Source organism: Sesamum indicum, linkage group LG2 (assembly GCF_026168435.1).
Source record: "Sesamum indicum cultivar Baizhima isolate 11 linkage group LG2, ASM2616843v1, whole genome shotgun sequence".
Taxonomy (NCBI): domain Eukaryota; kingdom Viridiplantae; phylum Streptophyta; class Magnoliopsida; order Lamiales; family Pedaliaceae; genus Sesamum; species Sesamum indicum.
In genome coordinates, this window is record NC_142658.1 from 12,803,633 (window position 1) to 12,947,811 (window position 144,179).

The 144,179-nt window shown below is 34.5% G+C and overlaps 6 protein-coding genes, 3 long non-coding RNA genes and 1 other non-coding gene across 12 annotated transcripts in view; 6 read left to right on the top strand and 4 right to left on the bottom strand.

The window, feature by feature from the left end:
• Positions 1 to 1,803, top strand: part of LOC105155609 (uncharacterized) — a 5,138-nt gene extending 3,335 nt beyond the window's left edge. Inside the window, exon 3 of the mRNA XM_088877955.1 lies at positions 529 to 1,803. Within this exon, the coding sequence (XP_088734081.1) occupies positions 529 to 1,071 (543 nt within the window). The 3' untranslated portion in view covers positions 1,072 to 1,803. The remainder of the gene's footprint in view (positions 1 to 528) is intronic.
• Positions 1,804 to 8,017: 6,214 nt separating this feature from the next.
• On the top strand, positions 8,018 to 11,066 carry LOC110011601 (uncharacterized). The gene is made up of 2 exons (XR_002286616.2): positions 8,018 to 8,422; positions 10,747 to 11,066. It is a non-coding gene; the product is annotated as an uncharacterized LOC110011601 (long non-coding RNA).
• Positions 11,067 to 24,617: 13,551 nt separating this feature from the next.
• Positions 24,618 to 26,169, bottom strand: LOC105155610 (protein PHLOEM PROTEIN 2-LIKE A10). Its single transcript, XM_011071503.3, has one exon. The coding sequence runs from the start codon at positions 25,754 to 25,756 to the stop codon at positions 24,635 to 24,637; it is 1,122 nt and encodes a 373-aa protein (XP_011069805.3). The 5' UTR covers positions 25,757 to 26,169; the 3' UTR covers positions 24,618 to 24,634.
• Positions 26,170 to 63,215: 37,046 nt separating this feature from the next.
• CW7 lies at positions 63,216 to 73,013 on the top strand. The gene is made up of 12 exons (XM_088877876.1): positions 63,216 to 63,357; positions 63,806 to 63,995; positions 64,075 to 64,149; positions 65,106 to 65,212; positions 66,072 to 66,132; positions 66,899 to 66,962; positions 67,050 to 67,120; positions 67,913 to 68,065; positions 68,139 to 68,193; positions 70,367 to 70,489; positions 72,330 to 72,562; positions 72,728 to 73,013. The coding sequence occupies exons 1-12, from the start codon at positions 63,326 to 63,328 to the stop codon at positions 72,749 to 72,751; spliced, it is 1,188 nt and encodes a 395-aa protein (XP_088734002.1). The 5' UTR covers positions 63,216 to 63,325; the 3' UTR covers positions 72,752 to 73,013.
• Positions 73,014 to 83,922: 10,909 nt separating this feature from the next.
• On the top strand, positions 83,923 to 88,525 carry LOC105155612 (transcription factor bHLH74). Its single transcript, XM_011071506.3, has 8 exons — positions 83,923 to 85,536; positions 85,623 to 85,856; positions 85,945 to 86,010; positions 86,097 to 86,165; positions 87,587 to 87,658; positions 87,740 to 87,880; positions 87,960 to 88,041; positions 88,130 to 88,525. The coding sequence occupies exons 1-8, from the start codon at positions 84,955 to 84,957 to the stop codon at positions 88,150 to 88,152; spliced, it is 1,269 nt and encodes a 422-aa protein (XP_011069808.1). The 5' UTR covers positions 83,923 to 84,954; the 3' UTR covers positions 88,153 to 88,525.
• A 7,798-nt stretch (positions 88,526 to 96,323) lies between these two features.
• On the top strand, positions 96,324 to 98,954 carry LOC148789188 (uncharacterized). The gene is made up of 2 exons (XR_016064083.1): positions 96,324 to 97,766; positions 98,556 to 98,954. It is a non-coding gene; the product is annotated as an uncharacterized LOC148789188 (long non-coding RNA).
• Positions 96,928 to 97,001, top strand: TRNAN-GUU (transfer RNA asparagine (anticodon GUU)). The gene has a single exon. It is a non-coding gene; the product is annotated as a tRNA-Asn (tRNA).
• Positions 98,955 to 99,338: 384 nt separating the features above from the next.
• LOC105155865 (uncharacterized) lies at positions 99,339 to 102,608 on the bottom strand. Its single transcript, XM_020691936.1, has 6 exons — positions 102,602 to 102,608; positions 101,762 to 102,483; positions 101,132 to 101,629; positions 100,560 to 101,065; positions 99,927 to 100,151; positions 99,339 to 99,621 (listed from the first exon to the last, which is right to left on the bottom strand). The coding sequence occupies exons 1-6, from the start codon at positions 102,606 to 102,608 to the stop codon at positions 99,339 to 99,341; spliced, it is 2,241 nt and encodes a 746-aa protein (XP_020547595.1).
• Positions 102,609 to 102,701: 93 nt separating this feature from the next.
• Positions 102,702 to 106,971, bottom strand: LOC105155613 (Pentatricopeptide repeat (PPR-like) superfamily protein). 3 transcript variants are annotated; one of them, XM_088877873.1, is made up of 3 exons: positions 106,822 to 106,971; positions 105,187 to 105,259; positions 102,702 to 105,065 (listed from the first exon to the last, which is right to left on the bottom strand). In XM_088877873.1, exon 3 carries the CDS (start codon positions 104,824 to 104,826, stop codon positions 103,183 to 103,185), a length of 1,644 nt encoding a protein of 547 aa, XP_088733999.1. In that variant the 5' UTR covers positions 104,827 to 105,065; positions 105,187 to 105,259; positions 106,822 to 106,971; the 3' UTR covers positions 102,702 to 103,182. The 3 variants fall into 3 exon arrangements, with proteins under 3 accessions (XP_088733999.1, XP_088733998.1, XP_088734000.1); XM_088877872.1 differs by having other exon boundaries at positions 102,702 to 105,095; XM_088877874.1 differs by lacking the exon at positions 106,822 to 106,971 and having other exon boundaries at positions 105,187 to 105,711.
• An 11,682-nt stretch (positions 106,972 to 118,653) lies between these two features.
• On the bottom strand, positions 118,654 to 119,599 carry LOC148789190 (uncharacterized). The gene is made up of 2 exons (XR_016063932.1): positions 119,030 to 119,599; positions 118,654 to 118,908 (listed from the first exon to the last, which is right to left on the bottom strand). It is a non-coding gene; the product is annotated as an uncharacterized LOC148789190 (long non-coding RNA).
• Between the last annotated feature and the right edge of the window lie 24,580 nt (positions 119,600 to 144,179).

Genomic DNA, 144,179 nt, shown 5'->3' on the forward strand with positions numbered 1-144,179 from the left:
ATGTCTTTGAGTGTGTAATCAGTTTATAATTCGTTCTTGGTGTATGCTAAGTTTTCAATGCAATTTTGGTCTTCACGCTAAATTTGTTTTTACTGTGTTTATGGAAGTGATCTGGGGGTGACTTGACTGGGAGATAAAACATTTAATTGTTCTGTTATGCTCTTGTTATAGTAAGTTGAAACATTTATTGCCATCCTAATATAAGCTGGTTGTCAGTTGGAAAAGACACCTTACTTAAGTGTTCATTTCCCCCTTTTTCCCTTCTTTTATTTTTTAAAGCATTGTCTTCTTTCTATTTCATATCAACTATGAAATAGTATTTGTTGTTTATGTTGGTTAATATAATTTTAGGATTCTAGGTTGCAAAATGAAGAGTGATTATGGGTTTGGGTGAGACTAGAATCAAGCTGTTCTTGTTACCATGCATGGCATTATGTTTGAAACATATATTGCAGTTCTTGACCAAGAATCTTGATGAAACTGAGCAGTATGCAACTAGTTGTCCTTATTTGTCTAATTGGCTTGCAGATTGTGCAAGCAAGAGCTATGTGGATGCAAGAGTTACAAAAGCGAACTAAGGAGGAGTCATACTGGTTGGGAGTCAGTGATTTTCATTTGAAAGAAAGTACAGATTCAACGCATGAGAATTTTATTGCGCACTCTTATGAAGATGCTTATTTTGGAAACGCATCGGGCCAAATATCTCCTTACGAATCTTCAATGAACCATACGACAGCAGATCATGAGATCGAGAAGCACCCATTTAATGACATCGAGTTCATTGACAAGTCTGTCATCAAAGAAGACCCAGCACCCAAACTCCTGGAGAAGGAGATAGTTGTGGGTTCATCCATCGAAACACCAGTGCATGATGATAACAATAATGATGACGATGACGACAATGATGATGATGACTGGCTAAAGGATGATCCAGATCTAATTGGCTATTCAGGCACCTCAATTGTGGTAAATGAAGAAGATATATCGTTTAGTGATCTGGAGGAGGATTTAGATTGCTCTATGCCCATTAAGGTAGCCTCAACCGAAGGGAATAGAACTAAAACTTCATGAATTTGTTCTTGGGAAATTCCTACTGTTTTTGCCAAGAAAAAACATCTCTGGGCAAGGTGATCGAAGCCAGAAAATGGAGTATGTTCCAGCCCTTCCTAACACTTGCAGAAATGACTCATGAATTATGTTTGCAAAGTCGAAACCATCGCAACATTGTGTGCTTGGTCCAAGTGTTACATCATGATCTGGAAGTTACTGGCAAGCCCCAATCCTAGAGGGCTGAAGTATACTGCACATAACAGTGTCAAAGTTGAAGAATTTTGATGATTCGTATTTCTGATTTTCTGTCGGACCAGAGCCACCGAGAAGGTACTATATGTTCCTTATTTCTTTGTTCCTTTGAACTATAGAATAGCTTCAGGCAATAACTTGGCTTGGTGACGAATTGTCTCTCTATCCCTTGTACTTTGTTCATTTCTGATGCCATGATGTCACAGCTCGACCATGACTTGAGAAGAAAGAACTGAAATGCAAGTTATGGTTGATTACATGTACATATTACTAGAAAATATGAAGCAACGGTTGCTGCATGAAATTCCTCCCTTCGTAACTCTGGTCTCTGGGTTATGGAGAAGTCTTATGCTTATCATGGAAGCATATCGAACATGTAATTCCTTGCCTCTGATAATCTTATACTAACATTGTGAAGTTCACTGTCTGATTTGTATGACGAATTGGAATAGTCAACACTCCCACCTCTTGTATTTGAATGAGCTAAGAGTTGATGAAGCACATTGCTGTGGTTTATAGGAACCAGCCACGTTTCATGATTTCTTGCTTTTATTATGATAGAAAAGGAGTAATACCTACTGGAAATTTCTCATACATGTTTGATGTTTTCAACTTGTAACAAATATCTACAGAGGGCTCTTTTGAAGGTTTATTAGTTTAAAGGGTTGACAATAATAATTTTCATGCGAGTTAGTGTAATTTTGTACTATTCCTTTTTCTCTTTTGAAATTATAATAATATTAACTCAAATTTTCATTGTTGACAATTTTTTTTTCGAAAAAAACGCGGTTATTTATTTACCAGAATTAGAAATAAGACCACGTCTCAGCTCAACAATAAAGAATAGACATGACCAATTAAGGCGACCTAACACATGCATGCTGAACCTCCCCTAACCTCTCGATACTCTTTCTCAGCTGCTTAACCTCGTGTAGTGGCGTGGCTAAGCTACTGTCTTGACTGCTTCCATGCTACGACCCTCGAAGGGAGTTTGGTCTCAGTGATGCAACGACATCTAGCAAAGGAATAGGAAGAATGTGAAGTCTTGCGCATCCAAGGCTGTGTACCTCTCGCAGCCATATCATTGTTGTTGCATAGTTGTCTGAAATAATCCTCCTTGGCAAATCCGAAAGAGCTCAAACCAACTGTGCATAAGGGCATCTCACAAACGCATGGGCAGCGTGCTCCTCAGCTTCATACCACGGACATCCCTCCTACAAAGACACTCCAGGCTTGCAAAGACTTCTTCTTGGGATTGCATACACACCACATTTCCAAGCAAAAAGTTGGACTTTTATTCGAACTCCAGATGAAATTCGAAGACCATAAACGCTTGTGGACCTGCTCATGTGCATCCGACGAGCCTGTTGACGAAGCAAGCTTTATGTGCCAGTTTGTACACAATCTTTACCGTAAATTTTACCATTCTTTTCGTAATGCCAAATGAGTTCGTCCTCTAATCCACCTATTGTATCATTGTGAAGAGAATGTATTCTGCGTCAATATCCAAGAACTCTGATCGAATCACCGACTCATCCCAGCTCCATCATCCATAATCAATGGGCCACCTTGGTGGTACTAGGAAGTGTCCTACGGAGGCGATGATCCGAAAGGTAGCTGGACGTGGAAGCCATGGGTCACTAGTGATGCTGACAGTTCAGCGATCCCCTATGTTCCAGTGTGCACCAGCCATCACCAGTCCTTGTGCCTCCATAAGCGATCAGCCAAGTGAGTGATGTGTGCCGCTAACTTTGCCTCGAGTGAACAGGTTCTTGGGTGATAATTCTGCTAACTAGGCGCGCTAGTGACTGTCGGGTTGTAGCAACCTTTCGAGATTATCAAACCCCATGTCCACATTTGCAGTGTTTACATACTAATTTTTCGTAAATGTCAGATGTCACTGTCAGTTTCCCATCTTTATTTTTTATCCACTTTGATCCCTTATTTTTAAAGTGCACCATTGATGTGGGGCTACGTAATAATATCCCGAATTTAATAAATGTCCTAAACTTCTCAACAATCTAAAAATTGACCAACATTCGTGCTTTTCTTAATTGGGTCATACTGAGCCAACTTCCATCTCATTAAAACTCGAATATATACGGACTCATTATGATCGCTAGATCATTTTTAAATTATTGATTTGCATAAAATCATGCAACTTGAGAATGTTAGAAAATACTAGCCATTCATGCTTTAAGTACAAATTTTACTATTTTAAATATTTTTACGAACTTCATATTTCTCCTTTATGATATTGCTAATTTAAATATTGAAAGACTATAATCAAAACCGTTATGATATTCTCACGTATTCATTTTTTATAGGGCACGCAAACAAATCTCTAACTTATATGTGCACCTTTGGAGCATTCCTAAAATACATTAGATGTTAAACTAAACTTCTAAATTTGGACGCATTATATTCGGGGCCATCCATGGGAAACTGATCACTGTGTTTGGTTTTATTTTTAATTTATGTTTGATGTACTTTGTGGAGATAGAGAGAGAAAAACAAAGATAAATAAATATGTATTAAAAATAGTGTGTATGTTTGGATTTGTTTTTGGAGATAATATAAAATAAGTATGATATGTTTGATGTTGTTTAGTAGGAGAGAAAAATTACTGTTCATTGTCAAATCATGTCTCTTTTATATATATTTATATATATGTATGAGTATGAATATAATTTTTTTATTTGTAGGTGTAGAAAAACAAAAGAGGCACTCTTTCAAAACATTTCAAAACACCACCAAAACTTCCAAAACAAATCAAGGCAAACATTGTCCATGTTTTGGCCCATCTTAAACCTGAAGATCTTGGAGAATGATTGAAACCGCTAAAAAAAATGTTGTTGGTTCACCTGGTACCCAAACAAGCCTTACGGAGGTCATCCTCCTGAGGACAAAATCCTTTCACTGTGTTTGGATTTATATTTTGGCCCATCTTTGAAATGGGCCAAAATAATATCAATATTTGGTTTTGATTTTTACACCTCCATTGGGTGTAAAAACACAAATTTGTCTACTAAGCTATTTTTTTTTTTAATTTATAGGCCCATAACCCAACTGTACAAATCTGTAAAATTCACCTGATGAAACTATCTTTTTAGCCCTATAGATATATTACTAGCTAGCCTATATTTTTTTATTCAATTTTTAATTATTATTTAATATAAATAAATAATCTCCACACCAAAGCAAATGAGATATAGTGAATTTTTCTAAATTTATCTATATAATTTATATTATATATTATTTAATATATATGCTATATGTTAAATCTAAGCAATAATTATATATAAAAAATAATTTTTAACTTACAAAACATTGATATTAAAAATATTTACTATCAATGCCATTGACTAAAATATTTAAAAAATTTCTACCGCAATATATTATTTAGTTTTGTATATTGAGGATAATACACCAGTACTATATACGAAATTCATATTTTTCATTACTTCAATTATCAATTATAATTAATCAATCCAAATATAAAGTCTAACAAATGTATTTTCAACACATTACTATACTTCAATTTACTATATATTAATTATTTTCAACTTACACTATTTAAATATTTCGTACTCAAAATTCTTAATACATCTGCGAAATATTTCAGAAATTTGAAAATTAAGGACAATATACCAATATACATACTTAATTAAAAATATTTATTATTTGAATTTTATATATTATATTTTTTCAGTCCAAATATAAAGTGTAACAAGATCATTTTAGAGACAATACTATAGTGCATTTAATTATTCATTAAATTTGTAATTATTATTTAAAATGTAAAAAAAACCTCAACAAAGAAAATTACTTAATATAAGTATATATACTATATTTCACTAACAAATAAAATACTATATACATACACAATTATATTAATAAATATATATAAAAATGACATGATTTGACAATCAATAGTAACTTTTGTCTCCTATATCCCAACATCAAACATACACCACTTATTTTAAACTATTTTATATTATATCAAAATACAAATTCAAACATTCCATCTATCTCAAATACATACTTATTTATCTCTGTTTTTCTCTCTCTATCTCCAAAACACCAAAATAAAACACCCAAATTACAAATCCAAACACTATGTTTATGTTTCACGTTCTGTTTACAAGTGTTAGAATAGGTGATTGGAAAACTAATTAGACTAGTATGGATGTAATTTATTTGACAAATTCAATATAATGTAATATTATTAAATGACTAGAAATGAGTATTCATTATGACTTTATCTTTGTTCTGGTCATTTATCATATTAAAGTATGTTAACATCACGACAAAGCCCACAAACTATTTAGACGATTAATGCAGTTGGATTGTTAGTATTATAAAAATCGTTCCTAATATTGAGCAAACCATATCTAAATGTGTTACAAAGCCGTTACAATAACAGTTAAATCAAATTCAACCGAGCCATAACAAAATCAGTTCCAAATTTATTTTTTTTTCCATATCACCAGGTTTGTAATGGCTACAAGTGGTCATTACAAATACAGTCAGAATTTGTATCGACTTTTTATAAAGCCGTTACAAAAAGTTCGTAACACCTTATTTAGCCACGGTGCCTTTCTGCTACAAAAACGATTACAAATAAAAAAATCGTTCTAATAAAATAATTTTTTTGTAGTGATATCCAGGCGATTGCCCGTGGTGCCTTGTGTTGGGCAGGGAAAATATAATATTTTAATTTTTTAAAAAATAAATTCAATCAAAGTGATGTAATTTTTCAGAAATTAAAAATAATAAAAATGTAATAAAATTATTTTTCAAATACACATAATTGTCATTTTAACTTAGATATTATTTATAATAAATAATATAGTTTAAATAATTTGATATAACTTTTGAATAATTAATATATTCTAAATTTATAAATATAATTTATCGTAACATATTTAAACAAAATAATAATTTAATTTAGTTAATATTATAAAATTGTATAATTGATTTATATCTATACTTATATTTATATAAATATTTAAATTTCAAAAGTGAATTTTGGTATACTAATTTTGTATTGTATTTTCTCAACTTAATTTTTTTACATATTATTAGTTATTTTTATATTTAAATTAATATATTCCATAAATAATATAATTTATTAAAATACATTTAAATTAATCAAATATATAATTTATTAAAATGTATTTTAATCTAATAATAATTTAATAAATTAATTTAAAATATATTTAAATATAAAAAAAGGGGTAAAATAGATATTTATATACTTAAGTAACTAGCCTTGTAAAAAGCCAAAAATGAAACTCACTAGCACTATATGTGTGTAAAACACTCTCTATTATTTCTAACGCAAAAGAAGGTTAATTTTTGTTACACTTCATAAAATACAAGAAAATTTTTACTTATAAAATAAAAATTTATATTATTTTACCAAAACACATTGGGTCTTATGTAATTTACCCAAAGATAATAAAGTGATGCTATAGGGGTGACCCTTCCTCTATTACTTTGTAGTGGAAATTATAAAAAAAAAAAGATGAAAAACCCCATGATTAGCCCACTTGCAACTTTGGGTCTAATCATTGTGTTAACGCATGCTTAGTTTCCATCCTTCAATTTATGGTTCAGAAAAGATATGCCCTATGCATATCCTCCCGTCAATAGTTAATACACGTGCTCTTTATCGGTTTTGGAAGATTCTTTGGTTTGATGGGATCTCAATTGTTTGAACCGTGTTGTTGTATTTCTCTTTTTATTTATTTATGCAATTTACCTTTATAAAAAAAAAAACAAAGTGTGGTAAATGTCTTTTTTTCTTTGTGATGACATATTTGTAAGTTCAAACTCCAAGTTTGATGCTTCATTTCGTACCAGCGGATAGAGCACACTCGATTCGTATGTATAAATCTAAATTTGTTATATCTTATTCGTTTAATTAAATAAAGGGATAGTTACAGTCCCCTTCCTTGGGGTTTATATAACTCCATGTAAGTTTTTGTGGTTTCAAAAATTATATTTAGTACACTTGAGATTTGTTTTCGACTAACAAATAAATCCATACATAGTTAAAATTCACCGAATTAATTTGCTGATATTAACAAAAAGATTAAAAATTAATTTTATATTTATCTCCAATTGGCTTGTTACTAATTTATTTCAGATCAAATAAATTTTTTAATAACCAAAATACCCTTATATGTTTTTCGCCGTTAATGCCTATGAGAAGGTATATTTTCACCATTACAAGGGTAGATTAGGCGGAATTTCTTTTTTACATGCAATAAATTAATTGAGGGTAAATATCAATTTTCATTCAGTTGTTTCTGTTAATATTAGCAGAGTTGAAGAATTTTGACTAATGGAACGACTTATTTGTCAGATAGAAGCGAATCTCAGAGATGCTAAATGTAAGTTTTCAAACCATAGGAATCTATGTGTACGTAATTACAGAAAACCTCAGGAGAGGGGAGTGCAATTATTTTTTAAATGAAAAAAAATAGCTCATTAAAATTATTAAAATATTTCTAACTTTAAATGTGCATCAATAGAATTATTGATGATACAATCTAGTAATTTAAAAAGATGATGATTTTATAGAAAAAAGAAAACGTTATTTAAAAGTATTTTAATTAAAACACATATTAACAATTAAATTTAATTATTTAAAATTTACAAACTTAATAAATATTATCAAAATAACATATTTACATCAAATTCAACCCTTAGATCTCTCTTACTCTAAATAATAATAAAAAAACAAAGCCTTAATCATTATCAAACCTTCCACACTTCCCCACACTCTTCTCTCTCCCCATTACTCAATAAGACCTCCCCACACTCCTCCCACTTCATTCACACATCATGGCAGCCACAGCCACCCCCAGCTCCGCCGCACGGAGGGTCCGGCCTCCGTCCGGCTGCGCGAAGCTCGACGCCGTGGCCATGTGGGTCATCAACGGGTTGACGGGCGCGTTCTTCGCGTCGTTGGAGCGGTGCTCTTGCATTCGCATTTCCACCTATGAGGATGATTTGGGGGATGAAGCCAACGACCTGCCATTGATTCTCAACGATGGAAATCTCAGAGGCCATCGTGATGCAAACGTTAGGCCCCGAAGATTAGGAAAAGGTAAAAAGACCAGCACCTTTGTTGATCACAGTGTATAATTCTTCCAAAGAGTTTTTTTTTTTTTGTGGTTAATTTTGCTATGTGAATTGTTTTAGTGATTTCATGAATGAGTATATGTCTGAATATGCAAAGTTGAATAATACTTTCATGTTGTTTTGTCAGAAGGGTTCATTGTGTATCTGATCTACGTTGACCTATGCAAGAAATTAGATTTTGATCTGTACATAATTACTTAATTAGAAGAAATATATTTATATATTACTATTTGTATTATTTAATTAGATGATTAAAAGAAAAGATGGGTCGAAATACAAAATAATTATGTTTGTGCAATGACCAACCGCCATTGCTTTTACAAATCGAAGGAATGCGAGCAACCTCCATGTGATATTGTAAATTAATAAATTATTTTTCATGAAAAAACTTAGCAATTACCGTCCTATATTGTCTAAAATAAAAAGAGGTAAATCGTCTAATTCTAAAAAACATAGGTGGGTAAAATTACTATTTTTCCATAGGAGGTGATTTGCTTATTTGCAATATCACAAAGGGATGAATTGTTATTTACCCTTTTACGAACAACGCTGAATATTATCTATAATTAAAAATCATGCAAATATTTTGACTATAAATAAAATCACGACGATGTTTTTTATATTAATTTTATTTTATTACAATAAATAGTATTATTTTACTATAATTTTTAAATTACGATCGTTCCAAACCAGGGGATAATTTATTTATTATTTATTTGTAGTGATATGAGTTGAATTAGATCTTATTTTAAAGCTTTAGTCTGACAATTTATGTATAGAGAAAAAGGTGACAAATATGTGTAATTAATTTGTGGAAAATATTTAGTTGTTTGCAAATATCCAAAAGTTTGGAACTTGGAGAAGAGGATTTTAATGTTCGTACATTAAAATATGAAAAATCCTACAATCATACCATTATTACTAAAATCGAGTGTCGATTTTTGAGTCTCATCCAGCAATATAATAATTTAGGAAAAAATGCAATTTACCCCCTTATAATTTGAGAAATGAGTAATAAAAATCATTGTGAAAAATAAAATAGCAAATTATCCCCTGTGTTTTGAAAAAAGAAGCAAATCACCCTCCTATCTAAACCATAGATAAGGGGGTAATTTACTTCAATTTTTAAAATACGGGGAGGTAATTTGTTATTTTTTTTTTCATAGAGAGGTATTTGCTCATTTCACATATCACAGGGGGTTAAATTGCATTTAACCCAATAATTTAGAGGCCAAGATAGATTGGGATTTTTATTCTAAATTTTATTGTATGTGTGTATATTTTAAATAATTAATAAAATAGTCCTTTTTAGGCTCATATAGGAAGGAAGCATACTTTTAATTTAAATATTAATTAATTAATATTTATCTTTTTTAACATTTTATTTTTTTAGATGAAGTACTCGCTTAATGTGGTATTAAAAATAAGAGATTTTGCATTTCAATCTCATTGTCACTTATTTATAAAAGAATTTTCACATATAATTTTTATATATAAGATATTAATATTAAATAATTTTTTTTAACAGTATAACCTATTAGATAATGTGATTGTTTAATAGAACAAGACATCCTAAAAAAATATCTATTTTAAAAAGAAGACATTATTATTTAGGACAGCTCAAAAGAGAATAGTAAACATGCGGCTAGAGAATCAATGTCATTATTGACCTTACTTTATTTGTTAGCTCAATTTGCACATACCCCCCCAAAAATCATTATTTATTCATTTATTATTTGGTTCTTGACCTTTAGTTTTTGAATGAATAGCAATTTATTCCCTTGTAATATTGAAAAGAAACATATTATCCCCCTATGAAAAAAATATAGTAATTTACACCCCTATATTTTTTAAATTGAAGCAATTTACCTCCTTATACAGGGAGGTAAATTGCTTCATTTTTAAAACCATAAGAAGGTAAAATGTTGTATTTTAAAAAATATAGGGTGATAAATCGCTATTTATTTTTTCATAAGGGGGTAATTTGCTCATTTGCGATATCACAAAGGAGTTGCTTGCATTTTTTCGTTTAGTTTTTATGAGGGTGGTTAAAACCTTTGCAATGGCTAAAAGTCATGATGTTTTGACCATAGCTCTTAATCGTGATAAATAACTTTTTTATGGTGAAAAACCTAATTTTTTGTACTGATTTATTTAACCGTAGTTAATAATAGTTATTTATCATAATTTTTAGCCATGATTACTAATATTGTAGTCAATAGTAGTTTCTTTTATGGTGATATTAAACTGTATAAATAAGTTTGAAATCATAATTTTGACTCCGATCAGATGTTTGAGTGCTACTATTGACTAGAGAAGCGACGGAAGTTGGAAGTGAGGTAGCTACAATCACACCAAATCATGAGAACTGCACGTGGCAAAAAATGACGAAGCAGTGCTAAAAGAAGAAGATGCATGTGAGATGTTCTGTTCATTTGGACGCAAAGAAAAATGACAAATGAAGTGTAGGCCGTCCATTCATAACATTCGTTTAGATCAATCAAGTTGTAGTTTTCGGAGTTTCAGATCTATAGTCATCTCATCGTGGATTTCGAGGATTGAATTTAAAATTATTAATTTATAAAAAGAATTAGTAATTTTTTATCTTATATTTTATAAAATAAAATAATTTATCTTCCGATAAATTGTTTCATTTTAAAAATTATAGGGAGATAAATTATTGTGTTCTAAAAAATATAGGTGGATAAATTATTGTATTTTCATAAGGGAGTAATTTGCTTATTTATAATATCACATGAGGGTTGCTTGTATTTTTTGCTCTCTCTCGTGCTATATATATATATATATATATATTATAACTAGATAGTGATGTGAGGGTTATATAATAATGTCAAAAAAATTATAAATGGGCTTCGACTTCTCAATTACTTACAAAATGGTCAAGATCCATGTCTCTTTTAACTGGGTGGTACTGGTCCGATTTCGGTGCGACTTGAACTTGGTATGTACGAACTCATAATAACTATATAATGATTGTCGAATCAATTGTTCACATGTAATCGTACAGTTCAAGAATATTTATAAATACTATATTCTCATGTTTCAAGTACAACTCATTCTACTCTAAGCAATTAGATGGGCTTTATATTTTTTCTCGTACGATCTTACTAATTTAAGTATCGGACAACTACAATCAGAGATTTCTTGTGCTGGTGTCACGTGTTCCGCTCTTGCCTAAACACTTTGGAGCGTTCTTGAAATAGATTCAGCCTTAAACTATAATTTTCAAGTTTAGACACATAAGACGCCTTCTGCGAGAAACCATTGAGATTTTTCCCGAGGAATGGCTGAAACCCGTAACCAAAATGTTGTTGGTCCATCTGGGGGCCTAAATAAACCCTCAGGGAAATTATCCTTCTGAGGATATGATACTTCATGTTTCTTGCTCTGATTTGTGGAAGATGCTCATGGAATGGGCAAGCAAGTTATAGGATGATCGAGGTGCTTAGCGTGAGGAAACGAACAATGGGCCTCGACTCACCCTTACCATGGGTAAGGTGAGAATTGTTTCCTAATGTTGGAGTAGGACATTACTTTGGAACAGGCCCTCAGCATGCACCTAGGGTTGACTTTGAAGAAGTAGACAACCATGAAGCTTTTGAGGACTAACCTAGGAGAAAGTGTACCAAGAACTAAATGAGCAGATTCATCATCTCAGCACGCGTGCTAGGGGCTGAGACAATGACTTTCCTGACAATGCCTTATTGCGATGAGAATCCCCATTCAAATCCTGAGATCCTTGTAGATTGAGGAGTTAAAACCCCACATCTACCTTAGTAAGAGGGAAACAAAAACCTGAAAGAGCATTGACAGCCTTCGAGAATATTATGCAGCTCAACAGACTATCAAATACTCTAAACATCCGTTACAACTTTGTATGGTTGTGTACAAGCACTACAAAAGAAAGGCCTTATTGGGACGAACTTTTGGGACATTTAGTATTTGTCAATCCGTCCCGAATTAGGATAGTTTTGGGATGAATTCGGATGGATTTGGAACAACGGTCTTGTACTTGTACATACCGTCCTACAATTAAAAGTTCGTCCTAAATTCTATTCCAAAAAATAGGATCAAGAAAAGTATCTGTCATAAACTGTCCCAAATGTCGTCTCAATCTTTTGGTGCTAATGATTTGTGACATAGTTTGGGGCGATCTACACACGGTCCCAATTTTAGTACGATGTGATGACTTGATATCATTTTGGGACAGCATATCGACAATCCAATTTAAATTCAAATTGGCCGTCGCAAATCTTCCCAACTTCAGTCCCAAAACAACATCCATGTTATCCAAATTCTGGCGAGTTAAAATTTTTAAAAAAATTGGGACTGCCTTTGGGACAGTTCCTGCATAGTCGTTCCAAACACCGTCCCAAATTGTCATCCTTTTCGTCCTTTAAAAATAGCATAATTTTTCAAACACAATACACCAAAATCTGCTATTAAGATTAGCTTTTAACTTGAAAGAAAGTAATATGGAATCACATGATCATATTTAATAGCTAGATTTCAAATCGGATGGTCCAATCGAATGATTCAACGAAATGATTGTTGATTAGAACAATATGCTTATAAGAATGAACATTCAATTATCGTATGTATTCTTAGTAAACATATGACAATTTTTTTGTTTTAATTTTCATGCAGTTCAATTGGGTTATAACACAAACGTTAATATGTTGTTTTACACAATTAGATGCCCTAGATGTATTCTTTACTTTTTTTCTAATTTTTTCAAGTTGCTAATAAATTATTTTGGGATGGTTGTTGGGATGGTATTATTATGTTTGGGACGGTATTTGAGACAGTTGTTCCCCCTGTCCCAAAATTCGTCCCAACATGGCGTCCCTTTCGTTCTTTTATAATAGCCCAATTTTTCAATTATGATATATCAATATCCATAATCTAGATTAGCTTGAAACTTCAATCGGATGTTGATGAAACCCAGTTTCAGACTTTTTCCATTGATGAAACCAGTTTCATCTTTGCTCCTAACGATATTTTTATGGATCTACTCCAAAAAAGATAGTTCTTCTCATTCAGAAGTGAGAAAACAAAGCACATTCCAGGATTTTCTGAAATTTGCAGCTTCATTACTTCTGACTCCTCTATCGTTCTCTTTTGTTTGTTCGATTTTTCTTCCAAATCACTCATGGATGGATCTGTTAATGTGTATGTATGGTTATAAAGATTTCAAGAAAGGTGAAGAACCATTAAAATGGCTCTGGTACCATGAAGAGATTTGAGAGCAGAACAAGAAGGAAATGGCAATCTTCAAATTCCATTAATCAGTGGAAGAGAAAAGAATTGTGTTCAAAGTACAATTGTAGCGTCTCTAATCAACCAGTCAAGAATCAGTTGAAGAACTCCAACTAACTCAATTTCTAAGACGGCTAATAATTTTTTGTTCTCTAATCAATAAAAACGCTATTCTCAAAATAAAGAAAGAACACGACTGAGATTACAACTAATAAAGGCGTTAGTGATATTTTCTTCACTAGCAAGTTTCCACGACTTCAGCTTCAGCTTGCTTCCAGTCTTATAGCTAGGATCAAATAGTTACTTATAGCTAATTTAGGCAGGAAATATGGCAACGATGTGAGCAGAATGACATTAAAATCTTTAAAATAGTATAAGGCAATTTTTTGATTGAGTTATTAACGCATGAATGAAATGATAAATATATCTTAAGTTGTTCATAGAAAATGAAACATATTAAAAGTTTGCATGTATATTTAAAAGTTACCCTAATAAAACAAGACTCTAGCTAGACTCGCAGTCGAAGAGCTATATTTTGACAAGCCCAAGCCATGCCCATGAATAGACCTAGAAACACTAGAAAAAAATTACTATTGTCTATAATTTTATTGGCTATAGATGAAATCCATGACAAATAATTATTATTCACGCGGCTAAATAAAAATTGATTCTAAAACCTTACTTATTCATCATAAAAATTAATTTTTCTATGGCTTTTAGCTGTAACAAATTTATTAGTCATACTGGCAAAAATCACAACCAATAACCATTATGTGGTTGTAATTAATAACTTTTTAGTACTGATATTAATTTTTAGGGATAATTACACTCCCCTCTCTCGAAGTTTGGTTTAATTATACGTAAACCCCCTGTGGGTAGGAAAATTACATCTAATATCCCTGAGTTTTGCTTCTATCTACCAAATAGGTCCCTCAATTAGTGAAAATTCATTGAATTTGCTGCAATTAACAAAATTGAATGAAAATTGATATTTGCCATCGATTGACTTATTACTGACTTAATGAAAGTCAAACAAGTTTTTTGTGACTAAACTACCCTTATAACAATGAAGATATATATAACTCATCACATCCATTAACGTATAAAGATGTATGAGGGTAATTCGATCCAAAAAGATTTATTTAGCCTGTAATGAATTAATAATAAATCAATCACGATCCAATATAGAATTTTATCTAGGCTTTTTGTTAATATCAACAATCGAGTAAAATTTTGACTAGTTGAGGACTTATTAATTAGATGAAAATAAATCTTATGGGTGCTAAATGTAATATTTCAAACCACAGTGAATCTACGTATAATTACTCCAAACCTCAGGAGAGAGAAGTATAATTATCCCCAATTTTTAAGTGAGGAAAAAAATATTTCATCCTACAACTTTGGTTCGAATTCAATTTGGGCTTTATTTTTGGCAATATTTGAAAGATCGCATGGTACAACCCAGGAATGCATTAGCGGAAACGGTAAATAAAAATGCATACAATAATAGAAATTAAAATGTGGAAACAACGATCCAAGGGGTGTACCCCTTGGAGCTCTCGAGCGTTCGATGTGCTATGGAAGTAAAAATGAAAATAAAGACCATACGAGACTTGTTGGTATAAATGAGAACATAAAAGATTAAAGATGATACCTTTTTCTTTTTCTCGTTATCTAAGCCGAAACGTTCACCTGAGGTTCCAATGTAGCAACCTCTAAGTGCGTCCACACTACAGCAGAAATTGAAATCTTTTGAACTTCTTGCTAGAAAAGAACAAGAGAATTGAGGGGGGGGCGGGGGGGGGGGGGGGAGGGGTGGCCGAGTGCTTCTAGGAAGGAGGGAGATTTTTTCTTTTTTGTTTGTTGTGTAATAAGGTGTAGTAATTATTTCCCAAATTATTATAAAACATATATATATCTTGTATTCATAAATAAGAATGTGTATATATATATATATATATATTATCTACAAGATATATTTCTCTTTATTCCAAATAAAGAGATTCCCAACAATGACCAAAGTTGCACTTTTAAAAAATACAATTTGTTGGTAAATTCATCCTTTCATAGAATCTTCCAATGCGCTCAAATAATTGGGTCGCCCTATTTTTATCCAATAAAATTCAAGGCCCAATAAATTTTAATTAAATTCAATTTAAATAAAATTCATCTAATTGAGCCCATCATGTATTTAATCTAATTAAATGCATAAACTCAATTAATTAATAAGATCTAACTAATTAAATAATAAGGACAAAACCAATATAAATTAATACCATTAATTTATTCTTGGGACTCTCCATCCAATAGATCTCTATTTTTTTACGTAATCCGATTACTTACGGAATTAATTCGAAATTAATTTCTTGTCATTTCTTGGTGATTTGTGTGTGACTCTTTAAGTTCACCTTTCAGCTAAACCTGAGCTAGTGTTTCACGCTATTATTAATTAAATCTAATTTAATTAATAATTCTTGATCAATCCTTGATCAAGAAAGCTCATTACCATAGGTGGCCGCCTAGAAACGGTCCATGGCATTAGAGACTAGGTGAATGACCGTGTGAACATTTAGGCTCTCGAGTCCATACGGGTACGGTCCTTTCATTTACCATCTCTCGACCATAGTCTAAGGCATGAAATTTAACGTCGATTTCCATCCTGGACTAGGCATCTATGCCTTAATACTTGAGCTCGCGTTACGTCAAGTTTCTCGACATAGGAACCTCCTTTTTCAATTCGATTAACGACTGTGGCCATAGGCCCATAAAGCGTGAGCGCATCTCCAAGTGCATAGTTGATACCTCTGTCACAAACTGATAGGGGACGGATCCTCTTCTTGGAACTCACTATCCTTGCTACATATTCCTACTGCAGTAGACAAGCCTTATGATGATCATGTTTGTGACACAATCACCTCTCGTGCGGATCTAAGATAAAGTCGTCTTATGCACGTGACTCCCTACTATCGGAGCTGGATTCGAGCTATACCGACCAAACCTCTATGGCTTCCATATGACGATCCCCGCAGGTCATTTTAGTTGATTCGATACCTTTTCAATCAACCTACTAAGATCAAATAGACGCTCCACGTCTTTTACCGATGAGATACGGTACTCAGTAATTGAATGCGACTCTAGATGCAAGTCTCCATAGGATTTTTTATGCCCAATCTCGAGGTCCTAGACTTAGAATATTTCAGACCCAACTTTTTTGGCAGTTGGTTTCACGATCGCCATCCAATGCGCGGCCTAACTGCACGATTGCCAATTGGTGTGTGGGCTTTGTTGTGATGTTCAAGCAGATGCAAATATATAGAATGAGCACAATAAAGTAAATGCCAAATAAGAGAATACTCATTTTATTCACTTAAAATAACATTATATAATATCGATTAATTGTCAGAATAGAATACATCCTCTCTACAATGACACTGTAGAACAATTGAAGGGAAAACCGTCAGTACAATTGGCTTTTTGGTCACTTATTCCAACCATCTCCCACTTGATCTTAAAGTTAATTATCCATATTTTTTAGACTAATATGATCATGAGCAATATGCGATACCGGCTAGGTCTTATGGGTCTACCGTAGTTTCTGCAAATGTTCTACAGTCCAACCGCACATCACATATTCCTATCATCGCTCCAAGCAGATGATGGTGCCTAAGAATTTTTCTTGGACTTGTGATGAAAATTCGGGCCTTTTAGCTTGTGCAATAGCTTAGTTGTTATCCTCCAAGGTGACCACTAGCACAGCCATGCTAGGTATCACACAAACAATCGAGTGTAGTTTTTTTAATCCTAACCACTTTTCAATACAACTTCTAAAGTTGCCATACATTCAACTTTCATGATGAAGCTCCATGTGGTATTCCGCTTGGAACCTTTCCAAATTACCACATCATCAATAATGTTTGAATGTGCGCTCGTTTTGAGACTAAGCATTATTCATGTGATGCTAGAAGTTATTATCGCTATAGCCTTCCAAAATCAATTCTTCATTAATTGTGTGTCAAGGGCATTTGTTTAATCCTTATTCGGGTATTTAAGATAGCTTTTCAACAGTTGTCTGTTGCCTCGTTGGTACACACTTGATATTCGTTGTTGTGCTTAAAAAGCATAAGCAACATCAGGCTCAGTGCATCGAACAACATTCGCATGCTGTTTATAGCAAAGACGTGGGGGATGTAAAACATCTTAGCTCCTCATCAGTCTACCACGACTGAATCTTGGATAGCTCGTCCACGACTGAATCTTGGATACCGAGTCATGTACCTCATTAATGTGTCAAAATAGGCATTCTAGATACAATACGTCTAAACCTGGTTTGAACTCCTAAACAAATATTTCGGCTCCAAGCTATTTATTTGGATCAATGTCTTACTTCGCTTCTCCTTATTCGGTTAGACTCAGAAATTCGTACCTTTCAGGTAACTGGAACTTTTTGATCGTTCCCTCGGAGAACTTAAACATAGTTAGTGAAGATTTGATTACAAAGGATATTTGCATTAATTCATAACGAACCTGTATAAATCAGACTTTGAGTCTAATTTGCCTCCCACTAGTCTCTGGACGTATGCAGGACCATTCCCCATACTCAAGACTTTTGTATAACACAAGCTGACCAATCCATACCAAATATGGTATCTGGATCACGACCTTAAGAAAATGCCATGTTTCTAACTGGACAGTTTTTGAAAGTCCATATCCAGATGAGCCAGGTAATTCAGTGAAATATCGATCAAGGTATGATTTCTTCCTCACCAAAGGCAGTTCAACATCGTCTCTTCAGGAAGAATTTTACTGAATGAGAATTCTATTGTTATTTAGATATTTCAAGAACTTTCACTAAATAATTTGATCTAATCGAAGGGTTTGACTCAGTAACCAGTTTAGTTCTCCACCTCAAGTCTAATTCTTCGAACTTTTCGGAAGTCCTTAGACTTTTGAACCTTTGTGTATTTAGTGACCTACAGATGTCTATTTGGATCTAATCCAACAGATTGTTTCGACAAGTATTCTTTGTCCACAAAGTGCTTTCATCGCTTTTTTCTTTCTCAAGAAGGATTTATAAGTTAGTAAACTCAAATTATCTATTGGTAGACTCTTTGAATCTACCAACCTAGTTATCCTAACTAGAGGGATATGGCCTAGCTTATGTATGCCATTCTATGTATGTTTTTATTCTTGACTATTCGTTTAGTCATTTATTTTGAGTGTACATAATCCAATTATGACATGGGGCATGACAATTTATAACTGAGCTAAATCATCGTCAAATAAAAGAATTTTTTTATGGATCAAGTTTGTAGTCTAATTTGTCCAACAATTGACTAACAAAAACTTGATCATGCTGGGTTGCATAATCATATGCAATCTTAACATGAAACTAATGGCTAAGTCCACTTAGTCTTATAGCTTTTGCAGCAATGGCCTAGCTATGGCCTAGCTTTAAGACTACATGTCTTAGCGTTCTATTCCTTTTAATTTCTGCAAATCATTTGTAGAAATGTGCATTGAGAAAAAATGTCCAATACTTGGGAATAGAAATAGTAGTCATATTTGCTCAACAAATGCCATGCTTGGGTGGAAAGGAGTTCATGATACTTCCTCTTCCAATCTTCTTGGCAATTTATGCAAACGTCATGCATAAATCTTGACTGCAGAATCATTTTCCATTTCCTTTGCCCCCGCCCATCGAGGCTATAGGAGCATTTAAAGTGCTTGCAGCGGCTGGCTTTGCTCCATCCTTCTTCCTCACAGGGTGTCCAGCACCTTTGCCTTTGCTCTTGAGGTCGAAGCCACCAAATTGAATACCGATGGTGCAGATTCTTCAATCGTTGTCTTGTATTGGTCCAACCATATCTATCAACTCATGAATGGTCTTCTCAAATCCATTAACAGTTTATGATAAATACTAGAAGATTACATCAACGTACATTTTTTTTTTCAAGATCAACATTGAGGTCATCGAGGTCCTCCACAAGGGATAGCATCTTAACCCCGTGTTTATGTACAGATGACCCTCAGTCATATTGGATTCGAAAAATACTTCCGTCGCGGCATATCCAAAATCCAGGTTTAGTGGCACATAAATTTATTTTATGTGGATCATTATTGAGCTAACAACGTCCAGTCTATCATACTGCTCATGAATGATGGAAGCAGGTATGACGTTGCAAACCTTGTGATTGTCCCCATGCTTTAATCCCGAACGTCAAACTTTCTTTAAGTAAGGACCCCTTTTGCAAGTCCGATGGAAGTGGCTTATCTATGAAATAAACCAGGTTTGAAATCAAGGACAATCCTCTGAATTTGCAGTCAATTTATTGATTAATGTGTTCCATAAAAATTAAATCTGAAACTTAAAATTGGAAAGCAAATCTAGACATTCATTCATAACGGAAAGCAGAATACTAAGTAGATTATAGTAATATTATATTTGAGTTAAGACTTGGTTTTTTAGTCATTAACCACTCCCACTATTTCTACAAAATTCCACCACTCTTAAATGGGGTTTTGGGAAAATCATTTCTTAGTGGACTTGGGATCCACAGGAACAGTTGACAATACCCCGCTTTTACTATTCATATGGAAAAAACCTTGTGGGAGGCAACCAATATCATTCTCATTTCATGAGATTCCCAATATATTTTGCCTCACCTCTTCACATGATCCCAAGGATTTCAAACGAATCATGCTACTCGGTGTTAAGCCTGACCCATCAACCAAATTACACATTAATTGTCGGTCCCCCGACTCGTGAGATAGGGAAACAATGAGCGTGTTCCTTTGTTAATAACAATGATGCAATTTGCCTTCTATTCCGAATGTGTCACGACTCGTGAGACCACATTTGGATAGCGGTAGCTTTCTCATCACATTGTTATGGATGGAAGGCCTAGACAGATCAAAAAACTATTTAGAACCAATTCCATTACGGGCCTAATATTTACTTAGTGTCAGACTCAACCCATCAACCAAATTACACATCAATTGTCGCCCCTAATGACTCGTGAGACAGGAAAACAATGAGCATGTTTCTTTGTTCACAATAATGGTGCGGCTTGCCTTAATCCAAATGTTCCAAGACTCATGAGACCACTTCTGGGTAATGACAGCTTCCTCACCACATTAATGTGGATAGAAACCTTGGACAGATCAAACCATTTTGATCTAAGTCTGTTTTGGGCCCTAGCACTTTAACTTAGTCTAACCAAGTGCGAGTTAAATTTGAGTGTTTGACCAAGACCTTATCACATAATAATGTTTCATGACAAAACATTAAATATGAAAAGCATTAAACACATCACATGCAAAATAGCCTAGCGTACCCCTATGGGATGATCACGAGCCCAGCCTATGCGACTCACTCAGCCTACAGTGAGTCTATGGTCAGTCTGAAGTGGCCCTATGCTTCTACAAAAGTAATTTACCTATCAACATATAGATGGGCCTTATAACTCCTCTGTGGGCCTCCTCCTCCGTGGACCTTCTTCTCCATGGGCTTGCTTATTATAAAAATAAAAACCTCACTAAAAATCCTATACTACTCTCATTACAATTGAAAAGAAACTCCGATCAAAGATTAGGGAGAGTACATAATGAGGGAGATAGCAAGCCTTATTATTCCAAAAAAAAAAAAAAACGAGAGGGAGAGAGAAGAAAAATTACAAGGGCATACAATCCCAACCATAAATATAAATATACAAGTGGTCTTGGGCTCGTAATCATCCATCTGTACATCACATAATACACATTCCATGTAAAATCACAATCCATGATATCCAATATAAAATTAATTATACAAAGAAAACATAAGTTCAAAATTTGCAATCAAAAGGATAACCAAAAATCATGTGCATCCAATGCGCACAATAAATCCAATTAATCATGCAATTTTAATTTTAGAAAAAAAATCCTATTTTATTCCAAAATAATTAATAGCATAATTAATAATTTATAAAAGTCTAGAAAATCAATTTTTTAGAAAAATGGCCCATCCGTCGGCTACAACGCGCTCAACCATCCCTGCCCGTGCTGGCCCTTTGCCAACATGCATGTGCATGCCTGGCCGCGCCCACACTGTCGCTGCTGTAGTTTTTTTTTTTTTTTTTTTTGTTTTGTTCATTTATATCTAACAAAAATCAAGCACTACACAGAAAAATTCCAAATTTGCAAATGCTTGAATCATCCAATTAATTGCAAAAATTAAACGATCAATCTTCATCATATAATTATCAAAAGAAAAAGCAATAAAACATACTTCAAAAGCCGTAAAGAGCACATTAACATGCTAATCACACAAAACCAACAGTCTCTACATTGAATGGGGCTCTAATACCACTTGAAGAATCGCGTGGTACGGCCTGTGAACGCGCTAGCATAAGCGGTAAATAAAAATGCATACAATAATAAAAATTAAATCTTAAAAACAACGATTCAAGGGGTGTACCCTTGGAGTTCCCAGGTGTTTGATGTAGTATGAAAGTAAAAATGAAAATAAAGACCGTACTAGACTTGTTGGTATAAATGAGAACATAAAAGAGTAAAGATGATAACTTTTTATTTTTCTCGTTAACTAAGCCGAAACGTTCGCCAGCGGTTCTAACGTACCGACCCTCTAAGTGCTCCACACCATACCAAAAATTAGAATCTCTTGAATTCCTTGCTAGAAGAGAACAAGAGAAAATTCTCCGAGAGAATTGAGAGAAGGGGAGCGGCCGAGTGCTTCTAGGAAGGAGGGGGATTTTTTTTATGTTGTGTAATAATGTGTGATAATAATTTTTCAAAATTATATAACATATGTATATATCTTGTATTGATAAATAAGAATGTGTCTAGATCCATTCTTTTTATCTACAAGGTATATTTCTCTTTATTCCAAATAAAGATATTCCCAACAATGACAAAAATTACACTTTCCAAAAATACAATTTGTTGGTCGATTTATCATTCCATAGAATTTTTCAATGGGCTCAAATAATTGGTTGGCCCATTTTTATAAAATTCAAGGTCCAATAAATTTTAATAAAATCCAATTTAAGTAAAATCCATCTAATTGAGCCCATCATGTATTTAATCTAATTAAATACATAAGCCCAAATTGTCTTTATTAATTAATAAGATCCACCTTATTAAATAATAAGGACAAGGCCCAATATAAATTAATGCCATTAATTTATTCTTGGGACTCTCCATCCAATAGATCTCTCTTTTTATAAGTAATCTGATTACTTACGGAATTAATTCTGAATTAATTCTTTGTCCTTTTTCGGTGATTTGTGTGTGACTCTTTAGGTTCATCTTTCAGCTAGACCTGAGCTAGTATCCCACGCTATTATTAATTAAATCTAATGTAATAGTAATTCTTGATTAACCATTGATCAAGGAAGCTCGTTACCATGGGTGACCGTCTAGCAACGGTCCATGACACTAGAGATTAAGTGAATGACCGTATGAACATTTAGGCTCTCGAGTCCATACGGGTACAGTCCTTTCGTCTACTGTCTCCCAACAATAGTCTAGGGCATGGAATTTGACATCGATTCCAATCCTAGACTAGAAATCTATGCTTTAATATTTGATATCGTGCAAGTTCCTTAACATAGGAACCTACTTTTCCTATTCGATCAACGACTGTGGCCACAGTTTTATTAAATGCGAACACATCTCCAAGTGCATATGAGATACCTCCTACATACTGATAGGGGACGGATCCTCTTCTTGGAACTTACCGTCCTAGCTACAAATTCTGACTGCACTGGATAAGGCTTATGATGATCATGTCTGTGACTCAATCACCTCTTGCACAAATCGAAAATACAGTCATTGTATGCACGTGACTGTCGTGATTCCTCAAGTTTGAGGACTACTCCCGTACTATTGGAGCTGGAAATTCGACACCGACCAAGCCTCCAAGGCTTCTATATGACGATCCCCACGAGTCAGTTTAGTTGATTCGACACCTAATCAACCAACTCACCAAATTGCATATACACTCCACGTATAGCACCGATGAAACACGGTACTCACTAATTGAATGCGACTCTTAATGCAAGTCTCAATAGGACTCTCGATGCTCAATCTCACGGTCTTCGACTTGGAATATTTCAGACCCAACCTTTTTGGCAGTTGGTTTCATGACCACCATCCAATGCGCGTTGCGAATTGATTTGTGGGCTTTGTTGTGATGTCCAAACAGATGCAAGCATACAAAATGAGCACAACAAAGTTACCACCAAATAAGCGAATACTCATTTTATTCACTTAAAATAATATTAAATAATATCGATTAGTTGTCAGAATTGAATACATCAAAAAACCGCCAATCCAATTGGCTTTTGAATCAGCTATTCCAACAATACTAGATTTTGTTCTTTATCTATCAATTTTGTATAGATTTGGTCCTTTAGCCTAATATATGACTCTTTTGCCTTTTTGATGATAAAGGTTAATAATTCGTCCTAATGCACTGTAAGTGTAATATAAATAGATATTTTTTCAATAAACATATACTCTTATACTATTTTATGCTAGCATTAGATACGAGATGTAAAATGAATAGATATATATAGACTAAAATTGTTGTTGAAAAGCTGTGTTAGATAAAATTGTCCAAAATTGGGTCAAATTACTAAAATAAAACAATTTTGAAAGATACTAAACTAAAACTAAAATGGATAAATTTAAAAAATTTAAATTAATAGCAGGCAAACTAAAAAGACTAAACAAATATTTTTCCTTTTTAACTATAACAATAGTCATAATTCAATAATTAAATGTTGTAATTGTTGCAGCGAAGCCGGTTAAGATATTACAGTTCGAGACCCCATACAATATCAGAAGAGCAAGCAGGCTCCTCTTTCACCATCAAGAACTCAAAACATCAATCACTTTATTCAGGCAACAAAACTGGAGCGTTGCCGAGGATATGTAAAAACAATACAAGACATACAGTAAGAATAACAGAAGACTTGGCGCCAATGTATCTGACAACTTCAAATCCTCTGTCCGCAACCACATCCACACTTCTGTTCAAGCCCTCGGACATTTTCCACAAGAAAAACTCGATGACCGATCTAACTGTTTCAAATGTCACCCTGCCAGTTACATCAAGCACAAACTTGCGATTTCTTGGCAGTGCGAGTGTTGATGAAACACTATCAACCCATCCAGTGTTCTTTAGACCAATACGTCCATTCTTACCAGATTCCACTGATCCCAACATTTGACTTTGTTTCGAGGCTGTCAGCACTTGATGAGAGGTCCTAACAAGGGTTTCAACAGCCCCATTACAAAGAGAAACTAAGAGGTCAGTCACCTTATTTTGGTGTTTAGGGTTAGTCAAGCCGGAGAACATTTCATCGTAAAAGTTGACATCCACAGTTTTGTCGACACAAACTGCAGCCGCAGCCGTAACAAAAGTCCTGATACAGTCAGCTACCAACGCTCTGCATTTATCATCAGACACCACACTTACCCACGTCGGGGAACTCGACATCTTATGAGCCTGAAACCCCAAAACCAAATTCCTGGCAAAACTACCAACAACGATTGAGGAAAACTCTGTCCCTGCAGTTGACATCAGTTTATCTATCATCTTTTCCAGAAAACACGAACCATCCACTTCTTGAATCGCACACTTGTCGGTTTCTATCTTGCAACCTCTTAAAATCCCAACCGTCGTAGCCTGGCAACCACGGGTTACTGACTCTGAAAACTCCTCAGAGCGAGCAATTTTCTGCAGTTGCTTTAAACTATTTGGAATTTCAACCTCATCAGAACTTAGAAACTCATTCAAATCCCTTGACATTAGTGTGATCAGACTCGCAGATGCGGACACCATTTCAGCCATTGAAACTAAGCATCCAAACAGCTTCTGGATTCTCTTTCTCTTTCGATCTACGGAGGGTATGTGACTTATTTTGTAGACACCATAACTTGAAAATCCAATTAGTCCAAGTAAAACTATCAATTTCTTCTTCTTTTTAGTAAAACTCACCAATCTAGTATCCATTGAGCTCAAATGAATCAAAACACGACAACTAATTCAACTCGATCGAAGACTCGAAGCTAAACTCCACGTAGTGATCAACAGGCTGAAAATGAATTCAAGACTAAAACAAAAAGTAATTAGCCCAGTGGGCTCAAATCAATTCAAGCCCAGGATCTATGCTGCCCAAATATATATATATATATTGTGTGGGAGGAGAGAAAAATGAATTTTGATGAAAATGCACTGGAGAACATCAGTTCTTCCACAGGCAGAGCGAGGCAGAGAGAGAAAGAGGGGAGAGAAAGGGGGGTTTGTTTGTGTGCAAGGACAAAGGTTGGAAGAGAAGAGAGGGAAAAAGAGTGTGAAGTTGATTTGTAAACTCGGATTGAAAGGTTATTTATCCAACAAATGAAGACCCTTGCACAAAGATTGAGTGGGTCTTCCCTTTTCTCTTTCTGCAACAACTCGACTAATATATAGTAGACACTTGACAGATAAATAGCAATTGGCTGGTGGGAATAGAATTATAACTTACAAACTCTATTGGGGATTTTTTTATTTAATATGTAGGGCAAATTTTTTTTTTATCCTGTTAAAAAAGATTATTTTTATTTTTGGCACTACAAATGCTGTGGGTTTGAATTTTGATATTATTAAATTCAAAAATACAGCTTTTTTGTTCCAAGTTAACGGCAGAGGCAATATGCCTCGCACGTGGGTGTTAACGGTGTTACCTCCTATTCACTCACGTGTCTTTGACTTCAAAGTTCATGTTTAATGGTATCAAAATAATAAAAAACTTGTTTTTTAGTACCATTAAAAGAAAAAATAATATTTTGACCAACTTTGACACAAATTATACGATTTTTTTCTTATTTTTTACAAAGATAAAAATATTAGAAAAATTTTGTTTTAATATATATAATAAAATAGCTCTAAAATTATAATTATTTGTATTTCAAGTAATTTTTACGATCTTTTTTACTATTTTTGAAATTAAAATTATTATTATATATTATAATATTTGATCACAAACCATAAAAACTAAAATTTACTTTTTGAGTAAAAGAATTAGACATATTTTTTATTAGATAATAAATTTTAATTTTAAATTAAAATTATTACATTCGAGATAAATTGTAGCAATAATTTTTTTAAATTAAAATTTTATTTTGTTTGAAAATATTTTAATAAACTTTGACCATAAATTATAAGAAATAAAATTTTATTTTTAAAATAAAGAAATTTTATTTTAATATAAATTAGAAATTAGTTTATAATTTATAATTATTTATTTAGATAAATTCTAGCAAATTTTAATAATTTTTAAAATTAAATTATTATTTATTCTAAAAATATTTTAATAAACGTTGACCAAAAAAAAGTAAGAAACACCTTTTAGTTTTATTTCTAATATTTATCTCTAATGTAAACAATTATAATTTAAAAATTAATTTATTATTTAATAAAATAAAATTTATCTAATACTTTTATTGAAAATAAACTTCAATTTTTATAGTTTGTGCTCAAATATTAACATATTTTTTGACCAAATAATAATTTAATTTTAAAATAGTAAAATAGATTCTAGAAATTATCTGAAATAAAACTAATTATAATTTTATTACTATTTATTCTATATATTAAAATAATTTTTTTTAATATTTTATTTTTGTAAAAAAAATTTTAATAGTTTGCGGTTAAAGTTGGTCAAAAGATGAGAAAAAAATGAACTGGGGATACCATAAGAACTTGTTTTTTTCTGATCACTTTATTTTTTTCTCGAATGTAAATCATTTTAAGTTAAAAGTTAATTTATTATTTAATAAAAACATGTATCTAATACTTTTACTCAAAAAGTAAATTTTGAGTTTTTATAGTTTGTGATAAAAAATTAATATATTTTTATACCAAATAATAATTTAATTTCAAAAATTAAAAAAAAGATCTTAAAAATTATTTGATATACAAATAATTATAAGTTTAGAGCTATTTTATTATATATATTAAAATAAATTTTTCTAACATTTTTATTTTTATAAGAAATAAAAAAAAAATCTTATGATTTGTGTCAAAGTTGGTCAAAATATTTTTTTCTTTTAATGGTACCACAATAATATATATATATATATATATATTTTTTTTTATTATTTTGGTTCCAATAAACATGACATTTGAAGTCAAAAGTCACGTGAGTGAATAGGAGGTAAGGGCCGTTCACGTGCGACGCACAGGGTCTCTGTCATTAACTTGGGACCAAAACACGTATTTTTTTGTTTAATGGTATCAAAATCCAAACCCGTCACAATTGTGATACCAAAAATGAAAATGATATTTTCTAATGGGACCAAAAAAGAATTTTACCCTGAATATATATACATAATAAGTATATAAAATTATATCATTTAATTTGTTTGTGGAGAAGAAATTTTGTAGACAAAGATATTTATATATCAAATAAAATAAAAATATAATAAATTTAAAATAGAAAATCCAATTTATTTGGGCTGGGGCACGTAACATTTATTTATTATTTTTCTTTCATTTTCATTAGCTCCTGGTGAATATAATATTTGGATGCTTGAGAATTGGGATAAATATATTTTTATTTGAAAAGAAATTAAATTTTTATTGGTATATATCAAAAGTAAAAAAAAAAAAATACCCTTATAGGACGAGGATCCTCATATTTCTTACCCAAGCGGGGTCGCACCAGACCGGTTGACCTAGAACTGTAGTTGTCCATAATCATGCAGCTACAAAGCCAAGATCATGCCACATGAATTCGTATCAATACAAACAATTAGTCCTATAAATGACCAAAGTTATTTTAGGCTAAGATACATTATTTTTAGCTAAAAGAATATTATTTATTTTTCCCCTTAATTATACATCAAACTAATATAGTTTTGAAAATTTTTGATTGAAAATCTTTCAGCAAAAACCTAAGAATATGTTCATCCTTATCTGATCCCCAAACATCTTTGAATTAGACTATCCTTGGGATCTTCTTGATCTCCAATAGGGATCAAGTTCCCTAGAGATAAAAGATTATGGAAAAAAAAGGAAGATGAGTTGATATGTTGGTGAAGAAAATAAAACTCTTTTTTTGTTTTTTTTTTATAAAGATAATTTTTATTAAGTAAAAAAAAAGTACAATAGTACAATACATCTTGTTTAATCTAAGCGGTTTCTTCGACAAGCTAAGGAATCTGCCATAGACGGTAAAGCACACAAGTGCTAATAGCAGTAGGTAATTCTACACTAAGAATCCTCTACTGCACATCTCGAACCATCAGTGCACCCACAGTGCATGTATCTCTATGTACTCCATTAAATCGCCTAATGTTGTGCTCACGCCAGATATGGTACACACACGAGGCCAAAAGAGCGCGGTAGGCCATAGAAATATAGTGTTTATCACTCCATCTGCGAGCAGCCCATAAGACGTCAGTAGCTAAAGCTCGGTTTGGCCAATCGAACCAAAGTGTGCGACGAATCACCCTCAAGCAGCCACGCGAATAAGTGCAGCCGAAAAAAAGATGATCATGGGTCTTATCAGCATCATCAGAACAGAGTACGCAGGAACTATTAAGATGAGTCACCAAGGCTTATCCATAGTAGAGAGTCTACCAAGGATCGCCAGCTATAACACAAAAGCATGTCTAAGGGTTTTGAAGCGGCTCAACAATAGTGAAGACCAGCCTACCTTGGGCCCTTCACCCCTTAGTGAACGAATCATCATAGCCACTGTTAGTTGTGTATCTCTTGACCGTCGAAAGATACGATCAGCCCCTCCATGGATGGGTGGAAGGGAATGCAAGAGCTGTAGGGAGTTGAGTGTCAGTGATAGAGGGCCAACACCATTGCCCATCTAGAAGGAAAACCGCAACCTTTTTCGTCTCCCTAGTGTTTGTAAGTCGAGGGCCCTATGGGAACTGCTGGATGAGTGAATGCCAAGGATTGTGCCATAGCGAAAAAGTAGTTCCATCCCCTATGAGATAATGAACAAAAAGGCTGAAGAAGTGGCCATAAGCGAAGAAGTTTCCTCCAACCCCAAGAATCCCCTCGCTCAGGGGTCGTCCAGATAGTAACCTTTCTCAGGCGTGTATGATAGATCCAATCAATCCAAATAGAAGCTCAGTTGCCGCAAATAATCTACCACAATTTAAGTCCCATAAGTGCGCGGTTAAGAGTAGCAATATCTTGAATCCCTTGACCACCTTCATCAATAAGACGACATACACAATCCCATGCCCTTTGCATATCCTCGAGCAGATGATCCCTTCCATATGAAGGTCCTCAACCATTTTTCTATGTCTCGATGCCTTTGGGTAGAATAAAAGCGGATGCTCAATAGATACTAAGGGCAATAAGAACAGATTTAATAATCTGTACTCGTCCTGCATAAGATAAAGCCGTGCCTTCCCATCCTTTGATGCGTTGATCTAGTTTTAACAGTAAGGGTCGGCAATTCGAAATAGTGAGCCGTGATGAGATAAGAGGAAGTCCCAAATACTTCATTAGCAGAAGTCCCTCTTGGAAGTGGAGTTGGTCAATCAGCAAATCCCGGATCCCCATAGTTGACCGGAGATAATAAAGTTACTCTTTTGGGCACTAACCCAAAGACCGGACAAATTCCCAAATAAATCAAGTCCCTGCTTGAGCACTCGTACTGACTCTGGCTCAGCCCGACAGAATAGCAATAGGAAAATCCAAGTTGAACCAATCTCAGCGGCTTGCATCTCCAGTGAAAAACAAACCTCCTGTCTTGATCAATTAGTTGCCGCAAAATAAGATTCAAAACCTCCATAATCAAGACAAATAGATATGGGGACATGGGGTCTCCTTGGCGAAGACCCTGAGCACCAGCAAAGAAACCATGTGGTTGTCCATTAATCCTAACAGAGAACGAGGTAGTAGTAATACATTCTTCCACCCAATGAATAAGCCTGTCAGGAAATTCAAAGAGCTACAAGGTAGCAATGAGGAAATCCCATTCAACTGTATCATATGCCTTACGTATATCTACCTTAAGGGCACAGCGAGGTGGCAAGCGTTGTTGATTATACCCTATAAAAAGCTCCTGCGCCAGTAGTATATTATCGCTAATAGAGTGACCCGGAACAAAGGCTGTTTGCGCTGGACTAATAAGTTTATCCATCACCGAACTCATTCTTTGCACAATGATTTTAGTAATGACTTTATACAAAACATTACAACAAGCAATCAGTCTAAAGTCAGATACATGTGTATGATTGTGTACCTTGGGAATGAGTGCTAGAACCGTAGCATTCACCTGTCTCAAGAGTGGAACAGTGGTGAAGAAATCCCGAACAATCTGCGTCACTTCAGCACCCACAATAGACCACACGGCTTGATAAAATCCCGAGGTATACCCATCCAGCCCAGGGGCTTTATTAGCGCAATATCAAATATAGCCAATTTAACCTCATCATCTGACACTGGGCACTTCATCACCCGAGCCTCTTCATTGATCACAATGTGGCATACCCACGGACATGGGTACCGAAGGTCTAGAAACCTTCTAATCCGCTTGCCTCCCAACAAGCTGCCATAGAACCCAATAAACTCCTGGATCACTTCCTGGTAATCTATACGGGTATGGCCAAGCTCCTCATCAATTTGGAAAATTCGGCATTTTGTACGGTGCTGCGCAATTTTTCAGAAATCGCGAGCATTGATCTCCTCCTTTCGTCCATTGCATCTTGGCACGCTGCTGAAGCATAACGTGCACAAGCTGCACCGCTCGTGCATATATCAATCTGCAACAATGCTCAAGCGACAAGAGTAGAGAATTATGTCGATCCATGCTGAGTAACCGCTGAGCCGTATCAAGAAAGTCCTTAGCCAGCTGTACATTACGTAACAAATCCAATAAAACTCTTAAGTGTGGGATTCCAAGAGAGACAATAATGAGTTTGGTTCAAGGTGGATTTGTCAAAATTTGGAATCTACGCTATTAAAATTTTTATGAGCCAAATGTTGAACCAAGACATTGAACTTTTTAGATCGTTTTATCTTAAAAGATATATCACTATAATAAAGTATAACATTAGTAACAAAATATCAAGTGAAAATTTTAAAATTTATCACTAAAAGTATATATTAAGTGAATAATACTTTTGATTTTGTTATGATATAATTATTAGTGACAAAAATTATACATAAAATATTAGAATATGTGACGAGAAAGCTAATTGGATTGGCATTTATGTAATATCTTTTGACAATTTCAATATAATTTAAATATTTTTTATAAATAAAGTAAGTATTCATTATTTGGCAACTGTATTTGTTGTGCTTACCAATTATATTTACACATTTAACATCACAATAAAGTTTGCAGACCAAACATACAACCCATGTCGTTGGCTTGCATTTTAAATGATAGCTGTGAAATCAACTTTTGAGTATTGGTTCTAAAACGTTCTAAGTCAAGGCCTTAGAACTGGGTATCAACAGCACTACTGATGCTGGAACTAAATATTGTATTTTCTGTATGAGTGATGTGTTTAATTGGTGACAAACGTCAGACATCTATGAAATAGTGAATAGTTGATAAGGTTGTCAAACCGACTGAACTGACCCACAAGAAGTCATTATATAGAAACCTTGGAGGCTTGGTCGGTATGACTGAAATTTTCCTGCTCTAACAGTACAAGATTAGTTCTCCGACTTAAGAAACCTCTTATAGTACGAGATTAGTCCTCCGACTTGAGGAACCATAACGGTCTCATGCATACGATGGTTGTATCTTAGATTTGAAGAAAGATGACCGTATTTCGAATGTAGTCATTATAAATCTTATCCATTACAGTCGGAATGTTGAGGATGGTGGGTTCCAAGATAGGATCCATCACCTGTCAGTACATGATAGTCAAGTCTCCTATTCGCTCTGAGATGGTTTGAACTCTTAGAGTTTATGAGTGCAACGATTGGTTGAGTGAGAAATGATTTCATACATCAATCAATAGAACAAATGCATCTCAAGTGATTGAGCATAATTGCCTATTTTAGGATAGAAACCGACCGTCTTCTCAGGCCTAGACTAAGATCGAGAGACATGATAGAAAACCCGTATCTATATGGTACTCGAGAACCTAAATGTCCATACCAACATTCATCGAGTCTCTAGTACCATAATTCATTGCTAGACGGTCACCCACTTTCAAAGTTTTCACTCCTGCTGCAGCATCTTGTTCATCTTCTGTGGTGTTTGAAGTCAAAGAGTAAGAGAGAAGGGGATTAGATTAGTGTTTACGTTTTTTGGCGAGAAATGATTTTGATTTCTCGCTCTTCTCATTACTGCATTGCTGTAAATGTGTGTTTTTTTTTTATTTTTTTAACTAATTAACAAGTAGCCTGTCGCAGTAAGTTAAAAAACCTAAGAATCAGTTAAAGTAACGTTTGTATACTTCCGTTAGAATTTTAATAATGAAACTAGTTTTGCAAAAAAAGAGTTAAATTTTCGTTATTTGCAAAAGTATGGGATTAAATTTGCCAATAGACCTATAGTACGGGACTAATTTTGAATTTAACTCCCGAAGAATATATAGAAATGTATGGAAATTTTACATCATGTCCAAATGAGTGAATATTGACAGTAATTAGTTAAGTCAATTATCGTTAATACAGCTCACCGACAGCTCTGTCCAACAATGCCATGTAATTCTAACCAAGATGTATATAGAGATTTGAAGAGCATTTAATTTTTCCACAACCAACAACCATAAACCATCAATTTCTGCTGCCCATAACCAAACTTGGGACTTCAAAAGTTTTCGACTGTCAAGCCAAAAATGGATATAGATTAATGAATATGACCAAAAACACGCTTTTTTCAGTATACATTGGAAGTGTCGCACTAGGATCAGTCCCATTCTAGGCAATGATTTATGGTGCGATGGATTAGTAAAAACTACCCGAGTACATCCTACATTAATAGAGAAACGTGCACTGGTCCCATACCTTAGGTAAGCAAACATGAAAGTGGATACACCCAGACTGAGGTACCCAGTGCTAATAATAAATACAAATATAACTTGTAATATGAGTTAAATATTAATATCACATGCGAAATTAAATAATAATAATCATTATTAAAGTACTGGATGTGTGTGTAATCATAAGGAGAGATGCTAAAGTTCAAAACGTTGGTCTAGCATAGGAACATATGTACTATGAAAAATAATGTATTAGCAACCACACAAATTTCTTATAAAATAGTGGAATTTGTTGGTAATTTAGCTCATTGGTAATTTTAGCATTTTTGTTATTGTTGATTTTGCTAGAAATTTTATTAAGGAAAATATTTGTTAGTAAAATTTTGGGAGGAACTTTTCAATTTTTTTGCCAAAGTCAGGTACAAAGATTTGCAACATTATATTAAAATTCTTTTCTAATTATAGCAAGAAAATATTTCGTTTCTAAGATAATTTAAAGTTGCAAAAACAAAAAATTCTTATTCCTTGCTAAATTCGTCGCAAATTACTAATAAATTTGCTCTCCTTTCTAATTTCCTAGCTACTGGCATATTTCTTATAGTGATAGTATTTAACATCTGTAAATTTGGAAGGTCCGCTTAGGATCTAGTCCGAATATAGAGAGGTTTAAATATACGCAGATAAGCGGGGAGTATTGTAACGTGTCCCATAAGGAAATAAATAATGAGAGAACCAAAAAGGTTTGAATTATAGCCTTATGGTACTTAAGTAAAGCTAAAAAAAAAACAAATAGATTTGACGCGGAAAAAACTACAGTTCCAAAAATTGGTAAGTTCGTTGAAGAAAGGACAATTGAAAAAATCATTCCAAAATGACGTAGACAATTTAAGTACTTAGAAAAATGTGTATTACAATACTTGTTCCTAAATATGGTATTTGTGGAAAATAGTATGTGTTCCAACTACTATTTTAAAGTGAATTACAATTTGGAATGACCTTAGTGAATAGAAAATATTGTATCACAATACTTGTTCTAAGTGGATTACAACGACTAAATTTTAACAGCTACTTTGCCATTCCTACACATGTTCCAGTACCTATTCCTAAATGTAATGCAATGGTTATATTATATCAGCTATTTTTGGAGTTTCAAACACCATTTCAATCCCCATTCGAAATTTTCTTCTATATATGTTGCTTTCATTTTATTTAATTTTACTATTTTATGCATTCTTATACTCTCTCACTCTCTCTCTCTCTCCCTCTCCCCCTCTCTCTCTCTCTTTGTTTCTCTCTCTCTGCCTTTTCTCAATCTCTCTTGAATTTTCTCTATCTCTTTTATATTCTTACTCTCTCTCTCTCTCTCCTCAATCTCTCTTGAATTTTCATTGATCTTTAAAACTATTTTCATTAGGTAACAACTTGAACCCTATCTAGTCAATTAAAATGCATGCAATACTTATTTAATTGATTATATTTGTTCTACATTTGTCAATTAATTTAATGTCTATAATATATATATATGTGTGTGTGTAGGACTCATCATTCAGACAACTGAGGAGATGGATCTATGAGAAGAACCTGTCGAGGAGGACAGGTCTTACGCTAGAGTGCCTTTTCTCAATCTCTCTTGAATTTTCGTTAATCTCTCACTATCTCTCTTATATTCTTACTCTCTCTCCTCAATCTCTCGAAATTTCATTGATCTTTAAAACTATTTTTATTAGGTAACAACTTGAACCCTATCTGGTCAATTAAAATGCATGCAATACTTATTTAATTGATTATATTTGTTCGTCATTTTTGAATTAATTTAATGTCTATTATATATATATATATGTATGTGTAGGACTCATCATTCAGACAATTGAGGAGATGGATCTATGAGAGGAACCTGTCGAGGAGGACGAGTCTTACGCTGGAGTTTGAGGATAGTGCTACTATATTTTTAGAACAGACCAAGTCTCAATATGCATTAATGGACGGTAGAAGATTAAGTGTCTGTGTCGGAAGGGCAAAAACAAAATTAACCGTCAGATATGGCCACACTAACCAAAAAATCCATTCGGACAAGTTGTAGCCTTATTGGGTATACGGATTTCGACGAATCGTTCTTGGAACGTAATAGTAATTATTCAAGATGGTGTATTTATAATGAAGCATGCTTCATTTGGATAGCACGTCCGACTCAAAGTATTGTGAAAAAACAAACCAATTTTCTCGACAATATATGCCTCGGCAATTGATGCACCTTTTTCTTCAACTCACGTAGGAACCTTTCTAATGGATACATCCACCTGTATTGCACTAGCCCCCTACGCAAGCTTCATACAACAGGTGAACAATGAGGTGCTCCATTGAGTCGAAAAAAGCTTGAGGAAATATCTTCTCAAGGTTGCACAGTATGACGGGGAAAAAGATTTTTTTAGTCCTTTAACTTTGCTATCGATTAATTTTAGTCCTCTAACTTTTGTACTTATCAATTTAAAGTCATTAATTTTCATAAATGTGTAAATGTAATCCGAATAAGGGTTTTCTTTCCAATATTTTATCGAATTGGGAGATTTATGCCAGAAAAATCTAATGTGATAAAAAAAAAGGCTCCTATCCAAGTAAGCATTGATGTGGAATTTTTTTTTTACTAATCCGCTTATGTGGCAAAAAATGTGCAATGACGTGGATTTAAGGGTAAAGAAAAGAAAAGAAAAGGTCATGCGCAGACCTTCTCAGCATATAAACGAATTTTCCTAAATTTTCCAAACTCCCCTGCCCTAATTTCTCTCCCCTTTCCCCTGATTTCACCACACCATTGTGAGAAGAGGCACTTGGTGCGAAAATGGTGGTGATGCGAGACCCATCTTGCAATGGCGAGCCTCCCCCTAGTTACGGTAAGTTTTTTTACCTCCATTACTTTGGTGCCTGTGTTGCAAGGACACACTGCTTTGTTTAGTTTTTTCTCTAAATAAATTTGTGGTCCCTTTTGCTGCATTTTAGGCTGACAAAAATGTTGGGCAAGAATGAAGCAAAAATGTGTATTTGTGATCTCTTTTGCTGCATTTCTGAAACAAAAATGTGTATTTTGTTTGGTTTGGTTTGGAATGTACTTTATATCGGGTAGGAATAAAGCATGTGGTCCCATGTGTGGTTGCCTAAAGTATATTAACTGACTATTTTAGTTTGTTTGTTTATTAAGTTTTAACAATTTCTTTTCTTTTTTGTTGTTTGTCTATTTTTTGTTTTTCTTTCATTTTTTATCCCATCCATAAATAGTGGGCTCCTAACAATGACAGTTCACTATGGGGAGACAATGAAAAAGACTGAATATGTGGGAGGCCAAACCTATAAATTTGACCATGTTGAGTACAAATGTGTAGGACTTGGGACTTTAAATAATTTGAGCAACTATGTGGGGATTAGAGGGGAGAAGACTTATTTTATAAAAGAAGAAAACTCCATGAAAGAAATCACAGGAAATCCGACTTTGCATGATATATTTGTAAAGTTTGAACATTTGAGAGAGGTTGAAATATATATAAATGGGCAATTAGTGATTGAGGAGGGTGAAGAGTTTGAGGGGATGAATAATTTGAACGATTATAAGTCTTCTTTAGGGGCTGAATCATTTGATAATTCAGACAGCGAAATGAATATAAAATGCAGAAAGATAAGGATGATGAGGGTGATGTGGAAACTGAAAATAATGATTGAATTTTGAGGGGCATGAGTTAGTAGATAATGTGGTGAAAGAGGGTGATGAGGAAGACAAGAAAGAGGTCAATGTTGAAGAACCTGATGCAGAAGTGCTAAGGGTTGAGGATACTGAATTTGAGCAGTTGTCAGAGGATAAGAGTATAGTATGGAATGAAGATGAATTGAACTTCAACAAGGGGTCTGATGAACATGAAGAAAAGGGATAAACATACCCTGTATTTAATATATCTTGCATGTTTCACCTTCATTTCGAGTTAGGAATGATTTTCAGCACAAAAGAAGAATTCAGGACTGCAATCTAGTCACATGCAATTGAAACCAAAAGGAACACAAAGTTTGCCAAAAATGAAAAAAAGAGAGTGCATGCCAAATGCTTTGACAAAAACCATTTCAAATTCGGGATTATGTCCCAGGACACATATGTAATATCTCATTTAATGTCAGAAACATAAAATCAAGTTGGCTGTCCAAAAAACTACATTCATTAGTTCAAACGTGATCCTAAAAGAGGGCTAAAATGATTGAGAATTGATGCAATAGAAGATGTAAGGGTGAATATATTAAAAAATCAAGTTGCAAGAGCAAAACAACTTACATTGCTAATACTTGAAGGCAGCCCCAGTGCTCAATATGCATTGTTGTAGGATTATGCAAATGAAAATCAAAAGAAGTAATCGAGGATCAACAGTGGTTTTGGGCACTAATGATTCAAGTGGGGTAAATCTGTTTGATAGATTTTATGTATGTTTGCATGCACTGAAAATGAACTTTTTGGCTGACTATAGACCAGTAATATGTGTGGATGGGTGTCACCTTAAGGGTCCTCATAGGGGAGTGTTATTGGCTGTTGTTGGCACTGACCCTAACAACAACTTTTTCCCTATTTGTTATGCTGTGGTAATGAGGGAGAACAAGGAGGTCTGGGAATGGTTTTTAACTTTGTTGAAAATGGATTTGCACATTGAGGAAGACTGTAAGTACACATTCATATCAGATAAATAGAAGGGACTTATGGGTGCTTTGCAGGAATTGTTTCCTAATGCAGAATATAGATTTTGTGTTAGACACCTCCACTCAAATTTTAAAACATCTGGTTTTAGAGGTTTGATCTTAAAAAATGGGTTGTGGAAAGCTGCTAGACCTACAACAAATAATCAATTTAATCAAAGGATGCAAGAATTGAAAGTATTGGATGAAGGGACTTATGAATGGTTTAATGACAAACATCCAAAGGAATGGAGCATATCCCACTTTTTCACTTATCCAAAGTGTGATATCCTGTTAAATAATGCATGTGAGTGCCTAAATAGCAACATTCTAGGAGCAAGGGACAAACCAATACTGTCAATGCTTGAATGGTTAATGGAATATTTCATGAAAAGACTGCAAGTGAACAGAGACAGGGCTTTGAAAAAATGCAAAAGGACATTGTATCCTAAAATTCAAAAAATCATTGACAAGAATATTGAAAAACTTGGTGATTGCATACCCATTAAGTCTGATGATAAGTATTATCAAATCTCCTGCTTTGATGGGACACAATATAGTGTAAACCTTGAGAATGGGACATGTGGTTGTAGAAAATGGGATTTGCGGATACCTTGCAAACATGCTGTGACTGCCATTTTCTGTCAAGAAAAGGACATAGAAAAATACAAACACCAATGTTATAAGGTGAAGACATATTTGAAGGCCTATCAGCATGTCATATTGTCAGTCAATGGAAAGGAAGAGTGGGAGAAGAGTGCATTCAGTCCACTTGTGCCACCATAGTTTGTGAAGAGAGTGGGAAGGCCTCCCAAATCGAGGAGACTTGAAGCTGATGAGCCAATGCTGAAAAAGAAGAGACGAAATAGTGGTCCAATCATCAAGGAGGGTGCCTCCAAAATCAAAAGGCAACAAACAACAGTGAAGTGTGGCAAATGTGGTATCCAAGGTCACAATGCTAGGGGTTGTCGTAGCAAACTATGTCAAATGAGCATATCCCAGATGCATGTAGCCAAGTCCCTCCAAATGATGCTCCACAGAAATTGCAGGTATACATGCAGTATTTCATCCTATTTTGTTCTTGAAATCCTAAAAAATTACCTATCTGTTTTTCTTGTTCTTGAAAAATTGTTCTTGACAGGTTAGAAGAAAAGATAAAGCATCAATTGAAGAACCTGATGTAATAATTCACAAGAGAACAAGAAGTGTAAGAACTCAATTTTTTCTTGTTTTCCTTGATATATATGTTGTTTCTAATGCTTGAATGTTGTGTATATAGGGACATGTCCCAGCTGCAACCCCTTTATATAGAAAATTGAAGGGCAAAAGGCCTCCACAGCAAGCTACAACTACACCTGCACATGCACATGCACTTGCACCAACTATGTTTGCACGATTCAAACAGTGCCAAAAGGGAGTGAAGCTTAAGGAGCCTGCTCCATTTGTGAAGGCTGAAATGGGTGAACAAGGGAGTTCAGGATCAACTCCTTCTATTATTAAAGGTGGAAAAAGATTTGTTCTCATTGTCGAATATTTCAAGTGTTGTTAATCAATTGAAAAAAGGGAAGAAGTATAGCAGGAAAAGTTCAGTTGCAAGTAAAAAGGTGAAGTGGGAATTATTTTGTTGTTGTATAAAACTTGTTATTGATGTATGATTTGTGTGCGAGATGAAACAATGGCTCTAACAATGGCAACAATAAAACTGTCTGTTTGGGACATGTCTATTTTGGCTCTTTTGGGACATGTCTTTTGCCACTTCTTTTGGCTCTTTTGAAGTAATTATTGGTGCATTTATTTCTAGCTGGTGTATGCTCTATTTTTTATTTCTGGTTGGTGTATGATCTGCAGGTTGGTGCATTTATTTTTTAGTCAAGTCAATATAGGTTTGGATCTTAATTTAGCTTAACAAATACCAAAACAGTAAGTAATGAAATGTTGTCTGGAGAAATGACAATGGGAGAAGGCAAGCAAATTGTGCAATCTGCAGATCATTTTTTCTTTTTTCTTTTTTCTTTTAGGAAGTTATGCTTGAAATTTGCTAAAAGACAGGGACATTTTTACATAGTCAAAGCTAACAAATTACATCACTAATTATAGCAATAATACATCAATACAACAAATTACTCTTCATTTTACAAAACAACTGATTATATCACTGATCTATCCTACCCAATGCAGCACATAAACAACAAAACAACAAATAAAAACATAGCAACAAGTTTCCATTTTCTATAAATCGTTGTCATTTTAGCATAGGCCTCCTCTACCTTCTTCAATTCTTCAATCTTGGCTTCATAACGGGAACATTTTGCGAGTGATCGAGGGATCACAATCTTTGCCCATACACACATTGGTGGATCTTTCCAAACAAAAAAAAAAAATCGACACCCTTCTCTCTACCCAAGCTCACGAAAATGGCAAAAAAATTCAAAAAATGTGCAAGAAAATATACCAAAAAATTGAAAGAATTACCTTGTAATCTATGCAAGAATGAAACCTCCTTCCTGGGTTGTCATTAGTCCAAAAAATTCTTACCATTGCTCTCCTTCCACAATAGCAGAAAAGTGGTCATTCTATGACAGACATGTTGGAGACCGCAGGAGGAAGGAGATGGGAGCTGCAAAAATGAGGTTTGGCCTAGTTTTCCCCTTGTTGTTAGTTGGGTATTAAGTTTGGAGGGAAAAATTAACATGTTTCCCTCCAAAAATGTCCATGTCAAATGCCATGTCATACAATTGTGCCACACAAGACTAGAATCCCGAAAATTAAATAGCATGTGCCCTGCACAAGCTGTTTTTCAGCCACAATTGCCAATTTCGTACGCCAGAGGACGACATTTTACTCATTTATGCAAATTATAACTTTAAATAGATAAGTACAAAAGTTAGAGGACTAAAATGAATCAATGATAAAGTTACAGGACTAAATTCTTTTTTTCCCCAATATGATGGCAACACTATTTTCTAACTCATGTAGCTTGGTGACATCAAGCATGGTCGAGCATATGATTTGGAATAAAAGACCAACCTCTGTTAATACACTCCATACATGCTTGTTAAACATCAGGTGGTCGGGATCAATTTCTGCATGAATACGTGATAGTCGTGGTTCTTCATGCCGTGCATCCGCAATTCCGTCATGTCAACGCAACGGGGAAGGTTAGACTCATAGCCATCAGGAAACTTAAGGTCACGAATTCATTCACATATCCTCCTCTTTTGCTCATTCGTTTAGGGTATAGACTATTTTAGGCATAACGTTCGATCTACGTTCATTCAACTCAAACTTAGGGCGATTACAAATGATCTTCAAATCCCTACGTGCATTCAAATTATCCTTCATCTTTCCCTTGATATCCATGTTGGTATTGAATATATTGTCAAACATATTTTTCTCAATATGCATGGCATCAAGGATGTGTCGGATCAGATGCATTGCTCAGTATGGAAGATTCCAGAAGATTTTTCTTCGTCCACTTGTGGTCACTACTATAGCCGGAAGGGAGTGTCAACGGCATTTATGTTAGAATAGATGACCTGAAAGCTAAGTAGATTGGCATACTTGTAATCCATTCGGACAATAACTCGATTCTATGCAATATTATTCAGTGAATAAAATGAGTATTTGCTATTGGCATTTCATTTATTGTGCTCATTACACATATGTTTGCATTTATTTTAAACATCACAACAAAGCCCACAAATCACTTTGACAACTGTGCAACAATTGGACTGACGATTAGATGGCGTTCAACCAACTGCCAAGGGTTGGGTCTGAAATATTCCAAATCGAGGACCTCGAGAATGGGCATTGAGTATCCTATGCAGACTTGCATTAAGAGTCGCATTCATTTGATGAATGCCGTGTCTCATCGGCGATAGATGTGGGACATCTATGCAATCTTAGTGTGTTGATTAGCAGGATGACAAATCGACTGAACTGAGTCGTGGAGATCGTCATATGGAAGCCTTGGAGGCTTGGTCAGTATGACTTGAATCCCCGGCTCCGATAGTACGGGAGTAGTCCTCAGACTTGAAGAATCACGGTAGTCACGTGCATACAATGACTATATCTTGAATTTATGCGAGAGGTGATCGTGTTTTAGACATGATCATCATAAGCCTTGTCTACTGCAGTCAAAGCATGTAGCGAGGATGGTGAGTTTCAAGAAGAGGATCCGTGCTCTGTTAAAACGTGATAGATGTATCTCCTATGCACATGGAGATGTGTTTACGCTCTATAAATCTGTTGCCGAGCAATTTGGCGTAATGCGATCTCAAGTATTAAGTATAGACGCCTAGTCCAGGATGGGAACTGACACCTAATTCTATTCCCTAGACTAAGGCTGGGAGACAATAGACGGAAGGACCATATCCGTATGGATTCGAGAGCCTAAAGTTGACATAGATATTCGCATAGTCTCTAGTGCCATGGACCGTTGCTAGATGACCACCCATGGTGATGGGCCTTCTTGATCAAGGATTGATAAAGAATTATTAATTAAATCAAAATTTAATTAATAATAGTGTTTAACACTAGCCCAAGTCTAGCTGAAAGGTGAATCGAAAGAGTCAAACACAAATCACTAAGAAGGGACGAGGAATTAATTGGGAATTAATTCTATAAGTAATTGGATTACTTATAAATGAGAGGGATCCATTGGATGGAGGAGCCTAAGAATAAACTAATAGGATTAATTTATATTGAGCTTGCCCTTATTATTTTATAAGTTGGACTTATTAATTGAAAAGGGCTCATTGGGCTTATGTATTTAATTGGATTGAATATATGATGGGCTTAATTAGGTGGATTTTAATTAAATTCAATTTAATAAAAATTAATTGGGCCTTGCATTTTATCTCCATAAACTCGGCCAAAGACTCCTAACTAAAGTTGTTGGAAAATTCTAGCATAGAAAATTATTGACTAACATAGCACTTTCCAAAAGTGATAATTGTTAGTCATTCTTTATTCGGAATAAAGGATTTATTACCTTATGGATTATAGAATAAACCTAGACACATTCTAATACTTCCATACAAGGTGTATATGTATATATAGTTATTTGAAATAACTAATGAAAACATAGCACAACATAAAATAATTTTCCTACCCTAAAGCTCTAATTTGGCCGCCCCTCTTCTCTCAACACTCGGTGTATTTTTTTCTCCCTAAGTCTTTTCTAGAAAATTGAATTGAGGGATCCCATATTCCGGTATGGTGTGGACATGTCTTTAGAGGGCATCTATGTTGAAGTCTCGCATGAACGGATCAACGAAAAGAAGTTCAAAACAAATTAAGAAAATAGGTAATTCTTTATTTACGTTTCTTGCACTTTTCGTTTTATTTTTACCATTAGCCTGTGGCATCAGAGTAGCACGCTTTCCTACCGTGCTACAGATGGAATGCCGTGTGTCATCCATACAAATTGAATAATCCATAACACCGGCGGTACTCCACCAGATGCCATCCCATAAGCGGGTAGGTCGTTCATAGTCCACATCAACGCTGCCGTCATGATGAATTCATTATCCATGGCATTGTCGTATGTTCGAACACCCACATGCCATAAGTGCAGTAGCTCTTCGATCAATGGTTCCAAGTACACATGATCAGACACTTCGAATTGACGGGCTAGGAATCACCATCATCAGAAACATGTACCCAGAACTCATGCGCATACCAAGGGAAGATTGTATGGTGTAATGATAATATGTCAAGATGAATAAGTACGACCGTACTGACTGGGAGGTGCAAAACCGTCTGTGTAAAGGCATAGCCGAACATTACGCGACTCTTCTACAAAATTGGAATACGTCTGGTCAAAATACTTCCAAGCCTTGGGATCGGATGGATGACACATTGACCTATCCTTCGTCTGATGTGTGGTATGCCACATCATGTGCTCGGCAGTTGCCCTCGAAAAATACAACCTTTGCAAACCGAGAGTAGGCGGTAGGTACCTAAGAACGACATACAAGGACTTCTTGCAGCATGGGTCTTGCCCTCGGGTCGGCTTGTACCTAGCGTCCCCACAAAACTTGCAGTACTTCAAATTGACGTCGTCCTTCCAGTACAACATGCAACCATTCTTACACGCATCGATTTTCTCATAGGGTAAACCTAAATCATTTATCAACTTCTTCGTGCTATAGTAATCTCTCGATAAGGTGTGTCCCGAGGTCAATTTTTTATTAGCCCACTAGGATGTTCGATCATATGATCACTCAGAAATATGACCGTCCACCTTGATATCCACCAACTCAACAATAGTTGCCAATTGAGATTGGGTGCAACTGTTCCATAATAGTTGGTCGGCAGCCTGCACTACATTGTAAAAACGGTCTGCCAACCTTGGTTCATAATCCTAGGGGCCACCGCCATAATAATATGAACTAGGGTCGGCATCAATAAGGGAGGACCTCGTACCATCATCAGGCACACCATCGTGAGAAGAAGAAAAATAACTTGGCCCGACCACATCAAAAACCATCCTTGCACCCAGTGCATATGTTGTTCATCACCCCAATGTGAATAATTACCCTCGACATTGGTAGCTGGGGTTTGCTCCTCCGACAATGGAGGGACAGTCACAGCCTCAAAGTACTCCTGCACCCTATCCTTGCCATGAGAAGTCCAATTATAATATTTTGGAATGAACCCTGGCATACACAAGTGATAACTTACATCGTCGGGTGTTCTGAACTTTGTGTTTTTGTATTTTTTCCAAGTGCACCTAATTTTGTCTCCATCCATATGTCCACTAACCCTTTGCCCATTCTATCAAAGTTTTAAGCCCATCCTCAAACTCCAATGTAAGATCTGCTCTCCCTGGGAGGTTCTTATACATCCATCTCCTCAATTCTTGTAATATGATGATATATCACTTTATTCACACATAAATATATATATCTGATTAATTTTTTTAATTTGACGACCTACAAAATTTACAAATTTATAAATATTACACTACACTACTTAGGAGAATTCATATAATTAACATGATATAAGATTAATAAACAATCATAAAATTAACTAAAATAAGTAAGCTACATTTAATCGAAATTAAACACAATAAAGTATTAAATTAGTCTTTGTTACCTGGTCAACCAACTTAAGTGATGATCAGCACTAGTTGACGGTCCAAAATTCAAGTAATAATCTATAAAAGTTTCTACAATAAATGAAATGAAATGAATAAAATATATATAAGTTTTTTTGCAGAGACTTTTGTAATGGCCTTCGGAACGCCTAAGATAGCCGTTCAAAACTAACTGTTAGAAAATATAGTCGTTATTTTGTAACGACTTTTGTAATGGTTATTAAAAATAAATTGTCTCTAATGCGACAATTTTTGTAACACTGTCTTTTTCTATACTTTGTAACGGTTTTTTCCACTACCACTATAACAACTGATTATTTGACCCAACAACCATTACAAAAACCATAGCAAATTAGTAACAGCCTACAAATTGTAACGATTTTAGGCACACAAATTTTGAAATGGTTGTTGTAACGGATTTGGCTGTTACAAAATAATTTTATTTTTATCACCCCCTCAGTAACATCAGCACGTCCAATCTGTTACACAGCCATCACAAAGGCCGTGCGTAATGGAATGGCCATGTGGCCTTTACAAATCCCAACTTTTCTTGTAGTGTACATCTGGACGACAGTGGTTGCCCACAGGAGTGGGCGACAACTTGGGAAGCACCGCCACATCGCCCCTTTCTAAAGGGGCAACCTCAGTTTCCCCCATGACATCGCCCCCTTATGTCGGGGCGACGACGATCTAGCCTCCCACGAATGCGGTGGCTGCCTCGCCTCTATTATATTATATATGTATAGTATATATATAAATAAACATATATTTTTAAATTAGTTGAAATCTGGACCATTCAATTCTTAACTATTAATTATTACAAAGGTATAATGGACAATTCAATAAAATATTTAACGGCATTAATGACAACCACCGAAAGGGGAGTTATGTATTATTTTAAAAAGCATATGATATTTTTTACATATAGTTTTAACACAGAAATTTTCAGTTAAAATTTTAAAACGAAGGGAGGGGGGGTTTAGGCATTTTATCTTTATCTTCATTAGTTTAATTAACTTAATTGAAAGAAAGAGATAAGAAAGACATTGTACAGCTCTAAGCGCATACGACATGCAATTTTTAATGTGTAAAGTACATGGACAACCTCGAAGTGGTGTCCAATAAATCCTGTTTGTCCTTTATAAATTTATAGATACACCTCCACTGAATAGGAGGTGTAGTTGTAAATACAACTACAACTTCAAGGGTGTACTCATAATTTTATAAATAGTTGGAGTGTTAGATAGTGCTGAACATGCCAACTAGTTGATATGATTTAAACTAGATAGCACGTTGTAAATACCCTTATAAGAGAATCGTCTTTTTGTATCACATTTATCATATGTATATATAGGCATTCTTCATTCACTATTTTATCTCATTTATTCATGTACAATAAAATTAAGTCCCTCGATTATATATGGTTATGAAAGATGGTTACACATTTAATGGTAAATATACGTCTAGCACATTGGACTTAAATGTTCTAGGCCAAGGATCAATAAGATGGGGATATCATTGATCCCATGGAGGCTTGCTCACACAACACGTGCTCTTATGAAGAGAACATCTTGCTTCATGGACATTGGGTGTGGGGACACTAGTGTGTGTGAGGGCACTCGTTTGGAATGAGAACTGAATGGCTTTGTAGAAAATCCTAAGTTGGAGCGACAAAATCGAACTTAAAATTTCCAAAGACGACAATGCAATATTAGTCCTTGTGACTTGATGCGCCATATGTTTGTGTAGGTAACCAAAAAGCTTATTAGTTGGTTGTTTTGTAATCTACAATTAATTATCTTATTTGTTGTAATGTTAAATATCGTGAATATAATTTAGTCTTTGGTCATCATTGTCGTGTTATATATTATTACTATATTTTACGGACAAAGCCCACTAACCAATTAAATCAATAAAATTGGGTTGCGCATTTGATGGTGACTATGAAACCAACTTTCAAGGGTTGGTCTAAGACATTCCAAGTCAAGAACCCTAAAGAATGGGCATTGAGGAGTTCTGTAAAGACTTGCACTAAGTGATGCTTTCATGTGATGAGTGTCGCATTTTATTGACGATGGAAGTGTTACATCTAGACTTAGTGGGTGCTTGACAAGTGAGTTGTCAAGTTCACCGACTGACTCAATGAGTTGCCATATGGAAGCCCGTATGGCATGACCAGTATGACTAGAACTCCTCAGCTACGATACTATGGAAATTAGTCCTCTGACTCGAGGAGCCACAATAGCCTTATATGTGGAAAAACTATATCTTTGTCGTAGCTGACGTAATTGCAGTATTGCTTGGTTGCCAAAAGTCCTGCACCAGTGTGGTTAGAATATACATAGTGGTTAGTGCATTCTAAAATGGTTCCATCACCCATTATGAGGTGATAGTGATCTCCTATGTCCTACGGATTATGTTAATCTTTTAAAATCTATGGCCACAACTGTTTATTAAAACAAAAAAATAGTTCTCATGTTGATTAATGAAAAACACACATAGTTGTGTGATAGTCCTCTAGACTATGTTGATCTCACATAATTGTGTATCGGACAATTAGTTGTCGATTGTTAGTGCAGGAGACTAGAAAGCCAAATTAGTTAGTTGTTTTGTTATCTACTGTTAATTATCTTATTTGATGTAATGTTAATATCGTGAAAATATTTTATTCTTTGGTTATCTTCATCGTGTTATATTATGTGTTATTATTACATTTCACAAACAAAGTCCACAGATTAGTTAACATAATAAAGAGACTATGAAACCAACTCCCGAGGATTATACTGAAACATTCCAAGTCGAGAACGATAAAGAATGGACATTAAGGAGTTCTGTGGAGACTTGCACTAAGTGTTGTATTTATGTGATCCCATCTCATCGATGATGGACATGTGACGTCTATGTATTTTAGTGGGTGCTTGACAAGTAAATTGTCAACTTCACTTAATTAACTCGCAAGAGTTGTCATATGGAAGGTCATGTGACATGATCGGTATGACTATAGCTCCTTAGCTACGATAGTATGGAAATTAGTCCCCCGACCTGAGGAGCCACAGTAGCTTTGTGTATAAGATGGTTGTATCTTGGTACCAACTGATGTGATTGTCATACTGCATGCTTGCCAAAAACTATACCAGTGCCGTCTGAATATACATGGAGATTGGTGCTTTCAAGAAGGAGTCCATCACCCATCATGAGATGACATCTGAACTATGTTAATCTCTAGAAGTTTGTGGCTACAACTATTTATCAAATACGAAGATACTTTTCCATGTTGATTAATTTAAAGGAGTTTAAATTAGTCATTTGAATAATTGGATTATTCAATTGAGGTCCTATATGATAGAAAACCCAAAGTGTTAATTAATTGGACTAATTAAATATTTGAATTTTGTGATTGATTAATTTGATTAATTCATCTTAAGTTTAAGAATTAAATAAAGATTTGGTGTGGACTTGAAATTAATTTATTGGATCAATTAACTAATAAGCCAAAGTGTATTTAATTCAAATTATGGTCAAGCCTCAAGGGTCAATAAGGATCTACCATACATTAAGACCTTGATTAGGTGTTTGTATCCTCATAAGTGGAGTTCACCTACTCTTGACTTGAAGCAATCCACACCCTATATATATAGAGGAAGTGATTTGTCATTTGTAAGATTTTATTATTTAAGGTGTATGTATCTATTATTCACTCCCTCATTCTCTTGTATCTCTCTACTTTCAAAAAGTTGCATCTCTTTCATCCCTTTTTTTAAGAGCTTGAAATTCATTCGGGTCTTTCTTAAGAAATCTAGAACACTTTTTATTTTATAAAAATATTCTAGTTCTACTCTCTTGAGTTTCTAGCAACGCTCAAAGAGACATAAGTTGGTGTTTTGTGTGGACTTCCTTGAGAGAGCATAACTTTGCTCTTCTATGAACAAAATAGGAAACCATTATTGGAGGAGAGCTTTTGAACCTAGGACAGTACACTTCTCTCAAAGAGATATTTACCCTTTGACTTGCATCAACTAGTTGGTGTGCAAGAGCATGAATAGCACAACTAATGTGTGATATGATCCCATTCAATATTTTATTTATCGCTTTTGTTGCTCATTTTATGTTCCAGGCTTATACCGATTCCTTCATCATAGTATGATGTATTCGATCCCTCGTATTTTGATTATTTTCTGATCATCTAGGTGATCATATAAAGAGAATATTTTGGGTAAGAACCCATTCAATCTGCAGGTAAATGAGTGGTATGTCAAGAAATCATCAAACTGAGCTAATGAAGTAGGAGATCTCCTATGCTCTTCCGATAATTCTGATTGATAAAATCCTTCATGAAGGTATCACGGTAACTAGGAGCAGAGTTTCCTACGTTCACAATTTATAATCCAAAAATAGAAAGAAGGGATGCATAGAAATTGAGTCAACAAGATTTCGACTCAGTGTTCATGTCTTGAACTGAATCGAGAAATAATTGGTGATAGAACTTTATTTGCATGGTACTAGCTATGTAATGATATGCCACCTTCACCTGGAGATAGGACTTCATAGTGTGTTGCTAGATGCCATGATTGAATGAGTTCTTGAAATTAAGGAGTTAATTTCAAGATAATTTAATTATATAATTAACTAAATTTGACAATTTACAACCGTTGTCTGCCCTAAAGGACTATCACAAGGGTGAACTTAAGGGTCACACTCTTACTCGGAGAAGCACGCCTTCTTGAATTCAATTAATTCAATAGTTGAATTAATTTAAGAGCTACTTAAATCAAATGTTGGATTGAGGATGTAGAAATGTTAACAAAAGTAGTTAATGGTACTTTAGCTCAATTAATCTAATAATATTAAATTAATTCTGTGTGAAATTTAAGTAGATTAAACTAAGTTATGTTTAAATTAGGTCAAACAAGCTCAAAAAGAAGGGTTGCAACATTAATTGATTGGATCAATTATTTGGTCCTTGATTAATTTTGTAGGACAAATTTAACTAATAAAGTATGCAAAATTTTATTGAGAAGAAATTAAATCTAAATTAAATAATTTCATGGGCCACACCACTAATATTTTGTAGGACAAAATATTATTAATTGAAAGTATTTATTTTTCAGAGACATAAATTAATTAAAAATTAATTTATTGTTAGGAAAGGAGTTGTATTTAGAATCGGATTACAATTTAAACTCTTTCTCAACTCAACTACTTGATGAAGTAGGATTTTTGCCCCTATTTAAAGGAGTGCATATGCCGGCAATTAATATGAAAAAAAAAAAAGAAGAAATTTTTGGCCCCCGTATCTCAATAAATATTGTCCCCCTCTCCTCTCAAATAGCCTTGTGTAATATCTCCTTCCCACAAAATATTATTCCATCTTTTCACAATAGAGGTGGTTGGTTTCTACATAGTAGATGCAACATCAAAGAGGTAAACATTTTGGTTTCAAGAAGCGAGAATTCAGAGTTGATTAGCATCAAGTCCAAACGCAAGTGGGCATTCGAAGTGTGGATCCCGTCAGAGAAGCAATATGTGGAGCTTTGCAAAGTGAAAGACGGCCATTTGTGGTTAGATAACGCATGAAAGTGTTTCTTGACAAACTACATCAGTAGAAATGCAAAAAGTATAAATTAGATTTAATACTTACGTGCTTATGTTGTGATTTTCGCCATATTCCGTTATTTGAAAGGGCATATGCATATATAATTATGAATTATCCATGTATGTTTGATAGTTAAATTTTTAATTTTTTTGTGCCTCCCTCCCCATGTTCGAAACCTAACATGAAGATGTTTGTATAATTAGACCTGACATTAAAGACCGTCAATGTAAATTACACATACACGTGCTCCTTCCATTAACAATATAACAAAAATGAGTAATGGGACGTAAATTGTAACTTTTTTTACTTGTGAAACTAAATCTGCTGAGTGTAAAATAATGGGACAAAAATCACAAATTTTCTAAATTATGAGACGTAAATTGCAATTTTTCCCTCAGAGATGATACTAATTAGTAGATCAAGACATTCACCAAAGGAGTCATGCATGTCTTACCTCCATAGAGGATGGTCCAAAATATAAGATAGCTCAATTATCCTACAAACGAAAGCTACTTTCCGTATCTTAACATAGATATTTCCCTATACGGCTAGAAACATTTGAAGAATCCACGCAAAAAAGTGTTGACAACACAGTTTTACCACCTAATCCATACATTCCTACTCTTAAACTATCACAAGAAATTTTGATAAAATTAGACAACTCTGGATATAAGTCTCATTATCCAAACTGTAGAATTCTCCACTTCCATACCTACTATGAGCAATCACCTTTAAAAAATTGGACAACTCAAGAACAAATTTTTGTTACAAATATATGGAAAGGCATATATGTTTTCAAACTTAAAAACCCATGGGATGAAAGAAAGTGGATCAGCCTAGGACGCAGCAAAAGCATGAAATATGGGATAAAATTAGATCAAGGGGTGCACCCTTTGATCATTCCTGACAATTTGCAGTAAATTATGTTAGAAAATGTGGCAAAAAATCCAATTAGATTGAATGTTCTCCTATTCTTCAATCTTTATCAAATTAATATTGATTAGATGAGTAGAGTGAGTACCTCGAGACAAGGTGTCAAGAGTTCTATAGAGAATTACACTATATATTATAGTGTCGTGTTCTATCGGCGGAAAACATAGGTCATCTATGAAATTTTAGTGGGTTGGTTGGCAAGATAGTCGATTTACTGAACTGACTAGCGGGAATTGTCATACTGAACCCTTGATGGCTTGATCAGTATGACTGCAATTCTTGATTTCAATAATACAGGGTTAGTTCTCGGGCTTGAGGTATCATGGCAATCATGTGTATACGAAAACTGTATCTTTGATATGGCGAGGGATGACTGTGTCACAAGATATGGTCATCATAAACTATGTCCAATGCGGTTGGAGTATGTAGCGAAAATGGTAGATTCTATGAAAGGATCTATACCCATGTAGCAGTGAGATCTTCTATTCGCTTTGAGATAGTTTAGACTCTCAAAGTCTTTGGCCAAAGCAATTGATCGATTAGAAATAGGTTTTTTAGATCGGATCAACACAGTAAACACATCTCGAGTATGAAGCACAATTGCCTAGTCAAGAATGGGAATCGACGCCCAATTTTATGCCTTAGATTAAAGTTGGAAATTGGTTGACAGTAGGACCCGTTCTCCTAGGGAACTTGAAGCCTAAATATTCACGTCAACATTCACCTAGTCTCCAGGAACCATTGCTAGACGGCCATCCATGGTAATTAGTATTTCTCGTTACGGAGTAATAAAAAATAACTAATTAAGTTAGATTTAATTAATTTTATTGGTCACAAACCTAAATCTAGCTGAGGATAAACCAAAAGAGTCACATAAAAATTATTGTGGAAGTAGTAGAATTAATTCTGGAAGAAACGAATAATTTAATTAGATTAAATTAATTTATGTAAATGAATGGGTCATTTATATGGGATAATCCATTGGGTAGATGTCCCAAGAATTTAATTAATTTGATTAATTAAATTTGAGCTTAGCTTTTTCAATTAATTTGATTAATTTAAAATAGGTGTGAGCTAAATAATTTGTGAATTGGATTAATTAATTAATTAATAGATGAACTTGTCTAAATAATAGATTGGATTAACAATTAGTAGAGATGGATTTAAATTAATTAGTTGGACTAATTAATTATTTAGATTTGATTAATAAATTAGAGTTATTAATTGTGCATATTTGGGTCTGTGTATATTTAATTGGATTAATATTCACATGAGTTTTCTATTGGATATTTTTTTAATAGGATTAAATAATAAACTTAATAGATTATTATTGGGCATGATTTAATTTTCAAAATAAATTAAAACAATCCCGATCCAAATACTAGGTGTGGAAGTTTAAAACGCTAGGTCTTTTAAACATACTATACTACTATGTCAATCTCGCTCTCCTCATCTTGTGTTTGGTTCTCTCTCTCATAGGTGCAACATAAGCCATGAAATTTTCCTTCTTTCTCCATGATTTGTAATTCTCCTTGAAGACTATTCAAGTTGCGAACGAGAAGAAATCATTTACACTAATCGAGAGTGAAAAACGGTTTCGATTTCTTCCACCAAATCTAATCCTTCTAACAAGAGGGTTATGTTAGAATAGGTGACTAGAGAGTTAATCAAATTGGGATTTTGTAAACCATTTTATGATAATTTTTGTTTTGAATAAAAGGAATATTGAGTACGTGACATGGTACGTTTTTTAGTTTACTTATTGTGTTAATGTTTTCTTAATTGCACAACAAAGCCCACAGACAAAAATGTTCCTTAAGTAAGGACTCATTTTGGCAAGTTCAATGGAAGTGGCTTATCCATGTCATAAGCCAAGTTCGGAAATCGAGGACAATTCTTCAATTTTCTCAGCCAATTTAATTATTTGTGCTCCATCAAATAAATCTCAAAAATAAAATTGGAAAACGAATCTAAGACATGCATTCTAAATGCAGAGCAAAAAAATAAGTAGATTACAGTAATATTGAGTTTGAGTTAATATTCGGTCTTTTAGTCGTTAACCCCTCTCACTATTTCTACAAAATCCCACCACTTTCAAGTGGGGTTTTGAAAATCCTTTCCTAGTGGGCTCGGGATCCACAAGAATAATTTACTATGCCCCACTTTTACGATTCACATGAAAAAGGCCTTGTGGGAGGCAACTGATGCCGTTTTTATTCCATGAGATTCTCGATATATTTTGTCTCACCTCTTCACAGGATCCCGAGGAATCCAAGCGAATCATACTACTCGGTGTTAAGCCCGACCCATCAACCAAATCACAACTTCATTGTCGCCCCCTCACGACTCGTGAGACAGTGAAACAACTAGCGTGTTCCTTTATTCATAACAATGATGCAGTTTGCCTTCTATTCCAAATACGCCACGACTTGTGAGACCACATGTGGATAGCGGTAGCTTCCTCGTGATATTGTTATTATGGAAGTTTTGGACAGATCAAAATTCCATTTTGATCCAAGTCCATTATGGGTTTAATATCTAATTAGTGTTGGGCTCAATCCATCAATCAAATCACACCTCAATTGTCGCCTCCCACGACTCGTGAGATAGTAAAACAGTGAGCATGTTCCTTTGTTCACAATAATCGCAGATTACATCCGCAACTCAAATAAAAAACTATTTTTTTTAAAAAAACTGCTCAAGTCGTGGATTGGAATTGCAACTTGATGTCGTGGTCCCAATGAACGACTTCATGTTCTGCAATCACAATTTTTTTTTTAATTTCCATTTAATTAGATATTATATAAATTAATTATATAAAATTATTTTTTAACAACATATTAAAGTTCAAAAAATTATAATATTAAAATTATATTAATTTAAAAAAATACAGTTAAGTATACAAATGTAATAGTGTATAGTTTATTAGAATTATAAAAAATACAATGAACTATACAATTGCAAATGTAAAAAATGTCCAGCCATTCCACAATTGTGTTTGTGGCATTGACACCAAGGTCTTTTTTGCATTGGCTCATTTTGCGCCTCATTATCATCAACACCGGGATTATGTCCAATCGACTTGATGTTGTTGCAGAAATAGACTCACATTATCACGATATGCACTAGACGATGGAAATGAAATTGGTGAAACATTGTATCCTGGTGGTGGATTAATACCAAGACCAATGTCAAAATGTACTTGTGAAGAATAATCTTGTGTTTGGGTTAGCATATATGGAGTCGATTGAAATAAATCATCTTGAAGGCGGTTGAGACATGTAGTAATTTTGAGGCGGTTGAAGTATGTAGTAATTTTGAGGCATATATACTGTAGCAGGACCAGCTATATCGACCCCAACATTATGACATTCAACTGAACCAATAGACATTTGGCTAAAACTTCTTCTTTGTATGTGGGATGTTATGGGAGCATCATCAGATGGCGAAGCAATTTGTTGTGGCTGATGGGTTATGGCTTCCTTGATAATATGTAACCCGTGTTCGAATCTGTCCACCAATTAACTATACCCTTCAATATTTAGTAGTCTAGATTGACACAAAGCTTCAAGGGCATTCATATCTTCTGCCTGAAGATTGTAGAAAAATAATGAATGTTGTGCTGTTAAAAAATATTTAAAATAAAGTATGTGATATTATATAACAACGTACCACAACTTGCAATATAGGCGCGTCTCCAGGTTGGTACCCGCTTTTCACACGTCTATCAGTAGATGACGACACAAAATTTCGTGTTATGTTGTAGCACCATTCCCAATAACCTCATTCTGTTTCTCTTCTATTGGAAATGGGTGGCCTTTGTAAAATCGTGTCATGTTGTCTTTGCTATCTAGTGATGTATTGTATGTGTTGCAGGTGTCAATCTTTACCCATATGATTTTTTCTGGAGATCTGATGGAGGCTCATGTCAAAATTATCCATCGGTTTTGGAATATTCTGTCTCATCTCAAATTGGCAAAGAACCCATTCGGGACGATGCATTTCCACTATTGCATATAGTACTAATAGACATGATGATCTCCACCGCTGTGGTTCAAATCAGCGCCGTTAGCCATAATGACATTTGAGTCCATATCATACGGCTACCAAATGAACTGTAACAAATAAAACGATGTAAATTAATGAGCATTTAATTCATGTATAAATGTACGTATAATATTAAATATAAGTTACTTGATCCGCCCACATCTCATCCAATATATCTTTTATCACCCAAACAGTGGCTCGTACTGTTCGGGTGAATGTGTGCTCATAATTTCAAGTAGCACCATACTGTGCTACTAGGAACCAGCGATTGTTGTTTGTTTGGACTTGGCCCATATATAACCGTTCCGCACCAAGTCCTGGACAAAGTTGAATGATCTGTGACCATGTCTCAATCTGTACGGATAACATAAATATGTGTTATTAATTAATATTCATAACAAAAAAATTATGTATATGTTAATAATTAAATTTTATCCGTAACAATTGCAGAGCGCCACCAATTGCAGCTTTGCCTTTTATGCTGGCATTGCATAATTCACGATCTAAAAATGCCAACACAACACTAGCTCAACTATAATTTCTGGCCGTTTCTACATCCTCTAATTATGAAAGATATAGTAATGATATCAGGTTTCCTGATGAATCCGGGCACATCATCCCACGTAATAGGAGCATCGCAACAACACGGGCAAACTGGACGATAATGTCTTAGGGTGTGTTATGAGTAATTTCGATCGCCACTAAGTGGGATATAATTGCCTGCTTTTGCAATCTAGAACCCTTGAATGCATTTGCATCCGTGCTAAAGCCTAAATAAGTCAGGCAATATTCCTCCGATTGTTATGTTGTTCGATCGAAATCAATTTTTGTAACCGGCTCACCATCTATTGGGAGTTTCCATATTATTTGGATATCTTGTATGGCAATTGTGGCTTTCCCTACACGAAAATAAAAAGTATGTGTTACGGATCGCCACCTCTCCACCAATGCAGTAATGAGATGGCAATCATATTGAAGGCGTCTGCACCTATAGATGCTATAAAATCTAATTTGGTGTAGTTGTACACGAAAGAAAAGATTATGTTGTTGAAAATAGTTCCAAAAAGTACCATCCGCACGTCGCGCCTTTAGAACGGCATCTAGGTCACCTTCGAGAATATTATCGAACTTGTGTTGGGCTTGTTGGGACAACACAGTTCGATCACGATGACCATATACTAATTGTCTATCCATTCGTCCGAAAATTTGAATGTTCTAACACAATACAAAGATTTTTAAAAAATATATAATTGACTAAAACTCTTAATGTATCGTACGAATATTTATGAAAGTGAAGTGCAAGTGAAAAGGAAACTCCCTCATTTTATAGATGCAGAATAAGAGCTGCGTTTAAATTGACGGGTCATGTCAATTTAAGATTGACGTGACACATCAACATTAAGGCTGATGCTGCCAGCCAATAGGTTGACTGTGCGTCAAACTTTAAGGCTGACAGCGTTAGCCTTGTTTTAAAACAAGGCTAGTCAATGACCAACCTTTATTGCAAGAGGCCTGCCTTAAACGTGAGTGTAGCATGAATTTTGCTTCTGCAGCGAGATTTTCGCTGTATGTATCATTAAGATGGGTAGGTTTGAATTTGAATGTTAATATGTTAGTTGTGTATAAATATATCAATGTGTGTGCTTCAAACAGCTAAATAAGCAACAACTCATTCATTGTGAAACATCTTACATATAGTATTGTATTATTTATTTGTTTCTTGCTAACTATGTTGATTTCATCTTCTCGCATTGAAGTTTTTGGTTATTTTGGTGGTGAATTATCTAGCGATGGTTGGTCTGTTACATATGATCAGATGCCCATTGCGGTGATGAGGATCCCTTGTTCATCCACTTATGCTCAGTTTCTATAAAAGATTTATCAAAAAATTGGTATTGATAGCAACGAATACTCTTTGAAAGTATCTGTGAAACGTTCGTGCCAATACCTCGGCCGAATCAAAGAAACACTCATACAAATCAAAGATAACGACACGTCATTTTTCATGAACCCTACTGGTGGATTTCCACTCATGAAAGTTTACGTTGAATCACAACAAATCGATCACGAGGATACTCCACAAATGAGTCAATAGTGGGGAAATTGTTAACGAAAATATGAGCCAACAATGAGAAAAAGCTAACTCATAAATGAGTCAACAATGGGGGGAATACATGGCGCTTTTAGTAACCAAAGGATTCCCTTCATGTTCTAACATCGACAATTTGGCGGGTACATATAATACTAATTTTGGAACAGGTACTTCTAACCCCGATTTTGGCGCAGACACCTCTAATTATGACGCGCAATATTATACTCCCAATATGGTGACTGTTACGCAAGGGCTTGAAAATATTGAAATCAATTACATAGAGCCTACCCACTCACATACTCCTAACACCTCTAATTTATACCAAATGATGCTGAGGCAGAAGACCCTGCTGGAAATTTTACACTCTATGAGGCTGAGCTGGAAGAACCTTTTGCGGACACTTTTGCTCATAATTCACAGGGTGCTTCTAAACCGGATGAAGTGGAATGTCCAATTCCACCCGAGGATGGACCAGTCGAGTTGACATGCATGTTGTGACTGAAATATTTGCACAAGGTACGTCAGTATCTTCTGAACTAGCTATGCCACACAGAACTACTCAGCAAATATTTTACCGCTCTATATCATTTTTTGAACAAACATTCCCGAAGGTACCCGTGGATTCCATTGATGTACCAACCATGAAGTATGCAAAATTTTATGACAAGAATGAAAGCAGACTTAATGTGGGAATGCTTTTCAAAAATAAAAAAGTTTTAATCGAGACGGTGAAAGATCAATCGATACAACATGCACGTCGCGAGTATTTTGTAAGTGAGAGTTCGAAGGTCAAGTGAAAAGTAATCTGTAAGTAGCGCAACCCAGGTATATATATATATACTTGTATAAGCATAAGCATACATCATTAGTCGACTTATTCATATTTATTTTTTTCAGATATGTGGTGTAGATGGGAGCTGCGAGGAATTTTAAAATAAAAAATTTGAAGGTGAACAGTAACCAAATATGGGGGGAACCATACATGTATATTGAATGATATGTCCCTCGAACATGGTAATTTAGATAAGGTTTATGTTGCTTCTTTACTTTTAGGATAGGTAAAATGCAATCCCGCATACGGAATAAAGCATGTCATCCAAACTGTGAAAGACAATACGTGCTACGATATACTATACCAAAAGGCATGGTACAGTTTGAAAATGGCACATGAAATTATTTATGGCACATGGGAGCGCAATTAGAAAGCTACCCAAATACATGGGAGTTCTCCAAAAATATAATCCAGGAACTATTGTTGAATGGGAACACAAAGCCTTCCAACCGTCAACCGATGCATATGTGTTAGGATACGTCTTCTGGGCATTCAAATCGTGTATCGAAGGGTTCAATACTGTCACAAACTTATCAGTGTAGATGAAATCCATTTATATACAAAGTACAAGCATAAAATGTTGATTGCTAGTGCCATGGATGGAAATGAACAGGTACTCCCTCTTGCTTTTGCGATTATCGATGAAGAATCATATTCATCTTGAAAGTGGTTTCTTAGACAATTGAGCAGACATGTTATACGGGAACGATGTGGGATGTGCCTTATTTCTGACCTTCATCCTGGTATCATTAAAGTAGTATGTTAAAGTTCGAATTTTGTGCCACCTCACAGCATGCATCGATATTGTTTGAGGCATGTTTGTTCTAATTTCAACAGTCGTTTAAAAAATATCGTGTTGAAGGATTTTTGTTGGAAAGCTGGCTCTGAATATCAAATCAAAAAATTCAATCGAATTATGGAAGAGATAAAGAGCCAAAAACTAGCCGCATTTGAATTTTTAGACCAGATAAACAAGGAAAAATGAAAAGCATCTCATGATAGTAGATGGCGATGCGATATTTTGCGACAAACATGTTAGAATGCATCAATGGAGTATTGAAAGGGGCTTGCCGCCTACCGTTGACAACAATAGCTGAGATGACGCTTTAATGAACTGTCTATAAGAGGTTAGCAGAAAGTAGTGTAATGTTGGCCAACAATCAACCGTGGACGGATTTTGCATACAAGATGTTCACACGTTGGCAACAAAATTCTGTTGAGCATACCATCACCAAATACCATCAGCCAACAGTCTGCCTTGATTATTACAAGATGTCAAAATGGACATGGACCCAATACCTATATTGTCAAAATTGCGAACCAAGAATGTTCTTACAGCAAGTGGACTCAATTTGGTATCCCTTGCAGTCACGCTCAAAAGGTATGCGCTGCATACATGATTAATGTTGCACCAATGGTTAAGGATTATTATGATTTTAATAGCTTACAAGAATACATATTTCAAGTCATTTGAACCTGTGCATTCCAAAGATTATTGGGATGTCCTAAAATTTGAGTTGGTCCACGATACTACTATTCGTATCTCTACACGCCTTGGTCGAAACTAAACATCATGTATTCACAACGAGATGGATCGGGCGCAAGCGCGTGAAAGGCAACAAGCCCAACAAAGAGTTCTTCTACACAATCAAATGTGGGGGTGCGGAGTTGTCAAGAATAATTGTATAGCTCATTGTATTTTTTACGATTGTATAAAAATATATACACTATTACATTTGTATACTTAATTGTATTTTTTAAAATTAATACAATATTAATATTGTGATTTTTTGGACTTTAATGTGTTGTTAATAATTAATTTGATATAGTTAATTTATATAAAATCTAATTAAATGTAAATTTTAAAAAATAAAAAAAAATTACAATAGGTCATGATGCAATCCACGACTTGAGCATATTTAAAAAATATTTTTTTATTCGAGTCGCGGATATATTTATATTATATAATTTATTTAAATTATATTTATGCAATTTATTTATTTTTAATAATAAAAAAATAATTAACCCGGCAATAGTGACTGATTAAGTGGGATAGGTTTTCACGTGACAATTCAATGGGGTAAATGAAAGGTCTCAAGTTATTAAGTATAGATGTCTGGTCCAAGATGGGAACTGATTGCCAATCTATGCTTTAAACTAAGACCGAGAAACGCTTGAGTGGAAGGATTTATACTCGTATGAGTTCGGGAGTCAAAATGTTCACGTCATTATTCACCTAGTCTCTAGTGCCATAGACTGTTACTAGACGACCACCGATGATAATAGGCTATTTTTGGTTATCAGATAATTAAAAATAATTAATTAAATTATATTTAATTAATTGTGTTGGGAACACGTCCAAGTCTAGTTAGAGTCACATGGTAATCACCGGAACATGATGGAATTAATTTAAAATTAATTTCACAATGAAGGGATTAATTTAATTTCTTAGAGAGTATAAATGATTAGATCATTTCTATAAAATCTATAGGTTGAATATTTTCAAAGATTAATTAATTGGGTTAATTAATCTTGGATTTGGATATTTTAAATTAATTGAATTAATTTAATTAGGCTTGATTTAATTTATAAATTAGATTTATAAATTAAAAAAGAGAGAGTTGGGTCTTTTAATTGGATTAAAAGACATGGACCTTACATTGATGGCTTATAACTAAATTAGATTTGATATAGGTCCATTGATCATGGACTTGATCTACTAAGCTTAGCCCGTTTAAGTGCAGGCTCATGACCCAGTTTGACCTAGTCTAGGTCAAAGAATATATGACTTCTCTTGGTGAAAGAGAATGGGCGATTTTTGCCTCTTTAAAGTCCTAAAACTCGTTCATAGTTAGGTTGTTGCGGGATAGAAGAGTTTGGATAAGCTAGATTTTTCCTAATGTGTTGATACTAGTGTCATAATACCAATCTACACTCACTCTATCTGACACACAATCACGCCTACTCTCCTCCTTTCACCTTTCTTGCTAGCAATAGAAAGGAGCATTCCCCGGTGATTGAGTGGACATTTTTGATTCTCAACTCCTCTTTTGGAACTCGCCAACCTTATTACATGCTCTAACTATGTCCAATTCATGGTTATTTTGCAACTACGGAAGGAATTGTAGCTGCGTCAACCATGATCTAGTCATAGTCGTTCTATGCATAGGGCTACTGTGAAACCTCAGTCTATGGACTACTTAATGCACTATCGTAATCGAGGAGATTCAAGCTATACCAATCATGCCTTGATGGGTTTTCATGTGACATCTCCTGTAACCCGTTCAATAAAGTTGATAACCTCTTGTCAATCACCCACTAATGTACACAAATTCCACAAGTCTTTATCAATGAAACACAATACTCATTATACGAATGAATCACTTAATCAAGTCTTTATAGAATATGGTCGATGCTTGTCTCGACGGATTCTCGACTTGAAACGTTTAGATTAAACCATAGATGTTTATTTCATGATCGTCATCCTATTCGTGGTCCAGTCTTGTAGCATTTATGATCTAAGGGTTTCAACCAAATGTATAAAAATTACATATTTTAGGCATAAGATAAAGATGACCAAAAGACAAGTCTCATTAATTAATATTATTATTGAAAAAGATCGTTAAGAAATATATTACAATAAGCCAATTATTGATTTAATGGTCACTTATTCTAAACACATAGGATAACATTGGTCCACCTATATCTTAAGCCATCTGTTTTCCATGCTAATAGAATTAGAATTCACCACATTAGTAGGAAAATTTTCTTATTTAGGGGGAACTAGTTACCAGTTAACTTTATCCAAAAAGTTCATGTTGGTGTATTTATCTTCTTGCTGACGTGTCCATGAGTTAACATGTCATTTGATTTGAAAAATGTTGCCTACATGTCAGTTGAGCTAGGACTAGTTTGACTCAATTTCGTAAGTAGGCTTCAACTGTGTTGGAGGTGGTACTTTATTCTTTAGATTTTGCGCAGTTCAATTTGCTGATTGACCTTAATTGGGTTAAAACTCGTTGGCTAATTAGCCAAACATCTCTATTGGCCTTGAAAAATTGATACATAGGGATCGATTTTAATGATATTTTAACATTATTTTGAACAATAATGATATTTTAACATTAGTTCGACAATAGGATACAAAGTTCATTTTATAAATTCAAATAACTGTAAAAAAATAAAAATCATTTATTTATTGAGAAGAACTATAAATAAAATAAAGCGTACACGTGTGCAATATAGAAGTTTCATTTTTACTAAATTTCGGTGAGAATTAAGTCCAAATTCGTGATTTCGAGTAAAACTTCTCCACTCAGTTTCAAAATGCTCGGTGATGGATCGCAAACCCCTACTCGGTAAGATTTCAACTCCTACTTCATTTCCATGAATTCTTGTTGAGATTGCGGTTCCTACGCGAAATTGATAATTTCTAGGGAAAAAGGGTTAAGCTTATCTTGTTATTAGCTGTGTTTCAGTTAAATCACGTCAACAAAACTTGCTGTAGTTGATCGAAATTTCGCACAAGTCAGTTCTGGAGTAGCTTAATTGTGATTATTATCTTCTTGTTTTGTTTTTCTTCAATGCTTATCGAATCAATTTATTTTTAAATTTTCTTTAATTTTTATGTTAAGAACTCAAAAATTTTGAATTTTGGCGACGATTTTTTATTGTATGCTTGATACATCTGTGTTGAGGTTATCAATGTACCCAAAAGTTATTCGATATATACACGAGGAAGATGTTCTACTGTCCTATAGGGTAAGTTCATCTAAGAATATTGAAGGAAATGGAAAAAAATGGCAGGCATGAGTTGCTGAGTATGGTGAGGAAGCACTCAAAGTTGATAGGGCAAACGATATTGGAAGAGAATGAGACGGATGATGTGGAAATGGATTCTGCCTTCTGGCATGACATACTTGACTTATATTTTGTTCGCAGTAGAGAATCAAGGGGACGTGAAGATGATGATCTCATATTCTTTGTTAGAAAATTGGTATCTTCTTGTGCTCCATAAATTATCCTCTGCAGTTAATCGTATGCATAAATTTGATGTAATCAATTTATCCATGCAGAATTTGCAGGCCCAAAAACCCAGTGACAATGTGGAAAGCAACTCTCCTTACTTTGTACGCAGGTGGGCACCTAAGGTAAAAAGACAATGAAATACTGTTTATTGATTGCCGAACTACGTCCCTGCGTGGATGCCAAATGTTAGTTATTTATAAGAAGCTTATGCATTTCTTGGTTCCTGTACTTGATGTGACAGGATTATTTTCTGTGTCATCTTTGGTAATCTGCATTGGCTTATTCCTGAACTTTTCTTTTCATGGCAAATTTCACTAATTTTTACAGACTATTCACTTTTTTGACATCCAAAAGGAACAAACTGATAAACATGATGCTGGTTCAATCATGTTAAAGCAGAGTGTATTACGCATTTATGCATGAAATTACAACCGACTCACGGTATTGTCATAATGGAATTAGATAGGAACTTTTAATTATTTTCATTTCAAACAATTGACTTCTAATTATGCCAATGACTGAAAATATTTAACCCATGTGCTATTGTGAAATATTTGTGCATATGGGCCTTCTTATGTTAAGATCTAAAGCATATCATGAATATCTAGTAGTTGGTATCCAATTGGAGGAACATCATTGTATGCACAAACAGAAAATTGCTTTGCTATAGAGGTTCTCGCTATTTCCTATTACTGTTCTCTGGTTTCCGTTGTGATATAGCTTTGTGAAGTGGAGTTATAACTGCATTTCAAGTATTTGATAGGTCCATCTTATTCCCCATGTTGAGTACTGGAAATTGTAAACTTTACCCTCTCTTCAGACTTCAAGAATACAGATCTTTCACAAAATAAAGTTCCACTGAATCCTGAGTGCTAGTTTCTACAATGTTCTTAATCTTTTTGTTCTATCTATGTTTCATTAAGATATATGAATCTAACATGACCATAAGTTGAATGCTGGTATACTCCAAAATTTATCAATGTTGCCTCCTGCATCTGTTTGTGCAATGGAATCTTACATGCTTGGTGCACAATATTCATTCTCGATTAAATGAAATTCATGTTCTTTTTTCTGGCAGTTGGACGACTTAATTGGTGAGAATTCAATATATGTAGATTGGAGGCGGTCTTTTTATCTGAATTTGATTGCTCATACCTCTTTCAGTGTGACTGTAGCAATTTGCAGGTAAATCTTATCACAGCAATTTCTGTGAGAAATTTACTTTAGTAACTTTGACCAGATTTTTCTTTCTTATTGTATTCGGTGGTTTCTCTGATCCTTTTGAGCCAATATTGGCTTTTATACTAAAAGCTTTGGACTCTTGATGAGGTTGTTTGGTGGTCTCTTAGTTCCTTTCCTGAGAAAATGTTGACATCTATGTTAAACTATGTTGGCTTCTGTATGAAGTCATTCGGTGTGTTGCTTGATTCTCTTGGAATTAGGAGCAAAGGGGTTTTTTTGGGAAAAGATTACAAATGGGTGTGCATGCATATAATCAAATTGGGAGCTAGTATGTGGATGCTCTGAGAAATATTAATAAGATCTGGACTTGGAAATAATATTGTTCTAATTCATTTTTGAGATAAAATGCATATAGTTAAACCAAGATTTACATTGAAGAGGGCACTTTTTGTGTTGCTAGTAAAGACTAGTTCTGCTTAGTACTTATTGGCCGCGATAGGCTATATGTGATGAATAGAAAACAAAGAAAATTAAGACCAGATACATGTGGTTGAGCTATCAACACTTTAGAAATCTGTAATTTCATCTAAAAGAGTAATCAAAGAACGGAGTATGCTGCACCAAGGCCGTCCATGATGCCTTGTATCAAATTTCCTCTTGGTTTCCATTTTTCATAGAAATTAACATTCTTCTATCATCAGTTTGCCACAGATTAACTTACATTATTTAATTGGACATGGCTTGTCCGGAAAGAGCCATGTCTTGTGAGCTTTATATTGATTTATTTGCTAGATAATTCTAAACTTTGTCCTAAGTTTTCTTTTCTTTTAACTAAATCTGCCATCTTCATTTTTCCTTCCAGTCATCAGGTCCTTCGGCAATATCACGCTAGCCAAGGCAAAACCTTGTCTCCTATCTATAAGGTATCTGTAGTTTTTGGGGATAGATACAGTTTATTGTTGTCAATTCTTTGGGCCGTTTCCTTCAAATGGGTGCTTCATTGATTGGGAGGAATTTGGTCTTATAAACATTTATTATGATATAAACATTTATGCAGTTCTTGGGTACACAAGCCTGCTCTAATATTCAATGTATAATCTGCTCTCAAGGGGCTTCTCCTCAATGCTAATAAGAAGCTCCAAAAGGTCTAGATATATCCTGAGAGGGAGGGGAGGGAGGATTTTGACATATTGGAAGAAGGGAGAGTGGGATGAAGGATTTTCATGTCTTTGCTGTTGCTACACTGATATGCTGACTCCAATTGTCAGCTTTTAGATTATTTGTTATATTTGCGTCAACCTTCGAAAAGGCGCGCGCCACTAACTACTATGAGCTTTGTTTGCTAGACTTTGTTGACATGTTAACTTAAGTTGTGGTGATTTTTGTTTGCTGGAATCAAAACATTAAATTTGTTTGGAATACTTTACATGATGAGACCTGTATAAATTCCTTCGTCCCATGTTCTTGGCAAAAGAAAGCATAACAAACTAACTTCTTAGTGTCATCTTCTGTTCAGCCTTCCTTTTAAGGTGATATATTTTTTCATCGCAGTCTGGACTTCCTTTTTGTAAATTTTCAACATGCAAAAGTTTTCTTTTGGAAAGAGCTTTTCTAATATTATATTCTTCTGTATTTTGATATTATCCTGTCTCATAAGACCTGAGAACTTAAGCATATCATGTTTGACAGGTTGTGAAGACTGTATATGCATCTCCGAGTCGTATTAATTTTCATTTGGATTCAAGAAAGGCAAGTTTTCTCGTCAAGCACACTACCCAACTCTTGCTTATATATTTCTCTCGTTCATCATGGTTACTGTCTTATGTGAGCATTCAGGAAGTAGAAACAACACCTGCCTATCCAGATATCTGTTTTGCAGTAGATGACTTCGATTCGACATTTGATGCAGTGGTAAGGTGCATATTTTATGATGATTATGTTATGAAATGTGTTCGATCGATACAGTTACATCATATATCTGCACTTTTGGATCTATAGTTTGCATGGGATTTCCGTTGCTTCACAATTTTAATAGCTAAATTTTAGGAAAGTTGTTAAGATCTTTAATCATCTCTTGTGCAGCACATGTCTAGTATAATCTGTATATTTTCTGCCAGTCTGATAAGTGATACACTTACCAGTTATGAGTCAGAGGTGTCTTTAATTGTATAGTTTTGCAAGGAAGGAACTTCCTTGTGCAGAGGCAGGTGAGTTTCATCAGGATTTACACCATGCATGATAAGATCCCTCTTACACCATCCATCCTTTTCCCCTCTGATTTATTCACTTTCTGGCAAGACCCTGAGCATTAGCCCTTCTCTTATTTTTGAGAGATCAGCTCTGGGACATCAGGACTTGATATTAGGTGGACAATTTCCCCTTGTCTGGTCATGTAGGGGTCTAAATATGGTTTCTTTATCATTGACGACTCTCTGAAGTGGGAGACAGGATGCATGATGTTAGGACATTCTTAGTTGTTTTGATTATCATGAAACTTGGTTATGATCATTGAATGAGCTTTTTATGCTTGTATCTTCTAATTCTTCCTTTGTGGATGAATAGTCACCAATGTATTTCCTTTCCCTTTTTCATCACCCAGCCAATTTTTCAAAATTTTGTATAAGCTTCTTTATGGTCTTCTAATTAGGTAGTACTTCACCTTGCAGTCCATCATCTATCATCTCTAAAATCTTATTCCCACAGGTCTTGACTGATACAGACCACTGCTATTGTGTGCTGCTAAATGCTCATGACGGGGCGGCATTTCCATGTGAGAAAAAGCCAGAACAACCTGCTGGTTCGGACATTTCTTCTTCAGAAAATGTTACAGGTGGTGGCAAGATAAAGAACTCCAAGGTAGTGTTCAGAGAATCTGAAAGCCAGTTTGATCAATACACCTCATCCCTGCTGAGGACAAACTTTTTTGCAGATTACCCTTTTCTCAGGCTTTGTCAGCTACCAAATGGTCCGAGAAGCATATGATGGTAATTTTCTTTGTTCAACACTCATGTAATGCTGTAGAACTTTATCTATTCCTCTGCTCTTCATTTCAGCCATTCATTTAGTAATCAGAGATATAATCACACATTTCTAAAAAACTTTCCTTCATGGATTGCTGGACGGATACATGATTGGATAGTAAATTTCAGTAGAACCTGGACTTGGATCTTGTGGGTTCAGGCCTGAAAGCTGGTACTTTACCACTCTACCAGAAACTGCATTTTGCTATATTACGTGAAGAGTTTGATGCAAAAAAGTGAATTTCTTTATTCCCCATTCAATTTGTGGGTATTTCTAATACCAACAAATTATTTGCCAAGTGATGACTAATGGCAGCTAGGACCCTTCCACTTCGCATCACTAGAAAGGTTTGGTTGTTATTTAGTATTTCGGAGGTGAGCAAGATGAGTGACGGTTGATTATGTATCTTTCCCATTTTTAAGCCTGTCAGGAAAATGAGATGGTTGGAGCAAATGATTCTAAATTTTTATTATGATAAAACCAGGAAGTAGCTCGGGCTAGAACATGAAGAATTCCTTAAGGCTGCATTTGGATGGAGGGATTTGGATTTAAAGGAAGGACTTGGAGTAAGGACTTCAAATTACTCCATATTAAGTCCATTACAATGCCACAAAAAATGGTTTATGAATGAAAGTTTAAGAATTTGAAATCTTTTGTGGCATGGATTTATCCAAACAAGTTTGATTGAGTTGTTATTATGGATTTGAAATCCATAGGTTCAAATATGTCAATCCAGACCTAACAAAGTTATTTTTTCTTAAGTACTAGGAAGCTTAATGTTCACATAGGTTAGGCACTGAGAACAGCATGCTGATTGATGGTATTAGATTGACTAGCAGCTGTAATTGACTCGAGGCAGGCAACAATTGTTTATCAAAACTAGAGAACTGCAGCTTTTATTTGCTTGAGCATGCAAATTAATCAAGATTTTATAGATATAATCTTTCAACCCAACTTCCATAGCATTTTTTCTTTATCATTAAGTTTTCACTAGACAGTTTGCAAGATTGTCAGAATTGAGCTCTAGAAGCCTGCGGCCCTTTTAAACCAGTTTCTAAGATCATGTTCAGGCATTGGCATGATAGCTCAAATGATTTGTGGAGAATTTTGTTGTTAAAACTTCTAACGATGTCAAGAAAAAGCCGATGTCTTTGCTTAATAAGATTGGTTTCCAAATCTACATATATCATGTGCTAAACTTTTTTTTTATTTTTTTTGCTAGATGTTCTTAACCTTTAGTATATACTCTCTTGATGTAATATTTGGTTTAGCACGTAATCTTTTCTGAAGTTTGATTACAGAAAAGGCCCTTTGCTGTAAAATTGCAAATGAAATTGCTATAGAATTGCAATTTTATGTTTCAAATAAGTTAAAAGGAAATCTTTTTGATCCAGAAAAGGTCAATACTTGGTATGTTGATGTTTGCTGTATTTTTAACATTAAATCTAGTTCAATTAATGAAATAACCACTAAAAGCTTTGAGCATTCTGCTAATGTAAACAAAGTATCAAATTAGATGTATGCTTTTTTACCCCCAGAGTTCGAGGACTCCTTTGTATGAAGAGTCACGTTATATGCCATTGAGATGCTTTTGTTTTGACTGAAAACTCTTGTAGCATCCATTCAATTTTAAATTCATCTCTTTTTGATTAATCAAACAAACACTTTTCTAAACCAATTTTTAAGATTATGGATTTAATTACCCAATTCATGAAGTAAAGTAAATAGTGAAGAACACTTTAAGATACCTTTTTATTGACTTCACAAGCGAAGAAGATATTAGTTTTCATGTAATGTGCTAGACTATTAGTAATCTCGTATAACAGGATTCTACTGAAACCATCAACACACTTGCTTGAGTCTGTAACTGGCATGTTAAAATCTAGAATTGGTTAACCAAGAAGTTGATTTGGATCAGTTTGTTTCGCTCGAGATAATGAACATCAAAATAACCCGAGTGTGGACCGTGTTTCAGTCGGTAGTTGATCATGTTAACCCATCTCTAAAGTTGATAGCTCTGTACTTGTAAGGTCTCCGTGTATACAGACAATTTTTTACTTGAATATATTTTTTGTATTCGTTCCTATTACATATTGAAAAACGTTGTTACTGCTTCTTTTCTCTTTCAATCTCCAGCTGGGAGGACTGGTTTTGGCAGCCTTCTTTCTCTTGGTCATTCTTCTGGGAAAACAGACAGAATTTACATGAAAGGTCCTGGAGGCCGTGGCGAAGTTGAAGTAGCTGTCTCTGGTGTTCTTGGTAAGTCGACATTACCTTCATTGTGTTGTTTAAATGTCATAGTATGGTAAGACTTTTCTGAGTTGAATTGAGCACTAGGATAATGAGGGATATATTTTCTGAGAGTCTTGTCCCATGGTTTTGGTTAAGAGGCTTTTTTCTAGTGACATAGTAACTTGTTTTTCCCCCTCCCTCTTTTATGCGGATGAGGCACCGAGTTAGGGGAGAAAAGGCTGGAAAGCAGCCCCCTTTAAGATTGATCCCTCTTTCCGAAAATGTACACACATATTTGTATGTTCCACTCCAGCACCTGGGAAGTCGTTGACACAAACAGCCGTGGCTGCGAAAACCCGCTGCTGCCCCTCCGTGACCTTGGCCTTTAAGCATGCATGTAGTAGACCAAACATCATCCTTGGGTTAAGGTTTTGCTTCTTTTGGTGTGTTTCGGATCAATTACTATTAGAAACTGTTCAAAAACAAAATCAAAAACGTTACTCGAAAGTTGTCAAAAGAGACATGAAGAATAAGCATGACACTAAGAATTCATCTATTCATCAGTTAGAGAGATGAGATAATTGTTTCACTACAAAATTAGGAAAAGTAGAAAGTTTAGCAAGACTCTAAGGACCCAGTTGTTTGGTGGGAATTGAATCCAATATTAAGAATATAATTGCTGAGATTTTGATTGCTGGGCATCTTATTTCATTTTAAGCGTTTGGATGGCAAATATCAAAATTCTTACAAATGTCTGAACGATAAAGGAATGAAAATAACAAAAATGTCCCTGAGACATATGTATATACACACATACATATGTATACAAATATCATTATATAATATACATATTTTTGCTTATATTAAATATATAAAATATTATCAAATTCAAATAAATATTGTGAAAATATATTTCATATGAATATTTAATTTTATCAATTACACAAAAAGGATAGATAAAAAATTAAAATCAATAAAATCAAATTTGATAATTAGAAATAAAATAACAAGGCAAGACCAAGAAGAACTTTCATATAAGATTCCCAAGGAAAATGAATAAGAATACAATCACAATATTAGGATTTACATTCCTGGATATTTGGTGCAATATTCCGAAGTCCCCCTAATTTGAAGTAATGTTACCAAAACAAAAGAATAAGATACATGTATTTGGATGCCCTGGACATACTCCATTCCGTGCCAAATAAACGGATCCAAAAAGATCTCATAGAAAATTTAAGGAAGAAGGACTATGTTGGCGAAAACTGCGCCCTGTTTGGTTTTTTTTCATTCTCAATTTTCAATCTTTAGTATTTCAAGTGTTCATTTTTTGTATTGGGTTTTGTGCAAAATACAAAATGTTTGGATTTTGATATTTTGTGGTTTTTTATACGAAAAGACATGACAAAATGAAATGTGTTAATTAGAATTTTTTGTAATAGTTTTTTTTGTATGAAATGATGTGATAAAATAGATTTTCCTGACCTTTATGGTTCAATTTCACAACATGTTTAATAATTTGAAATACTATAGAATTGAAAATCGACTTTGGAAACAAAACCAAACTAAGACTTGAAACTACAGTGTGTTTTAATTTCCATGGAAATGCTGTTATGTAACTTCATCTGAATTTATGGCTGCACCTACTCATCTGTGGTTTCCACTTCTGGCTTCAGTGGAAGCTCCTTTAGTATCTCCATTTCTGTTAAATCCTCTCAGAAGTGAAATTCTAGCGCCTCTTTTTGCCCTTCCAATCGTGATTATTTTACTTGTCCCATCAAATCATAATTCTTAAGGTATACAATAAATTTCTCCATTGTATTCAAATTATTTGATAATAGATTAAGCTTTTGAGTGTCTTTCACAGATCAAAGCAAGATGGAATTAGGTCCTCAATCACCAATTCAAATATCTAAAAGAGGACTTGGGATTGGAACTATTGTTCGCACAGCAGCATCTGTTGCATCAACAGCGGCAAAGCATGCTTATGCTGCAGCCTCTTCCTCTCGACCTACAGAGGAAGAGATGCTGCCCCTCAAGTGCTGCTTGATGTCCATATCGTTGCCATGGGAAAACATTGCTCATGATCTCTTATTCAAGGTGAAGACTTTTGTTTGTCAATCTCTTTTTGGCATGACAATTCCCACATTAAGTTAATGAAAATTGTGCATAAGAGGTGGCTAAAAAAATCAAGCAGTGAATTACTGTGATATATCTAGCATGACTTGAGATGATGCTGACTTCTTGTCTCCATGTGAAATGAAGGGAAGTCCACCAGTGAACTTGTAGTAATCAAGTCAAGGTTCAAACTTCAAGAATTAACTTACGAGGTAAGGTACGCGAACAAATCAGAAATGGGTTCACTGGAAAAGAAATGTTTGGAGTTGGTTTGTAAATTACTTGTATCTTAGTAGTTCTGTTGCAACAGTTAATGTTAGTTCGAGTAGCATAGTGTTTTATTTCTATTTAGTTCGAACGCTGATGATCTAGTAAACCAATGCTTGTATTTGAATTTAATTCGACTCTTACATGCATTTTACAATTTTACTCATGTCCTGCTAGTTTCAGCTTGCTGCTGTGCTAATGGTTTTCACCGCAGTACATTGGCAACATGTTAAGATTGACTTTTGAGTTCTGAATGCTGTCTATGTCTCCTGGAAGCCATTTGAATTTGGATGAATGTTTTTCGGAAAATCTACATGAGAAAGTTGGTTCATTGCTTGGCAGCCACTTGAAAACCAACCAAGTACTGAAATAGAATAATGTTACATTTGAATTCATGAATTTGAAGTTTTGGAATTTAAAACTGTAATAACAACTTCTTAAAATTTGTTTGGATAATTTTAAATTTAAAGGATTTCAAATTTTGAAGTCTTATTTTGAATTATATTTAAAATACAATAATTTACCTCCTTATGTTTTTTAAAATGAAGCACTTTACCTTCCTGTATAAGAAGGTAAATTAAAATTGCTTCATTTTAAAAAGTATAGGGGGGTAAATTGCTATATTTTTTTCATAGAAGGGTAATGTGCTCATTTTCAATATCATATGGGGTAAATTGCTATTCACCCTTAATTCCAGTTCCACAGTGAAATCTGGCTTTTACACATGGGAAAATTATTTTAAAAATTCAGAAAAAAAAGAAAATTAAAAATTTGAGGTGTTTTGAAATCTTTTAGAAAAGTAGGTGACACCGCGGTGTTACAATTTATATTTAAAAAAAAAAAATTTCCGTGTGATTGCGTGATTAATCACGGTGACATTGTTTTTTAACAAAAAAAAAATTTTAATCAGTCATCGCGGTTCGAAACCGTGGTGACAAATTTAAAAAAAAAATTATTTTATTTCACAATAAATCATTGCCAATTTCATTTATTAACTTATAAAAAAATATATATTTATAATTAATTAAAAAAAATTAATAGAATTATTACTATTTTAAAACATATGTATTTTAATTGAACAAACCAAAAAAAAAAAAAAATGAATTTGGCAAACAGTTTCAACGAATTTTCGATGGAAAAATCTTTAAATTTTCAATTCTCAACAAATACTTGATGAAATTGAGCAAGACTGGTCTTGTTGGAATCGTCTGAACGACAGGATTCGAACGGCTATGGTCTCAATCTGTGATTCGTCCTAACGGTGGAGAAATGACAGCAAACAGCTTCAGCGCGAATTTTCGACGGAAAAATCTTTAAATTTTTATATCTCAACAAATACTTAATAAAAATGAACTAGGTTGGTATCGTTAAAACCCTTAGGTCGAGGCGAGTCCAGTGGTGGTGGTCCGTGATCGTGGGTCACTCCAATGGTGGCGAATCGACGGCGGAAAGGTGTGGTGGTCGTGTTAAAAATCCATTATTTACGATTCATAAAATTTGAAATTGTTTAGGGGGAAATATTCGTCTTATCAAGGGAAGTCGAATGGTATATTTGATGGTTGACAACTCGCCGTGATGGTGTCGGAATTTTAACGAGAAGTTGGCAGTGATTCGTCGTGAAATAAAATAATTATTTTTTTAAAAGTTTTGTCACCGCGGTGGCTAATTAAAATTTTTTTTAAAAACATTGTCACCGTGGTTAACCACCGCAGTGACATAGAAATTTTATTTTTTTTAAAAATATAAATTGTGACACCGCGGTGTCACCTACTTTTCTAAAAAGTTTCAAAACATCTCAATTTTTTAATTCTCTTTTTCTTCTACATTTTTAAAATAATTCCCCCCTTAGACATGGTCTGAAAATAGCCCAAGAAAAAGGAATTGACAGGTTAATTATTCAAAGTGATTATAAGATGCTAATTCATTTGTTTTGCAGGAACATGGAAGCCCCCAAGCATCTAATCCCTCTACTTGAGGACTGCAGGCTTCTATGGGATAGTTTGGTGCAAGCTCAGCTGGTTTGGGGCATAGGGAAGTCAATTGAGCAGCAGATATGTTAGCAAAACAAGCAGCAGACCAACCTTTTTGCGAGAAAGTTTCTGACAACTGCCCTGAAATTTTTAAGGATATTTTGAATTCAGACTTGTATTGTTATTATCAAAGATGTATATTTTTCCGAACTGTAAATCTTTTGACATAATAGAATAATGTTTTACTAGGCTGTTCAGAAAAAAACTGCTCAAACGAATTTATGAACTATACAATATACATAAAATAAAATAATCTAATAAAATAAAATACTTATGAATGACTTGAATCTCCAGCAGGATTACAGCCTTACAAGTTATTGACTGAAAATTCACCATAGTGTTTAGATTTGTGTTTTAAATGTTTTGTTTTGATATTTTTGAAATAAAGAGAGAAAAATAGAGATGATTATGTGTTTGTTTTGTGTTTTGAGGTAATTTAAAATATTTTAAAATAAGTAGTGTCGGTTGATGTTAGAATTTAGGAGACAAAAATCACTGTTCATTGTCAAATTATATTTCTTTTATATATATTTTTATGTATAAATATCTACATATATGTAAATATTGTATGTCTAATATTGTATATTTTAGAGATAAAAAATATTGTTCATTGTCAAATCATGTCTCTTTTATATTATATATAAGTGTATATATATATTTATATATAGAAAGTTGAAAAATAAAAAAATACACAGATGAAGTGTAAAAAATACGAAAACAAATATTAGATGTATTTTATCTTTATCTTAAAAAAATATCAAAACATAAAACCAAACATAGTGCATGAGTTTGAACAGGAATAGTTGGTAAGATTTAATTGATAATGTGAACATAATATACATATAAATAATATATAGAGAGAGAGAGAGAAGAAATGACAGCTACAGCTGGAAACTGTACAAAGACAATGAAGTAAAATTATGTGAATGAGATCCCACTATTCCTAAAGTAAAAGAAAAAAGGACTGGACTGACACTTGAATTAATATATAGAATTAGCAATGAACCCTAGATGGGAAAGTACAGAGTACAACTCCAGCAACCTTAAACCTCAAAATGTACAACACCTTGCTTACAGAGCATCCTTTGGAGCAGTGACGCATGCCTATACACTTATGATCAATTGACATTGTCTACATCACTTTCATTTATCATCCTTTTTCTTTTTTCTAAAGAGCATGTGATATGAGTGACTATTCAGAATTTAACACTTTGCTCCCAATTTGGTAAAATAATTTCTGAATTAGTTACCGATAGTGTACGTTTACATGAATTCACGCCACCGATTTAATTAAATGGGTTTTTTTTGTTAAGTATTTTTAAAATATTTTATAAGCTCATGCATCTCGTACGATGTTTTAGGGGCTTATGAGATGATGGATCTTATTTAAAAAATAAGTTCTCAAATTATTTGGATAAAATAAGAAGTTAAATCTTATAAGATGTTTTTTTTTCGGTAAATGTAATTTTCATAAATAGAAAAAATATAATACAACAATCATGAATCAAACAGTGTTTCCCTCGACAGGCCAAGGGATACGCCAAATCTATAAAGTGCATGTGTACTAACAGAGCTAGCTAAGGTAATCCAAATATACGTTGTCTAATATCTTCCACAATTAAGCTAGCTATAATATTTGGGTTCCGCTCAATATGCTCGAATCGCCTAAGATTTCTTTCTCTCCATATATGGTAGATACACGCACCCAGTAATGCGCGATAGGCCACATTGACGATATGTTTATCCCTCCACTTTCTTGCAGCCCACTCAACATCTGTCATCCAATCTCTATTAGGCCACGTAAAGTGTACAACTCGTCTAATAGTGTGAAGGCATTGACGACTGTATCGACATCAAAAGAATAGGTGTGTGTGTGTGTCTCCACCTCATCCTCATCATATAATACACATCTACCTAAGTGAGATAACCATAATTTGTCTGTCGTAGGTAGTTTCTCCAATATAGCAATCCATAAAATAAACATGTGGCGAGGTATCTTTAAAGCACCCGAAAGTAGTGAAGCCCAGCCTACTTTCGGGCCTGGTGGATCAAATAATTGGGATAGAGCCTGGGTCGTAAGGATTCCACCGGCAAATCTCCAAATAATTCGATCATTATCCCCATAAATCGGTGGAAGCGTGTGAGTAACCTCCAAGTACTCTATGTCGGTAATGAGAGACCACTGCCACTCATCTCTCTGGATGACAGAGCTAAGTCTGATGGATTCATGAAGACCAAGGGCGATCGGCCCCCTTGGGAATCTCTCCATAAGAGGACCGAGATGATGTCATGGGTCCTTCCAGAGATAAAAGTTACCTCCATCTCCAATATGGTATTCCACCATTGGTCGCAACCACGTTCGTAGACAGACCATTTTCTTCCAACCCCACGAGCCTCTATGATTAGGGATAGTCCATATTGAAGCATTACGTAGTCGCCCCTGGTATAGCCAATCAACCCAAATGGAAGTCCTATCGCACCGGATGACATCATATAATTTTTTGCATATGAGAGCACGGTTCATTGTGCTAATATCCCTCTGTCCTTGTCCTCCCTCAACTAGTGGTTCACAAACCTCCTTCCACGCCACTTTGGCGTAACCATTGCTCCCTGTTCCTTTCCAGAAGAAAGTTCGCAGGCGCTTCTCAATGTTCTTAATAACCCCTTTTGGTAGTATGAATGCCGAAGCCCAGTAAACACTCAGAGCTGTGAGTACAGATTTAATAATTTGCACCCTCCCCACATATGAGAATTGTCAAGCCCTCCCAACTAGCAATACGTTGATCAATTTTTTTCAGTAAAGGTTGACAGTCTAGAAGAGATCATGGGAAGGCCTAAGTACCTCATCGGTAGAAGCCCCTCCTGAAATCCAAGCACCGCTAACATCTGCTCTTTTAGTCCTTGTGCAGATCGGGAGATAATAAGATGACTCTTCTCCACATTAAGTCGTAGTCCCGACACTCAATTTTTGGACAAGTAGTTTTGCAATAATCTTATACAGAATATTACAACACGAAGTCACAAGGGAGTGTACCTTAGGAATAAGTGCCAAAAGCGTACTGTTAATTTGCTTCAGTAGCCTCCCCGTTGTAAAGAAATTCAGAACAGCTTTAGTGACCTCACTCCCCACCACCGACCAAGCAACTTTAAAGAATCCTGAAGAAAAACTATCAGGCCCCGGAGCTTTGTCTTCAGAAATATCAAATACCGCAAGTTTCACGTCTTCCGACGTAAATGGCAGGACAAGCTGTGAGGCCTCCTCATAGATAACACATGTTGCGCCCATGGTCTCATGTAACGAAAATCTATAACCTCACGGCGTTGAACTCCTCCCAACAAGGACTGATAATAAGCTACAAATTCATGGCTCACAGCATTCGGCTTCGTGTGAGTGGTCCCATGAGCATCATTAATTTGAAAAATCATTCTCGCAGTCTGCCTCTATGCAATTTTGCAAAAAAACACGCGAGAACATTGGTCCCCTCCCTTCATCTACTCCATTTTAGCTCGCTGTTGTAGCATAATTTGTTCAAGTTTGACCACCTTGGAATAAATAAGGCGACAACAGTGTTCCAAGAATATGAACAGCTCGTCTTGTCTATTCAAGCTGGCTAAAATTTGTGCCGTCTCCAGGAATCCTTTCACAATTTGTACATTATGCGCCAGGTTCCCCTTCTTCCGCCGCTGCTCCCGAAATACAGGTTTGAGAGCCTTTAACTTCCAGATGACTGCATACATAGGAGCTCCTATAACTTCATGCTGCCAAATATTCAGCACACTGGGAATAAAATTCAGTGAGAGAGTAAGGTAGTTATCGAAGCGAAACATACCTCCGAACTGTCTTTGACTATCCCCCGATATTACCATCGGCGAGTGATCAGATGTGCGTGGGGTAAGGCAGGAATAGAATGCCATCGGAAACTTTGCCACCCAGGTATCATTAGTGAGCATCCGGTCCAGCCTTTTCCATAGATTCCTCGTGCTGGCACTACAGTTATGCCATGAAAACAATTCACCCTGCATGGGTAATGGCAGTAATCCAGCATTTTGGATACATGTATTGAACTCCTCCATTGCCATTCATATGTCTCCCGACAAGCCACAGACTTCGCTTAAATCCCTTACCGCATTAAAGTCACCTCCAACAATCCACGATAAGTCCACATATTGTGTAGCAAGCAGTTCAAGTGAACCCCATAAATCCCGCCTATCGGCTACTTCATTCACACCATAAATAACAGTAAAGATAATGGGCTCATGCACTGCTAGAATGTTAACACGAACATGTATGTATTGTGAACCCATTCTAACACATCAACATTAATAAAGTTGTCGTCCCATGCAAGCCATATACGGTTACCAACAGACGCATTATCCACAAACCATTTTCACTGGGGCAATAAAAATGACTGAATGTGAGAGACATTATTAATGCAAACACGAGTTTCAAGTAGATCAATAAAGTGTAACCTGAACACAACAACTAGATCTTTGACAGCTATTTGGTGGTCCTTCTTGTTCAGGCCACGAACATTCCATACAGCCGCATTCAGCATGGATCAACGCTTTCGGGGCTACACGTTTTAAGACCCCTTGGAGAACCAACTGCATCATCAAATAATTGTAGTGCGTCAAAGGAATTATAGACAATAAAAGTTTTACCCCTATCATCATGACTCGAACCTTTAACAATAATAAGTTTCTCGCGCGTCTCTATCTCCTCCTCCACCATACGAACAGTAGGTTAGTCCCTATCCTGTTCAGGCATCACAGGGGCTCTCGATGACTCTCTTTCTGGTGTAGTGACAGTGTTGGAGGGTTTCTCCACCCCTGTCGGCGCTCGGTATGGACCCGTTTTTGGTACATAAACTGTCATAGGTGGCTTTACCATTTTGGGAGCTTTGTTCAACGTACAATCCTTAGCGGCATGGCCTAGAGTCATACAACAAGTGCATTTTGGAGTAACCCATTCGTATTCACCCCTTATAAGATGTTTTCACGTCTTATAAGATGTCAGGGTGTTTGGCATTATAAGATCTTTTATTGATAAAATAATCAAAAAAGATATGCTGCCATTTGAATCAAATAAGTTGTTATTTCTCGATACATTTTGTATTTAAATATTTTTAAAATACTTTCGTAAATAGTTCACATTAATATAACTCGTAATAAAAATTTAATAGATAATTTTTGTTTAATGATATATTAATCTTATAGAGCGTATAAGGTGTTTTTAAAAAGTTAGAGAATTTAACTTTTTCTTAAAGAGTTTATAAGATTCAAAACATTTTATTTTGAGATCTTATAAGCTATTTAAAAAAAAAATTGCCAAACATTTTTTTGGAACTTATAAGATGTTTTGAGGAGCTTATAAGTTAAGTCAAACCCCCTTTTAACTCAATCATCAACATGAAGTATAGCGCGTTGTATGTGTACGTGGCGTATGATGCGATTGATGTTATGCTATATGGGGTATTATTTATTTTGCCTTTGTAAGCTTTATGATTTTATACTGAAAATGCATCTCGTACGTAAGAATTAATTATAAATTATTGGATCTTATACGCTACACAAGCTTCTAGTCTGCATCTGATGTGGGATGAGTGCCTATATGATTAGCTATCCAAATGAGGGATTTGAAATGGACACATTATCTTGTTCCCGCATGCAGAGCCAAATGATGTGCCGTCTATTGCAATCGATGCCTCGTTGTGTTTGATATTATCTGTTATAATTTTGTACAAGTCTCACAATTTTATAATTAAAACTTATAAACCACTCAAACTACTCATTTATAAATCGATATGAGACGCGTCCCTCAACTCTGACGTTATTCTGATTTGATATTATATCCTTCAAATTTGGTAAAATATGATAAGAAACCATATTTTTTTTCTTCTTTTAGTTAAAAGATAGGGTAAAATATACTTTTTCCGTCTGAATTATTTTTAATGTAATATTTACTCTTTTAAATTAATAAATATAACACTTACCCCTTAAAATTAAGATTTTGTACAATATTGTCCTTATATTATATATAAATATATATATTTAGCTCAAAATTTTTTTTAAATAATTTTGCATTTTAAGTTTAATTAAAATTTTCTTAATCATAAAAAATATCTTTTAATTATAAGAAAGTAGAATATAATCTGTGAATTAAATAGTTTGAACTTTATTATATTTTATAAATTTCAAATTAAGTAATGAATGAATACAAAAACTACACAAAAAAAATCATAATAACTTTTTATTAATTTGGTTATAGAATTAAGTTATTAACTTTATTCTTTTAGATGAAAATAAGTAATTACATATATATTTTTTGAACATATTTTCTTTAAAAATTATGATCAAGTATATATATATAGTTATTTTTTTAAAAAAAAATATTGAATTTTGATTAAGTGTATATTTCTCAATTTCTTTTAAAAAGCATATATGAGTTGTTGGTTATATTATATTTGTTGAGTATCTACGACATAGATTAATTTATACCCCACTTTAATTTAAATTCTTTATTTAGTAAAAAAATTAATTAAAAAATAATTTGATAATAATTTAATATACAAAATATTAAAATATATTGAAAATAATATAATGTTCAAGGTATGAGGCGCATTTTTGTCCAACTAAGACGGTAAGTGTTATATTTATTAATTTAAGAGATAAATATCACATCAAAAATAATTTAAGGGGAGAAAAGTATATTTTACTCTACGAGATATGATTTCACGCATGTATTAAGAAAAAAACTCATATACCATTTTTGTAAGTAAAATGAATATAATATACATTAAGACGAATTTCCTCTGAGGTAATTGTATGTTAACTTAATATTGCTAAAAATAAAAAAAAATTAAAATAGAAAAAAATAAAAGAACAAAGAGGAAATTGGCAAATAATTGTAAAACAATTTAAGATTAGTGAAAAAATTAAGTGATAATTTTAATATTATAATTAATTATATATATTTTGTAATAAAAATATTTATCTTACCGAAATAATAAATTTTGAAGTTTTAATAATGATAATTATTTGTAAAATTGTCATTAGAAAGAATTTGTAATAAAATGCCTTGTATTAAATTATCATTAAAAGGTTAAAAAATAGTTAGTGACACACACACACACACATATATATATATATATATCACTATAAAAAAAATGGAAGATCAGTAACAGAAAAAAATAAAATCAAGTGATAATTTTAATATTGTTATTAAATTATATATATATTTAGTGACAAGAATGTTCATTTTGTCACGATAATGAATTTTATGATTCGAATAATTGCTATTAATTATTAACGGAAAAAATATGCAAAAAGTTGTCATTAAATACAATTAGTGACATATGTATACTAACGACTTAGTGATAACAAATGACAATTATCACTATATTGTGTTGCCACTAAGATGTTACCATTGATTTATCATTAATTATATTTAGTGACAACTTTATAAATAATTTTTGTCACTAATAATTATATAATGACAAAATTAAAATTGCTATCACTTAATATATATTTTTAGTGATAATTTTAAAATTATCACTTGAAATTTGTCGCTAATATATTATTTTCTTGTAGGGTACAATGACAATCTATTGATAATAATTATTTATTCCCATTATGTATGGTTTGTAACTAAGTTGTCACTATAAATGTCTCACTAATAATCTATAGTAAGAATTTTGTACACAGTGTTCCACTGACAATTATATAACGATAAAATTAATATTATTGTTATTTAATATATATATATTTAATATTTTGTCACTAATATTATATTAATTTTTTGGGTAGCTGAGTGTAGTTTGGTGGGGTCGTGTTGTAGTGTACAAGTGTAAGGAAATGATGAATCTCATGGAGAATGATGTAGTTCAAATGCATAATGAAGGTTCTCAAAAGAATTGTTTAGGTTAGTTGGCAGTGAGTAAAATGAGTGTGTAATAGAGAAGATAACACTATGTTTGGTTTTATGTTTTTGTATTTTTCGGAATAAGATAAATCACGCTCAATGTTTGTTTTTGTGTTTTTACATCTTATTGGTGTATTTTGTTTTTCAACTTTCTATATATAATATAAAAGAGACATGATTTAACAATAAATAGTTATTTTTGTCTCCAAAAATACAATATCTCTATATATATTTATATTTAAAAATATATATAAAAGAGATATGATTTGATAATAGACAGTAATTTTTGTCTCCCAAATTCCAACTTTAAACCTATAGCACTTATTTTAAAATATTTTAAATTATCTTAAAACACAAATCCAACATACCATCTATTTTCAACACACACTTATTTATCTCTATTTTTCTCTCTTTATCTCTAAAATATAAAACAAAACACTCAAAACACAAATCTAAACATTATATAAGTATTCTTGGCAAATGTGTCAGTAAAAAAGAGGAGCAACAAAAATAAATAAACATTTGAAGTAAGCTTGAGGTTGAAGAGAAGAACCTCTCCAATCCATGATGAGAATTTTTGCAAGGAAAGTAAAGTTAGCTTATGGTGCCCGGACCTAATTGACTAATTCAGCTAAATCTAAATCAATTTTATGACAAATACAATACATTTGTTATGTGATTGGTGTACAGTTTAAGGAAAGTGACCAATCACAAAGCAAGAGTATCACACGTGCTCTATGATTGGATTGGTTCCCGCGAACTAGATTTGGACAAAAAATTTTCATATGTATAATTACATCAAATGTCACAGAAAAACTGTATAATTATCCCTTTGATTTATTTTATTTTTTGGTACTGATATAAGATACAAAAGTAAATATATTACAAAAAGTTATAAACACACAAACTTATATCTACCTTCCTCTCTTTATCTTTTAAAAATAAAAACGAACAAAGCAATATGTGATGTAATAATATAACCGGAAACTGCAGTGGGTAGACTATCTTTTAATATCATGCATTTGCTAACTTGGGTAGGTAAAAGGGTAGTCCATTTAATCTTTAATGGGGGGTGGGGGTACAGCATCCATATATTTTAAGTTAATGAATTAAGATCTCGGGAAACAAATTAATTAAAAGAATTAAAAAATCTAAAAAAAATAATTAAAAAATTTAGCAATTATTTTGGGAGAAGGGAGTAGCATCAATGAGTCTGATGACTATGTATATGCTGTCATTCATGTAGGGGGAAATATGTGTCTTTGATGGTATATAAAGTGGGAAACTTGATGCTTTCTTTGCTGTTTGTGCAAGTACCCAGATGGTGAATTTGCTCTTTTCTTGGAGAACTTAAGCAAGCATATGATGCTGTTGACAGCAATAATGAGCCTAGTGTAGATGTACTGCCCCTGAAACTCTGCTGAGATTCTGTTTGTTATATTTCAAAGTGGAATTCGGTGCTTTCTGCTCAATTTTTGGCTGCACACATTGAGAATATCACAAAAGTGTCCTTGCAGTTTTGGCTTTCTGGGATTCTTGTGGGGCTCTTCCGTGCTGGTTTAAATCTGAGGTCTAGCAGCTGGGACTTACATTTATCACAAAATAGGTTTATTTAGAGATCGGATTTTGATTAGTTTGAAGATAAGAATTCTGAAGATTAGTTCATTCTTTGCTATTGCGAAAGAGAAAAAAAGGGAATCTGCTTTCTTTTCTGTAGCCCATGAGCTGTTACTTAGCCATTGCTTTTTCACTTCTCCATTGTCTACTTTAAGTTCTGAAAGGTTTTTACTTTCTTGTATTGAGGGAAATACTTTTTCCCACATTAGAGTAGGTTTGATCCTAGGGTTCTTGGAAGAGGGGTGAAGTAGCTGGTGATGTGCAGATATTATGCCTGGTGCATTGGATTTTTACCTTTTCCTTTGTGTCTATAGAGGGGATGCTGGAGTGAGGGGTTTTCTTTTCCCTTCTTTAACTTTCTTCTCAGTGCTATAAAGCTGCCAGGTTTATTTGTGCCTTGTTGAGTTCTGCAAGAAATTACCAGCTATTTTTGGTCAAAACCCTCTTTTGCCTTTGGTTAACATATTTTGTTCTGTTAAAAAATTCTCCAGTTTGAGGTGTTCCAAATTCCGGGCTTTGCTTGATTTTCTGTTTTAATAATGGGTTCTGAGGAAAATGAGGAAAGGGTGTTCCAGCAGAGAGGGGTAAGCAGTATTCTGAACTGCCCTTCTTCAGGGATGGGTACAAATTCAACATCTGACAAGGTTTCAGAAATGGCAATATGCTCACAATCCATGTTCAGGTCTCCAAACGGGTTAGACCCTTATGGTTCTGATTGGGATCCAATTGTTTCTCTAAGTGGGAATTTGGGGAATTCTACCATGGTTGCTCAAAATCATGAGTTTGCTAATTCACATTGCTCAGTTTTGCTAGAGAATAAGACAACAGGAAGCTCTTCCCATTTGGTTCAGTTTCCATCTGATTCAGGGCTTGTTGATCTGGTGCCAAAGATTCCAAGTTTTAGAAGTGGAAGCTTATCAGAAATGCTCAGTTCATTTGGCCAGATTGCTGAATCAGGCACTCACTCAAATTTTGCCCTCAAGAATGGGGTTGGCTTGAGGAGGGCGTCAACAAACATAGCAGATTCTCAGGATAAGTTCCAAAATTCAGAAGATAGGATATTAGGAGCTTCACCTTATGGAAAGAGGAAAAGGAAAGAACCAACAGAAGCTTCAGCACAGGTAACTCACCAAAAGTTCAGTTTTTCTTGTATGTCTGTGGTTCTGTTGTTCACCAGTTGTCAATTGTTGTTATTTCATTAATTTAGAATGCTGAAGAAGAACAGCAGAAGGATCCATCAGAGGACACATCTGTATTTCCTAAAGCAGATGATGGAAAGAAACAAAAATCTGAACAAAATATTGCTCTAAACTCTCGCAGTAGGCTAGCAGTTAAACAAGCTAAGGATAACTCCAGTGGTGCAGAACCTTCTAAAGACAATTACATTCATGTGAGAGCCAAAAGGGGTCAGGCAACAAACAGTCACAGCCTTGCGGAAAGGGTAACTTTTTAGTTCTGGACCAAGATTTTGTGGGCGAAAACTCTGCTTGCGCTTATGGAAATAAGCTGTAAAAGTTCTTTGATTACAGGTGAGAAGAGAGAGGATTAGTGAGAGGATGAGATTGCTACAAGAACTGGTTCCTGGATGCAATAAGGTCACCTGTGTTTTCAGTTTAACTTTCAGTTTTTCATTTGAGTCGATATATAAATTCTAAATATTTTGGCAATTTTGATTTTGAAGATTACTGGGAAAGCTATGATGCTTGATGAGATTATAAACTATGTGCAATCACTCCAACAGCAGGTTGAGGTACGTGCATCGTGACAAATTAGCTTAGAAGATGTGTTTTGTCTATGTTCGGAAGTATAATTAAACTAATTCCTGTAAATATGATACTTTGGCTGAAAATTCTTCCATGACCCAGAGTTGTGCTTTAGTAAAATGAGATGATAACCTAGCTACATATTTTAGAAGATTGACTGTAGCAGAAACAAAAATGGGATTCAGCTTCTAAGTGCCACTCAATCAATATCTTCTCCCAACCGACCCCAAGCAGAATTATATGTTTAACCTGAAAAGGATGGTTCTGTATGTGTTTCTTTACCGATACCATGAATTAACAGGCTGATGACTGTAGTTGTTGCTTTTTAGCTTAGCGCAAATCAATCCATGTATGGTTCAGAATGATCTTTACTCAGGAACTGAAATATACTAGAGTTCTAATCTATGCACAACAGAAAGCAACAGAACGAAGTAGCTTGTAATATAAAATATGGATATATCTTGTCCCACATTGCAAGAATAAAGAAATCTAGAATGCTCTACAACAAGATAAATCTGATTACGTTTAAAAGTAGGAGTCGGAGGGAATATTGGAGGAAATTTAAAATCTATATATATATATATATATTCAAATTTTATTTTATTTTATTTATTTTTGAATATTAAAGAGATTTGACAGTAGCATTCTGAAAAGTTATGTAGCATTTTCAAATTAATTGTTGCATGATGAAACATTCATTACAACATTAGAAAACAATCTTTAGTTCAAAGATTGCAATGCTTCGGGCAATGGTGCAAAATTCCTATAATATTCAATGTCAAAATGACAGAATTTAAGAGAAAATTAAATTTTAGTTTCTGCATTCACATAACTTAAGTTTTCTCTCTATTAGTGTTCGAATTTATTATTCGCAAACTTCTTGAGGCTTATTTTATCTTAGAAGTGAATTGTGGTATATAGCGGTTAGCAAATTTCATAGAGGGGCCAATTATTACTTTAATGAAAGTGATGTCCATGCACGCACGCCTCAAGTCTATTTAATTTGGTCGTTTCTGTTATTAATCTCCACCAACAAGAAGTCCCTAATACTTCATTCCCCCTTTCTCTGTTACCTAACCACTGTTCACATAGTATACTGTTTAATCTTATTGAGTTTTACCGTTGTCTTCCTTAACCAGTACCTACAAATGACTATGTATTAACTGTATTCATTGCTGGAGATAGAATTTTCTTAGACAAACATTAATCTTGACAAAATCTAAATTGGCCTCTCTTAAAAGATTTTTAGACGCTAGCTCTCCTTGCAGCACTTGGTGCTTCCTCAGAGAGCAAAAAGGCTCCCTCTTTCTATACTTGTACACTGTTTAGAGATCTTCAGAAGTTACAATATGCTGCAGCTCATTACGTGACAGTAATTTGCTAAAGAAACCTTCACTTTCGGTTGCAGTTCTTGTCAATGAAGCTTGCAACAGTAAATCCAGAGCTGAACGTGGATATAGACAGGATTTTGTCTGAAGATGTGAGAAAGATTGATTCACTATGCACAAACTTCTTGGACTTAATGGCTTTAATAACCAAATTAATATTCATCTTCTGTTAGATTCTCCAATTGCGTGGTAGCAATGCAACCGGACTTGGAATTGCCCCAGGACTGAGTTTGTCCCATTCTCTCCCTGCATATACCCAAGGAACCTTCAATGGAGGCCCAGGCCCAACTCCACCATTTCACCCCATACCCCAGGTAACACAACGATCTCTCAATTTGTTGGTACTACTTTAGTAGCACAAGGCATAGATAAAATGCATGGTTCTTGCTGCAGCATTTATGGAACAATGAGCTCCAAGGAATTCTCCAAATGGGATTTGATCCTGATTCCTCTATTAGCCGTTTGGGGCCAAACGGTAAACGCCTTGAGTACAGCTGACCACATTTCTGATACCGTCTAATTTTCACTTCTTTACCCAATTCTCATAATGGTCATGTTTCCAGGCCCCTCGAAGATGGAGCTATAGAGTCTGTACACGGAAAATTAGAGGTCCCTGCTTTTCTAACGAAATGTTCGAGCATTTGTCAGGTGAAGATTTGTTCAAAAGCAAACACTATGAATACGTTCTCAACTTCTCTTCTTTTTCCATGTGGGTTGTATAGGTTCCGAGTCCCCGACTTTTTGTTCTTCGAATTTTAGCAGAAGAAAATGACTGTTTAGATTCACAAAACCATGTAGATTGAGAGTGGGAGTAGTGCATTGCTGAAGATGATTGATTTTGTTGGTGTATATTAGAGCACACTTGTCTCTAGCTACACCAGTTTACATGAGAAAACTGGTGGAGAAAGATGTCGTGTAAAGTGCATTTAGTTCAAATATTAATACTATGATTACAGCCACACCTTATGCCATTGGAAACATAATTGTCCACAACATTTTATGGTTTATCTGCTTTTTATAAGACTTAAATGAGTAGATCAGGCAAACGTGACTGCATTTATTGATGAGGTAATTGCAATCCTTTGAAAAATCCATAGACCCCTTGTGAAACTCTTGTAATTCACGCCCAAGTAATGAAGTTAATTTTCCTGTTGTAGTTAAAAATTTCTTTGATAAGGGGGATCTATGGATTTTCGAGAGGCCCCTTGAGGTACCAAATGCCCCGGGACCCCTAATCGAAAGTCCGTTAAAGATCAACCTCCGACGACATTGTCCCTAGAGAATTTTGCCCTCCCTAAATGAAGTTGACAGAGATTCAACTTCGGGATTCGAGCAAAATCATCCCTTGAGGCAACACCCAGTCAAAATATGTTACATAACAAAAGGCAAACTCATCCCAAAAAGATACAACACGAGTAACATAAAAGCCGATTAAGTAAAATAGTACAATCGCGGGTTAGAATTGCCTACTTACAAAAGCGCCCCATCTGAGGCGAAGCGATCACCCTAAATAATATGCGTTGATAACATACAGGGAGTCAAGCTCATACTAAACAAAATAATCCGATTACATGCCGAGATTAAATTCTAAGTAACAAAAGAAAAACTACGAAGCTTTTAAACTTGGGGGGCTCAACCGTCGACAACTTCCACGACCTCCTCTTCACCTTCCGACACCTTAGGATCAAGGAGTCCAATGTCCACTTCAACAATCCGGTCCTTCTCGCGAAGGGTCCGACGAAGGACACGACGGCACCTTCTAATTGCATCATCGTAAATAGGGAGTTGCCCTGCCAATTAAGATCGTATCGAATTCCTCTAATTCCTGGAACCTTGAGACCGCCTCCTCTTGAGTCTTAGCAATAAAAGCAACACCAGAGGCAGAGGCCAAAAATTTCCTTCCAGTAGATATCTTTCGCTCAAATCGACGCTCCTAAAAGGCAATATTTTTGAAAGCTTCGTCCCTCTCCTCCTTAAGTTGGGAAAAGTCGCCCTCCCGTTGCTCCAAAGCAGCCTCCAAACGCCTCATTTCCGCTCGTCGATTTTTGGCCGCCGTTGTCACAACTAGAGCCTACAAAAATAAAATAAATTACTCAAAACCAACAGAATCAAACGAAGTGGATAGGTAAAAACACAACACAACCTCGAGCCATGTTCTGAACCAGTAACTCATCCATTTGCTCTTCCGAAAGGTCCGCAACCCGACTTAAGTCATCTTCACTCACGGAGCCTCGAGTGCGGCTCCAGTAGGACGAAGCACCTCCCGCGTGGCTCGCCCTCACAGCACAAGCATCGCCCTCCGCCAAGGAAATGACGCCTCTTTACCTCTTTAGGGGAGGAGAAGGACCAACCAGTGGAGTTGGAAGAGAACCGGAATGGCCGCTCCCAGTGGAGACCCCATGGGGCGCAATAGAAATGGAGCTCCCCACTTGTGGCGGTGCCGAATCTTGGTCGCGTTTCTTCTGCTTTTTAATCATTGCCTTCCGGGCACGTACAGTGTCGATCTCAAGCTTCTTACCTGAAGCAAAATCCATTTAGCACAAGGAAACCCAAATCAAGTTCATGCACAAAAAGAAATGCAAAAGATATAGCGGAATAATTAAAACACCGTATAACAATTACAAGGGAATACCAGAAGGAAAATAATAAGCAATGTCCATCATTCAACTAAACAGCCCCGCCACCATAAACCCCTGACGCAATTTTTCGAACTCCTTACGGTGAGTAATCTTGATATACGAGCTACTCCACTCCGAGACCAACCCCAACCATCACCTCTAATGTAAATTTTTTTTTTCTTCCAAGGACCCTTGGAGGAAACAAACCCGTCTAAAAACCTACAAGCCTTCTATATATTGAGTAAAAATACCGCCCGTCGTCAGAAGAAGCAGACACTTCCGCCACGCGGCTGACAATCCATAAAGCGTGAAAGTTCTCTAGAGTTAATGGAAGCCCAACTCTAAAAGACGATGTCGCCAATCCTCAAAACACATAAACGAATTTGGCGTAAGTTGGCTGACACAAATACCATAACTTCGAATTACCTGGACAAGTAAGGGATGAGGAGGAATAGAAAATTCGCTATCGAAATAAGTAGCATAAATAGTGAAACACCTAGCTGGAGGATCCTAATTCTCCGACCCCGAGAGGGAAGAATAAACTTGTGTGCGGAAGGTACCCTAAAAGTTACGCAAATGACGGCAATCTGATCTCTAGTCAAAACACTATCACAAGTACCGATATCCACCGTGTGGCAACGTTGAATGTGACAACGAGGAATGCCTTGCGCCTCCCATCAACTCCCAACGCCACGACTACACTCGGCCGGGCAGACACCTCGGTGACTTCGGCCTCCTCACTGTCACTTTCAACCTCTTCCCCCTCACTTTCAATCTCCTCTTCCTCACTCACGACCTCATCGTCACTCTCACATCGCTCAGTGTAAGCCTCCCCATCCTCACCGTCAGATGCTATTTCATCAAATTATTCGCTACGTCTAGACCCCGTCGAGTTCAACTCAAAGTCAGACAAATCCTCTAAATTCTCACCTGAGTCAAAAGAAGGACGCTTAGGCAAACTCATAATCACGGCAATATGATCGGGTGAATAACCTTCTAGATATGGAGGAAGGTCACCCCATACGTCAAAAACTTGTGGTAGGTGGAAAAAAGCTCGTAACTTCCCCTCTATCGAGCCCTGGTACTGAACCACCCAAGGCGCGACCGCGAGTTGGGAGGGGGACCTCAAACCCCCCAACCCGAGGCCCCGCCTCAGGCCGGAGGAGCCGAGCCCTCCAGCTCGAGACCTTAGGCTGGGGGAGGGGCCTTGCCCACCCCTCGCTTGAGGCACTGTCTCGAGCTGGAGAGGGCGCCCCTGCCCCCAGCTCGAGGCGCTGCCTCGAGCGGCAGCGGGGCGCCTCCCCTCCACCTCGAAGTCGCGGCTCGCGTCTCCCCCCACCTTCGCTGTGCCCCCCCCTTCCATTGGGTATGTCGTCGTCTGTCGACCATTTTCACAATCACCTTCCCCACTCCACATTTGAATCAAAGAAGCAAAATACAAAGTGAGAACACCAGATGAAGAAGAAACAAAATTTAACTAAGGAAGAGAGTCACCTTTGCTAGCCATTATGGAGAAATGAGTTTGGGAGTTAGAAATGCAAATGATTGGAGAAAAATATAAGTGAGTAGGTGGAAGATAATTAATAGCTCCCACCCACCCACTCCCATTTATTAGGCTTAGTAAATTTTCTTGATTGTTTACTCTCGCACAAAATATTACACCGGCAAGTGCATATTCCATCCGAAAGTAGGGGGCTGTATGATGTATATTGGTAAAAAATATTAACCTGCAAGGGTAAAAAAATAATTTAACATATATCATAGGAGTGATGAATTGAGACCAAAGGTTCTTGAAAATCTGTAAGGCAGGTCTGTGGTCTTTGATAGATTCTCATGTTGAAGATGTATAAAATCTGTCATCTTTGGAATTTTTCGAGAAAAGTTGGTCTTGCTCATTCTAGAGAATAGGAGTGGCTATGATGAAATTGATAATGTGTGTAGGAAACATTCTCTTCAGTTCTTCCATAATCCATCGGCCCTCAACCCAGTACAAGTTGACAGGAACATAAGCAGAATCTTCCTCAAAGATTTTGAAGAGAATCTTCTTGCATCCAGCAATCATTCCAGAATGAAACCTCTCCTGTTCCAAGATTCCAAAACATATTGCCTTGTATAGTTTGTCTCACCTTGCACAACCTTCTCCAGGTAGGGGAATCATTTTTGGAGACTTTGGCTGAAAGGGGGCATTAGCCTTGCAATATTTGTTCTTTGTAAATAGGGCCAAAAGAGAGTTATTAAGTCTGAGCCTCCACCAGAGTTCGTAAAGCTTCCACCATGTCTCTCAAATTTCTAGTTCCAAGAACCCCTTCTTCAGTAGGATAGCAGACATTGATCCATCTTGTCCAGTGGATTTTTCTATATGAGTTATTATACCCTAGAAGTATCTAGCAAACAACTGTTAAGTATTTATATAATCGCCACAGGGGGGCTCAGCACTTGCATTAGATAGATAGGCATGGATGAAAGAACGCTCTTGCTAAGTTGGAGTCTGCCTCCATAGGCAGAGATGGACATGCTCCCAACCTGAAGTTTTCTTTCTAACTTTGTCAATAAAATTAGCATAAAGAACTTTCTTTTTCTACCTTTATAAGATGGGGTTTCATGGTAGGTAATAGGAGATCCTTTTTGACAAAGCCTGCAATAATTTTGATCCTCTGAGAAATAAGATTGGCCTATTTGCTAGGAATGAAATCACTCTTTGGAGTGATTTATCTCTAGACCAGAAGTTACCTCATTTCGCTCCAGGAATTCAGCTAGCTTTTTAAGACTATCCTCATCCGAGTTTGTGAAAATGATAATATTATCTGCGTAGGAGAGGTGACTAACAGGAACTCTATAATGTGCTGATAATACATTGAAGGGTTAGTTCTAAACAATATGTCCAAACCTCTAGATAGAGCTTCAACAATAAGGATGAAAAGGACTGGGGATAAAGGATGACCTTATCTAAGTCCTTGTGTAGACTTAAAGAAGCCATCAGTTTCTCCATTCATCAAAATAGTGAACCAATAGTTTTCAATTGCAGTTTTAATAAGATGAAATAAATCTAAGAGGAAACCCCATTGCATGAAGAACGTAGTATAAAAATTTCCAGCAAGTTCTGCAATATGTTTTAGCCGTATCCAATTTAAGAACAACATTACCTTTGTTGGTTTTTTTGGTCAAGTGAATGTATCATCTCTTGTGCCAACAGAATATTATCTCCTATAAATCCTCCTGGCACAAAACCACTTTGAGCGGGAGAGACCAGCATGAGGAAAACACCTACAAGTTTCTTGTAGAGTAACTCAGACAAAATGTTGTCAGTAACATTGCATAAGGAAATGGGTCTAAAATTACTCCAGGTTTGAGGGGATTCAGTTTTAGGAATGAGTGAGATAGTGGTAGTAGTGAAGCTTCTGGGACGACTTCTTTAATATTCGGAGAAATGAAATCCAAACAAGCTTGGTAAAAGGTGGAGAAAATCCATCTGGTCCTCCTACACTATCTTTGCAAATGTGGAAGACCACTTCTTTGATATCTTCTAAAGTAGGAGTCTTACAGAGCTAGCTATCTCTGTCACGTTTTTAACAGGGGACGAATTATGTTCTTGAAACTCACCATCCTCACTACATGCTTTGACTGCACTAGACAAAGCTCATGATGACCATGTTTGGGATACGATCACCTTTTAGATAAATCCAAGATAAAGTCATCGCATGCACATGACTGACGTGATTTCTCAAGTCTGAGGACTACTCCCGTACTATCAGAGCAGAGAATTAGAGCCATACCAACAAAGCCTCCAAGGCTTCCATATAACGATCCCCGCGAATCAGCTCAGTCAATTTGACACCTAGCTAATCGACCCATTAGGATCACATAGACGTCCCACATCTGTCACCGATAAAACATGACACTCATCAAATGAATGTGACTCTTAATGCAAGTAAGTCCTTATAGGACACTCAATGCCCATTCTCGAGGTCTTCAACTTGGAACATTTCAGACCTAACCCTAGGCAGTTGGTTTCATGACCGCCATCAAATGCGTAATCTAACTATTGCATGTTTGTGGGCTTTGTTGTGATGTTTGAAAGAAATGCAAATATAAATGTAATGAGCACAATAAATGAAATGCCAATAGTGAATACTCATTTTATTCACCGAATAATGTTACATAGAATCGAGTTATTGTTAGAATAGATTACAAGTATGCCAATCCAATTAGCTTTCAGGTCATCTATTCTAACAATTTCCCACTTGACCTCAAACCCATCTTATCCAGATGCCGAGTATAGGCAATTTGTGACATCGACTTGGTAAGCGGATCCATTGTGTTTTTTGTTACACTATCGCGGTCCATCTTGACCTCACCTCTACTCACCATCTCTCTAAGAAGATGGTATCGTCTAAGAATATGTTTGGAACGGTGATGAAATCTCAGTTCCTTTGCTTGTCCTATCGCTCCATTACAAGTATTCCAGTCTAATTGGCTTTTAGGTCACATATTCTAACATTTAGAGCATGTGAAAATCGAATTATTTACTCATGACTCAAGATTAAATTAATTGAATTAGTTTAATTAGACTTAGCTTAATTAATAAATCAGATTTATTAATTAGAGATGTTTGGGCTTATATTTTTAATTGGATTAAATGACATTTGGCTTAACTTAGTTTGAATTTTATTAAATTGGATTTAATTAAATTCATTGGGCCTTGGGTTTTATTTTAATTTAAATAAAATTCGATCTACTAAAGCTCCATTAGCTATAGGGTTGATTTTCATTGTTGGAAACTAGAGATGACCGAGTTGCAATTATTTAGAAAGTGGAACTTGACTATATATGGTATTTCTTTTATGTGGTATGATTGGATTATACCATGTAAAGAGTGGCTTGCCTTAATATTGAATGGAATGTATCTTGACACATTTTCAATCTCCTATACAAAGCATATATATGTGAGCATGTACACCGTATCACACATAGAATAAAACATAACACTATCCTAATAATTCTCTAGCTCTTTTCGATTTGGTATCAAGTGAAGAGTTGTAGAGAATTGTGACAAAGAGAACACAATAATTTATAATGTAATTCTCTTTTATCACCTTCATCGCAATTGATTTTTTATTTTCTCTAGCAAGGAGACCAAGATCATTCTCCTCTTGGTGTGGTGTATATCATTTTTACAAGACTTCTCCTTCAGAGTTTAAGATGAACGGGTCGGATAGGCTTCGCCAGTAGAAACACAAACGAAAGAGGTAATTTTCATTTACATAATGCAACCTCTTTCATTTGTAATCTATAACCTAAGATGCATGGATTTCTTATTTTCTATTTTAATCCTCATATTTCATCGAACGCTCGGGAACCACCAACCTACACCTTTGGTCGTAGGACGAAATTTTAATTATGCCTACTTTCTTGTTTTTAATTTCATTCCTGCACTTCCACCGCGCGTTCCCAGATCGTTGCACTCCCTTCAACTTTTGACTTCAAAAAAGCACTTTTGGGTGTTTGAAATGCTAATTTCTTTTTTTAAACTGCTATGAAAAGCATTTTTAAGCCAAAAACTCGAATCACCTTGGGAAGTGCTTCGAGCTGCTTTGTCTTTTTTATAAATAAATTCAACTTCATTTGTACTAATTTCTTACCTTCATTATAGTAGTCTTAACAACCTCACATTTTATTTCTAAAATTGCATATCTAAAGTTGATATGGGAGTTTTCAGATAATCTGAATATTTAACAATAATAAATTTTATATTTTCACAAATTTAGAATTTTTATATTTTATTTGCTATATTATCTAATTATAATATTCCTATATCATGAAAAAAAATATGAATTAACTTTCTATTATTAATTAATAAAATGATATATATATTTTTTTTTATAATTATGCAAGTTTAGTTGTTGTGTATGAATGACGATCATATTATTTAGCGAAAGCATTATTAAATTAAACATTCAATTTTTAATTAATATTTTAAAAAATTTAAATATGAAATAAACTAATAAAAATAAAGTTTATTATATTTTATAAAAAATAATTATTATTAACAAAAAACAAGTGTAAATATAAGTAAAATTAGTATCTTTTAAACACATGGGGACAAAATAGTTATCCAACCAATTAAGCTTATTTTAAAAGTGATCTTTTCACAAATACTATCCATTTTAGTTTTTGTCTACTTTTAGTTTTTTATGAACACTACCCACTTTTTATTTTACTATAACTTCTAATATTTTCTACAAAACCACTTCTCTAAAAGCACATTTTTGCTAGTACTGACTGAGTATCTTGAGAATTTTACAGGGGAAAAGTATTATTTTAGTCTGCTAAGTATGCCTAATTTTAATTTTAGTCCGATAACTAAGTCCATTTTTGTTTAGGTCCAGTAACTTACGAAATTACTTACTTTTAGTCATCTGGCAGATTTTTGGACAATTTTACCCCTATGAGTTCATATGGACTAAAACTGCCTTCAAGAGTTGCGTAGGAGTAAAATTGTCCGAAAATCTGTCAGAGGACTACAAGTAAGCAATTTCATAAGTTACTGGACTTAAACAAAGATGGACATAGTTATCGGACTAAAATTAAAATTAGGCATACTTAGCGAACTAAAATAATACTTTTCCCATTTTACAACAAGTGAGTTTTTTATTTCTAGCAAATGCTAGCTCTTCTGCTAGTTAAAGCATGTGTCTGTACCAATACTTGGTATAATATCATTAGGAATTCTTACTGCCCCATCAGCTGGAGTACCTCAGTTGGTTAGAGTGTGTGGCTGTTAACCACAAGGTCGGAGGTTTAAGCCCTCCTTCTAGCGATTCAATGTTATTTTTAGTTCTATTAGTTTAAAACTTCATTCCTCCAAAATCACATCATAATAATTTATTTACATTATTAGCTATTATGGACATATTATTTACATCGATAATCACTTTATATCCACTTAAGTTTTAAACTTTTTGTCATTTATCTTTCCTGATCATGATCATTAATTGTATCATGATATGGTTCATTTCCGTATATCAATAAGATGGTACCTTCGGTTTTAATATTAGAGCCTACAAATAGGTCATCTCATTTTTCCAGTTGAAACACAAATGAAAGAGGTAATTTTCATTTACATAATACGGTCTCTTTCATGCATTTATCTAAAGTTTAATATGCATAAGGGGTGGGTGAAGAAGTCGGGTTAATTGGATACAAATAATTAGGGTCGGTTTTTCGGTTTTTTACGGGTTGGGATTAACCCGTAACCGACTATTCCTAATCGGGTTCCAGTTTGACATATCGACCTGAACAACCTGATCGGGAGAAAGGCAAAACGGGGGAGGGTTCAAAATGTGTTTACACTTTACACCAACACCACGTTCTTCCATCATCATCTTTCTCTTCTTCCCCAAAAATCTTCTTCCTCCAACCATTGCCGCCGGCGCCAAGGACCTATTCTCGATTGCTGCTGCCGCCGACGCCAAGGACCTATTCTCGGTTGCTGCTGCCGCCGACGACCAGAAGTCGCTGCCACTGACCCACCATCGACGACTTCTCCTTCTTCGCCGATAGTCCGCCCTCACTATTTTGCCAGGTAATTTTTCAATGATGGAGTAATCATGTAATGGTGATGCATTTTTTGTGAATTAGATTTTCGGTTAGCTGTTGGTTTGTTTTGCATTTTGATTTTGAAGGTAAGTTTCTATGCATGTTAAGTGTTTGTTGAAATGCCAAATTGAACTTTCTATCTTAAGGGACTCTATGTTTGTAATCCTCACCACTTTTGTTCACTTGTTCTTGGGGAATCAATTCTTAGCATCACCAAATGAACATTGATGGATTGTTTGGTGAGAGCCCTTTCTTCGCCGTTCTTTGTCTAGAAACAATATTCAACTTCTGAATGACTGATCAATAATATTAAGATAATTTTTAACAGCAACAAAAAGATCCAGGTTTTGAGGTAAAAGTAATTCTAAGATTAACAGACTTATAGAAAGAGAGATCATTTGGATTTTAGCCATAGATAGATTTTATCATGAAAGTAGTTAAATGTAAACTTGCTGAAGGTAAGGACAAATACTTTACCTCAAACTCTACATAAGCAACAGAAGGTTTGTAGCCTAAAAATTAACCAGATACACCGCTATCACAAAAGGCCAAAGCTTCTTGAATATGATTGATGTGCGCCTAATTTTATTTTATATTAATGTTACTGAAATGATTTACAAGGCCTCTGATAATTTATGAATGTGATTGAACTCTTTTTTTTGGGTATTTATGTAAAACTTTGAGTATTTGTGCTCATGAGTTACATTTTAGCTACATGGGTTTACTCTAGTGAATAACTTTCATTTTGAAAAATTGACCCCTCTATTTTCTGAAGCTGATACTACCTGAACTCGACTGTTGGGTACCCGAACACCGACGACAGCCCGACATGTTGGATACCCGGCCTGAAAAACCCGAACCCGATTGTAAGGGACTGTAAGGGAGTGCTCCATGTGAGATTTTTTTGATAAGGGAAAATCGATAGGGCGCCGCAAGCTCCTCCCTTTCAGAATCTACAAATGAAAGAGTGAGGCGGACTTGGTTAACGGACTTGACACCGAGTGGCTGGGGGTTATGATCGGCCAGAAAAAATTTTCTGAGATTAGAGGGATGTCTTAGAATAGGTGACCTGCAAACCAATTGGATTGACATTCTTGTAATTTATTCTGACAATAACTCGATTTTATGTAATATTGTTCAGTGAATAAAATGAGTATTCGCTATTGGCATTTCATTTGTTGTGCTCATTACAATTATGTTTGCATTTCTTTCAAACATCACAACAAAGTCCACTGACCACCTTGAACAACCTTGCAACAGTTGGACTGCGCATTGGATGGCGATCATGAAACCAACTATTTTGAGGTTGGGTCTGAAATATTCCAAGTCGAGGACTTCGATAACGGGCGCGGCCAATGTCTTTTATGGTGAAAAGTTGATGTAAGTAAGCCTTCACTTTCTGAATTTCATCAACATCGGCTCCCGCAAGAAGTATGTCATCGACATGCACAAGAAGTAAGATCAAACCATTAGCAGTGTGTAAGAAGAATAAACAGTGGTCATGTGCGCTCTGTTTAAAACCAAGTTGCTGCAGTTTAAGTGTTAATTCGACATTCCATTAGTGTGAGGCCTGCTTCAAGCCATACAAAGACAGTTCAAGTTTACAAACAACACCTGAATCCACCTTATATCCCGCAAGAGGTATCATGTAAATATCCTCTTCTAAGTACCCGTGAAGAAAGGCGTTATTAACGTCTAATTGTTCAAGTGCCCAACCACAAGCTGCAGCCAAAGTAAAAAACAGACGCACAATTACCGCTTTCGTCATGGGCGAAAAGCTCTCCGTATAGTCAATCCCCTCGATTTGATTGAAGCCTTTGGCGACGAGACGTGTCTTATACCTTTCAATACTACCATCAGCCTTCAATTTAACCTTGTATACCCACTTAGACCCTATGGGCCGTTTCCCAGCTGGTAAACTCGTTAATTTCCACGTCTAATTTTGCACCAGAGCCTGCAGTTCGGCATCCATCATTGCTCTCCACTCTGGATGTTTTACAGCCTCAGCGAAGGAATGAGGCTCATGTATAGTAGTTAATGAATCTACAAAATATTGTTACTGGGAGAGGTTGGCTGCAAAGAAGAGGAGGCATGGTGACATATGAAATCATCGAGCCACAGAGGTCTACGAAAGGCTCTAGTAAACCTGCGAAGAGGAATCAGAGTGTCTGAAGAAGTACCACCCTGTTGAGTTTCACTAGTTGTCGCCGGTGTTGTGTTAGGAGATGTAGGCAAAGCAGCTAGGCCTAGAGTGAGAAGCTCAGGATCCTTATCATTACTTCCAGCATTGACTGTGGGAAAAGGACAGTGAAGAGCATCTGCAGCTTGTTCTTGAGCAAAAGGAAAGCTCAATTCATGGGAGATGACATCTCTGGATTTAAATAGAGTGTGGTCCTCCAAATTGTATACTTTATACAGCTTCTGTGTTAGTGAGTAGCCAAGAAACACACATCTGTGAGCCCTCTTATCGAACTCGTTTTGTGTGGAGTGATATTTGTAGCGAAGCAGAGACAACCGAAAACAGTAGTACTTCAAAAGGAGTCCGTCAGTCCAGGATATGTGTAGGAGTTCTATTCATAATGTAGGTTGCAGCCAACGATTCTCCCTAAAAATGAAGGGGAAGAGCAGATTGAAACATCAGTGCTCTGGCAATGTTAAGCATTTGTCTATGTTTCCGCTCGATTCTCCCATTTTGTTGGGGAGTATAGACGCAAGACGTCTGATGTACAATCCCAATTTTTGACACAAAGTTTGGCAGTGTATGTTTAACAACTCTGACCCATTATCCGAATGAAACACTTTGACTTTGGCTCCAAATTGCACTTCAACCATCGCTGCAAAAGCCTGTAAGTTAGAGACGACTTGATCCTTGTGTTTGATAAGGTATGTCCACAAGGATCGATTGTAGTCATCAAGAACAATCAAGACATAATGGCATCCTGTCAAAGTAGGAGTCTTGTACGGACCCCAAACGTCCAAGTGTACCAATTCAAAGAGTGAAGTAATGCATGAGTCATTAGACTTAAAAGGTATTCTGGATTGCTTTGCTTTAGGACCAATCCCACACTTCGATTCCAATGAAATACTCGAAAGTTTACATTCGGGAATGTGCTTAATAGCAGCCATAGAGGCATGCCACAATTCATCATTACATCCACCGAAAGTAGTACAAGAAGTAGGAAAATTATTGTTCAAAACAGTTAAAGGCGCAGAAATAGAGATCCTTAGAGTGTACAATCTCTTGTCCAGAATTCCTTTGGCCAGCACCCTCTTAGTCACCTGGTCCTACAACATGCACCCAAATTGATTAAACGTACACATGCAGTGATTCTCATTGCAAAGTTGACTCACAGAAAGAAGATTGACAGAAAAGTTGGGGATGTAAAGCACTGACTCAAGCTTAATTTCGTCTATCAATTTCACCATCCCAATATAAGCAGCTGCCCTTTTTGATCCATCAGGAAGATGAATGAAATGTGTATGAATAGGGGCAGAATAAGAATCAAAATTTGACAGGTGTGCGCACATATGATTCGTAGCACTGGAATCAACTATCCAATCATTCACCCCTAATGCATTAGAAACAAATGTGTTACCCGCGAATTCCTCATCACAATGAGCGTAGTTTACAAAACTGGAAATAGGATCTGATGGTGTGTCTTTATTCCTTATGATTTTCATTATTTCTGCCATCATTCCAACCATATCTGTTTGTGAGTTAGTCTTAACTGGGGATGCATCTATTTTGTTCACCTCTTTAGAGTCAATGTTCCTTGCAACATTATAAGTTGCAGCATGCTGTTTCTTCTTCTCATTTAGTGCTTTATACCACTCCGGCGTGCCGTATATCTGGAAACAAGTCTCCTTTAAGCGACCTTATTTATGGCAATGACTACAAATCATACCTCGTTTATCCTTTTCCAGCAATGTTCTGCACCTTTGCATTTGTCTTTGTGAACCTCTATTATCCCTCAAGGACACCTGATATGCTGTGTTATTGACATTATCAGCAAGATGCGTCTGCACATTGCGTTGTTGTTCCACCGCAAATATCATGAAAAATGGTCTCTCCAAGTCCGGCAATGGATCCATCATGAGTAATTGACTTTTCTCTTTATCAAAGCTTTCATGGAGTCCCATGAGAAATTGCATAAGTTGTGTTGCAGTATACATCTCTCCAATCGCTTTGTTTATTCCACATGAGCACCCTCCACATGTATATTTAGGAGAGGGTGCTAGACAGAAAAGTTCATTCCATAATTTCTTTAGCTTCGTCATGTAATTTGTTAACGTCATGTCTCCTTGCGAAATCGAGGAGATCTCTCGCTGCAAGTGATAGATTGTTGGACCAGTGCTGCGTCCATATCTCGCTTCTATCTCTAGCCATAGCTCACGAGATGAGTTTACATACGTAAAGCCTTCTACGATTTCTTTCGAAATCGAATTCCAACTCCACGAAGTCACCATGAGGTCGACCCTTCTCAACTGTTCGAACAAAGCAGAACCCGATGCCGGTCGTGGAAACGTTCCATCGATGAATGCAAGCTTCGTCTTGCATCCAAGAGCTACATAGATAGCTCTACTCCACGTCAAGTAGTTAGTGCCATTCAGAGGCGATGAAGCGAGTACAAAACTCGAATTATCTGAGGGATGGAGATATCGAACTCCCCTCTCATACTGATCTGTTTCCACCGATGATGAATCTGCCATAACTTTGATTTGCAATTAATGTAAAATACAAAGATGTGTTTGCAACCGTTATGTATCAAGAGACCTTTTGTTGGCCTATTTCCCAAGAAGAAATCCATGTTTTTCTCATACCTGCCATCTCTTTAGTTTGGGACTTCAAGATGAAGGCTCTGATACTATGTAAAATTCACAAATTAATGAAATCATAAATTGGCACAATTGGTCGAACAAATTCACAAGCAGAGCCATGAGTTCCATTTCTGGTTTTTGTTCTGTTATAGTACAAAACGAAGAAGAAGAAATCTTTTTAAATAAACAATTCTATAGCTAAACTGCCTAACTAACCAGCAACCAACTAGGCAGCCTATGTGGACCAATAGCATTGCAAATAAATGACCTCAGCACTTACTGTACAAATGAACATAAAAACAAAGGAAAAAAACGTGGGCACGCCTTCATCGCATAAATGCGATATCTTCTATCCTTTATCCAGAAAACCAACACCAGAAGCAGCTTGAATGACAACACCAACAACACCTTGAATAACATCTTCAGTACTAGAGGCAACTTGTGAAGAACTAGAAGACAAAGGCTGAGTCTGAATGTCAACAAATTTTGAGTTGACACTCTTTCTTTCACATAGCTGCTTTTACACCTTCAAAACAGAAAGGAACAAGCTTCGGCTTTCTCTGCAGGCAAGAATCATAAATGCCTTAAAACATAAGTGCACTATGTCCAGGTATTTTCTTAGATCCTCTAGATGAAAAGACAACTCGCATTTCTTCAGCCATCTCCCATCTTTCAGAAGTTGCATATATGTTTGATAGTAGCAAATAATGTGCATCATCGTGAGAAGCATGATAAGAATTCAACTTACTTACCAATTCCAGCACATTCTCTGTCATAAGTGTGTCGGAGTGAATTCGACATGCCCCAAGCAAAGCCCCTAGGACTCTATCATTTGGCGCCATGGGCATCTCCTTTACTAAGTTGAAAGCATCTTGCAATTTACCTGCTCGTCCCAACAAATCAACAAGACAACCATAGTGTTTTATGTTGGCCGTCAGTCCATATTTCTCCATCTTAGATAATGTTTCTAAACCCTCATCCACAAAACCTCCATGTGCACAAGCAAATAAAACAGATAGGAATGTCACACCATCAGGCTTTACACCCGACGATTCCATTCTGCTAAACAATTCAATGGCCTCCCTACACTGCCCATGTAGAGCAAATCCTGTGATCAAACTATTCCAAGGAGCAGAATTCTTGATCGACATCCCTTGAAAGATCAATCTTGCATTTTCTAGATCCCCACATTTTGCATACATGTCGACCAACCCATTTAGAACAAATTCATTCAATTCAATCCTCCTCTGGAGAATCATCTCATGAATTTCTTTACCAACATCCAACATTCCTGATTGAGCACAAGCTGATAAAACACTTGCAAATGTAACCTCATCCGGCTCAAACCCATCTCCTCGCATCCTCATAAAAGCATCCAATGCTTCCTTACACATTCCGTTTTGCGTGTAGCCAGAAATTATGGAATTCCAAATCACCAAATTCCTCATACTCATTGCATTAAAAATCTCTCTCGCTTTCAATACATCACCTTCCTTAAAATACCCTGTAATCATCACAGACCACACGTAAAAATTCCTCACAGGCATTTTCTCAAACACTTCCCTCGCAGCCTTCATATCCCCATTACTCACGTACCCATCAACCATTATAGTCCACGTCCCCACATTCTTCAAACCCTCGGGAACATTTTCAAAAATCTGCCTCGCCATTGCAATATCCCCATTTTCTGCGTACCCATCAATCATCTCATTCCAAGTGACCGACGTCTTTCTCGCCATATTTTCAAACAAAATAGAAGCAAGCTTAGTATCACCGTTCCTCATGTAACCACATATCATCGCATTCCAGGTAACAACATTCCTTTCAGGCATATGATCAAACACCTTGCGCGAACTTACTATATCCTGACATTTACCATACATATCAACCAACGCTGTTCCCACCATCACGTCACATTCTACTCCCGACTTCACAATTTCCGAATGCAACACCTTCCCGAAACTAAGCAAGGAAAAGCAAGCGCAGGCTTTGAGGACTAATGGTACCACACCTATTACAATGCTTCCTCTTCTCCGGTTGCGAGTGTAAATCAAAATTGCAGTTTTGGGTTTTTTCCGAGAAATGCAGTCTTTAATGGAGTAAGACCAATTTGCCGATGTATTTTCGGTTATTTTTGAGAGGGTTTGAGTTCTGTGGATGTGATTTTCATTTTGCGTTTCAGATTTTTGATATTTGGTCCGGTCTTGCGCAAAGGTTGTAGCTTTCATATCAGTTGTATCGTCTGTTTCGAGGATTCAGAATAATGTTAATGGTTGACCAATCGTACTGAGGATGTGGGCTGGATATATGATCTATGAGCTCTGTACTTTATTTTGAACTTGCTATAATTTTCCGACTTTGCTCGTTTTGGTTTATTCTTCTGCTTGCTGAAGTAAACCCATCAAGCTGTTTTTAAGAGTTTTCTTCCATACCCTCATGAAACAATGGAGAAGGAGCTGGCCCTTATCTTGCAGAAATGCATTTGAAACAGAAGCATCTTCAAAGACATATTTGCACATATCAATCTTTTAAATTCATGGGGTTAAATTTGTACATTTTCACAAAAAAATTACAAAAAAGAAAAATACCTGTTAATGGTGGAGTCAGAGAGAGGGATGGATTTGTTGACGTGAAGCTGGAGTTGCAGTTCTGAAATTTTTTCTGTGTAGCAAGATAGAAGCAGAATTGGTGCGTATTCAGAGTACCAAGGATGATTTATATTGAATCGTGTTTCACTTCTTACTACTTCCATTAGTAGCTTTGCGTTTTTACTAGTAGATACCAGTTGGCGCTGTAGTGTGGATATTTAAATACCAGTTTACTAGTATTTACTATATGCTAAAATTATTAGTCCATATCACATATCTAATTAACCTGCTGCTTCTTCCGGCCATCTTCAACAGGTAAGAATTAATATTTTAGATTGTTAATTAATTCGTATATATATATAATATTTGATTAATGAATTTATTAAATGTAATTTCTACAATCCTTCTAATCTTTAATTGGGAAATTAATAAATATGATTATTTATAAGTTAGTGATTAACTAACTACTCAATTTGAATTAAGAGTGTTTCAGGCAATTAACTAAATCGGTTAATATATAAACTTAGTTGATAAGTGATTAGTAGGCTAAATTATTTAGTTGAGTAATCAGCTTCATAAATTGTAATTTGTTACAGTTAATTTGTTGGAGTAGCTAATTTAAGCTTGATTAAATAAATATAACAGAATGAACTAATTGAGTTAACTGCTCGATTAACACCTTATTCAATGAATTTTGTTTTAGTATATCTATAGCTAGTAAGAAAGATTTTTAATGATATTAAGTATTTAGTGACACACTTAAATATTCAGTTATAGATTGAACTGATTAGATGATAATTCGGGAACTAAATTGATAAAATATTAGCATTATTTGGTTGAATTAGGGATGCAAACGAGCCGAACTCCAACTCCAGCTCGGCAAGCTAAAAAAAATAGGCTCGAGCTCGAGCTCACAAACGAGCTCGCTCGCTCCAGCCCGCGTACGAGCTCGTTTAATCTAAGACGAGCTCAAGCTCGAGCAGTGCAAATAAGCATACACTTCAAAAGATCAATACCGCTACTACACAAATTAGGAACAAAAGACCATCTCTAAATCAAAAGGATTGTGCAAAAAACATAGATACTCACAAGAAAGATAACAAAAATTCAGTCAACGTCCAAGCACAACCAAACAAAGTCAATAAAAATTCAATCGGTAATAAGCTTACTTCAAGATAAAGACCTCAGGGCATTATCTTGAGGGGCTCACTTCCTCTCATTTTCTCACTCTGAAAGCTCCTGGAAAAACCTATGAAGGATAACTATCAGGGGTATATCAAAGAGGGGCCTTAAAAGACAGTTTTTTGACTACATCTTTTTCCTTAAGTGACCATAGAAACTAGTAGCAACTAATGCTGGAGGTTCTCGGGCTGCCTCACTTGCCTATTGGAGAGCTAACAAGGCTTTAGTGTCGATACTAGACGAGACGGCTATGGTTGGTATTACCGGAGCTAGGTAGTAAGGAGTGAGGAGCTCGCCGCATACCACTCTATCTAAGATAGGGTATGTTGGATGAAGAAGATGGCAAAGTCAATAAAAATTCAATGGCATTTCATCAAACATCTTGAAAACAAAAATTGTTCAGAAAATTTCTTCTACAAACTGTAAAAGAAATTTACAAAAAAGAAAAATAACCTGTTAATGGTGGAGTCGGAGCGAAGGAGTGCCGTGTGCCGATGGATTCGTGGACGTGAAGTAGAGTTCTGGAGTTCTGCAATTTTTCTTCACTTCGCGCGCGACAGAGAGTGAGAGAGAGTTCACTTCTCAATAGTGAATAGGCAATTCTCACATTATATATTTACTACCTTTTCAGCTTTTCTTTTTTATTTCTAATTTAAATTTCAATGTATTACTTGATTAATTTATTTATTTAATAAATATAGAGATAAAAAATATATTTATTTATATATATTAAATGAATATAGGATTAACATAACTAACAACAAATGTATTATATTGTGGTGGATATTAAAAATAACAGTAAAATTCATATGTATTATATTAAATATTTATTTACAACAAAATTATCAAATGTATTAAATTATTGATTAAGCTTGTTTTTAGATAATACAAACCAAAATATCATATTTTAATATCATCTACAATTAAAGTATTATATATTGACCAACAATTCTAATTTATGGTGAATTTTAAACACAAATTTTTTTTACTGGATATTTAAATTATAACGATATAAAATTCATACGCCTAATATCAAATATTTATTTTTTAAAAAAAAATATCAAAATATACTATATTGTTGATTAAGCTTGTTTTTAGATACTAAAAATAAAAATATCATATTTTAATATAATCTAAAACTAAAATATGAGATATGGAGTTATAATTCTAATATATAGTGAATATGCTTTTCTGATGTGATGGATTAAAATTGTAATGACAATATATATATAATCAATAAATTATAGCTAGCTTCCAGTCTGATGAGAATGATGTCAAGTCTTAATCAAGGTTTGTATTCAGGTTGAATGGTAGTGTATTAGCTTGGAAAAGTCCCAAGCAAGATATCACAGCGGACTCCACCTTGAAAGTTGAATATATAGCAGCTTCAAAAGCAGCTAAGGAAGTGGTTTGGATGAAAAACTACATCCAAGAGTTGGATGTGGTACCTAGCATTACTGAGCCCGCAGTTATCTTCTACAATAACAACGGCACGATAGCATAAGAAAAGAAACCGAGATCAAATCACCGTTCCAAATACATTCTTAGCACAACAACACGTCTTTGCCTAGGGGAGGACTCCTTTCGTGCAATGACTCCTATTTTGCAATGAGTCCGTTTAGGTTTAAGAGTCTTAGATTTTGAGAGCGCCTTCTTTCTCCTGGGCTGTCTTAGTTGCCAGGGGGAGTCCCTCTAGGACTGATATGGTCCAATGTGGATGTTGACCTCGGGATTGATGAAATGTCATGTAGGAGAGTGCGATGCCATGTAGGAGAGTAGGCTGCCACGTGTGTGGGCCTTTTGGGCCGAATGTTTGTCGGGCTTTGATCATAGTTTGAGTACGAGGATGCCTTCAGCCTCCTCCCTTTACCAATCTGTTTTCTGAAAGCAACAAAAATGCGAGTGGATCGGTCTGGGAACGCGCAAGCGGAAGTGGTAATATAAAAATTCATAAGTTAAAAATCGAATTAAATAAAACCATGATTCCAAGGGGTGTAGCCTTGGAGTTCCCAAACGTTCGATGTAATTAATTATAACAACAATAAAACTAAAATGCGGCATATGGTAAATTGAAACAAGAAGTGCAAGAAACGTAAATCAAGAAATACCTTTTTCTTGATTTTTTTCGAACTTCTTTTGATTGATCTGTTCACCCGAGACTTCAACGTAGAAGCCCTCTAAAGACATGTCTACACTACATCGGTATGGGCTCCCTTAATTCAATTTGCTAGAAAAGAATTAGGGAGAAAAAGAATACACCAAGTGTGTGGGAGAGCGGGCGGCCAAAATGGGGTGTCTAGGGTAGAAAACTATTTTGTATTGTGTTACGTTATTAGTTATTCCAAATAACTAATATATATATATATATATATATATATATATACCTTATATGGATGTACTATAATGTGTCTAGGTTCAGTCTACAATCCATAAGGTAATAAATCCTTTGTTCCAAATAAAGAACAACTAACATAACACTTTCCAAAAGTGAAATTGTTAGTCAATTATGTCCTTTCCTAGAATTTTCTAACAAGCTTAATTCAGGGTGCTTGGCCGATGTTATGGAGATAAATACAAGGCCCAACTAATTTTAATTAAGTTCAGTTTAATTAAAATTCACCTAATTAAGCCATTATATATTTAACCCAACTAAATATATATGCACCCAATAAGCCTTTATTAAATAATAAATCTAACTCATTAAATAATAAGACAAGCCTAATATAAATTAATCCCATTAATTTGTCCTTGGGCTCCTCCATCCAATGGATCCCTCTCATTTATAAGTAATTCAATTACTTATGGAATTAATTCCAATTTAATTTCTCATCCTTTCTCGGTGATTTGTGTGTGACTCTTAAGGTTAAGCTAGACTTGAGTGTCAAACACTATTATTAATTAAATCTAATTTAATTAATAATTTTCGATCAACCCTTGATCAAGAAAGCCCGTCATCATGGGTAGTAGTCTTTCAACGGTCCATGGCACTAGAGACTAGGCGAATATCCATGTGAACTTTTAGGCTCTCGAGTTCATATAGATATGGTCCTTTCATCTACTGTCTCCTGATCATAGTTTAGGGCATGAAATTGGGTGTCGGCTCCCATCCCGTACTAGGCGTCTATGCTTAATACTTGAGATCACGTTACGCCAAATTACTCGACATAGGAACCTCTTTTCTTATTTGACCAATGACTGTGGCCACAAGTTTATAGAGCATGAACACATCTCCAAGTGCATAGGAGATACCTCTATCACGTTTCGACAGGGAACAGATCATTTTCTTGAAACTCACCGTCCTTGCTACATGTGTTGATTGCATTGAATAAGGAATTATGGTGACCATGTTTGAGACACGATCACCTCTCGTACAAATCAAAAATACAGTCATCGCATGTACATGACTGTCGTGATTCCATAAGTTTGAGGACTATTCCCGTACTATCGAAATCGGAGATTCGAGTCATACCGATCAAGCCTCCAAAGCTTCCATATGACAACCCTTGCGAGTCAGTTCAGTTGATTCGAACCTAGTCAATTGACCCACTAAGATCACATAGACGTCCTACGTCTATCGCCGATGAAACACGACACTCAATAAATGAATGCTACTCTTAATGCAAGTCTATAGTACACTCGATGACCATTCTCGAAGTCTTCGACTTAGAACATTTCAAACACAATCCTTGAAAGTTGGTTTCATGGCCGCCATCCAATGCGCAGTCCAACTATTGCACGGTTGTCAAAGTGGTATGTAGGCTTTGATGTGATGTTTAAAAGAAATGCAAATATATATGTAATGAGCACAACAAATGAAATAACAATAGCGAATATTCATTTCATTCACTGAATAATATTACATGAAATTGAGTTATTTTCAGATTGTATTACAAGTATGCCAATCTAATTGGCTTTTAGGTCACATAGTCTAACATTTTCTGAGGGACGCCTCCAAAACCGCCTATCAAGTGTTCTTGGGCCTCTAATGACTTGAGCTTCCGAAAATGTTATGGGTCTCTCATTTTTTTTTTGGATCTCTTAGGCCAGTCTAGTTTTATGCACACCGTTTAATAGTTAAAGGATCTTTCAGTTTTGTTCATATTTCAATCAAAAACTTTATTTCTTAACAGGATTTTATCATTTACCTCTCATGAGAAATTCGAGAAAAAAATATGCATTATCGTGATTTGTATCCATAAATCAGTTATAAATGGAAAAGTTAGATTATGGAAGAGCGAATCATAATTTTTGAATTCGACTAAGATTTTCAATTGAACAAGTATGATTAAGGGACCCATGGCTAAAGATAGAGAGTCAATATCTAATCATTACTAAATCTTTCATTTTTTTTTTTTTGTTTCTAAACAAAGAAACAAAGCAAAATAGCTATTCAACGATGACTGTGGTCTACTAGAGACATAGGCCTATTGTTTTAGCTCGGTGGAAACAAATCCTTTTCCTTAGGATCCTCTCAAATAGAAATACTCAATATTTAAAATATTTAAATAAATATATCGCATGTAAATAAATCTAGTATATACCTATGGACGATAACGAACCCAATTTATATAATTTTTTTTTTGTACATCAACTCTGAACTTAATACTAGATCAAAGAGAGAACGAGAGTAAGTGGAATACAGAGAGTAAGTGGGATGGAGAGAGAGAGAGAGAGAAGGGTGGCAGATTTAGCTTGTAGGGTTAGAGAGTTGTGTGTGTTCTATATGTTATGGTGTATATAATCACATATATATGACTTGTATGGGAGAGTGAAAATGTGTATGGTCCAATCATACCATATAGAAGAGGCACCATTTATAGCTGAGTTGCAATTTTGAAAAGTGCAAGTAGGTGACATCGAATTTCCAAGTATGGAGGAGTCCTACTCCTCCATTCTTTTCTCGAAGTCAACCCTTTAGCCGATGGCCTTAATTTAATGGATTGAGTTTTATTTTAAATAAATTAAAATAAGCTCAAAGGTCCAAGAGTTTAATTAAGTTCAATTTAATAAAATTCAAAGTAAATTAGGCTCATCGTCAACTAATCCAATTAAAGACATAAGTCGAAATATCTCCAATTATTGTTTTTAATTTGTTAATTAAGATAAACCCAATTAAATTATTTTAATTAATTTAATCTTGGTCTATACATCCAATGGATCATCCCACCTGTAAATAATTCAATTATTTGCATCTTTTGAAATTAATTCCAAATTAATTCCCTTTCTTCTTTGTTGATTTGTGTGTAGTCTAGGTTCGCTCTCAACTAAACTTAGGCTAGTATTCAATACAATTGATTAATTAAATTTAATTTAATTAATCACTATTGATCAACCATTGATCAGGAGAGCCTGCTACCATGGACGGCAATTGTTCATGGCACTAGAGATTATGTGAATATATGTGTTAACAATATTTAGGGTCCCGAATTCCATATGGGTACAACCCTTTCGTCTACCGTCCTTAGTTTATGCCATGGAATTTGGTATCGATTTCACTCCTTCACTAGGCATCTATGCTCTAGAAACCGCATTTCGCTCCATTGTTCAATATAGAAAATCATTTCTTAATCAACCAACCACTGTAGCCTAAGATTTTCATATAACAATCCCCATGAGTCAGTTCGACCGGTTTGACACTTAGTCAGCCAACCCACTAAGATCGTATAGATATCAACGTCTGTTGCCGATGAAATACGACACTTATACAATGAATACGATGCTTAGTGCAAGTCTCCATATAGGACACTCGGTGCCCAATCTTGAGATACTAAACTTGGAACATTCCAAACCCAACCTCATCAGTTGATTTAATAACCGCCAATGCGTTGCCCAACTGCATGATTTGTCTAAATGGTTTGTGGGTTTTGTTGTGATGTTAACAGATTTTATCATAATTAAAAGAGCACAACAAAAATAAAATCAAGAGTGAATCTGGTCATTGATGATATTATATTATATTGAGTTTGCCAAATAAATTAGTTAAAAGCGAATCCAATTCAACTTTTTGGTAATTTATTTTAATAATTTTTACATGAATCTTTCTATGAGTAGCACTATATTAATTACATAGATGCTGCATAGAATTTTTTATCGTCAAGTGTATCTGAACATACATCCACACCAAGGTTTTCCTCGATGTCCATGTTTTTGCTGTTCTGTGGAGGTTGTATATTTTTCTATGTTTTATACAAGATTTTTTATGTCCAGTTTGTTGTTTTCAATTTTAGAATATGATATCAACAGTAGAATAATTTAGGGTAAATTACATTTTGGTCCATAAGTGGACCTGTTTCTAAATTTGGTCTCACACTCAGGTCAATTCGCACATTGAGTCCCATATGTAGTTTTTTTTTGTTTTTTTTATTATTAATTTGAGGACCGTTGAGGGATTTCCGTCCAATTAATAACGTCAACTAATCTCTCCATTAGTCAATACAATCAAAATAAGGATAAATACATTTTTTATCTCATAAGTAGACCTGTTTCCGATTTTAGCTTATTCCTCTTTCCTGCTGGATTCAAGCTTTTTTATATTATACTATTTTATCTAAGAGAAAAAAGGTTTGATGTTATTTTATTTTTATGTAGACAAGTTCACATGTTCTGACAAATTTCTTAGTTAGACAATTTATTTGAAAATATATGAGTGTAGTAGGTATTAAACTAACTATGGTTGATTTAAGAACTCTAGTTTTGTTATATATCAAAATCACACAAGGTGAAATTCATGGATAATCAACTTCGATTCCAATAATTAAATGCACAGGACCGCCTTGCTTCATTAATATATAAATCAAGAAACAAAAATATACACGCAATTGAGAATACATCCATTTCAAATGCCTTGACCTTTCACACAACTATTTGCAATTTTGATGATTTGGTGTTAGTATGTTGCATGCTACTTTTCTTCATTGTACTTTTCTAGTTCTTTATATCATGGGGAATACCCTAATTTCAGTAAAAGGACAAAATTATGTTTAATGAAGGGCGATTCAGTAAAAATAAATCAGGGTTTGTGTATTTCCGTGTTGGGCCTGCTCTCTACCCCGAAAGAAGAATCCACTTACTGCAAACGGAATCGTCCGATTAGAAGCATGGATACATTAGATCACGATACGTGGCCTATTCAACAGTATACATTTGGGCCCTATAAATATCCAAATACACATCATTTGAGGTATTTGGTATTTTATTATTTTCGACCTTACTCTCAGTTAATCGCATATTTCTATCTCGATCAAACTAACTTGAGCGTTCGAGAATTTTAGTCGGGATGAACCCGACGAGCCTGACGTTATTGTTTCATCCTCAGGACCCAATACCGATCTGAGGAGATTACGTGATTGACATTGAATCGTCCAACGAGGTCAAATATTTTGAGCTAGGTCATTATCTATTTTTATTAATTGAAGTGTGCAAATAATGTCTAAAATAAAATTTTAATTTTCAAATATGTATATCTTATGAGATGCATGCATAAAAATAGTGTTTAATGCAATTTATCCTTGTGATATTGTAAATAAACAAATCACCCTCTATGATAAGGAAAAAATAGCAATTTACCCTCTGTGTTTTTCAAAATGACGCAATTTACCTCCCTATCAAAGATGTTATTGCTTTATTTTAAAAACTACAGGAGAGTAAATTGTTGTATTTTAAAAAAGATATGGAGGTAAATTGCTATATTATTTTTATATATGGGTAATGCACTCATTTACAATATCAGGTCGAGTTGCTTGCATTTTGCTCGAAAAAAATATATCCCATAAAGATTGTATACTTTAAATTTTATTTCAAAATTCTGTAACAGTGAGTAACTTCTAAATCGGAAAAAGATGAAAAACTATCACTATGTTTGGTTTTATTTTTAACTTGGTTTGGTGTGTTCGGTGGAGATACAGAGAGAAAAACAAAGATAAATAAGTATGTAGTAAGGATAGTGTATATATTTGAATTTGTTTTTGGAAATAATATAAAATAAGTATGGTATGTTTGATGTTGTTTAGTGGAAGACAAAAACCACTGCTTATATATATTTATATATATGTATGAGTATGTATATAATTTTTTTAGTTGTAGGGCTTATAATTAATGTAGACTTATTTTGACAAAAAACAAATGGGTCACTATTTCTTCGTAACATCTCAAAATACCACCAAAACTTCCAAAACAAATTAAGACAAACATTCTCCATATTTTGAGATGGGCCAAAATCGAAACCAAACACTATATATATATCTATCATATATATAATTATTTTATTTTATTTTATTGAATTAGAAGAAAATAAAAATGATGGCAAAATCCACATTCTGTTGGAAATATTAGTTTCTTTTTTTTTTTTTTTTCTTTCTATATTAAAATTCCGTTGTTGTTGGTTTGCTGATTGTATGGTTTCAAAGATACGCATCTCATAGCATAAAAATAGACATGCTAAAGGCCCATGCAAGAAAATGATGTAATCTGTTAACTTATGTAGGCTGTACTGTTATTTCCCAGTTTGGATTATTCTTTCATTTTCTTGCAGACGTACGGGCAACCAAACAGCTGAACATGTTGAATGGTTACATTTCAAAACTAACCACGTTATTTCTTTAACGATTTATCCAAATTTAGCAAAGACGTCTACCATATATATCATAACAGCCACACTCTGCATAATTCATCAGCAAATTTGTAATTTAAGTTTGCGTATGTAAGAGGGAATGTGATGAGGGTAATTTCCAAAAGATCAAATTGTTCCTATTTTTTAAAGGAATTTGTAGTAAAGGACAGGTTTCCGCGCATTAAGGTGCAGGTCGGGTCGGGCCCAATGGACCCGCCCGCTTTGATAGCCATTGGATCACCTGACACCAGGACGTCTAGATGATGCCACGTGGCACTTTATCATGCGGTACTGTACACTATAAACACCAGCATTTATGAATATTTACGCAAGTGCATTTATCATATTTTTTGATCTCACTCGCTCTCCACTGATCGCTTTCGACCCCACTTTCTAACTTAAGCATCGGAGGGTCTTAGTTGGGGGGCTACTCAGCAAGCCTAACGTAGGTTCTGTTCTCAAGATTCAATCATAGGAAGCTCAAAAGGGGATTCAGCGACCCGATCTCAGGATAACAAATTCAGCAACCCGACCCCAAATTGTGCGATCTACGTTAGAATGGCGATCGTATCGTGGTCCTTAAACTAAGATCTTGATAATTTTAATAATAAATTTTTTAATTTTTTATAATGTCAATAATTTCAATAAAAATTAATCTGAATTCCACTGGGTTTTCTTTTTTTTTTTTTTTTTTTTAAAGATTGAGAATTTTATCCAACTTTTTTGCATGAAAATTGCACATGGAAAGCATGTGAAGAAGGCTGAGGTACTAATTTATGCTTTCTTTTATTTATATCTCGAGGAAAGTGGTTTGAAGACAGTCCCCAAATTGAGAACCCTATAAATCCTTCCCCCCAATAAAAATTATTTTCTATTGAGACCATGATAAAAACTGATTTTAGAATTTGCAATTCTATGGCCTAAATCATTTCTTTTTCCACTTCTGTCTTCAATTTGCGAAACAAATGAGAGGGAGAAGAATCAAACCATGTTAATGTAGGTCACGTTTATTTTGAGTTATTAATTGGAACATCTTACTTAATTATTTTTAGTTTTTTATTTACTTTGTTTTGTTGGATCGATATTAGGAGTTAAAATCCGCTACTATAGCTGATTGCGGCTGAATAGCAATTTTGAAGTTATCTATACCACTTAAATCCAATCACACCAAGTAAAGAACAGCAATGCATTGCTAAAGATGATTACTACATGATCTCGCTCGAAATATGCAACCTTGATTTGGTTATCTTGATCACGACCACTTACTCTCCCAAGATCTAGTGATTGGGTCCTAAGGATAAGACACGAACGTGAGGCTCGTCGGGTACGTCCCAAACAATGACCCTCGATGCTCAAGTTAGAGTTGTTCGAGGTAAAAATATGTGAATAGGAGAATGTAGGTCGAAAATATCAAATGCCAGTTACCTCAAAATGTAGTGTGTCGGGGTACTTATAAGACCCATATGGACACTGTTGCTTGGGTCACGTGTTGTCATCGCAGGGATGTACTCCCCGATCGGACGGCTTTCTAGGTGATGGGGTTTTGTAGTTTGTAACGGGTTTGGATAGTGGACTACCCGACCCACCTTCAAGGTACGCGGACCTTGAGCCGTCAAATGACGAAAATACCCTTCATTAAAGGTGTTTTCAGTATTAATTATGCATTAAAATTGGGGTTTTCCCCATCACTACATATGCTGTCGTATATAATTTTCTTGTCAAATTGGAAATATGTTCAACTCCCAAAAATCCCCAATTGGTTTAGTGGAATTCAAATCAATTTTCAATGCCACGATTGAAATTGTAAATATTAAATAAATTTCATAATAAAATTATTTGACGTTAGCTACATGATCACATTTGCTACTCCCTCTATCATACTGGATTAAAATTGCAATTTAGCCTAATTCATCAAACTTGTTTAGTGAAAAGGCTCCAAAGGCTTAAACAAAGTATCAACCTACTTGGGGGAAAAGATCTATTTGCCTATAATTTGGTTCTTTCCACTCTTGATTCCATTATTTAGGAGATTCTCACTCTTGATCTCGTAACTTTAAAAAAATAGTAATTTTGGTCCCATGACACCTTTTAATTAGATGTTTAACAAAAAAAGTTTACATGGTCGTTAAGTGTAGGAGGGCCAAAAATAAGCATTTAGTAACAAATAGGACAAAAAATGTAAATTAAGACTCTAATGGCCACGTAAATTTTTCGTTAAAATATGTAAAAAAAATGTGTCATAAATAAAAAGTACTATTTTTTAAAAAATTATAGGACCAAATGTGATTATTCTATATCAAATAATATGAAAAGTGAAAAGATTGTAAATTACAAAACAAAAAATATCATTTTTCCACCTACTGGCGTTTGTTTATCAAGTTTTCTGATAATATAAAAAAGGAAATTTTTAGATTATATGTTCCGATTACCATTCAGACAGTGACTCCATCACCTTTGTCGTAATAAAATAAAAGTCATCAATTAAGGTTATTTGTTCACATATTACAACTGTAAATGTATCCAAACTTACTATTCTAAACTTTATCATGTAATTATCACGTGTTTTTTACTCTCTTTTAAAATCAATCCGATCTCTCATTAATGTTATATATAATAACCATTCATTTGATCAAATTGGCTAACAGTACTGAGATCTATATATAGTTGTTTTTTTTTTTTTTTTTTTTTTTTTTGCTGAGATCTGCATTTTACGTCAAAATCTTATATGGTTATCTGTAAACAGAGAATTATCAAAAAAAGTATAAGTGTAATTTTAAAATTTTTTAGGAAAAGTGTAATTTTATATTTTTAGTAAGAATTTAAGTGTAATTAACTCTAATCGTAATTAACCATGATCTTAAACAATAAAACTAATAAATTTCAAGCCAATTTAATCAATATTTCTATATTAAGTACACACGAGGCTCTCTTTTCCCACTTAAAATTTTAAATTTCGTAAGAAATCTCTCAGCCGGGAAAAGAAAAAAAAAATTCCTCTAAGTATATATTTAATAATGTATTTTTAGGAAAATTGCAATTTTCATCTTGTAGCTTATGAGTGTGTAATTTTTTATACAAATTAATTTTTGCCATTTAGTATTGTAACTTTAAAATTTAGAGAATTTTAATTATTTTTCATCTAATTTGGTCAAAAAATGCTATATGTGACTCGTAGATGGTCCAAAAATACTGTAATTTTAGTCCTATAAATTAATTAGTGTAAAACGAAAAATATCAATATCAAGTTATCGAACTATAGAATTCAATTTTTTTTTTTTGTTTGTTCTCGTATCTCTTATTTGCTATCAAATTGGGGTGAATAGCAAATTATCCCCCTGTGATATTGAAAATGAGCACATTACCTCCCTAAGAAAAAAATATAGCAATTTATCCCCCTGTACTTTTTAAAATAAAGAATTTACCTCCTTATACAGGGAGGTAAATTGCTTTATTTTAAAAATCATAGAGGGGTAAATTGTTGTATTTTAAAAAATATAGAGAGGTAAATCGCTATTTATTTTTTTCATAAAAGGGTAATTTGCTCATTTACAATATCACAAGAGGATTGCTTGCATTTTTTCCTATTAAATTGTATCAATATTTTCAGTACAATAAATCCCAAGACAAGAACACTACACAACTAAAGAAGACTAGCAACAAACCCATTGGCCAACATATAATGTAAGAAAGTAGCAACGCTTAATGAGTCAAAGCATCCCATGTTTGTCATATTGTCCCCAACTTATTTGCATACTTTTCCAATTCCATGACGTAGACCTCAAAGATCACTTACCCCTTTATTATTTAATTTGTTGCCCATTCTTCTCATCGATCTGCATATGATGCCGTAGTTAGTTATTTTCTATTTGCAGTCCCTTTTTGTTGAAAAGTTGCAAAAGCCACCACTTCACTTCACGTTTTGTTTGCTTGACCTAAAGGTTTATATTCGCCGTTGAAGAGCATAAATTACATGAACACCACCCAACAAAGCACCTCATATACACACACAAAAGCACAAAACCCTCGTCAAGATGAGTAGCAAGATTCACTCACAAGGAAAAGTCCCATTCTCGTGGGAGAACAAGCCCGGGGTGAGCAAGGAGGCGGCACGGCAGCATGATCAGCCCCACGATGTCGAGCCGCCAAAGCTGCCGCCTCCGCCATGCCCGCACGAGAACGGTAGGGTTCCCTCCCATGACTTGCAAATCCCTCTTCCGCCATGCCCGTTTCAACCGGCGCCGTCGAGAAGCTCTTCGAGGAAAGGCCTGAAGAAGATTGATGATCCCTTTCTTATTGCCTACAAAGAGGTGACCAAGAGCAGCAAAAAGAGCAAGGCTTTGGGTGGCAGTAAGGGGGATCAAGGGTTTGGATTGATGAAGAATATGGCCAATTTTTCATGTAAACAATCGTCATGTGGTGTGGCTGAGGACAGTGTAGTCAGATTGTCACAACTTCCAATTTCAAGATCACACAAAGGGTTTCAGTCTTAGTTTCCATGTCTTGAAATTTGAGACCTTAAACATACATACATCATATATGCATGGTTAATTGGTATTTGTGCTTTTTTCTAGTTTTACCTATGATTTGGGGATGTAGTTGATGATTTATTTAATTTAGTTATTATTATAATCTCAATTCTTCAATCATATTGCTTTGTTTAATGCATTACGAAAATATTTTATTCATTAGGAAAATATTTTATTCAAATCGGGTTTGATCGTATCACACCAATCACAGAATAAATACGATATATTCATCACATTTATTATAATTGATGTTCAATTGCAATTCATAATATGTCAAATGCATGATATACGCTTGTGGGGGAAAAATGCAAGCAACCCCGTATGAAATCGTAAATGAGCAAATTACCCTTTATTAAAAAAATAGCAAACTACCTCCCTATGCTTTTTACAATACAACAATTTACATCCAATACTCTTTAAAATGAAGTAATTTACCTCCTTAAAAAGGAAGGTAAATTGCTTCATTTTAAAAAGTGTCGAAAGTAAATTACTATTTTTTTATACAGAAATAATTTATTAATGTGCGATATTATTGGAGGTAAATTACTATTTACCTAATACTTGTTATGTAATTAGCTCAGGTCTGATCTTGAGACCTGCTGTAATCGGGTTTTTTTATTTTTATTTTAATTGAATACCAGAAAATTAAGATTGTTTGGAGCCCAAAGTAAAACAAAAATGGAAAATTGTGTTGCCCACTTTATCTTTTGTACTTGTTTATGTGAAATATCCAGGAAAGCGCCAAGTCTTGGAAGATATGTGGAAGTCTTCAACGGTGGCCAATTAGAAATTAACAAAAATTGGAGGCACAGAGAAGTTTTTTCTGACTGCTTCTTATCCATAACAAGGGATTGGGACAACTGAAATCTACTGAGACTTTTCTGGCATGATTGTATAAGTGGTTTCAAGTTTGAATTATTATTTCTGGACAAATAAATCAATCAGCAAAAAGAAAAAAAAAATAATTTTAAAAGATATAAAATAAGTTTAATTAGTCTTTTTTTCTTTTTCTTCTGTGTAAGAGGTTTATGAAGGTTTTGGTTGTTTATCAAATAGAAGAATCAGATAAGACTATGTTAGCATGAACCCATATTATGCACGAAAATTTATAAGTTTATAATATTTTTAAAAATTCTAAATTATATAATTCCCATCTTACTATATACAATAGTGCAAAATTATTTGAATAAAACTCAATATTAAAATATTTATTAAGTTTATTTATGGAACATTTTAAAATTAATAATAGAATATTATCATATTTTCACACATGGAGAAATCAAAATTATTTTTTAAGTTTTAAATACTAAATATTTTTATTCAATTAATAAAATACATTATGTAAAAAATATTATCCTATTAGACTTTTAATAATGTTTCTAAAATGGAGAATTGTGTGGATAACCATGCTATAGTATCTTCTAACATATTGACATAATTCCTAATGAGCAATATGTCATTCATGGAAAAATTATTTGTTTAGTCTTTTATATTTGTCTGCTATTAATTTTAGTTCTTTAATTTTACGCATTTTAGTTTTAGTCCTGTAACTTTTAGAAATGTTTAATTTTAATCCTCTGACTCAGCTCTGGATAATTTTACCCCGCACAACTTTTCGAAGAGCAAATTTAGTCTATTTTCATTTTGCATCTCATAACTAATGCTCATATAGAAGGTATGAATTTATAGAGACTTACTTTTATTTCAAAGTCATGTTGGGCCTTTAAAAGCATTAAAATGGACTATTAATCTTTATCATCAAAAGGGTGAAAGAGCCCTAAATTAGGCTAAAGGACCGAATCTACATCAAATTAATAGATAAAAGGACTAAATCTAATATTGTCAAAGTTAAAGGATCAAAAATAATTCAGGTCAAAATTATAGGACAAAAATTTTCTTTTTCCCTGTCATTCATGTAAAGCACTAATTACGCAATTGAGCTCCCATTGACTTTTTTGTACACACAAGGGTCAAACTCGTTTTTGACAAAATCATAACTGCGTATGACTTCATCAAAACGTATATCCCAACTTCAGAAAACTTTTTGGAACCATGGATGCACCTTCAGAGATGGTAGACCTTCTAGTCATCTCCAGCACATGTGAAACCCTCTGGCTCGTCCATACAGATCTCTTCCTCATCAACATATTCATTAAGGAAAGCCGTTTTTCACATTCATTTCCCATATTTCATAGTCAAATCATGCTACTATGACAAACATGGTCCGAATGGACTTGGCCATGGCCATAGGCCAATAAGTTTCCTCCGAGTCCAACCGGGTCGCTAAGTGTAACCTTTGTCTACAAGTCTTGTCATCAAGGTTGTCACCTCCTCATCTGCTCTATTTTTTATTTAATTAGACCCATTGACACCCGAACGGGTCTAACTCCTTTGGGTGGGTCTACCAAGGTCAAAACCTTATTGGAACTCATGGAATTCATCTTACATCTCATGGCCTCAAGCTATTTTCTCAAATCGATCTAACATTGCTTCTCCATATGTCTTTAGAACGTTATCCAACAGATCGGTCAGACTCAGAAGTCTAAACCTCTCAAATTGCTTGGGTTCTAAGGTTAACCTTCCAAGGAATAGAACATTATCAGTGGGTACCGTCAGTATAGATGATGTTATTATATCCAACTGGTATGCTATCTCACTTGATTCCTCAAAGAGCAAGTCCTCATGTCAGGTATCAGTTGGAAAACCTCTTCCAAGAACACTGCATTTCTCGAAAAAAATACCTTTTGCTCAGAGGGATCATTAAAAAAAAAAAAACCCTAACTGATGATCTGCAAAAACTAGATCTCGAGTCTAGTTTGTCTCTCACTAATCTCTTGACATGCGGGCTACCCCATGCACTCAGATACTTGTAGGATCTAGGCTCACCATGCCAGATTCGATATGGAATATTAGTCTAAGAAGGTGCCATATTTTAATAACTTGGCTGCCATCTCAAGAGCATATATCTAGAAGGATAAAAATAGTTCAGTGAAACTCATCATGGATTAAACCATGTCCATAAAGTTCCACTACAAAAAAAGGAGGGATTTGGGACAGGTTTTAGAACGATTTTTTTTTGTTTTTAGAACGGTTTTCGAGACACAGAACTTATTTGGAGCGAATTTTAGGACGGTCTTGGAACGAACAAAAATCGATATAGATAGCATTACAAAAATTTAGAGCGGTCATCCAAAAAGCGTTCCTAGTTGAGACGGTAACTGTAACTGTCATTGAAAATCGTTCCTAATGTTGAATTTGTCCAAATTTTTTTATTTTTTTGAATTCGAACGTTTAGAGGCGGGTTTTGGAATGGCTAAATTTATTTTCTTGGAGAACTTTTGGAATAGACTTTGTAATACTTGTGCCTGAATTTTGGAACTGTTTTTATTTGTAATGATGATAGATTTAGGAACGGGTTTTGGAACTGTAATCTGACATGGGTTTAGGAACAGTTTGGCTTAATTAGAAATACGTTTGTAGAACTCTTTTAGTAATGGTATTAGGAACGATTTTTCTTACTTTGGAACACATATTATAAACTGGAATACCAATGGTATTTGAAAAGGTTATCCACTAATTTGGAACACCTGTTTGAAATGGTTGTAGCAATGGTATTTGGAACGGTCTGTCCAGTTTAAGAACACATGTTTAGAACTATTTTACTAACAGTATTTGGAACGATTTTTTACTTAAATTTGTAACATTTTCTTTACCATTACTAAGCCCGTTCGTAATTTTTGAATCATACAATTTTTTATAATTTATTAATATATTTAATAAATTTGAATAAATAAATTAATTTATACATTTTAATAAATTTTTGTATATATAATTAAATTAATTTGATGAATTTTTAATTAGTTTTATTTATAAATTTAATTAATTGAATAAATATAAAATAATGGAAATAATAAACATTATGAAACATGAATAATTAAGAAAAAAATATTATATTAATATAAAAAGTTATTTAATTACAAAAATATAAAAAAAATATCATCAACAACATCCATATTATCCTGATTTGAGGTCGGGAGTTTGTCGGAGGCGGTGCTGCGGTCGAAGAGGAGGCCTGCATCTGGTGCCACAGATGAATGCTTAGTACATTAATTAAGATAATATCACATTCATAAAGATTGCTAAATGGTTCCCAAAAATCACCAATCCAATTAGCTTTCTGGTCACCATTTCTAACAGCTAATCCACACTCCTTTAAGTCACTAGATACACAGGATCAGTATGGGGTTCACAAATCTAATGACCTTTGGGAGGTCCAAGGAATTAGACCTAAAGTGGTGAACCAAACTAGTTACCTTTCGATTGGATCGAAGAGGGCTTGTATTTAGTGAGAGCTCTAGAAAATATAAATGAGGATAAATTCTCACTCAGACAAATTCTTTCTACAAGGACCATGGTTGAACGGTTTCAAATAAGGGAGGAACATGACTTAGTTCTACTTTGTTCGATTTGCAATTCACTTAATCATCTTAGCCTGGATTACATGACAAACCTTTATCCTACAAAGAATTTTAGTTTATAGGATAGTCTTGCATAAGTCAAGGGACTAGTGGGGTGTGGTTTGTACAGAATTATTGCAGGATATTGTAAACATCATTTGTTATCGTATCTTTTCTCAATGTTTATATTTTGGTACTCCTAAGTACTCCTAAGGGAAACAAGAATACCTTAGATACCTGAGATGTACAGGTTTCTATGTCTATCCAGTCATTTGGATTATGATCCAATAGGACATGTAATATTAGTTTTTGTTGAGGTCATAATAGGTATGACTCGAAAAGAATGAGTTTAAATATCAGTGGGAGTTTGGCTGTGTTCCTAGTGTTCAGTGTGTAACATTATACCCATTCCGAATGAGTTTAAGATCTTCATAAACATTAAAACACGAGCATTGTTCGCACAATTCTCCATGAAAGGAATTGGATTCCTACATAGAAAGGGTTAAGTTGTATAAGATTCAATCTTGGCATGCTGATGAGAAAGATTAAATGATTGACATCTCCTTTACCGTAAACAACATGAAAATATTGTTAGGTGAATTTCACCTAATGTTGTGTATGATTTGATATCGGGAATGCATCGAGGATGCTAGCTGTTAAGAGCAGTCTTTTGTAGGAAGTGGATTTGCCTAGAAAGGGTAGTGGAAGCGCAGAAAATCAAAATTAATTAAACCCGATCAAGGGGTATATCCTTGATTTTTCCTGGGTGTTCTATGTATTAAAATCAATCTAATTTCAGGCAAAGAGTTAAAATTAAGAAAAACACTGAAAGGGTGCAAGAATATAAACCGGATTCTTACCCTCATCGTTTTCTTCGATCGGCTTCATGCGTTGTTCTTGTTCAACCCAATGATTCTCGTCTAGATTTTTCAACCTTGAAATCCTCCACAGATATCCACTCAAATCACCAAGGATCACCTCCTTCTCATGCGAGCAAGACAAGAAGCGGGAAGGTAGAATCGAATTGATGTTATTAGATTAGCCATCTCAATCTCTTCGCTTTCTCTTTTGGTTCAAGAGAACCAAGAGAAACCAGGTTGGAGAGAGAATAGAGAGAGGGAGAGATGAAAATTTGCTGCTTATGGGGAGAGAGAGAGCAATGTTGTTAGGGTTAGGAATCATAGATACAAGTATATCAAAGGACCTAATTTTTCGTAACCACTTGATCTTATCCTATATGGTTACCTAAACCACCTCTATCCTCATGACCTTCATATGGAGGAAAATTAGCTTCTAAATATGCTGAAAATTTCGTCCATCCACCCTTTAGAAAGAAGCCATATCACCTTCTGACCTAAACAAGGTCAAACAGGGTCATGGGTTTGGTATTAAATGGACTAGGCTCTAAAAGATTAAGCTCATATCTAATGGACCTAGAATTGAATCCAATTTAATCATAAGCCTATCATTTTAAAAACTATATCTTTTAATCCAATTAAAAGATCCAAGCCCACTATCTCTTTTACTGTATAAATCCAATTTATATAAATTAATCTAAGCTTAATTTATATTAATTCAATTAATTAAAATGCCTAACGCCAAAAATCAAGTAATCCAATTAATTAATCTTTAGAAAAAATCAATGATCTAAGAATTTCTTTTCTCCAAGAAATTAATTCAATCCGATTAAATTAATCTATTTCTTTTGAAATTAATTTTAGATTAATTCCATCACATGTCGGTTATTAGAGTATGACTCTTTAGGTTTATCCTCAGTAGTTTTTGGAGTGTGTGTATAGTGGCGTGAATATGGGTATGGTCCAACCGTCAATCGTCTCCCGACCTTAGCCTAGGGCATGGAATTGGACGTTGGTTCCTTCCTTGACTAGGCATCTATGCTTCATACTCAAAATGTGTTTACTCTACTAATCATCTTTGGAAATTCCTTCCCACTTGATGAATCGCTATGGCCATGACTTGAAGAGTCTAAACTATCTTAGAGCGCATAGGAGATCTCGCTGTCATAATACTGACAGGGGACAGATATTTTTTTAGGGGATCCGAAATCTCACGACACAGTTATTGTTTCTCAAGTCCTAGATACAGTCTTCTTGTGCAAGAGATTGCCATGATTTCTTAAGTTTGAGGACTCATTCCGTACTATAGGAATCGAGAATACTGGTCATACCGACCAAGCCCTTAAGAATTCTATATGACGATTCTCGCGAGTCAGTTCAATCAGTCGATTACCTTGCCAACTAGCCTACTAAAATTGCATAGGTAACCTACGTCTCCTGTCGACAAAACAAAACTGCAATACATAGTGCAAGTCTCTACAGGACTTTTGATGCCCTATCTCTAGGTCCTTAACTTGGAGCGTTTCAGACCCACCCTGTCAAATTAGTTTCAGCTGCCACACCAATGTACAACTCAACTCTATGAGTTTAATCTTTTGGTCTGTGGGTATTTTGTTGTGTCATTGAAACACAGTTCAACGTAAGTGGTAAGCACAACATAACACAAAGACAAAGCCAGTTTGACGAACTCTTACCAAATTCATCAATTAAATATTCTTCTAATAAATATTGTCAAATAGAAAACAACTATTTCAATTGATTTTTTGGTCACCTATTCCAACAATCTCCCACTTGACCATTAAGTTAATTATCCATGTCACTTAAATATATTTGAGAATGAGCAATCTACTCTACTGACTCGGTCTCGTGAGTCTACTATATTTTTTGTTGGAGCTATAAGGTCCAGCCATATGCCTTCTTTACCATCGGTACTTGCAAATGGTGGTTATCTAAGAATTTTTTATAGATCTTGTGATGAGATCTCGGGCCCAAAAGCTTTTGCTCTAGCCTTATGTTTACCTCTAAGGCTACAATTGGCTTTGCCATGCTAAGCACCATGTGATACAACAAATGCGATTTTTCCATCCAAACCACTTTCCAAGACCAACTTAAAAAAGTCATCATACATTCAATGTTAAGATGGGATGGTTGCTTGAAATTCTTTCAAGCAACCACACTCACCATCAAGTCCGAACATACCAATACTTTGAGGACTTATTTATTATTTACATGAATCTGGAAGCTAGCACCGCTTAGCCTTCCAGAGTTGACTCTCCACAAATAATGTGTGTCAAGAGCAATTCTTTAATCCTTATTCAGGTATTAAAGATTGCTCCCGACATCTATCTACTGCCTCATCAATGTATTACAATATTCTTTATGTCATTCCCACAGCGCACAAAATTAGGTATAATGCACCAAACAACATTTTCATGTTGCCAATGACAAAGACGTAGGGAATGTCAAAGACATCTAAGCTTTCTCATTAGTCTGACATAACTGAGTCTTGAATAGCCTTAGCTTTCTCATTAGTCTCTCATAACTGAATCTTCAACAGCTTAAGCTTTCTCATTAGTCTGTTATGACTGAATCTTCAATAGCCTCAGCTTTCTCATCAGTGTCGTGACTGAATCTAAAATAATTTATCCCTTTTTATTTAGGACTTCAATCCTAAATGAGTAAGACGTTTATGCACCTTAGCCTCATTCTAAATAATTCTGACATTTATACACTAAATACTTTAGAACACAACCCAACTCCCACTGACCTTTAAGCTCATTTTATCGAGTCATACCTTGAATGATCTTGACAAATCGAATAGTCCAATTATACGAAATCTCAAACTTGATTTGAAATTCATGCCGAATCATTAGGATTCAAGCCATTGATTTTGAATGATGTTCCACATTACTCCTCTTTATGTCTTATTGGTTTGTAATGTAATTAATTGGACAAGAACTGAGTATAGTCACTTTAGAGAAAAGATGAAATTACAAATTGATGTTTTCAAGAAATTGCATAAAAAACAAGGTTCCCACTATGTCCTTGACGTGTATAGAATTATCCTATAAACTCAAATACTCTGTAGGATGAAGATTTTTCATGCAATGAGGGCTAAAGTGTCCAGTGAAATATAAATCAAACAAAGTCCAACTTGGTTTGATTTCTTCCCTATCAGAGATCGACCATGACCCCTTTAGAAAGAACTTCAATGAGTGAGTATGAAATTCTTACTTTAGATATTCAAGAACTTCCGCTAATTATACAACCTCTCGATCCAATGGAAAGTTAATAAGCTTGGTTCACCACTGCAATTCTAATTTTTTAACATCTTCAAACTTTATTAGACACGTGAACTCCACACTGATCTTGTGTATTTTGGTGACCTACATATATCACATTGGATCCAATCTAACATATAACTGCTAAACTTATTTTTTACTCACAAAATAGCTTTATGGTCTTTCTCTTTTTCAGAATGATTTTGAAAGCTAATAGATCCAAATTATCTATTTCTAGTACTCTTTGAGTTCACCAATCTTCCTTATCCTAAAGTAGAAGAGATCGACCTACCTCCCCTGTACATGTTTAACAGTAATTCTCCTATAGGCTTTGAGATGGTTTAGGCTCTTAAAGCTTTTGGTCAAAGTGATTGATCTATGAAGGATAGGTTTTCTAGATCGGATCAACAGAGTAAATACATCTCGAGTGTGAAGCGTAGTTACCTAGTTAATGATGACAACCAATGTCCAATTATGTACCCAAGATTAAGCCGGGAGGTGGTCGACAAAAAAATCATACCTGTACGGAGCTTGGAGCCTAAATGTTCACGCCAACATTTACCTAATCTCTAATGCCATGAACCATTGTTAGATGGCTACCCATGATAATGGATATTTCTGGTTGTGGCATTTTAGTGCAAGTATCTATTTTCAATTTCACATAGATCTAAATAAAATATTTTCGACATTCAAAAGTCCCAAAAGTCAAAACTAAAAAATGAGCATGCATGTAACCTAGCTTTGAAGTTAAAACTAGTCAAGAATTGAATCTATATGTTTTTTTTGTTGAGACGAAAACAAATCAATGGATTCAAGCTAAGAAACCATACGGAAATGATGAGCCATCTCAACTGAGAGAGATTCACCCCCCAACTGTCCAAAAGCAAAATAAAGTAAGTTATGAAGAAAAGAGTTTAAAGAACGCCTAGTGAAAACAAAAGAAATCTGAACAAAATTACTAGCTGAAAACCATATTTCATCCCCGATGGAACCAAGGTTTGGAAAATCAGTTGACTGTTCCTTCAGAGAGTTGACCATCCCCTAACAATCACTTTCCAGTATGACGAGCTGCCAATCCCTATAGGCGGCGAGTTCCAAACCTGCTTGATTTGCAAAAAGTTATGCTAATGCTGGAACCACAGGAGCTAAAAAGCGTTGAGAGAGCCAACCCACTATATTGTCGTTGCTATCTCGAGCGACCACCACAAGGCCAATTTGACCCGCTATTCAAAGACTGCCCCATCCGTGTTAATTTAGAAATAGCTAGCCGGAAAGGGAGTCCACTCCTGGGGCTCCGAAGTGGGCTGAAGGGAGCACAATCGGGCAGTCGTTGAAGTGTAAGCAAGAGCATAATTGTGTGCCGCCGAGACCATATAATCCGGGAAAAAGAAGCATTTTCCATCAATTTCTTGTTTCTAACTCACCACCAGAACCAACACAAAGACAAGAAGAGCCCGAACTCCTCACTCGACAAAATCACAGCCAAAGACTGCACCCAACAAAGCGAATCGCACTGCCATGCTGCTATCTTACTCCCCTGGAGGTTCGAGAGGGCCCAAACCTTTCTAGAAAAAGAGCAATTCAAGAACCAATGTTTGAGATCCTCATCGACCATATCGCATGTTACGACAGTTAAAATCGTGACCTGATAGTCGTTTTCGAAGGTTGGAAGCTATTGAGAATCCATCCTCGTGTTTTATGAGGCACATAAGCTCGCCGTAGAAATTTCCAGGATCCTTGTTGAAGAGTAGCACGACTATGCGAACACTGAATTTCGAGCAATCGAGCTACAAAGTATGCACTCCCTATAGCAAAGCGGTCGTCTTTTGTGAAATACCAAACTCGGATGTCCTGCGATGAGCCACACCCTTGCGGAAGTGAGAGTATTGCTTCACGGTCAGCTGGTAGGAAGATAGGATTAATAATGTCCTCATCCCATTTGGTTGGTCTTTGGATCAATCAGTGTGGCCACGCAAATATGCTCAAAACCCTGAAGTTGTGGAGTAAGGGTCTTGAAAGTGGTGGGGCATGGCAACCATGGTTCACCCCCGATTTTGACCGAGTTACCGACCCTACCTCTAGAATGGTTGCCCGCCAAGATCATAGGTTTGGCACTAAGGATAGACCTCCAAGTGAGGGACGGATACGACCCGAGATTTGCCTCCAACAGGGATGACCTAGGATAATAACAAGCCTTGAGGATTTGGTCCAGTAAGGTGTCCGGCCGTTAGATTAATCGCCACAATTACTTAGCTAACATGGCAGTGTTGGAACCCCGTAAAGATATAAGACCTAAACCCCCCATCGAGCCTCCTATGGCAGAGCTTATCCAAGATATCCAATGAATTTTCTGCTTGTCCACCAAAACCTCGCCACCATAGCCCGAATTTCCTTTGTAAGCGCCATAGGTAACCAGAACACCCCCATGGCGTACATGGGAATAGCCTGAACAAATACCTTGATATGGACCTTCTTCCCCGCTTGTGAGAGTGAGCATTCATTCCACCCTTGTATTCTCTGCCACAAAGAAGTTTTCTTTGATTCTCCCACCACTAGGAGTCCTAAGTACTTGTCATGCTACGGTTTTAGGCGGATCTGCAAGGTGTTAACAAGAAGCTCATGAATATGGATTGAAGTATTCCGGCTGAGGACACCCATGGATTTTTGTAAGTTGATCTGCTGGCTTGAGGCATTGGCATAGGTATCGAGTATCCTCTTGACACTTAGGATTGCAAAACGAGTGGTCCTACAACAAATGAAAGTATCATTTGGAAAAGGCAAGTGGGAGATATTTAGGAGGTCCAGTATATTCCCACTCTAACAATATTGCCAACCTCTTTCGCCTTCCGAATCAATGCACTTAAAGCTTCTGTGCACAATAAAAACAGATAATGGAACAGGGAGTCACCTCGACGGAGCCCTCTTTGGGGAGTAAGGTAACCAAAAGTAGAACCATCATGCAAAAAGAATATGAAACCGAAGTGACACATATCATGATGAGTTCCACTTACTGACGACGAAAACCTAATTTAAGAAGAACCAGTTCAAGGAATGCCGACTCCATCTTGTCATGAGCTTTACTGATATCAAGTTTGAAAGACATGTGACCCCGAGCACCACCAGACTGAGGCTTCAAGAAATGGTTAATCTCATAAGCAATAACAATATTATCAGTAATTAGGCGACTCGGGACAAAAGCCAACTAATATGGAGAAATGATATGTTCCAATAGTGGTTTAATTCTGTTTGCCAGAGTTTCGTAAGCAATTTTGTAAACTACACTGCATGAACTAATGGGACCATATGTCTATGACCCATTTTCGTACATTTGTACAGGAAATATTTGAGAATCTAATTATTAAGTTTTGTCCATGAAATGTTTGCTTGTTCATAAAATAAATCTCAAATGTATGGACATTTTATGTACCAAAAAAAATTGCCAAAAACACGAAATGGATCTTCGTACCATTTTTACAAAGTCTCTTTCGTCAGTCCTTCGTATTATATTGCCAGCTACCCCTTGAGATTCAGACCGTAGTTGTTTGGTAGCGAATGACCTCTCATTCGAGTTCAGAGGATCTAATGATCAAAAAAGTTAAATTATTTTGTAGTAATATTTATTTGTATTTGAGAAAGTCATCAAAGTAATAATTCTATAGAATTTGGAACACTACAAAAAAAAATTAAATATTTGCTACCTTATAAATGACCATGACTTAAAAATAGTGATAAATCAATCCCATTAACCATGATTAAATAAAATCAAAATAAAAATTTAAATTTTTACCATGATTAATCAATATTCACTATAATTTTTAACTATAGCCAAAACATTTGCTATAATTTTTGCAATGGTTAATATTTTGGCTACACTTGTAGAAACAACGGTTAATGTCATTTCAAAACCCGTCGTTGATTTGTATACGTCACGATTTTTTTTTTATTTTTTTGCTATAATAATTATTAATCGTAGCGAAAAATTATCTTTTTTTAGTGAGATAAATGGATTATTCGTATTAGAATTTAGAATGTACCAACTAACTACATTATTTAATTTTTGGGCCATTTTGTTTGGGATAATTTCAATTTTGGTTTCTTAAATGTTACTAATTCGATTATACTATACGTGGTTGAGGTCATATCAAACTAATGATTTTGGTATTTTCGAGGGAGGTTTGTGCACGAAAGCAACTCTCACCCTCCTTAGAGTCTGTAAAGAGAGTGTCTAGGAGAAAAGATGGCAGAGACGACATTTTTGAAAAGAAAAGATAGAAAAACCAAAGGAGAATGAATTAAAATTGCAAGAAAGTCCTGAAAATATAGAAAATGAGTTTTATGTAATTTATAACCCTATGATATTATAAATGAGTAAATTAATTTTTTATAAAAAATATAATAATAATTTATCCCCTTCTGTTTTTTGATATGAAGCAATTTACTTTCTGACTAAGGATGTTAATGGCTTCATTTTGAAAAACATAGAAAGAGATAAATTATTATATTTTTAAAAAGGTAGGAAGGTAAAATTTACTATTTTTTAAAAGAGGGTAATTTGCTCATTTACAATATTATAAGAAGATTGTTTGCATTTTTTTCTATAGAAAACCGTTAGTTTTTATCACAGAAGCATAATGATAATTATAAGACCAAAATTAAGTAATTAAACATCAGCGACCAAAATTAATATAGCTTGGGCGGCGGGTGCTACAATAACATTACTACATACTTAAGGGACCAACATTGAAATTAGAGTAAATTACACTGACACCCTAAGGTTATATCTAAATACGTAAACTCTCTTTACCCCTTCACAAAATTATAAGTTTACCCCCTATTTAATGATAAAAATTTACACAAAAAAATCCTGAAATTCATTTCACTAACACTCCACCAAAAAGTGTGCATGTAATTTTATAAAAAAATATAAAATATTTATATATTTAAACTTTATTTGAAGGGATATCAATATATTTTACCCTTAAAATTAGGAAAAAAAATAAATACAATTTACCCTCCTATTATATGAGAAATGATAAAAAAAAACCCTATAAAGAATAAAATAGCAAATTACCCCCTGTATTTTAGATAATGAAAGAGCATAACTTGCTTCATTTTTTAAACAAAGGAGAATAATTTATTAATATTTTTTTAAAAAAAGAATATTTACTCATTTTATATCAGATGAGTAAATTGCATTTAACCCCTTAAAATTATCCCACTCCATTTTTTTTTTCGGAAAATATAAATTTTATTAAATAAATGATAGTACATCGGTACAATACAATATGAAAGGCTAGACAGTCACATAGACAGGCTAAGGGATCCGCCATAAACAAAAAAGTACACAAATACTAATATAAAAAGGTAAATCAACATTAAATATCCATTATCGGACATCTTCAATAATAAGTATGCAACTCCATTTTGTTGAGCACATCAGCGTACCCATACGCAAAACTTCTTCATTCTCCTCTCTATTATTTGTTGGGACCACATTGCGTGTGAAGAATACTTGAGCAGTCATAGCCTCCTTCACAAAAATAGCTGAGGAATCAGTGATATTTCACAAGTGGGGAAAATTTATGGAGAAATACCATTTAACGTTAGAATTGAAACATTTCACGGAATTGGTCACATAGACTCACCCTGACGCGTGCTTCCTATTTAACCTACACACCCTTTGGCTTGTGTGGGTCCCATTTTGTCCCGATTTGGGCATTTGACATTCCCTTCTCATCATTTGAATCACAAAACTAATATACCTTTTTAAGATAAAGTACATCCACTTCTTTATAATGTCATAAAGGCTTTCTATTACTATTACTTAACTTTTTTTATAATTATTATCCTTCATTCACCTTATTATATATATAGATTGAGTTGCAATTTATCCCCTGTGATATTGAAAATGAGTATATTATCCCCTTATGAAAAAAATATAGCAAATTACCTTCTTGTACTTTTTAAAATGGAGCAATTTACTTCTTTATATATGGAGGTAAATTGCTTCATTTTAAAAATTATAGGAGGGTAAATTGTTGTAGTTTAAAAAATATGAAAAGGTAAATCGCTATTTGTTTTTTCATAAAGGGCTAATTTGCTCATTTGCGATATCACAAGGAGGTTGCTTGCATTTTTCCCTATATATAGATATTATTTTCATGTAGCACGGTGTTTTCATCTCGTGTTGAGGATGAAACTAATCTTATTGAAGGTGGGGGCGAGAAAGTTAAACACTTTTCAATATGTGTGACTCTAAAGTTTCAAACTCATGTTCATTGATAATGATTGACGGTACAAAAATGAGATCCATTAAATTTTATTAATTGAAGTGCAATTTAACACCATAATACTAGAAGATACTACAAGCCTATTTTTTATTTCCTTTTTTCCTCCCTCCCTTTCGCTTCTTTCCGGTAGAGCTTATATAGTGGTTGGTTATTCGTTGTTGCATTAATAAGGGGTCTGGATTGTGCTACTTTGTCTTTCTTCAATCTGGATTTCTTTCTATGGCTTCATCTATTGGAGTCATTTCTGCTAGTAACCGCTACATTATCGCCATGTACCTAAATTGGTTTCTAGGTTTCATTCATTGAAAAAAAACCATGCTACTTAACCATATCAAACTTTATCACTTGAACGAAATATACTATTTTTAATATTAATTAATTATTTAATTTACCATTTTAATAAATGTTAACCTTTTATTTTCTATTTGAATTTTCTGGGAAGATTTTATTCGAGGTGGTAACGAAAGCGTTAAACCTCTCACAATAAGTGTGACTCTAAAATTTTATTTTGTAATTAAAAAAAGAAAATGCCTATTTTTAAGCCCAATAACAATGTATTATCATTTCAAATTTTCTCTTATAATTCCTCAACTATTTAACCCACCATAATATGCCGTTTTCCTATGAATTTTTCAGTATATACCTTTCGAAAAAATTATATATATTTTAGTAGCCAATAATTTGTACTGCATTACTTCTGTATATTGAGAAGAAATCGTCATGAGTGTACATTGATGGCCCTTAGCCACGTGCGTCGGGAGACGTGTTGTATTTTTAAGTATAATTATACTTTATTATGAGATTTATTATAATTATATGTAAATTCTTTATAATTTGAAAAGTTTCGTTTAGTATTTTTGAGATTTGCTTCCATTTAACAAATATGTTTATTCGTTAATAAAAATTCATCCAATTTATTAATACTAACAAAATATTAAAAAAAATATATATTTACCCCGATTGATTTATATTGATTTATTTTATGTCAAATAAATATTTTTATGACCTAATTACCCCCGTATATCTTCACGCATTAGTGTATGGGAGGTATATCTTCAGTGTTATAATGATAGTTTAATCGGAAAAAAAATATTTGACTTGCAGTATATCAGTAATAAGTTAATTGAGGTTAAATATCAATTTTCATTCAATTTTTTGTGTTAATATCAGCAAATTTGATAAATTTTGATTAAGGAAGGAACTTATTTGTTGGACGAAAACAAACATCGAAGGTATTAGATGTAATTTTTCAAATCACAAAAATCTACATGTTACACCAAACTTGAGGGAACGTAAGTATCCGTATTTTTAATCTCACAAAATAAGAGAAGCATCATTTTTAGCCTTGTGGTAGTTATATAATCAAATTTAATTATCCCTACAAAGAAACCTTCGTTTTTAAATGATAAATATAGTACGAATGTTACGTGTCCATTAACTTTAAAAAAAAAAAAAAAGGTAATGTGTGAATTATTTTTCTATATATGCCTTAATTATTAAGAGAAAACCCTAATTCAAGCTTTCATAAATCACAATATTGAACTTGATCTCGCTCGAAATATGCGATTTCAATTGGTTGTCTCGATTATAGCTACGAACTTTCCCAAAATCTAGCAATTGCGTCCTGAGAATAAAACATAAATATGAGGCTCGTCGGGTACGTCCCCAAAAATAACCCTCCGATGCTCAAGTTAGAGTTGTTCGAGGTAAAAATATGAGAACTGGAGATTCTAGGTCAAAAATAGCAAATGTCAGTTACCTCACAATGTATTGTGTCGGGGTATTTATAAGGTGCACATGGATACTGTTGCTTGGGCCACGTATCGCCATCGCAGGGATATGCTTCCCAATCAGACGGTTCTCCAAGTGCCGGGGTTCTTCAATCGTAAACGGGTTTGGATAGTGGACTACCTGACCCGCCTTTCGGATGCGCGGACCTTGAACCATCAAATGACAAAAATACCCCTCATTAAAAGTATTTTCGGTATTGTGCATCAAAATTGGGGTTTCCCCATCACAACTAAATCTCTACATTATCCGATTTCTAAAACAAGACCTATATTCTTACTTGAAATCTAGAGGAAACCAGCTGGACAAGTTAGTTATTTCTTTAATTACAAACCATTAATTATATTAATTTTTCATTAATTAATCTCTCTCATCATTAATTTCTTAAACTTTTTCTTCCAATGTTAAATTCTTAATTATTTTCATAATGAGTTACATTTTATTTTTAATTCTTTATATTTTACCTTATTTAAATTTCAATTATACTTTTTTAATATTATTTTATATATTAATATTTGATTTACATGTAGTTTTAAAAAAAATTGTCTCGCTTCAATAATTTTGTTCAACATGTTCTAATTCATTTTCTTTTGGTTAGATTTACATGTTATAATTAATAATATACTAATTTTCATGGATATTAAGTTATGTGCAACAAATTGTATAAAATTCATTTATGTAAATATTTTTTAGATATAATAATGATGACTTTTTAAGTTTTAATTTTTCAAATTACTCCATTTATGTTAAATTCTGTATTATTTTCAAATTACTCCATTTAAGTGATGTTAATAAAATCTATTTTCTCAAAAAAAATATAGATATTCTAATACAGTAAATTTGTGTTCTATTGAATAAACATAAATTTGTAGGTAGATTCGCAGTTTGAGTAGAAAAATCTCAACTTCTTTTTTTTTCGTTTTACATTTAATTAAACACCTAAAAAAATAACATCGATGAATATTTTTATTTTTGTATCTAGAAATTTTGTTTGAATTTATTTATTTAATTATAACTTTCAATCTGGATACTTATCGCAAATAATGTCTATTTCATGCTGCAAAATATACATGATAATTCCTTTTAAATTCAAATTCGGTTGTTGAGTACAACCATAATTTTGGCTGATTTAATTAGTAATACTTGATACTAATTTTGACTCTAAATATGGTGATTTGTGATATTTTTAAAACTTATTTTATGCCATATATATGAAGTAATCATGTAATCAATGATAATTATTAAGTATATAGTGTTTTGGTTAATTACACCTATTATTATCGATTAAACCAAATTAATCAGTGTAAAGAAATTTTTGCCCAAACCATTGACCGGGCCTTTTACATTGAACGGCCAAACACTAAAGGGCCAAAGGCCACTAACCACCAAGCCAGCCCATAAAAAGGTTTGACCCGACTACTTAGTATTTCTACCTCTCTCTCTCATTCCACTAACCCTAATCCCTCATTTCCCTCTAATATGTTGTCTGCCTCTCTTCTTCCCCAGACGACCCTTTGGGTCTCCCCCTACCCTCTTTGTCTTATGTGCCTTTCACTTCTCTAGAAATGGCTGTTAAAGGACCATTAATGTCCAGCCTTTTTATATAACTGGTTCGTGTTGGTTCTTGGGGTATCAGATAAGCTTACACTCTCATCTTCTCCCCCCTTCTCAAAATCACTACCAATTTCTTCATTCCCTAATCTGAAATCACTGGGTTAAAAAAAATAGCCTAAGTGGCATAACCTCTGTGGTTCGGTAAAAGTCTTTGTGGCATTTCCTTGGTGGATTCTTGTGTAGCCTTTGTGATTCGAAAAAGCTTTAGTGGCTTTGTGATATTAGTGCAACGTGTGAAAGATTGTGGCCTTTGGCCTCTGTAGGCCTAAGGGTCTTTGGCTTTTTGAAATTTTATCTATAATTAGATTATGTCCTTTATCTCTCTTATTCTGCAGTTTCTTGGTTTATTCATTGTATCTTTATTTCTGCTTGTTAGGTTTTTTGCAATTTGTTATAGGGGTTTGTTTAACCCAAAAGGCCTGTAATTAATTTTTTAATTTTCTATATACTGTGAGAAGTCAATGACCGACCCATTCCTTCCAATCAGTTATTCGAAAACTCGTATTTTATTGTAAATATGATACATATCTAACTACAGATAACAATTAATTATCTTCTTAAAAATTTTCTATTATTTAAAAATATTTTTTTTTGTGTGGTTAAAATTACTCATCTTCTCCATATTTTCATAATTTTATCAAGTCCAAGTTTAGGTAAGCTTCTCAAATAAATCACTTTGATAAAATTTTGTGTCTATAAATATAATATTTTTTCTATTACAAAGTATATTTTTATGTTATGTTGATATCTAGTCTGCATTCAGAATTTGTTTTGTTGATTTTTACTCTGTATTTAATGTATATTTACTGCATATGATGTTGTTATCTTATCAATTTTATGCATTGTTTAAATAATATGATGTTGGTTTCCATGTATTTAATTTAAAACTTTTGTTTCGCTTCAATAGTTTTTGTTCATCGTATTTTGATGTCCATTTTTTTGGGGTGGGTGGGGGGCTTTTATATTTATATGGTATAGTATAACAGTTTTTTTTTTTTTTTTTGTTTTAACAAATAATACAATAGTTTTCACGAATCATGTTATGTACAGTAGATATATAATGTCAAATTATTTTATGTCAATAGCTTAAGAGGATAAATAAAATTTGCAATATATCATTTTCTTATTTATTTGCTGATGTCATGATTTTGTCCCGCTGAGTTTCATATATTTGGAACGGCCACAGAAGTTACAAATACCGTTATGAAAATTATTGTATGGGTAAAATCGTTATAAAATCAAGACCATTACAAGTTGGAAGGACTTTTGGAATAGTTGGAAATTTTGTAACAACTTTTTTGAATTGAAAGATAACCGTTCCAAAATTAGTAGACAAAGTTGTTCCAAATATTTATTACTTATTGATCATTACAAACACCAGTACAAGTTTTTGACCATTGTAAAATTATAATGGTATTTGGAACGGTCTTGTTAGACTTATAATGGACACCTGAGAAAATAAGAAGCCGTTCCAAATGTCGTAAATAAAATCATTTTAAAATGTAATATGTAAAGAGAGCTACAAAAGCCGTTCCAAATTTGACCATATGCCAAAATTAAATACAAATAAGATTGTGTTCATTTGACCACATCTCACGGTCTGATTTAAAATCACATGTCCTGATTAAATGATGTTGAAAGACTACTCTTATATTTCGAATATGATATCTCGATATCTGCGTTCGAAATTAGTCCAAAACTTCATCGAATATATTTTTATGTCAGTTTGACAATATCTAACGATTTGATTTAAATTTTGACGGTCTGATTAAGCTATTCAGTATAACAATTTAAAATGATAGTTACATCAGTGTAATATTAAGAATTGTGAATATACAAATTTATTTTATCTTTTGAACATATATCAATCTCAATTTCAATTTTGTTATGGAACAAATTTATACTATTCCACACAACGGATACTTTTCTTCAACATCAAATTGTCCAATATGGATTTTTATTAATTTCTAAATATTTTTTGAAAAAAATTTATTTGGAATACCTTTCGGAATGACTTTATGAATGGCTTAGTTGATAAAATGTAGTTTTGGTTTATGAAAATAAAATATATTAAAATATTAAAACTCCTTTCGGAATAATTTATATGCGCAATATCAATACGATGTTGTTTAGGTTAAGGATAATATTACTTACTGAACTCTTTTTGGAATGGCCTTATATATACGATTTCTCATTAAAAAGTATACGTATGTATATTGTATCATATTTTATAACATTTTTTTGGAATGACCAACTTTCATATAAAAGTCATACTTAGCAGATTTTTCCTCACTCTTCTTCTTCTTCTCCAAAAGACCACCCCCTCCCCCCAAACTGCTCTCTGCCACCCCCCTCCTCGCTGCTGCCACCACCTTCTCCTCCAAGCTCTATTTCCCTACCACCTCTCTCACTCGCAAGTTTGTCGCCCACCACACTATTGAAGGATCGCGTGGTACGGACCGAGAATACGTGAGTTGAAGCGGCAAATAAAAACTCATAATAACAAAAATGAAAGCGCAAAAATAATGAATCCAAGATGGCCTTGGAGTTCCCAGTGTTCTAAAACATAAATGGGGTTGATGTGGAAATCAAAAAATAAAAAGGGATGAAAACGATACCTTCGTTTTCAAATGTTCAGTTGAAATGTTCTTCACTTGAGACCCCAACATAGAAATCCTCTAATTCGTCCACACCACACTGGAATCAAAATATCTATGTCCTCTTTGCTAGAAAATAACAAGAGAAAGAAAACGCACAAAGTGTGCAAAGAGAGGGGTGGCAGAATTGGCTTCTTGGAAGGGGGATTTTTTTTTTTTTTTTGTGTAATAACGATGATAATTATTTTTCAAATAATTATGTATAATATATATATCTTGTATGGATATTTAAGAATATTTCTGTATACATTCTTTTATCTACAAGGTATATTTCTCTTTATTCCAAATAAAGAGATCCCTAATAATGGCTAGAATTGCACTTTTGAAAATTGCAATTTGCTAGCCATTTATTTCCTTCTATGAAATTATCACGGGCTCAAAAGCTTGGCCGGTTTTTACAAAGAAAAATACAAGCCCAATGAACTTTTATTTAAATCCAATTTTAATAAAAATCCATTTAATTGACCAAACTTGTATTTATTCTAATTAAGTATATAAGCCCAAGTTGTCTTGATTAATTAATAAGATCCAACTTATTAAATAATAAAAGCAAGCCCAATATAAATTAATGCCATTAATTTATTCTTGGGTCTTTTTCATCCAATGGATCTGTCATTGTTAGTAATCCAATTACTTGTTGAATTATATCTAAATTAATTCTTTATTCCTTACCAATGATTTGTGCATGACTTTTTAGGTTCATCTTTCAGCTGGACTCGGGCGAGTGTTTATCACTATTATTAATTAAATCTAATTTAATCAATAATTCTTGAGAAACCCTTAATCAAAAAAGTCTGTCATCATGGGTGATCGTCTAGCAACGGTCCTTGGCAGTAGAGACTAGGTGGATTTTCGTGTGAACATTTAGGGTCTCGAGTCCATACGGGTACAGTCCTTCCACTACCATCTCCCGGCTTTAGTCTAGGTCATGGAATTAGATGTCGATTCTCATCCTGGACTAGGCATCTATGCTTAATACTTGAGATCGCGTTATGCCAAGTTTCTCAATATAGGTACTCTTTTTATTCAATCAACGACTATGACCATAGGTTCATAAAACTTGAACGTATCTCCAAGTGCATAGGAGATAACTCTGTCACATGCTGACAGGGGATGAATCCTCTTCTTGGAACTTACTATCCTCATTACATATTTCGACTGTACTGGATAAGGCTTATGATAATCATGTCTCTGATACAATTACCTCTCGCGCAGTTCCAAGATACAATCATCGTATACACGTGATTGCCGTGATTCCTCAAGTTTGAGAACTACTCTCTGAATCGATCGAAATCGGGGATTCAAGTCATAGCGACCAAGCCTCCAAAATTTTCATATAACGATCCTATCAAGTTAGTTCAGTTGATTCGACATCTAGTCAATGAAACCACCAAGATGGCATAGACGCCCCGCGTCTGTCATCAATGAAACACGGTACTCACCAATTGAATGTGACTCTTAGTGCAAGTCTCTATAGAACTCCTAATGCCTATTCTCGAGATCCTCGACTTGGAACGTTTCGCACCCAACCTTTTGGTAGTTGGTTTCATGACCGCTATTTAATGCCCAAATGCACGATTGTCAGTTGGTCTATGGGCTTTGTTGTGATGTTTAAGTAAATACAAAGATAAAGAATGAACACAACAAAGTACATGCCAAAATAAGCAAATACTCATTTTTTATTCATTTAAAATAATATTACATAATATTGATTAATTATCAGAATAAAATACATCTAGATCAATCTAATTGGCTTTTTAGTCATTTATTCTAACAATTATTGCGTTGGAGCTCTTCAACATCCCCCACCCTGCTCCTCGCCCATTAAATCAGGTAGGCACCCCTCTGCCTCGGCCATTTTCAAAATGCAATTTTGTTTTTGTGATTTTATGTTTTTTTAATTTTTTGAAATTTACATAAATTTAAATTATTTTTTGAAATAGTTTTTCTTGAATATTCTAGAATTTTTTGAAATCTTAAAAGTATTTCTAAAATATTCATATATTTTTTGAAATATTTCATATTTTTCTAAAATTATCAGTGTTTTTTAAATTTTTGAAATTTTTCATGTTTTTATTAAATTATCGGTATTTTTTTTAAATTTTTAAGAAATATTTCTAAATTTTTTTTTGAAATATTTTTCTCTTTCTTGGTTTCAAATTTTAACTATTTTTAATTATTTTCAAATATATTTTTTTGGGTATATTTCTGCAATTGTTAATTGAGAAATATTTTGTTGTAGTTTGTTTGTAATATTTTTTGTAGGCATGTTATGTTTTTTATGAAACTATGTATGTATGTTGTATCGAGATGATTGTTGATTGTTAGAGATATATTATGAAATTATTTGTATGTATGTTGTATTTTTTCTGAAAGTATGTATTTGTTTGTATGTTGTATTTGATTACATTTGAATTTGTTGGGTTTATTTTGTTAATTGTTAGGATTAAAATGTATTTTTGTTGTATGTTAATTGCAATTTTTTGAAAATATGAATGTATTATATGCAAAATTTATCGATGTTTCTAAAAGATTATGCAATTTTTTGAGTATTATTACGCAATTTTCTAATATTACAAATTTCAGGCAAATTTTAGAAAAGTTATTGAATTTAATGAAAAATTTTAAAAAAAATTATGGACTTTTAGGAAAATTATGGACTCTAATGCAAATTTTAGGAGAATTATCGAATTTAAAAATATTATGGACTTTAATGAAAACTTACAAAAAATTATGGACTTTAATGCAAATTACCGAAATACTATGGACTCTAATACAAATTTTAAGAAACTTGAATATATTAGGAAAATTATAATTTTATACATAATATAATACGATTAATAGATTTTAATATTATCAGTTTTTACTCTCGATATTCGAGGAGTGCTACAAAAAGAAGGAAGACGGGCAATAGAACGGGCCGAGGGCAGCAGCGGTCGTGGTAAGTATACTAAAATCTTATTTTTTAATTTAAATTATTTTTTTTATTTTACTAATCAATTAATCTATTCGCACGAGTTGTTCCAAATGATGATAGAGGAACAACAGACCTAGGAACAATAGAGCCAGCAACCTCTCGCTAATCCGCCAGCAGCCAACGACGGTACAGACACTGCCGAGGGGAAGGCCGATTTAGATTAATTTTTTTTAATTTGAATGTATAGTATAAATATAATTTTTATTTTTTTTTAATTTTATTAATTAAATTTTTATTATAATCTTGTTATGTTGTATGTTTTTTTATATAATATTTCACATCTAACAAATTCAACTATATATTTATAACAAAAAATCAATAAATTATTATTACAAAAATAAATATTGTAATAAATTAAATACAAATAAATATTATAAAAATAATATTCAGTCTATCGCGGCTGTTGCAACGATTTTCGAAAGTAAAGATTACTAGCACACAACCACGAAATCCGTTCCAAAGATCATTAACATGTGCTAAAAAGATTATTACAAAAAGAGTGACAAAAACAGTTATAAAATAAGGCACGGCTATTACAAATAGAATTCAAAAGACTTGTCCAATATGGATATACTCTCATAACTCTGTGTTACAATGCCTGTTCCAACAATATATTTATTAAATTCCAATTGTCGGTTCCAAAAATGGCTCCAAACTCATCTTCTACATTTGGCCAAGTATTTCAATAATGACTTTTGTAGCCGTTACAAAATCTATTATAATGTGTAACGGCCACAAGATGAGCCGTTACAAATA

Bases quoted from the DNA above. Each gene is read 5' to 3' on its own strand.
- LOC105155610 (XM_011071503.3), bottom strand. From the start codon at position 25,756: ATGGATACTAGATTGGTGAGTTTTACTAAAAAGAAGAAGAAATTGATA.
- CW7 (XM_088877876.1), top strand. From the start codon at position 63,326: ATGCTCGGTGATGGATCGCAAACCCCTACTCG. The intron at 66,133-66,898 runs GTATCTGTAGTT...CATGTTTGACAG, and splicing joins CCTTGTCTCCTATCTATAAG to GTTGTGAAGACTGTATATGC. The intron at 68,066-68,138 runs GTAGTGTTCAGA...ACTTTTTTGCAG, and splicing joins GCAAGATAAAGAACTCCAAG to ATTACCCTTTTCTCAGGCTT.
- LOC105155612 (XM_011071506.3), top strand. From the start codon at position 84,955: ATGGGTTCTGAGGAAAATGAGGAAAGGGTGTTCCAGCAGAGAGGGGTA. The intron at 85,857-85,944 runs GTAACTTTTTAG...CTTTGATTACAG, and splicing joins GTCACAGCCTTGCGGAAAGG to GTGAGAAGAGAGAGGATTAG. The intron at 86,166-87,586 runs GTACGTGCATCG...TTTCGGTTGCAG, and splicing joins CACTCCAACAGCAGGTTGAG to TTCTTGTCAATGAAGCTTGC.
- LOC105155865 (XM_020691936.1), bottom strand. The intron at 101,066-101,131 runs GTGAGTCAACTT...TGCATGTTGTAG, and splicing joins TTTCTGTCAATCTTCTTTCT to GACCAGGTGACTAAGAGGGT. The intron at 100,152-100,559 runs GTCAGAGTTGTT...ATTTAAATCCAG, and splicing joins GTGTTTCATTCGGATAATGG to AGATGTCATCTCCCATGAAT.
- LOC105155613 (XM_088877873.1), bottom strand. From the start codon at position 104,826: ATGAAAGCTACAACCTTTGCGCAAGACCGGACCAAATATCAAAAATCT.